Source organism: Peromyscus eremicus, chromosome 3 (assembly GCF_949786415.1).
Source record: "Peromyscus eremicus chromosome 3, PerEre_H2_v1, whole genome shotgun sequence".
Classification (NCBI taxonomy): domain Eukaryota; kingdom Metazoa; phylum Chordata; class Mammalia; order Rodentia; family Cricetidae; genus Peromyscus; species Peromyscus eremicus.
Window position 1 is genome coordinate 6,661,283 of NC_081418.1, and position 144,179 is coordinate 6,805,461.

The 144,179-nt window shown below is 37.7% G+C and overlaps 1 protein-coding gene across 1 annotated transcript; it reads right to left on the reverse strand.

Moving 5' to 3' along the window:
• Positions 1–102,742: 102,742 nt before the first annotated feature.
• LOC131905634 (small ribosomal subunit protein bS21m-like) lies at positions 102,743–103,042 on the reverse strand. The gene has a single exon (XM_059256474.1). It carries the CDS (start codon positions 103,007–103,009, stop codon positions 102,743–102,745), a length of 267 nt encoding a protein of 88 aa, XP_059112457.1. The 5' UTR covers positions 103,010–103,042.
• Between the last annotated feature and the right edge of the window lie 41,137 nt (positions 103,043–144,179).

Below are 144,179 nucleotides of genomic sequence, written 5' to 3' on the forward strand. Positions count from 1 at the left end.
GATATCAGTCCATCTATCTGATCTATTAATAGAGGGAAGCATCTTCTACATCTGTGAAGAAACCATAAAACACTGGTTTATGGATATGCACTTATGAATAGCATTTTAACCTGTCACTGAGGATGCAATATGAATGGTACTGACCAGTTTTAGCTTTTAAAATGATACCGTGAAATAAAATCAATATGATGGCCTTTTCTAATCCAGAGAGAAAAGGAATTTGCTGTGTAATGCTACCTTTCCAAGTATTTGTCCTTCTACCTAAAGACTGTAATTTTAAAAAAAACTTTAAATCATTAACATATGAACTTATGTACTATGAATAAAATTGCTCAGAATCACACAAATTGTTAGAGGTTAATAAACATTGGTGTATATGCTTTTAGTACAGTAAAAACACATAGAAAACCAAGATGTTGGGTCACATTATGATTCTTGATGATATCATGTTATTTCATACAGACAAGAGAAGTATTGTGTCCAGTTAATTTGAATGCCTGGTCTGCATGTGAGGCTCAGTAAGAAAGAACTTGCTTAGCATGTACAAAGCCCTAGATTCAATGCTTAGCAACAACTAAAATTATCTTTCTTCAGTTATTAAAAACTAAAAAGAAAGAAATACACTACATTTTGAATAATGATGGGAATTTCCAACATTCTGATAAATAATATATAGTTAATATTTTTTGAAGGCTTCACCCTAAAAATTGTAACTTCATTGTTCATGTAAAGTCTGATGTCCAACTTAAAACTCAAATTGATCTAGAAACAGTAAAAAGCTTAAAGAATTTTTAATTAAATGCCACAAAAATGACAGCAGAATGAGATAAATTCAAAATAGTGTAGAAAAGATTTGATATATACGTTGGGAACAGTGAAATCAAAGCAAATTGAAATTTGATAGTATCTGATGGTGGATGGATAAAGCCTGGGAACATGTGATAGCATCTCTTGTAGCTCTTCATGTACAATATTGGTTAAGGAACTAATCATTCCTGTGTGCCTTACATATTCTAAAATTTTGTGAATTTAATTAATCTTATTGTATAAGGATTGTTATAATAATATATTAATAATAACCAGGTCAACATTTCAGTACTTAATATGATGAATTGTTAACAAAATGTAATCAATTCCCTTATAACTTCATTTTAGTGACAGTTCAATTGTTTTATAGTGACCACCTCCCTAATGAGGAGTTTAAGGCTAAGAAAAATAATGCAAATTAATCTCATAGCAATTGATTTAAAGAGAAATTTTAGTAAATCCTTTTTGTATACTAGTAATCAAACTCTGGGTCCTAAGTTTTATATGTCTTCTTTATTGATTCATTCTTTTAACATCTCTTACTACATATTATTCCATAGCTTTGCCATTAGGTCGCTGGCCTTCTTAAACTCTAGACATCTTTTTTGTCAGACATACTCTTCTTTAAATAGGAAGTTCAAAATGTACTGCCCTGAAGAACTTTGAAACATTAACTCTTGTAATGTGATGTTTCCAGGGAATGGACAAACAAAATTTTCTAGGAATGCCCTTCACCAAGAAAACAGACCCTGGTGACACCAGGGAAAACCAGAGTCATAAGCCTACCCTGAACTGACTGGGAACAGGTAAGAACCCATCTCCAGACTGGGTAGACCAGGTTTCTAGCTGCTAGGCCCCGAGGGCACATTCCATGCCCTTCCCCAAGCCATTGGAGCTCCAGGGACTGGGCAGCTGCCTCTTCCCCCAAAATCTTGCCAAGAAAACAGGTCCCACTCTGCACCAATTGGGAAAAGCTGTTCCTGAGAGAGACAACTGATGCCCATTGGACTAAGAGCTGCTCCCCGAGATGCAGAGTCCATCAGCACCAATTGGACCAAGAGCCCTAATTAGACAAAGAGCTTTCATTGGACCAAGAGTATCAATCTGACCAAGAGAGGCTCCCTCAGACACAGACATCATTTGCATAGAGTGGAGGAGAGGATGAGTAGACACCAGTATGAAAATACAGTCAACAACATAAAGACCAATATAGCACAATCACAACCTAGTGGTTCTACATCAGCAAGACCTGAACACCCCAAAGCAGAAAAAGCAGAAGAAATCGACCTTTAAAATGACTTTAAGAAGATGATAGAGATCTTTAAAGAGGAAATGAAATATTCCCTTGAAGAAATAGAGGGAAAGACAAACAAAACATTGGAAGAAATCAATAAATCCCTTAAAGAAAGCCAAGAAAAAGCAATTAAACAGGTAAAGGAAACATTCCAAAATTTGAAAACTGAAATAGAGGCAACAAAGAAGACATAAACTGAGGGAATGCTGGAAATGGAAAATCTGAGTAAAGGGACAGGAACTACAGATGCAAGCATAACCAACAGAATGCAAGGAATGGAAGAGAGAATCTCTGGCAAGAAAGATATAATAGAGGAAATAGATTCATCAGTCAAAGAAAACACTAAAGCCAAAAAGTCATAACACAAAACATCCAGGAAATTTGGGACACCATGAAAACACCAAACCTAAGAATAATAGGAATAGAAGAAGGAGAAAAATAACAACTCAAAGGCACAGAAAATATATTTAACAAAATCATAGAAGAAAACGTTCCCAACCTAAAAAAGGAAATGCCTATGAAGGTACAAGAAGCTTACAGAACACCAAATAGACTGGATCCTAAAAAAAAAAGTCCCCTTGCCACATAATAATCAAACCACTAAACATATAGAATAAAGAAAAAATATTGACAGCTGCAAAGGAAAAAGATCAAGTAACATATAAAGGCAGACCCATCAGAATAACACCTGACTTCTCAATGGAGACTCTGAAAGCCAGAAGGTCCTGGACAGACATTATGCAGACACTAAGAGACCATGGATGCCAACCCAAACTGTTATATCCAGCAAAACTCTCAATCACCATAGACAGAGTAAACAAAATATGCCATGATTAAAACAACATCTCTCCACAAATCCAACTATAGAATAGCACTAGAAGAAAGAATCCAACCTGAGGAAGTTAGATATGCCCAGGAAAACAGAAGCAATAGATAATCCTACAACAACAAATACCAAACAAGAGAAACAATTAACACTATCACCAAAAAATAACAGGAATTAACAATAATTGGTCATTAATATCAATGGTCTCAATTCACCTATAAAAAGAGACAGGCTGACAGAGTACTGAATAATGTCCAAATGAATCACCAATGGATCAAGAAAGAAATAAAGAAAGAAATTAAAGATTTCCTAGAATTCAATGAAAATGAAAGTAATACATACCAAACGTATGGGACACTATGAAAGCATTGCTAAGAGAAAAATTCATAGCACTAAATGCCCACATAAAGAAGATGAAGAAATCTCACACTAGCAACTTAACAGCATAACTGAAAACTCTAGAAGAAAAAGAAGCAAACTCACCCAGGAAGAATAGACACCAGGAAATAATCAAATGGATGACTGAAATCAATAAAATAGAAACAAAGAGAACAATACAAAAAAATCAATGTAACAAAGATTTGGTTCTTTCAAAAAATCAACAAGATAGACAAGACTTTATCCAAAATAACCAAAAGGCAGAGAGAGAGAAAGAGAGAGAGAGAGAGAGAGAGAGAGAGAGAGAGAGAGAGAGAGAAAGAGAGAGAGAGAGAGAATCCAAATTAACAAAATTAGAAATAAAAAGGGAGACATAAAAACAGACAATAACGAAATCCAGAGAATCATCAGGTCATACTTTAAAAACCTGTACTCCACAAAACTGGAAAATCTGAAAGAAATGGACAACTTTCTAGGTAGGTGCCACATATCAAAGTTAAGTCAAGACCAGATAAAATATTTAAATAGAACAATAACCCCTAAGGAAATAGAAACAGTCATTAAAAGCCTCCAAACCAAAAAAAGCCCAGGACCAAATGGTTTCAGCATGGAATTCTACCAGATTTTCAAAGAAGAACTAATTCCAATACCTCTCAAATTGTTCCACACAATAGAAACAGAAGGAACAATTTTTATGAGGCTATAATTACCCTGGTACCCAAACCACACAAAGATGCAACCAAGAAAGAGAATTACAGAACAATCTCCCTCATGAACATTGATGCAAAAACACTCAATAAAATATTAGGAAACTGAATCCATGAACACATTAAAAAATTGTCCACATGACCAAGTAGGTTTCATCGCAGGGATGCAAGAATGGATCAACATACAAAAATCTGTCAATGTAATACATCATATAAACAAACTGAAAGAAAAAGCCACAAGATCATCTCATTAGATGCTGAAAAAGCCTTTGACAAAATCCAATACCCCTTCATAATAAAGGTCCTAGAGAGATCAGGAATACAAGGAACATACCTAAACATAATAAAGGTAATTTACAGCAAGCCAACAGCCAATATCAAATTAAATGGAGAAAAACTCAAAGTGATTCCACAAAAATAAGGAACAAGACAAGGCTGTCCACTCTCCCTATATTTATTTAATATAGTACTTGAAGTTCTAGCTAGAGAAAAAAGACAACAAAAGGGTATCAAGGTGATACAAATTGGAAAGGAAGAAGTCATACATACCTAAACATAATAAAGGTAATTTACAGCAAGCCAACAGCCAACATCAAATTAAATGGAGAGAAACTCAAAGTGATTCCACTAAAATCAGGAACGAGGCAAGGCTGTCTGCTCTCCCCATATTTATTCAATATAGTACTTGAAGTTCTAGCTAGAGCAAAAAGACAACAAAAGGGTATCAAGGTGATACAAATTGGAAAGGAAGAAGTCAAAATTTCACTATTTATAGAAGATATAGTAGTATATATAAGTGATCCAAAAAATTCTACCAGGGAACTCCTACAGCTGATAAACTCCTTCAGTAATGTGGTAGGATACAAGATTAACTCAAAAGAAATCAGTAGCCCTCCTTTATGTAAATGATAATTGGGCTGAGAAAGAAATCAGAGAAACATCACCATTTATAATAGCCACAAACAATATAAAATACCTTGGGGTAACTCTAACTAAGCAAGTGAAGGACCCATATGACAAGAACTTTAAGTTTCTGAAGAAAGAAACTGAAGAAGATACCAGAAAATGGAAAAATCTCCCATGTTCATGGATACGTAGGATTAACATAGTAAAATGGTAATCTTACCAAAAGTGATCTACAGATTCAATGCAATCCCCATCAAAATACCAACACAATTCTTCACAGACTTGGAAACAACAATACTTAACTTCATATGAAAAAACAAAATTTCAGGATAGCTAAAAAATCCTGTACAATAAAGTAACCTCTGGAGGCATCACAATCCCTGACTTCAAGCTCTACTATAGAGCTATAGTAATAAAAACAGCTTGGTACTGGCATAAAAACCGACATGTGGACCAATGAAAATCGAATTGAAGACCTTGACATTAATCCGCACACCTATGAACACCTAATTTTTGACAAAGAGGTCAAAACTGTACAATGGGAAAAAGAAAGCATCTTCAACAAATGGTGCTGGCATAACTGAATGTCAACATGTAGAAGAATGCAAATAGATCCATATCTCTCACCATGCACAAAACTCAAGTCCAAGTGGATCATAGACCTCAACATAAATCTAGTTCCACTGAACTTGATAGAAGAGAAAGTAGAAAGTAGTCTTGAACGCATTGGCACAAGAGACTACTTCCTAAATATAACACCAGTAGCACAGACACTGAGAGCAACAATTAATAAATGGGACCTCTTGAAACTGAGAAGCTTTTGTAGGGCAAAAGACACGGTCAACAAGACAAAGTGACAGCCTACAGAATGGGAAAAGATCTTCACTAACCCTACCTCTGACAGGGCTGATCTCCAGAATATATAAAGAACTCAAGAAACTAAACATCAAAATACCAACAATCCAATTTAAAAAATGGGCTACAGAGCTAAACAGAGAATTCTCAATGGAAGAATCACAAATGGCCAAAAGACATTTAAGGAATTGCTCACCATTCTTAGTCATCAGGGAAATGAAAATCAAAATGACTCTGAGATACCATCTTACACCTGTCTCAATGGCTAATATCAAAAGCACTGTAGACAGCTTATGTTGGAGAGGATGTGGAGCAAGGGGAACACTCCTCCACTGTTGGTGGGAATACAAACTTGTACAACCACTGTGGAAATCAATATGGTGCTTTCTTAGAAAATTAGAAATCAGTCTTTCTCAAGACCCAGCTATACCACTCTTGGGCATATACCCAAGGAATGCTCAATCATACCACAAGGACACATGCTATATTCATAGCAGCATTATTCATAATAGCCAGACCCTGGAAACCACCTAGATTCCCTTCAACTGAAGAATGGATTAAGAAAATATAATACATATACACAATGGAGTACTACTCAATGGAGAAAAAAATGACATCATGAAATTTGCAGTCAAATGGATGGAACTAGAAAATATTATCCTGAGTGAGGTAAACCAGACTCAGGAGGACAAATATGGTATGTAACCACTCATAAGTGGATACTAGGTATAAAGCAAAGGATAAACAGACAACAACCCACAAATCTGGAGAAGCTAGCTAATAAGGAATACTCCAAAAGGGACACATGGATCATCCTGGGAAGGAGTTATAGATGAGATCTACATGAGCAAACTCAGGGTGTGTGTGTGTGGGGGGGGTAATGGAGGGCAAGGGATGGGGGAATGAGAACATAGGGGGATGGGAGGTTTGAGCTGGAATAGGGACAGAGTGGGAGAGCAAGGAAAGAGATACCATGATAAATGAAGACATCATGGGAATAAGGAAAAACAGACTACTAGGGAAGTTCCCAGGAATTCACAAGCATGACCCCACCTTAGACTACTGGCAATAGTCTAGAGGGTGTCTGAATTGGTCTACTCCAGTGATCAGAGGGCTGAATACCCTAACTGTCATCATAGAGCCCTCATCCAGTGATTGATGGGAGCAGATGTAGAAATCCAAGTCAGGTGCCAGGCCGAGCTCCAGGAGTCCAGTTGATGAGAGAAAGAAGGAATTCTATGAGCAAGTGACATCGAGATCACAATGGGAAAATGTACAGAGAGGTTGCCAAACAAGTGAAAATGCATGAATTGTGAACCAATACCTGAGGAGCCCCTGTGGTACTGGACTAGGCCCTCTGAGAGAGGAGAGTCAGTTGTTTAGCTTGAACTGTTTAGAGAGCTTATATGCAGCTGAATCAGGACCCCTTATGTATGAGCCAGCTTTTTGGAGTCCAGTGCCTATGGTGGGACACTTTGTGCAGCCTTGTTGCAGGGAAGAGGGGCTTGGACGTGCCTTAACTGAATGTACCAGGCTCTGCTGACTCCCAATGGGAGACCTTGCCTTGGAAGAGGTGGGAATGGTGGGTAGGTTGAGGGGTAATGCTGGGGGGAGGGAGGAGGGGAGAGAGGGAAACCTGTGGTTGCATGTAAAATGAATAGAAAAATCTCTTAATAATAATATAAAAAAGAAGGAAAAAAGCCACACGTACTGAGAGAAAAACTTCGAGGTATAACTAAATACTAAGCTGTGACTTTATTTTGAAGAAATAAGTACACTCAGTCTCTACCTTAAAATGACTTAATTTTCAAGCTCTACCCTAAGATTATAATACATACATACATATATGTGTGTGTGTGTGTGTGTGTGTGTGTGTATTTCCTTAATGCTTTTTACGTTTAGAAATGGAGATAACACCTTAGACTTGGTTTCTGTCTTAGTGAAGCTACTTTTACTATGTTGGTAGCCTGGTTGTGTTCCCTCGAACAGTTTCATGTAGGCAGAATTTTCTGTATCCAGCCAGCAACTCCCAAATTCCTGGCAGCTGCTTCCTAAATAATTGACTTTAGCTTAATATTACTTATAGATGCTCGGCTTATTACTAACTAGCTCTTAAACTTAAATTAATTCATTATTTTTATTTATATTTACCCATGTGTCTTGATACCTTTGTTCAGTGCTACATTCTCATTTTGCTTCCTCTGTGTCTGGCTAGTGACTCCTGACTCCATCATTCCTTTTCCCAGCATTTTTAGATTGGTTGTCCCACCTACACCTCCTGCCTGGCTACTGGCCAATCAGCATTTTATCAAACCAATTTGAGTGACAAATCTTTACAGTGTACAAGATAATTATTCCACAGCAGTCTTATTTAAAGAGAAACTTAAAAATAAAAAACACGGACAACAATATTTTGCTAAATATTGTGAAAGTCCATGAGGTCTCAACCCTAGAAAAAAAACTACCAGCAACTGTGGAATGCTGAGAGCAAGAGAAACACTATTCCCAGGGAAGAGCATACCAATTAGTTATCCAGTATCTATTGGTCAACCCTTAAAACATACATACCAAACAAAATTATGCAGAGTGGGTAGGTTCTTTTTTCCTAAATATACATAACTGAATGTTACAACATCCAATTTGAGAAAAAAAAAGGCCAAGAATTTGAAAGAGAGCAAAAAAGAATGTATGGGAGGACTGGGGGTGAGAAAAAATGAAGGGATAAATGAAGTAATCTTACTATAATCTCAACAAAGGAAAGTCATAAAGAGAAAAAAAAAAGACGACTACAGACTCATAGGTAGTTTCCTTATGCTTTGAGTTACATGGAATTTCTACTAATTCCATGTTGTTTACCTTGTTATAAACTGCCTTAACTTTGACCACTAGAAGCTCTTTCAAATAGTTTGCATGTCCTCTTTTATTAAATAAGTTTAAAACTGAAAAGAAAAACAAATTTTGAAGATAAAGATTAGGGTCAAAGTCCATATGTTAGTAGACTACTTGGGACACTTTTTAACTCAGCATTGAATACTGCTGGATACCTGTGTATCTGGGCAATGTTGTAGTTAACAAGGGCCTAAGCAGACAGTTCAGACCTATGGCTTCAGACATACTCCATTGAAAGCCTTAACCTCTTGTTCCTGTAAACTCAGTGGGAGTTCTTGACTGTATTTGAAAACTCTTCAATGTAAAATCATGATATATATTCTCTTTTAAAATGTGCATTTTGTGACTTGAGAGCCCAGGTGGTTAATTTGTGGCGTGTGTATTAGCTCTTATATCATTTGCATTTCATCCTATGTGTCATCAATCTCAGATTATGACTTTAACAACAAATGTACATAAAAACCAATTTGAGGTTTGTAAACGCCCATCCTGCCCCTGGACTTCCCTTCTGGACAAGAGGTGAGTGTCTGGGTTCAGCCTAGATCCCATCCCTGGGCACCAGCCACTCTGGGGAAGACCTGCCCAACTTGGCCCCAGGTTCTGGCCACCGGGCAGGTTCCCTTCTAGCCCTACCAGGAAGGCTCCCCTTCTCCAAGACCCCTGGCAGACCCTGCAATCTCCACACCCTGCCCCCACGCCCATCTGCCCGAGACCCCAGCCACTTCCTGAGACTTAGAGACCGGCTCCCAGCTCCCATCCTGCCCTGGACTTCCCTTCTGGACAAGAGCTCCCATCCTGCCCTGGACTTCCCATCTGGACAAGAGCTCCCATCCTGCCCTGGAGGTCCCATCTGGACAAGAGAGAGAGAGACTTCCTGAATCTGTCAGCTCTGTCTGGACCAAGTGTGCTGATAAGACCAAGAACGAACCACAAGGAGATGGGCAGACGTCAAGGCAGAAGTACATACAACAAAATGAAGAGCAATACAGCATCACCATAACCTAGCCCTCCTCCAATATCTAGACCTGAACATCAAAAATTGGAAGAAGCAGAAGAAAACAGCCTTATGAATAACATCATTAAGAAGGGAGAGGCATATATAGAGGAAAAGACAAAAAAAAAAAGGAAGAACGCTATAAAAAACTAGAGGAAAGGACAAATAGAGTAGAAGAAAACAATAAAGTCCTGGAAGAAAACAATAAAGCACTGAAAGAAAATCATGAAAAAGCATTGAAACAAATGAAGGAAACAGTCCAAGACCTGAAAAGGGAAATAGAAAAAATGAAGAAGACACAAACAGAGGGAATGCTGGAAATAGAAAAATCTGAGTAAACGATCGGGAACTTCAGAAGCAAGTATAACCAACATAATGCAAGAGATGGAAGAGAGGATCTCTGGTGTTGAGGATACAGTAGAAGAAATAGATTCATCAGTCAAAGAAAACACTAAAGCCAACAAAGTCATGAACCAAAATGTCCAAGAAATTTGGGACACCATGAAAAGACCAAACCTACGAATAATAGGGATAGAAGAAGGAGAAGAATACCAACTCAAAGGCACAGAAAATATATTCAACAAGACCATAGAAGAAAACTTTCCCAACTTAAAGGAGGTTGTATAAACATTTGACAAAAAAAAATAATACCTGGATAAGGAAAAATTACAAGTGTGATTACAGTATTTAAGTATCTGAGACTTCTCATTTAATCTTGCCTTGTCTCAAAGGGTAAGGTGGTTGTGACTAGGAAATGGGAGAATAACGCTAGCCCAGAAACCCAGCCTCCCTGGTTGGCTCCCCACAACATTGCATAGCTCCAGCTGACTCCTCAGAATTGAGGCCACAGACATCTGACACCTTCATTTTGCCCATAGCCTCGATTTGTCTTTTTGGGGTATGGCTCCTGAGATTTCTAGACTGTACATGCCAATGAGTAAACATTATTAGTATGATATACGAAATTTAAGAACAAGTCTTATCATTGCACGATAATAAGGTGCAACATTTCTTCTCTGGTGAGAATTGAATATGATCCACATGGAGATTTCTTCTAAATTTTTTAAAACTATTGTTGGTTTATAACAGGTGATCTTAACAAATAATCCTCTACCTCTCAGGAAATAAATCAAAAGTGTCAAAAACTAAGTGGCTATATCTCACCTTGAGTATGAATAGTAGCACAAGCAATTTTAGGACGTTATACGAGAATCCTGGTGGTGAATAATGTGCAGGCTCTGTATTCTCAGAATTTCAGTGATCCATTAGCTACTAGATTATAAGGGTATGTACACACACAAATATCAATACCTGCCTGACACACACAAATGTCAAAATAATTAGTGTAGAATTCATACCTATTACTAAGCATTACTTTGATGTATAGTTTTCATCAATCAGAATGTACTATTTTCCTTTAAATATTACATTTTATCACTTCATAGCTAAGTATACCTTTTCAAAGAATGTAGGCAAATTATAAAATGGACAATGCCTAAAATGACTAAAAATTGTGTATAAAATAGAAACTTCTCTTAGTATATAAAGTTTTATGTTTTAAGAAAACTACATTTTTAAAATTGTATGTCCATACATTTGTGTATAACATACATTTGTAAATGCCTTAAAATATAAGAAACCCTAACTGAAGAAATTTAGAAAAACACTAAGAAGGAAAAAATCATTTGACTGAATCCCTGGCAAGGAACTTCATCAAAATGGAACTGTATTCTCAACCACAGTGTAGTTCCACATCATGGCTTACATCCACAAGAAAAATAGTCTATTAAAAAATAAATATCCTTCCTGTGGTTAACAGGTTTTTCTGATGAACCAGCCAATTCTGGCTTTGTATAAATATGTAATCTATAAAGTTAGTCAGTTTAAAAGTTTCAAGACGTTTTCTTAACAATATGGAAACCAGTAATCATACTTTACACCTTTCATAAAAATATTATTATATGACTTTATTATATGCTTTTTCCAATGTTGAGTTTTCATAACCTGTGTTCTTTATTTCATTGTTTTTGTGTCAAAACATGTATAATGTGGAAAAGACCCAGAGTGATAAATGATGTTAAATTCAGTGATGACAGATATCACACAAAGATTGGATTCACAGTCCATTTTATTTTTCTTATGCAAGGCCATTCCATAGATACTCATAGTATACAATACTTTGTGATTTAAACAGGCAACATTACTAAAAATATTTTTCACATAATTATGGACATCTATGTAGCCATTGAAATAAAAAAAATTTTAAAATCTAAGATTTTAACTATTTTATACTTTCCTCAGAGCATGTATACCCTTCTGAATAGTTTCACACAAATTACCTACTCACAGTTGAAGAATATTAACTCTCTACAATTCATATTCCAGGCTCATTCCATTTAACGTCTGTTTCTTTTCTGAACCATTTTTATCATTGAAGCTTGCAGTTTTTCATCCTAAGGCCAACAAACTTAGTTTTTTCTGCTCATATTTTCTAATTACAAAAAAAAGCAAAATTAATAAGCATAGGCAATACTCAGAAGCTTACAAACCATTGCACTGCCAAATTATTTTAATGGATGCTTGTGTATGAAGGTGCATGTGTGCATAAGTACACTACACACAAGTATATGTGCATTTGGAGGCTGTAAGACTGCCTCAATATGATGTTCAGGAAGGTTGTTAACTCCTTTGAAACAGGATCTCTCATTTACCAGAAACTCAGAAATTAGGCTAGGCTGACTGGCTAGTGAACCCCAGGGCTTCTGTATCGGCCTTTCCATTGCTAGGATTCCAATCATATGCCATCATATCGAGCATTTTATATGGATTCTGAGGATTCATCTCAACTCCCAGTACTTAGAACACTAATGGTTTACTGACTTAGTCACTTCACACACTGTTACTTATTATTTCATTTAAATAATTCTGAGATTATATAGAAGATATAATTGGCTAGTTCTCAACCTCAGAAGTAAAATAGGATTTTTTCTAAGCACATCAGATTCTATCATCTATCTATCTATCTATCTATCTATCTATCTATCTATCTATCTATCTATCTATCTTATCTATCATCTATCACTTATTTATTGTCAGTTGAGTTTTGTGGGATCCAAAGAAAATAACATCCACAAAAACCTATCAGAAATACATATTAAGTTGGAAAAAGCAACTGTACGCAAATATAATGATCACTCTAAAGTAGTATGTTTGCTCAAGAGCTAATTCAGTATTTGTTCTTATAGTAATAATTATGAGAATTTTTTCCGATTTCCACACATTAAAACATTTCATATTTTGGTTCTTGTAACATATTGTTAAAATACAAAAGAAATTTAATAAAGACTGAGAATATATACACTGAAAAAAGCAATGTATTAACATAGATGTTGATATCACCGATGTAGCCTTAGGGAGGGACACACTGTTATATATGGTGGATGTAAAAATCACATTTCACTCATAGATCTAGACAAATTTACTATAGTGAAGAGACCAAGAACTTACGTGAACATTTTAAAAGATGATAGATATAGTAACAGGCATCCATAAATTTCTAGATGAACCTATATAGGGTAAGGACTATGTCTCTCACAGCTGAGGAGATATCCAAGAGATGCATTAGCTGATTATAGATGAAAGATACATGGCAAGAACAATGGGAGTTTGTTGTCTTCTCAGAAAAAGAAAATGTGCTGGGTAGTTTTGTTTCAATTGGACAGAGTCATTTGGGTAGGAGAACCTCAACTGAGAAAACACTCCAATCAGATTGGTGTATGGACAAGCCTTTTCTTGACTCATGATCAATGCAAAGGGCCCAACTTACTGTGGAAATACATTCTTCCCTCCCATTTGCTTTTGGCCACAGTGTTTTATCACAGCAATAGAAACCCTAAGACAGAAACAGAATACTCTATATCAAATGTGTGCTTTTAGCTCTGACCTCAGCAAAGCCGACTACTTGAAGATAGTGGAAGACTGGTAATTAGTGTAAAGTTGAAGCCATGTCCAATTGCATTTGTCACACCACAGCGGTCCTCACATGATGTGATGTTCATGCTTTAAGTAGCCTTACATTTACATTTAGATTTCAGAAAGATTTCTGTCCTGCTATCCTGATTGATATTTGAAAAGAGGTAAGCACCAAACCTAAGGATGAATCAAGAAATATGGGAAAAGGAGAGATTCAAGAGCTCGTGAGGCTGCCGGGCGGTGGTGGCGCACACCTTTAATCCCAGCACTCGGGAGGCAGAGCCAGGCGGATCTCTGTGAGTTCGAGGCCAGCCTGGACTACCAAGTGAGTTCCAGGAAAGGCACAAAGCTACACAGAGAAACCCTGTCTCGAAAAACCAAAAAAAAAAAAAAAAAAAAAAAAAAGAGCTCGTGAGGCAGCAGAGTAAAGGGAGTTTACTTAGGGCAATTCCCAGAGTGCTGGGGGAAGCAAAGATCTGGCTGTATTTCTCAGATGAGAAATAAGATGGAGAATGAACATTTGAATGCAAATGAAGAATTCACTTTTCAATATACTAAAGTTGAAATTGGAAGACCTAAAATGTTACATGGAGATTTACAAGACAACATAGAAACACAGCTCTTAAACTCTGGGGGAAACTGGGACTAACTGACAATTTAAAACGTTGTTTTTCTGTGGTCACTACTATTTATAAGTGGGGGGAGAGAATGGATATTTTGAGGTGATACAATAGGGGAGTAGAGTTGATTAAAACACATTACATGCCGGGCGGTGGTGGCGCACGCCTTTAATCCCAGCACTCGGGAGGCAGAGCCAGGCGGATCTCTGTGAGTTCAAGGCCAGCCTGGTCTCCAAAGCGAGTTCCAGGAAAGGCGCAAAGCTACACAGAGAAACCCTGTCTCGAAAAACCACAAAAAAAAAAAAAAAAAAAAAAAAAAACACATTACATGATGCACATGGGTGTGTATACACGCATGCATGCCTGGGGGGGGGGGGGGGAGTGAAATCCTCAAACAACAAAAAACTAAAAAAAAAAAAAAAAACCTTTTTCTCAAGAATGCCCTTCCCACATCTTCCTCACATTATTCTTCTCTAGCCAAGACTCTCTTCCATTCTGATAATTTTCTTGGTTAGACATTCTTCTATGTTTTTTGTGCATGATTTTACTTATCTTTATTATTATTTTTTAAATATTTATTTTATTATGTATAGTGTTCTGCCTGCATGAGTCCCTGCAGGCCAGAAGAGGGCACTAGATCTCATTACAGGAGGTTGTGAGCCACCATGTGGTTGCTGAGAATTGAACTCAGGACCTCTGGAAGGTCAGTGCTCTTAACTGCTGAGCCATCTCTCCAGCCCCTCATTTTACTTATCTTTAAGGATTCATATTTATTTGTATTTTATCATACCATGTCTATATTACACTCAGGACAGTTATTATACTATCTCCCCACTCATTAAACCTACTTCTGATGATTTAAATACATTTTGTGTTATCTATTTCAAGACTCTAATTATAATACCTAGTGACAGGCACTAACTCTCCATTCCTGACATGAATTCCTGCCTCAGTAAAGAATGTTTAGCCGGGCGGTGGTGGCGCACGCCTTTAATCCCAGCACTCGGGAGGCAGAGCCAGGCGGATCTCTGTGAGTTCGAGGCCAGCCTGGACTACCAAGTGAGTCCCAGGAAAGGCGCAAAACTACACAGAGAAACCCTGTCTCGAAAAACCAAAAAAAAAAAAAAAAGAATGTTTAAGCAAGAAGTAAAATTGAAATGATATTTTGCTATCAGCATAATTTCCTATTATTAAAAAAAAATAAAATTAGACCAACTCAACAAATATTTTTTGAGTCCTACTATAAACTAGGTGTCAATCTGGACATAAATAATAAAGCATGTGTCTTGGTTAGGGTTTCTATTGCTGTGAAGAGACACCATGAGCATGGCAACTCTTACAAAAGAAAACAATTAACTGAGGTGGAAGCTTAACAGTTCAGAGGTTCAAGTCCATTATCATCATGGTGTGGAGCATGGTGCCATGAAGGCTGACATGGAGCTGGCTATATCTTGTTCAGAAGGCAACAGGAAATGTACTGTGACACTGAACAAAGCGAAAGAGAACTCAAAGCCTGTCCTCAAATCGACACACTTCTTTTAAGAAGGCCACACTTACTTTGACAAGGTCAAACCTCCCAATAGTGACACTCCTTATGAGTTTATGGGGACCAATTACATTCAAACTACCACATTCCACTCTGTCCATAAGCTTGTAACAATATCATAATGCAAAATGCCTTTAGTCCAGCTTCAAAAGTCTCAATAGTCTATCACAGTCTCAACAATGTTAGAAGTTTAAAGTTCAAAGTCTCTTCTGAGATTCACGTAATATCTTAACTATAATCCCCTGTAAAATCAAAATCAAAAAACAGATCACATACTTTCAACATATAATGGCACAGGATATACATTACCATTCCAAAACATAGAGAAAGGAGCATAGTGAGGAAATACTGGACCAAAGCAAGACTGAAAATCAGCTGGGCAAACTCCAAAATCTGTGTCTCCGTGTCTGATGTCAAACACTCTTCAGATCTCCAAGTCCATTCAGCTTCGCTGACAGCAACACACTTCTTTCTCTTGGGCTGGCTCTTCTTCCTGTTAGCAGCTCTCCTCAGCAGGTATTCCGTGACTCTGGAGTCTCTAAGACAATCCAGGCTTCAACTTCACAGCTTCACAATGGCCTCTCTAGGCCTCCATTTGTGGACACCCCTGACACATACCTAACCTCAGTGACTTTCTTTAATCTTGGGGGTAAATTCCATAGCCCATTTCTTCTATCCTTAACTCTGAAGCCAGAACCACATGGCTAAAGCTGCTAAGTTCTGCTGCTTGCTGGGGCTGAAACATGGCCTCCTTGTTTAATTATATCTTCACCAGCTTTCTGATTTAGATTGCTACCTTAGTGCCTAAGCTCAACTGTCCTGCAACTTGCTCTGTAGATGAGGCTAGCTTCAAACCCAGAGATCCACCAGCCTCTGCCTTCTGAGTGCTGGGATTACAACTGGGCACCACTCCACCCGGCTCTAAGCTGTTCTTTAATTCCTTTTCACAAGTTGGAAACTTAGTTGCATGGAATATTGCCCTGAGATCACTACACCCTTCATTCAATTTCTTAATCCATTTATCTCCTTGAACAGAGAATTTAGCTCTATTCCACTTCCTGGTGCCCCTTTTGTGTTTTACATTGTGTATTTACATTTTGTATTTACATTTTGTATTTACATCTTATATTGCATATTTTGTATTTTCACTTGGTCAGCTTGCTCCTTTCCATTTAAATCTTCATCAAAATTAACAATAATAACACAGAACAGAATCTATACTAAGCTGCTTTGAGATTTCCTCTGCCAGTGGAATTAATCCAAAACTCTTCACTTGAGCCTCAAGCATATTTTTCAGACAAGGGCAAAGGCAGCCACTTTCGTCACCAAAACATCACAAGAACAATCTCTAGGCAGCATACTAACATTCTTCTTCTCTGAAACCCTTAGACAGGCCCCCACAGTTGCAATAACTCCTAGCACCACTGTCTTCCGTGCACCTACTAGTCAGGTCCATTAAGCAGAACTTAAAGCATCCCACTGCTTTTCTAACCCAAAGTACCGAAGTCCAGATTCCTCCAAACAAACACACAATCTGGGCTATCACAGTAATGCCCCACTCCAGTACCAACTTCGGTCTTAGGGTTTCCATTACTGTGAAGAGACACCATGACCACGGCAACTCTTTTAAAGGAAAACATTCATTGGCATGGCTTGCTTTCAATTCAGAGGTTCAGTCCATTATCATCATGGTGGAGAGCATGGTGGTGTGCAGACAGACATGGTGCTGATTCTATCTTGATCAGAAAGCAACAAGAAATGGACTGTGACACTGAGTGATGCTTAAGTAAAAGACACCTCAAAACCTGACCCCACCGTGACACATTTCCTTCAAGAAAGCCACACCTACTTCAACAAGGCCATACCTCACAGTAGTGCCACTCCTTATGAGCTTATGCATGCCAAGCCACTCCTTATGAGTTTATGCATGCCAATTACATTCAAACTACCACAGCATGGACTAAATTTCAAGGACTGTGTAGTTTAGTAGAAGGGATTTTCAAATAGACTACTAAATTCATTAATAGAAAAAAAAGAAATAAGAATATTCATGTTTACCATAGTAGAAACTACAGTCAACAATATTCATAGATAGGGCTCAATTTAAAATGGAATTCACTCACTATGCTTCTATTTTTTTCATGCATTTCTAATATTTTCATATATCACCGCCCCCCAAAAAAACTAAAGAAAGACTCCATATTTGAGAATTGACTCTAGATGGTTGTCTTTTTGAGTCACTAGCAAACATCTATGTACAGCAAAATTCAGTGACTAACTTCAGATAATAGTCAGCACTTTCACATAGTTGTGAAAAATACGTTTACTGGGAGATGCTTTTAAGGTTTTTTCAGTGCCAGGTGAAGCTTTGCCAGAATTCCTCTGCAAAGCTGAGGAAACCCTGACAGCACACATTATAACCACATGGCCTGCCTCTCATCTCAAGGAGAATGGTGCACTTGGGATTTCATTATACGAGTTTTCAAAACCTGCTTACAGAGTAAGTGATTGCTTAGAACTACGCCTAACGATGATATAATGCAATCAGATCTAAGGAGAAAGAGCCAAGTGTTTCACAACAGCTAGTTAGAAGAGGGGCAAACGTTTATTCCAAAGAAAGTGCATTTCATTCTCAGCACAAACATGCTCTCCTATTGGAATCTGAGCAACATGGAAGGCAAAATCTATAGCAAATGACAGCTAACTGTAAGATGATTTACATGGAAACAATTACAGTAGTCATAAAACCCAATGAACTAAGTTTTATCTTAATTATTTATCTGGATTTTTAGAAAGTTGTATTTGCTCATGTCATAAAGTAACTCCTTGTAGAGATATAAAGATTACTTTGTAATTGGAGCATCAGAGTGCATACTTATAAATATGAATATGAACATGTAAGATGAGCTGTAAACTCAGCACTGAGATTAGATGGTTACATCTTAACTCTGCTCCTTAGTGTAGAATCTACTTAGACATAAGAAGCAGGGTTTAGTTTGTATATTTGTTGTTCTTTGCTCTCTTTTGTATGTGGGCTATAGATAGATCATGGGAACTTATACATACAAGACTAATAATCTACTAATGAATGACAGCTCCAAGCAAAACACAGATTTTTCTTCATGAATTTTACATGGAGTAAAATCAAACACAGCGTCACTTTTTCAGACATGTTTTAAAAGTATCAATGTTTAATGCAACTCTTATTTTTTTATTTTATGCTTTATAATTACTGTATGTGTGTGTATATGATGGGGGGGACAATGAGTACACCATGGCATGCATATGAAGGTCAGGGAACAACTTTCAGCAATTAGTTCTTTTCTTCCATCAAGTTCCAGGGGATGGAACTTGGGTTCTCGGGTGCTAAGCTGGCACATTTACCCAGAGGCATCAGAGGAATGTTGATGGCTCTAAACGTAATTTTTAATGTAATTTTGGGGGCTAAGGATTTATCACAATTGTCAGACTGATTACCTGGCTGGTATGCAGCCCTGGCCATCTCCAGCACCACATAAAATGGTATAGCTGTGCAGGCTTGTAAACCTAGCATTCAGGAGATGAGAAAGGAGGATCAGGAATTCAGGATCATCCTCAGGCAAATAGCAAGTTTGAGGCCAACCTGGTAAACATGAGACTCCCCCATCTCAAAAACAAAGAAAGAAAGTAAAAAAGACAGAAAGAAAGAAAGAAAGAAAGAAAGAGAGAGAGAGAGAGAGAGAGAGAGAGAGAGAGAGAGAGAGAGAGAGAGAGAGAGAAGGAAGGAAGGAAGGAAGGAAGGAAGGAAGGAAGGAAGGAAGGAAGGAAGGAAGGAAGGAAGGAAATATTCTTTGAAGAAAACAATTAGAAGTATTATTCATTGTTTGTTCAAATATTATTTAAAATATTGATTTTAATTTTTTGCTTAAAATATTTAGTAAAAATAGTTGTGATGTTTCTTATGAAGTCTTTTTATAAGTTCATTTTTTTAAGTCCCCCAAATTTCAAGTATTTTTAATCCCTCATATAATTGCTATTTTAAAAATTCTGGTTTGTATAGACTTTTAAATAGTTTAAGCTTTTATTCTACTTCCAGTTAATTAACATAAATAACAAAATGTAAGTATTATGTTATAGACAGAATAAGTGAGGTGTTTGACTCATCAGAATTTTTAGAAATAAAAACATCTTCTGCCTTCAGATATGATGTGGAATTGTTATAATCTTCATACCAAGAAATCAGCTCTAATTTTTCCCTATAGATTTATAACTAGGGACAAAAGGATTCAGATTTCTTCCAATTGGTTATTTGTACTTATTGTAAATAATGACATCCTCTTGAGGGACATCATAGCAAGTATCTTCCTTTAGCATTTGAGGCTTTCAGACTGTAATCCAGTTTATGTGAACCAGGTCTAATGTGGAAGATCATCTTTAGAAATGTCAAGAACACAGACTACACAGAAGTTCTATTGCCAGAACTTCCCTGTGTGCAGGATCCTGTGTGAACTGAATTATGTCTGTTTTCTCATGTTGAAAAGCCTTGATAACATGAGAATATCACCGGCACCCATTTCATCTAATTGCAATTACAGAAACCTTACCTATGATTGCATTCGCCTCATCTGTACATTCCCGAGTGTTGCAAAGACTTTAAAATCTTCTCATTCTATTATTAAACCACTCAAACTGCCCAGATTCCTACATCTAGTTGTCTATTTCCTGTATGTCTCTATTATTTTCTGTGTGTCATCCTCTATTACACATTGCTAAAATTGTCTTGTTATTTATAAGATCCTTTAAAATGAAGTTTGACTGTCTTGATTATTGTGTTTAAAGAGCCACCACTGATCTACTACTTAGTGTGTAGGGAAGGAAAAAACAGAGACAGACAGGCACCATACTCTAGTTATTTCATTTTTAACTACCACTCCTATTCAGCCACCACTTACTTATGAGTTCTAATAATCCTCTTTGACTACGAATCCAAAGGCCCCTGATCTTCACTTCTAAGGTGAGATATGTCTCAAAACTCAATACATTGTTTTGTGTTGATTTTTGTATTTAAGGATGTAATATGTGATATGTTTTATGTAGAATATCCTGTAGGGATATAAATATTACTTTAATCAAAATTAGAACAGTGAACTACATTCATATTACACTAAATTTTAATGTAAATAATATACTCTCTATTCAAATTAGGTTCAGTCTTTCCTTCCTTCTGTTAGTTTTCTGTTTCTGTAACAAAACTTGAGATGGATCAACTTAAAAGATACACGTGTTTAGCAACATTGCAGTTTGCGGTCATGGACTTCTACGTCTCAACTCCTTCTGTAGATTAGAACCCCATGTGAAGATGTATATCTGACTGTGGAGCTGCCAAAAAAAATTCATCAACAGTAAAGAATTTCTAAATACACAACAACTTAAAATTAAAGCTATATTTGAACTTGTAATGAATATAAGGCACACTGCAGCCTTGGTTCTGAACACAGAAGACATGCTTAGCTTATAGTACACGTACTACAACTCCACACAATACCCACAGACCCTACTCCAAACACCTCCGTTCAAATCCTCAGTTAGTGTATGTTAGGAGTTGCAGAACTTGTGCTGTACACACAAGTTTCTGTTCTTACAGACACACAGTTCATTACAGAAAACAGACTTTTACTATTTTCTAGCCTCAGTATAAATCAAGTAATGCTTTGGATCCTTTGTGTTTGAATGTTTGACCTTTCTTAAGAACTGTTCAAGTTTCTCATTTGAATTTTGTAAAAATTATTCAATAAATTCAACTTAAGATAGAATTGGATATGAAGATAGAATTTTCAAGAATTTCTACACATAGTTCTGCTCTTTTGTGTTACAAACTATGCAAAGCATCATTTTTGGCATTGATTGATTACAAAATCAATATATTGATTGACTCTGATGTTGAAGATGCCTAAGTCTTGTAAAATTAACTATTCCTCCCTTGTACAAATGTATAAATGTACAAATAATAAGAAAATATATCACATTAGTCTACAAATACACGTTTGTTTTTAGGAAATGGATAAATTATATGTATACCAATGAATTATTTTAAATAAGTTGATAAATTCTTTTCAGGACATTTTTTATTTTGTATTTATCTACCTATATATGCAAAGCCACTTCTCTGGTGGAAAGGAAGAAGTTTGCAAATGGAAAGGCCTAAAGATACTCTGCTCTAGGCTTAGCACTTTGAGGGTTGTTGGGAAAACGTCTGCTCATGGCTAAGAACTACAATGAAGCCAAAGGTTCACCCAGGATCAGGGTGTGAATGAGAGAAGGTTCCCAGGGTTCCACAGTCCTTTTCCAGGACATACCTCTGCAGATTTAAAATCTTCAGCTAGATTATATCCACCTCCTAATGCTTCTATGTCTTCCAATAGTTCCAGTAAGGTGATGCCAACTTTAATATATAAACCTTCAGCAGGAGGTGTTCACATGAAACTAGAGAATGTCCCTCTCTCCCTCCCTATATCCTCCCTTCTCTTTCTTACCATCCTCCTCCCTTGTTTCCTCCTTCCTTTTCTGTTCTCTCCTTTTCCTCTTCCTCCTCGTCCTCTTTTTTCTCTTCCTTTTCCCAGCCTTCTCTCTCTTTTTTTTTTCAGAAAAGTAATGTGGGTCATGGCAATTTTTGTTGCTAATGATATACAATAAAAAGAAAGATTTTTTTCAAAAATTATTGGACCTTGCAATTGTAAATGTTTGAACGTATTGATATTAAAGTTTTTAATGATCCATGACCTAAACATTTTACCCAGTTCAGATAACAAATATCAAGACAGGAATTTATTAAAAGAAAGTTTTGACTAGAGACAGAAATATATTTTAATTTTTTCCGTATAAAATGTTTCGTGTTTGACAAATACAGCTACTCAACAGTGTAAACGTAATTTTAAATTATTTTTACAAAATGAGCCAAAGGCTGAATATTTTACTAATCATTAATCAAAAAATAAATATGAAATAAACATCTTTTGCATCTCTCTGGGCTAGAATAAAGATGATGGTCCATTTTCAGTCATGCCAAAGCTTCTCATAAATCTCCTGGCCAGGTCTAATGTTCTCCATGTTCTGAGCATCAGGTCATATCAACGACTGTGGGGGACTGGCTCCCACCTTTTCCCCCAGCAACTCTTGAGGAGTAAGGGATAAGAGATTTAGATAGAAATACAGAGGGGAGAGATGTAGCTAGAGTTTTCCTGCCTAGCCCACAGTCAGGACAAATCTCTCTCACCTGCCAGTCCCACAGCCACTCAGACCCAACCAAGTAAATATAGAGACTTATATTGCTTACAAACTGTATGGCCGTACCAGGCTTCTTGCTAACTGTTCTTATATCTTAAATTAATCCATTTCTATAAATTTGTATCTTGCCATGTGGCTCATGGCTTACCGGCATCTTCACATGCTGCTTTTCCTGGTGGCGGCTGGCAGTGTCTCTGACTCAGCCTTCCACTTCCCAGCTTTATTCTCCTCCTTGTCCCACCTATACTTGCTGCCTGGCCACTGGTCAATCAGTGATTTGTTTATTGACCAATCAGAGCAACATATTTGCCATACAGAACATCCCACAGCAGTTCCTACCTTCTCTTAGCCTGTGCACTCTTTTGCCACCTTTCAACTACTAGAGGACAATGTTCTCCCACATCTTGCATGACTTACTTTTCAAATTTTCAAATAAGTGTTAGTTTCATAAAAAGTTGTTTCTTTACACTCTACTGAAGGCACCTTATTGCTTCCTCCACTGCCTATATTGACAAGGGCGGTAGGGGTTGCAGATACATGGGAAAGAAGCTTATCTCTTTTTATCTGAATAATTTTGAATAACAGATTTATGTTTTGCAAAACAAAGTGGCAAGTAGAAATGCACTCAGACTGTCAAGAAATAAACAAAGAAAGTTATAATAGATTAAACCTCTTTAAACTTTGAATGAGAAATGAGTGGGGGACAGTGGACCAAACCCCTGTTACCCACGTAACAATGTCAAGATACAGAACACCCTAAGGATAGTAGTTTTGCTTGTCAGTTTTATTTAGAAGGCTTCTAAATGTTGTATAAAGTAGAGTGGAAAATTAAATACAAACATTAACTCTTCTTAAATGTATTTCAGAAATATATGCATATATACATACACATATATGTGTAATATATATAGGCTTTATAGAGAGAGAATATGTATGTGAGTACAGGAAGAAAGAGGTATGATAAGTAAGACTCAGGGATATGGAAGGAGTTGAAGAGGAAGAAGTGGAAGGTGGATTTGATCAAACACATTATAATTATGTAAGAAATTTTCAAACAATAAATTTAATTTTGCAATTTAAAATTTTTATTAGTTCTTCAGAGTTTCATAAAATGTATTTTGATCACATTCAAACCCCTTTCCAAACTCTTCCTGATAAGTGTGCCAGGTATGGGTTTCATCTGTGGAGTAGGAAGTTAAACTCAATTAGAAAGTGGTTGTGTCTTGCCATGACATTCATACCACTATTGGACTAGTGAGCACATCTTTCCAAGCAAGTCACTGTGGCTCACAGAGTTCCCTGCTGGGTATGATTTGTTATTGCTTTAGCCTCTGGCCGCATGCTTAGAACTATCAAAGCTGGCTTATGCGGGTAAAACATCTGGGTCAGCCCTTGCTTAATTTCTCCATGCTCTATCACTATGACTTCAGCAATACAGTCTTATTGTCACATTCTGGAGAGGATCCAAGGAAAAATGGCAATACCCTGTAATATTTGGACACCTGTAAAAATTCACTAGCCAATAACTCTTAAGTGCATTGACTCATTTTTGGCCTGGTAATTTTTACCTATGGTGTCTAGTAGGTGTAATATCCACCCATCATGTCTCTACTCTTGTAAAGCAGCATAATCTTGAATATTGATGCCCAGGTTACTTTCTAAAACAATTAATCAGAATTTGTAGTCACTCAAGTTTAGATGAAAATTTCTCTGGTCCTACCTTGCCTAGCAGTCCAAATGAATCTCTCCCACCACAGTCCCACAGTTGCTTATAATCACTCAAAGGCTTAATATTAATTACAAACTGTATGGCCTATGGCTCAAGGTTCTTCCTAGCTAGCTCTTTCATATTAAATTAACCTATTTCTATAAATCTATATGGTGCACATGGCTGTGGCATTATCGGTCTGCTAACATCTTGTTGTGCCTTCAGCAGCGGGCTCCCATCTCTACCCTTCATCTCATCTTCAGTTTGAATGTACTCCCTGACCTTATCCTGCCCTGCCATAGGCCAATGCAGCTTTATTTATTATCCAATGGGAGCCACCCATATTCACAGCATACAGAAAGACATCCTGCAGCACTCAAGGAGTCCAAAACAAGTATAATATACATCTGTCATGCACACCATTTGTTCAGCATTAAAAAGAAATCCTTATCAAAGAAGGTTCAAAGCAAAAATCTGAGGTTCAGTGAATGAATGATCTAGGTCTATAATGGCATTCCTTAGGGTTATTGAAAATGAGATATGCATGAAAAACTTATAGTTGTAAGAAAAATCTTATTAAAAATCAATAAATTGGCTTTGATAACACTGAAGATTTGACTGAGACAAATTTGTGTATGTGTAAAAATAATATACTACCTGATTTTCTAATAGAACAGATTACATTTTTATAGGTTAAAAAGACAAGTCAGATCAAAAATGAGGGATCAAATACTCTTTTATGAACATAAACATGATTGGCTTAAAATTCATTTAAGGATTAAAATTCTGATTTTATATGTACCACATTTGTTTAGAAAGAGAAAATTGACCATGAAACAAATTTTCCTTAAAATAGTGAATAGAGATTTAAAAAAATAGACGTAATTTTTAGACATCAATGATAAAATAGTATCTATTAAAAACAGGCTTGACATTGATATTAAATATTCCAGTTATCTTTTAGTCTTTGTATGTCAAATATAAATAAATGTAGAATTTTATTATGCCCCAGTCCTTAGTTCATGATAATATTTTGTGGGACTTACATAAGAATTCTTTTCAGTCTCTAGCATAGTGTATTTTACACTGTAAGCACCTAATAAATTATTTTTGTAGGCTCATACTTGAATTATCCAGCAAGGGAAAAGATAATCGCTACCAAGTGAGGAAAAGCATATTACTCATCTCTGTAGAATTCCCTTTGCATACACCAAAGGTTGTTTCCACAGTGTGGAGCCATTTGCAGGGTGGAGCTGAATTCCTTGTGTTTTTCAGCATTCCTTCATTGCTTCCCCAGTGTCCCACTTGGATTTTGTAAATGCTAATCTTTCAGTTGTTTTGCTTAGTAAGACTCTTACAATTTACAAGTGAAGGCAAAAAGAGAAAAGTGTTTAAAAATTTCAAATTAAGAGTATTTCTATCTGTGTACTGTCAGTAGAATAAAAAAAGAAACATTAACACACCAGGTTTAAACAATTTCCTTAGTGATTTGTAACTTTTTTATTTAAAAATTTTTTTATTCATTTTACATATCAACCACAGGTCCCCCTCTCATCCCTCTTCACGATCCGTCCACCAGTCTTCTGCCATCCCCCACCCCTCAACCCCTCCTCGGAAAGGGTAAGGCCTGCCATGGGAAGTCAGCAAAGCCTGGTACATTCAGCTGAGGCAGGACCAAGCCCCTCCCCTCTGCATCAAGGCTGACCAAGGTGTCCCACCACCGGTAATGGGCTCCAAAAGCCTGCTCATGCACCAGGAATAGATCCTGATCCCACTGCTAGAGGCCTCCCAAACAGACCAAGGTACACAACTGTCTCCCAATTGCAGAGCATCCACAGCTGTCAGTCTATAGTTCATGAGTTCCCACGAGCTTGGTTCTGTTGTCTCTGCAGATTTCCCCATCATGAATTTGACCTCCTCCTTCATGATGCCATCCCTCCTTCTTCTCCTGGACTGGACTCCTGGAGCAACCCACAGCTCCAGAGAAGCTAGCTAACAAGGAGGATTCTAAGAGGGATGCATGGATCACCCTGGGAAGGGGAAATAGATGAGATCTCCAGAGTAAACTGGGGGATGGGATGGGGAATGAGGGGAGGGGATGGGGAGTGAGAACGTGAGGGAATGGGATGGTCAAGCTGGGGTAGGGACGGAGTGAGAGAGCAGTAAAGGAGATATCTTGTTGGGGGAGACATGGGGTTAGGGAGAAACCTAGTGCTAGGGAAATTCCCAGGAATCTACAAGGGTAACCCCAGCTAAGACTACTTGCAATAGTGGTGAGGGTGCCTGAACTGGCCTACCCTGGTGATCAGATTGGTGACTACCCTAACTGTCATCATAGAGCCTTTATTCAGTAACTGATGGAAGCAGATACAGAGATCCACAGCCAAATGATTTGTAACTTTAAAGGAAGCAATTGAAAGTAATCCCTACTTTGCATGTTTTTCTATAGATTTTGCAAGCATATTCATGCCTTCAGGTAGTGTGTCTGTGCATGTATGTGTGTATGTGTGTGTGTGTGTGTGTGTGTGTGTGTGTGTGTGTGTGTGTGTGTGTATGTGTTACAACGAGACAGAAGTTGTGGACTTTCTCATGAGGAAGGAGCACTTTTCTGGTGAGATGCTCCTATACTAAACCATCTTATGAGTCTGAAGTTGGTTTTGTAGCTAAAGTATTGTTCTGTACTTCATGGGAAAATAATTCTCTTTGTGTGAATAACCTAATTTACTCATAGGTGTGGTGTCTGATAGACGCCTCTGTGATGCTAAGTATAATCAAATGGTTTCATTTGTGTATCTTCTCTAATGGGCTAAGATATGACAGAGTCACTGAAGATCATAGGATAGTCTTCACATTTGTATGTTTCTTGTTATTCTCTGGGTTTGGACAAGCATAGGGGAGAACTGGTGCAGTCCTGGAGAAAAATCCTGGTTGTACTTCCATATGGACACCTTGATAATTTTCTTTTGGGGAGAATTCCTGTGATCTAAAGGTGTTAGACTTGCTCTTTTGGAGTTGTGTAGATTATCAGAAGAACCATGCCCATTTCTGATCTATGACATTTCTCTCTCTGCATAATGACTATGGAAACTACTCCATAATTTGTAATACTGTCATTGAGTAATTTTCTAGGAATGGTGAGAGTCACTTTGCACCTCATCACAAGCTTCCCAGGTAGTCTGGAAGAGTTTCTTCACATTCTGTTCTGTTGGGGATTCTGCTGAGAGTGTCTCTCTTTCTGTTTTTGTTTCATCTTTAGATGAGTAAAGACTTCTTCTGAGGACATATTCTCAGAAACAAGGGCTGCCTGTGCCTGCACACAGATATGGACTGAGACAAGTTCTCCTTGAGACGGTTAATCAGCTCATTCCTTTCCCCAGGTTTCTACCATGTTGTTCCCACTTCTCTTTCAAACTGGACTTGTCCTTGAAGTGCATGTTAAAGACAAAATGTTCCAGGACAATGAGGACATAATTTCATCCTTTTGGCTAACTGTGAGTTACAAATCTGTCTTCCTAGTTCCTGTTTTGCTCGTGTGTAAGTGCTGGTGCTTGAGAATCTGGAGATCTCTTCCTCAATCTGGACAGCTAATCCTGGCATCAGTTTAAGCTCTAGATTTTCAGAATCAGGGTAACATGGAGGATGTTTCATTCTGAAAGGTGTGCCTGTAGTCTAGGCCATTCTTAGCAAGAACTCATAGAAAAATTCAACTTCAGGGATTTGGTCTCTGCTATCTCTGCCTCTGGGGATCTGTTTGAACAACTGGTAGACAATGAAATACTGTAAGCTCTTTCCATGTTAAATTTCTAGGTGGAGGAGGAGAGTGAGAAACCACCAGATTGATGTGTGCCTGGCTTTCTGCTCTGGGTAATTTGCTCAATACTTAAATATTGAAAAGTAAGTCTCTTCAGTTTATAGTGATTTGGGGGTTTATTTTGTTATATCCTAACTCCCCATGGAAAATATTACAATATTCACTTACTGTGAAAGCTGAGAGATAGCTTCTAAACCTGGCTGCTCTTTATGATCAGAATAGCTGACATTGAATAAATGTCACCTGAAAATACTACAGATCCCAATCTTCATCTATCATTATTGCCAAAGTAGCCATATTTTTAAAATAAACTTAAGAGACCATTTGTAATCACATTGCTACAGATTTTCAAGTAGAAACTCTGGCAGAAAACTAGGGAGTACCCAACTTGAGGCTGCAGAAGAGACAGGCATTGTTACATAAAGACTCAAGAAGAGTCATTTGTCCTGCCTGATGGAGGTTCCAGCATCTGGTTTTTGTTATGTTGGGTGCCAAATGGCATGAACCAGTCAGTGTCTTAGGGTTTCTACCAAGAGAGTCTCGTAGTGAACGTTTCCCTTGGCAGCCTCTCATCTAACCACACCACCCACTTTCTAGTCCTCCAAGGATTCTGCACACCACAAAATAACCTCTAGTGAATCTTGTTTTGCTTAAATTGTTAGAGTGAATTTGGTTATCTATATTTAAAAATCCTAACCAAGAAGACCCTAAAGAAATCTGGGTAACCAGTCCTACTTACATGCTTAAGAACTTGGGAAGGCTCCATCTCAATAGATGTTGGTGAAATTGCTTTGAGAAGTATTTTACATAAAATTTCTATGTGACTTCAACATGTCCAGGAAACCTATTATACCTACACTATAGTCTCCCAGGACTGTTGGTTTTCAGCTGACCTTACCCACCAAGAACTGTGTTAACCGTGGCTTCAGCCTTAGTTAAATATGAGTATTGTGTTGGTTACTTTTTTGTTTCTGGGATGAAATATGTAATAGAATCAACCTGGAAGCATTTATTTTTTTAATGAGCTGGAAGAAGGACAGGATATATCATTGTTCATACCAATAATTGTAGTTTCTGTCTACAGTACAGGAAACATGAAGCAGACTACCAATATCTCCAAGGCCCACCAAGAAGCAGAAAAACTCAACTGGAAGCAATGTTATGTTGTAACTCCAAAGCCCAACCTCTAAGATTCTGTGGCCATATATCTTCCAGGTGAGCCCTATGTCCAAAAAGTTCCGCAGAGTCCCAAAGCAGCACTATCAGTTGGGAGAAAAATTCTCAAACACATGAGTCTATAGGTGAAGTTTCACTTGTAAACAAGAAGAGGAATGATTTTTTTTTCATTATGCTTTACATGACAAGATGAAGCATTTGACGCTATCTGCTTTTACGTCTACTCAAATGGTTGTATAACTCAATTACTCATCCATCATACTTAATGTCAGTTACAAACCAAAGAACTGAATCTAATTTTCTTTGCCTCTCTATATAAATATAGACGTGTAAAAATGTTGCTTTAGTTTGAGACTTAATTCCTGAAGCTATTTCTTAATTACAGCAAAACTCATCAGGGTCTCACCCTTGAAGAAGACTGGTGTCTCCTGCTCTTATCAAGAGACAGGGGCCTTGTGTGATTTCTCTATCCACGCTGGCATGTCAACTGGTACTGCCTTTTTGTAAAGATCTTGTTTAAGTGAGCGCACTGTTGATATTTCATGGGTGTAGTAGTATGGGACGCTGGAGTCTTGGATCGGGCAAGATTTATTAAGCAATGAAATCTATAAGGTACACTCACGACACAGAACAGAGCTGCGATGTCGCCACTGATTGAGTCGCGGCCATCTTGCCATTCTGCCCAAGGGTGATGGGACCAAACTGCAAACCGTGATTCTCCGCAGTTCACTCCTGCTCCTACTATCCAAGAGAGCATGCAACCCTTGCTTCACCGTTTTTAAGGGGTCACGTATTTTCAGAGAAAACCATGCCCATAAGGCCAAAACGCTCCATCCAATTAGTCATTGGACAGAAAGGTGGAATTCCCACAGCAGTGTAGCTTCCCCCTTCTGGTCATATACAGAAGTCCTTGCTCCTCTGACTCTTTATAATCTTCACACCTTCTCCTCATGATTTTCTTTGAGCCTTATGTGTACGGGTTGTGTTGTAGATGTACTAAATTGGGTTAGGCACCCAGGGTCTGTTGTTCTCTGCAGTTACAGATTCCTTTAATAGGCTCCGCTGCACAATGAAGTGTATTTGATGAGAGATGAAGCCTCCATGTATCTGTGGGTATAAAGGCAAGCATTTAGAGTTCATCTAGAAATGATACTAGTTTAGAAAAGTGATAGGAGCAGATTCTCCTATCAGGTCTAGGACTTCACCAGACCCAAGAAGATACCAGGTTACAGTAGCCAAGATGAATTCCCTAGTGAGCAGGCCTGAAGTCATATAAGATGGCTTTGGTTGCCCCAAGATATGTTTCAATGTTTCAACCCTGGGAACATATTGCCATGCTGGTTATTGTTATGTGGTTCATAGGCTTTGTAGCTAGGTAAGGCTATTGTTTTTCTCCTTTGACAGCTTGCATAGCTCCCTTGGATCTTATAAAATCTAGCCTTCAGGGAGAAGAGTTCCAGACTGTTTCCAGCTCAGTTTCTTCAAGTCATGTTTCTGAATTGTGTGGTGTCTTCAGTGATTGGGTCTTAACCTCAAGTTCTGGGGGGCAGCCAAGGGCAATGGCAACAGCAATGGACGTGTCTTTAACTCCACAGACCAACAGCGTGAAGGGGGCTGCCTTTGCCTGGCCCTAGGGTCTTTTTAGGTAGTCTATTGCTCCTGGCTGAAGCATTATCACCCAAAGTGGTATAATGTCATTAAATATCAATATCTTATATGTAATTATTTCCATAGTATATGTGTTTTAAGTAAAATAATGTTTTTCTATGACTTTTCCAACATCCTTACTGTCATCTACCCCTCCTCCCTCCCTGCTTCCTAGTTAAATTCCTCCCATTTTTTCTATTTCTTCTTTCCTAGCATCTGAGTCTCACTGTACCCTCTGTAATATTTTTAATTTAGATATAATCATTACTTCATGTTAAGTTATATGATTAACATTTGCTACCAATGTAATCTAAAACATGAGCAATTAATGACAGTCACACTTTGAGAATGCCAGCTACAAGAGGACTAAAGCTACCGTGAAAATACTGTGAGGCATGCATGTTCAGGGAATGTAAAAGACACAAGTTAATGGAACATGTTAGTTTCCCTTTACTATATCTGCCCCACCCACCATTACAGACTGTCCTCAAATTCTTAATAAGTACATATAGTGAAACAGTTACCCTTTTAACACTTTATCATATTTTATCACTAGCCCAAAATTAATTAATTAAAGAGACTAAATTTGTTGATGTTATATGGTGACTCTGATGAATTTTTAGCATGAGCCTTCCTAAGTTCTTGCCCTACAGCCTGGAGGAGGCATATCCGCCAGTGGTATTGGGGTTGACATACCTGGAAAAAAAGGGGTAGATTCAGTTAACAGAATTATACAATTCTAGCCCAGCTTCATTCAGTTCTCTTGGGCATGCATAACACAATCCCAGGTAAATGTGAAGGCACAGATTTGATGAATACATGGTTTACTTCTAAGGTAAAAAATGTGAGCCAGAACAACACCAGTTGCACATTTACATGGAAATTATTAGGGAACTTTAAAATTATGGGATAAAAGGGTAGATTGTTGGGTCTACTTTTGAACAACCACTAGTCTCAAATATTTTACATTGATATGGATTTTTATGTATTAATACAAATTTAAGATTATTTTTGTTATACTCTATATACGTTTCTACTCTTGCATTGTACCTATGCAGCTCATTTAAAAATGTAATGTAAAGTTCTAGTCCTATTGCTATAAACCATTTAGGATAATTAAGAGATGCAGGTTAGTAGTCAGTCATCTATAAAAATCAAACTTATAGTCAAGTTAAGTATGTTCTTAAGATCAAACAGGGATATATTTTAAATAGATGATGTTCAAACACTTCAAAGACTTACAGAATATGGCATTTAAAATGTTTTGATAGCATAAGTCTTTTCATGACACCGAGATACATCTGCTCCCAGTAGAATAGATTTTCTTCAAAAAAGGATGGTGGACATCAAAGAACCTCAATAGAGTTTCCTTTCAATGCAACAAAGCTAGCTATTTGAACAATAAACTGCCCTTGCCTTGACTGCTGACAGTATGCTGTCCAAATTGGACCAGCGGAACACAAAAGAAGGAGACTACTGAACTTTGCCAAGACAAGGTAGTACAGTCCTTCAAAATTCCTGCTTCACAAAAGTCTGTTAGATATTCTAGGCCTGTAGTCCAAAGATGGATGCCCCAATGTTGCAGAGGAACCTTCGGTGACTGTCCCGGCAGCCAGTTGTTTCTCTCACTTCTATAGCTTTGGAAGTTGCTTGCTCTATACTCCTGTTTAATCAGGTAATATTATATTCTTCTTGGGTCTCTGATGGGAATTGAAGACTACATAGTATACAGTTTTACTTGTTACTAAATTCATTTAAAAAAGCTTACAAAAGAGATATAAAGTTTGTAAGGTTGAAAACATAAAAGCTTAAGTTGTTTATCTAAGAAAATGTTTTTAGGTCTAAAAAGATATTTTTATGATGGTAACACAAGTTATGATAGAAAATAGTTTTGATATAACACTTTGGAAACACTAAGATAGGATAGATAATACAGCACTTACTCTGAATTTGCCAAATATATATGTACTAAACATTGTGAATGCAATTCTTTTGATAATTGTTCTTATTGTGTAGAGTTTTACTATGTTAGAGTTAAAATCTTTCATTTTTATTTACACAAAAAGGAGGAAATTCTGTGGGTTATTTCTACACTGTGAATATGTATTTGCTGACTGATTTAATAAAAAACTAAACTTCCTAGGAAAGAAAAAAAGAGGAGTAGGAATTTGGCACATGGGAGATGTCAGGAGACATGGAGAGGAAACAGGAGGTGCAAGATGGAAGAGAAGTAATGCCACATGATAAAATGTAGATAAAAATAAATGGATTAATTTAAGTTACAAGAATTGGTTAGGAACAAGCCTATGCTATAAGATGAGTTTTTATAATTAATAAAAAGTTTCGGCCGGGCGGTGGTGGCGCACGCCTTTAATCCCAGCACTCGGGAGGCAGAGCCAGGCGGATCTCTGTGAGTTCGAGGCCAGCCTGGGCTACCAAGTGAGTTCCAGGAAAGGCGCAAAGCTACGCAGAGAAACCCTGTCTCGAAAAACCAAAAAAAAAAAAAAAAAAAAAAAGTTTCCATGTCATCATTTGGGAGCTGGCTGGTGGACAGAAAAAGACTCATTACAGAACTTTTCTAGATGAAGTAGAAAAATAATACAATTATCCTTGAATAATGAACATTTAATTTAATTGCAAAGCTGCATTGCTATAATCATTGCCAATATAAGGTAATTTCCCCTTACTTCAATGTAATTAAATAACTTCTGAGCAGGATGTATTTAAAAAATATCAGCATAGATTGAATAGAATCAAGGTATATTTAATACATGTATTAAATTGTCAATGAATAAATAAAATATGCATTTATTGAAGAGATATCAACTGACATTTTCACCTCACTCTAAAATATTCTAGCACTAATTTCATTACAACAATGTATTTCTCAAGAATCTGAACTGTGAGAGGTTATGGGAGTTGATTCTCAGAACAACACATTTGGAAGGACTGATCAAATCACCCATTGTTTTCAGCTGAGCAACAGTTGATATGTGTTGACTGAGACTAGCTCCTAAACTAAGATGTGTACTGTTAGATGTCACAGACATTGCAGTCACTAAGGAAGTCTCAAAGTTAAAAAACAATCATTGTTATATTACACAAGTACTCTCCTAGTACAAATTCCACCACAACACCCACTCAGATACCAAAAAAAATGACAGCTCAGACATTCAGTCCTCTCTCTCTCTCTCTCTCTCTCTCTCTCTCTCTCTCTCTCTCTCTCTCTCTCTCTCTCTGTGTGTGTGTGTGTGTGTGTGTGTGTGTGTGTGTGTGTGTATGTGTGTGTGTGTGTGTGTGTTTGTCTGTGTGTCTATGCATATGTGTGTGAAAGAAACTGTGCACGTCCTGAGATACTGTGTTAGAATTAAATTATGCTTGGCAGACAAGGTCAATAGCAATAATGTTAAGGTAGATGTCTGAAACCTAATTTGTAATGTCTGGTTTAATATTTCTTTAGTCTATAAATCTATGGGATATTGGATATAAGAAAGTAAGAGAAGTCTGAGGTCATGCTCTATTGAGCCTTATGAAGTTATGAGCCTTATTGAAGTTATGATTCAAAAGTCTCAATTCAGTATATTAACACAAAAGACTCAGTGTGTTAATTTAGAATGTAAGGAGACTTTAGGCTTTTCAATAGACCCTTAAATGTTTATAATAGTCAAAGAGTCTGTCTATGTGTCTGAGTTAAAGATATGTCTTCATAGTTCACTGGACAAAATTTATACTGACTTACACAGAATTCTTTCATATTTTTAAATAGGAACATATTTACAGAACCCAAATCCTGTTATTTGGCAGTGGTAACCTGGCAAGTCAAAAGCAGACCATCCATAGCTGTGTAGTACCACTTTAAAGTCACTCATAAATGTTTTCTTTATGAAAGTCATCCATCAGCAACTAAAGAACTCTAACAAGCTATCAAAAGGATAGGAGAACACAGTGAGCTATAGTGCCCCCTGGCATGCAGAACAGGCTGTGTGCTATTTCTGAAAACAAAAATTTAAAGTAGATTTTGTTCCACAGAAAATAATTGCCTCAAAAGTGAAATGCATAACAAGAGAATGAATGGGAAAGGTTAACTTACCTATTAGTCAATACATTCATATCTATTAAACAATGTCATACAAATGTACTAAGAGAAAGCCATCTCCAGGCATACGTGCACCTATGTTGACTTCTCAGTATAATGTGAAACGTCAAGAAATACAATGGAAATAAAGGTAGTGCCTGCAAATTCACAAGAAACTAGCAATCTCCTTCTAAAAATACCACCAATTGACTAACTTTTTTTTTTTTTTCTTTTTTGGTTTTGTCGAGACAGGGTTTCTCTGTGTAGCTTTGTGCTTTTCCTGGAACTCACTTGGTAGCCCAGGCTGGCCTCAAACTCACAAAGATCCGCCTGCCTCTGCCTCCCAAGTGCTGGGACTAAAGGCGTGCGCCACCACCGCCCGGCCTAACTTTTAATATTAATATCTTATCACATGCATACATGTTCAGGATATTAAATCATAATCTGTATGCCATTGACCTAATGGTAATTTCATTTTGATATAAACAAATTATCTCAGCATTCTGTTTCAGAAGTGTCAAGCAGAAAATGAAAAGGTATGTGCTTTTTGTTTCTGATTTACTTTCTGAGGTAATGTCTAACAGGAATCACATGCAGTGCAGAAGGCCTGGGAAACGCATGGTGTTATGTATGACAAGGCCAAAGATGAAGCTCTTTTGAAGGCTGAGAAGAGCCCAGGGTAGAGGAAATCCAATGAGTAGAGTATTCTAAAGAAAATGTAAAGAAGACATAATTAGCGATATGAAATATTAAGATACAATTTACCAATGAACATGATTCTGTGCAAATGGGATTTTTATTAGACAGGAAGCTATTAGTAATTCATATAAATAACACTAATGACCTGAGATATAAATATGTGTCCCTGTTGAAATGTTATCATATTCAAGTGATACCAATCCCATCAATTAAAGAACTCCCTGTCTTTAAATAATCAAGAAAGGCAGTGATACCATACGTTCTCAATGGTCTCTATTCACAAGGTAATTGTTTCATCTCAGGTGTAAAAGCATGCATGAAAGTTTAAAAGATGCACTGGCTACCTATTGGTAAATGCTGGAATCTAAATCCACATATCTTTAGCTTAAAAGCAAACCCCATTTACTGGTTCTCAGGAGGCAGAGGCAAGCAGATCAAAACTCCAGGCTAGCCTAGACTTGACAGTGAGATTCTGTCTCAAAATCAAAAATAGAGTAAAACAGAGACGTCCAATTGCTGCTTGTCCGAGCCTGCATCTCTCCCCTGAGATGTAAGAGCTGCTTGCAAAGGGAATGTGCGTTTTGACGATGTGCACAATCCTCTGTCTGGAGAAAACTAGAATATTTATTCTTCTTTGATACTTTGGCATCACTCAGGTTTCCACAGTGGGTTTCTTATTCTACAACAGGATGGTCACTAAACCCAGCCCGCTCATACCTACAGGGAATGGTTGCAAAAGAGCTGCCACTGGAGCAAGAAGATGAGCTGATCTGAGTAAGCAGTCTTTCTTCACCGACCGTCAAACAGAGCTAGAAGACCACTGCCTGTTATTTCATGTCATCTCTGAATGAGAAAACCTTCATGTATTTTCAAAGAATCAAAAATGCCAACAAAGAGAAAGTGATGTTGGTTAAAGTTAAGAGAATCATAGCTTTTTTCTGTCCAGGTCTTCATTTGAAGCAAACAAAAACTAATGCATTTAGATACTCTAAGGATTGTCTACGTTCTTTTCTTTCTGGGTTGTTGTGGTAGTTGTGGTTATTGTTTTTGGTTTGGTTTTTTTGTTTTTTGTTTTGCTTTGTTTTCTGAGACAGGTTCTCACTCTGTGGCTCTGGCTGGCCTGGAACTCAGAATTCATCCTGTAAATCAGGCTGCCCTCAAGTTTACAGAGATCCACCTGCCTCTGCCTCCTAAGTGCTGTGACTAACGGTATGCCCTGCTATTCTCTGCTGTGTTCTTTTCTTTTTTTAGTGAGACGATGATGTCTTTTAGCTTTGAGATTAATATTGTAAGTGTATGAATTCCCCCTCCTCCTTCATCTCTTAAAATCCTTCCTTATAGTCATCCTTTCTCTCTTTCAAAATCATGATCTCTGTTTTTATCAATGGTTGTTACATAAATACAACCTGCTCAGTCTGTATAACATTACATATATATATATAAATTTTTTTTCATGTTTAGCCACTTGGTTTTTAATGACCAATTAGTGTGCTCTCCCCTGAGGAAGACTATTTTTCCCACTCTCAGCATTCCTTAGTTGTCTATAGCTTTTTGTGTAGGGTTGAGGCCTCCTGGTCTTTCCCAGGTCCACATTCCCATGTGTATTAGTGTACCTGTTCAGCTCATGCTTAGGCAATCATATTGGTGAAACTTTATGGGTGTAGTTTTTGACATTACTAGGAGACACAATTTCGCAGCAAACTCTCTGTTCCTCTGGATCTTACACTTTCCATTCCCTCTTCTACAATGTTCCTTGAGCCTTGGGTTCTGTAGTTGTTTTGTAGATCAGCTTGAACTAGGCTGCACAACTCCATATTTTGATTGGTTCTTGTTTTCTGTATTGGTCTCTGCTGTTGCAAAGAAAAGTTTCCTTGTTGGGTAACTGTATCTTATTTGTGGGTATGAGAATAAATATTTAGAATATACTTAGGGATTATGTAAATTAGCAGTTGCAGGTTCTTTGCTAGGAATCCATGATTTCTTTTGCACTGGGTAATTGCCTATGTTTCTAATACCAGGTATTATTTCCCTCTTGTTGAGGGAGTCTTGGGTCTTAAATCCAATTAGATGCTGTTGGTCACTGTCAAGATATGCCACTACTACTGTTGTAATTTAGAAACACTGCACAGCAGCCTTGGCAGATGGAGCCAAGGTGTCCCATGGCAGGTGAGGGAGACACGCCATGCAGACACGGTGGGCAGCAGCCAAGGGGGCACATCAGAAAGTCACTCACACCATGCAGACACAGCACCCATGTGGAAAGTTTTATTGGGGGGAAGAGAAGAAAAGAGAGAGAGGCAGGGAGGAGGTGCATGTCTTCACGGCAAGAGAAAAGAAGGAAGAAGAGAGAGAAAAGAGAGGGGTTTTCTCTTAAAGAGAACTTTACATAAGATGATGTTGTCAGGATGCTGGGTGGGTCCCCAAGGGGCAGGTCTGAATGCTAACAACTACACCCTTAGGGATATTATGCCATGCTAGTCATTGTTGTGGTTTATAGGCATCATACTCAAGTAGGGGTTTTGGTTACCTTCCTCCTTTGGAAACTTCCATATGTGGGAGTCTGTGGGAGACCAGCTCCAACCTTCTCCTACCTTTTGAGGGATTCTTAGGTGGAGGAGAGAGGAATTAAGAAATGATAGATAGAAAGAGAGACCTAGTTGATGAGAAGAAACAGAGGATAGCTTCGGGAGGGCCTGGGTCAGTACCCACCAGCCTCATCCTTTATTCAAAAGGACTTTTTATAATATGCCAAGGGGAGAGGCAAAAGACCTCCCCCTTGCAAGATCAAAGCAATAACATATGGCCAAGTGTAGACCCTTCCAAACACTTGGTAAACATGCCTGTGGCCAAATCATCTCCTTATGCAGCCCTGCTGGGTAAAGCAAGCTCAGATTCTCTGACCCTGAGTAATTTTTCATTAGGAAGCCTCTGTGGGCTCCCACATTCACAGAGCCTCTTGGTATCATAAATCTGGGATTGAGGGATTTAGGTCAGTTCCAGTTCAGGGGACTCTGGGCCCTCTTTTGGATGTGCATGCTGTCATCAGCAATAGGTGCTTACTTTCCACCTCTGGAGGCGAACCAAGGGCAACAGCTATAGACTGCAATGTTTCAGGAGTCTTTCTGACAACACTGACAAACCACTCAAGAACAGGCTTCTCATGCCTGTGTTCTTGAAGGCAGCATTGTCAGCCCAGATGAGTAAATTTCATGTAAACTACATATGAATATTTATTTACAGACTTATGTTTACTATGTATTATTTGTTTTAGGTAAATATTTAATCATATGATTGCTTATGACTTTTTCAGACATCCTTACTGTTATTTTACCTTCCTCTCTCCTTCTATCCTTCTGTCTCTTTATGCCCTCCCTGATTAGATTCTCCCTGTTTTTCCCATCTCCTTGAACAGATCACTGTACTCTGCTGTTGCCATCTCTATTGGTCTTGCTTCTTCCAACAGCAATGTAACACTTACTTTCCTGGTTGCTGTAGCTGTTCAAGAAGATTTACTCACAAGATTTTGTGCTGGGATCCTCAGATGAGAAAGAACATTTAGGATTCGTCTTTCTCAATCTGAGTTATTTCACTCTGAATGATCTTTAGCAATACCATCCATTTACGTGCAAAGTTTGTAACTTCATTTTTCTTTACAGCTGGATAGTATTCTATATTATGTATCACATGTGTTCTTTTCTCAATTGTCTTAGGGTTTCTAATGCTTTCAAGAGACACCATGACCATAGCAACTCTTATAAAAGAAAACATTTAATTGGGGTGGCCTACAGTCTCAGAAGTTTAGTCCGTTACCATCATGATGGGACATGGCAGCATGCACACAGCTGAAGACAGAGCTGAAAGTTCTACATCTTGAGTGGCAGGGAACAGAAGCAAAGACTGCCACATTGGGCATAACTTGAGCATATATGAGTCATCAAAGCCCACCTTCACAGTGACACACTTCCTCCATCATGTCTATACCTCCTAATAGTACCATTCCTATAGGCCAAGTATTCAAACACATGAGACTATGGGGGTCACACCTAGTCAGACTACCACATCAATATAATAAATTTATGGGTAGGCATAAGACTACTATAAATAAAAACATTTAAGTAATATGATTCATCTAATATTAAAGGGTCCTTTATGAACGCAACCACTGTGTTAGAGTAGCCTCATATTTTTCCATATATATGGAGGTGTGGCTTGGGAGCCTTTAGAGACAAGGTCTCACTATGCAGCTATGCCTTACCTAAAATTCACTATATAGACCAAGCTGGCTAAGAACTCACAGAGATCCACCTGTCTCTCCTCCAAAGTGCTAGCATTAAAGGCACATGCTACTACATCTGGCTTTTCGTTTTTTAACAAAGTTTGATTCAGACAAAAATATTAGTAGTTATCTGTTCCTTTATTTTAAAAAGTCAAGTTTAGTCTTCTTTGTTTGCTGTAGAACTGTCTGAAGACCAGAAGTTACATCCCCCTATTTCCAGATCAAGAAAACTCACAAATGTGATATGGGCCACTGATCAAGAGTTTAGAGTAAGTTTTATTCCACTTTACTTAAGAAAGAGACTAAAGAGTTCCAGAATAATATCTGAAGGAAAATAAAGCTGTGTCTTGCTTCCATTTCTCACATACTCTGACACAAATAATTGAAGTGACAGATTATCAATTAACTAACATAAATTTAGCTTGCTATGAATTTTGTCTTTACCTTCTCATTTTTAACTTATTTTAATAACTATTAAATGGAATCAAAATAATCTTCATAAAACATAAAAAGTATAAATAATTATTGCACAGTAAAAAAAAACATGTGCTATTTCTCTATATTATTTCATATAGTTTTTTTGCTTTCACTGTACAAATATTACCTGAAGCTAGTTAAATTTATTAAAGAAATAAGTTCCTTTAGGTCATAGTTTCAGTAATTGAAGGACCTACAACTGATGATAGTTTTTATTTTCTTTTGTTTTGGTTTTCTCTGGTAGTGTTCTATGAAGAAATATAGTATCACATAACGAAAGATAGGATAGTGTGTGTGTGTGTGTGTGTGTGTGTGTGTGTGTGTGTGTGTGTATTTGGACTTTTCCCTCCCCATCATCTCCTAACCAGATTTAATCATGGGAGCTCTATCTTCATAAACTTCCCCAGTCTTAATCCCCTCCTGCTGTGGGATGGTCTGTATATCAAGTGTGTTGCTGATTGGTCAATAAATAAATCACTGATTGGCCAGTGGCCACGCAGGAAGTATAGGCGGGACAAGGAGGAGAATAAAGCTGGGAAGTGGAACGCTGAGTCAGAGAGACACTGCCAGCCGCCACGATGACAAACAGCATGTGAAGATGCTGGTAAGCCACGAGCCATGTGGCAAGGTATAGATTAATGGAAATGGATTCATTTAAGCTGTAAGAACAGTTAGCAAGAAGCCTGCCACGGCCATACAGTTTGTAACCAATATAAGTCTCTGTGTTTATTTGGTCGGGTCTGAGAGGCTGTGGGACTGGCAGGTGAGAGAGATTTGTCCTGACTGTGGGCCAGGCAGGAAAACTCTAGCTACACCCTCCCACATGTTATAGTCAGATTTAATTTCTACCTTGCCAGTATTTCACAACTGGCTCCAATTTTAACACATGAACCCTGATTAACACACTCAAACCATGTCAAAACTATATCACTAGTTCCTTTAAGAAAAGAATCCCCTGATAAAATTACTAGACGGAAAGTTTTCATTTTATATTCTCTAGCTTTTCCTTAATATATCACAAGAAATAAATATCTCCAAAAAAGACCATGTTCATACTGCATAGTTTAGCAATTCATATTCAATATTTTAGATAAATTAATACTAAAGCAAAGTTGTTTCAGAAGCTGAAAAGGTATTATTTTGAAAGTATTTCTATATAAGTAGTTTATAAAATGAAGTTAAATCTACAATAGAAATAAGAGTCTGTAGAACAAAGCAAATGGTTATACAGAATTTTGATCCCAGGTAGCAGGAAGGCATCAGAATCGTCATGCTGCTCCCTTCTCTGTGGACTTATTTTCAGACAGCACAGGAGGAAGCTGGACAGGCAAGTGGTCTCACTTTCAGGTAGACAGGACACTGCAGATACTGGGCTGGCTAAAAGTTGTTCAGCAAGAGAACAGAGAAAGGAGCTGGCTAAGATGATGCCCTGAAACTACGCGGAAAGTCCCTTGAGTATTTAGCGGAATGGTCAATTGTGTATGTGCAGGAAGAGACATCTCGAGATTGAACAAAGAACTACCAGGGGAAAAATTACTTTAAAGTTTGATTTTTCCCCAAAACAAAATGCCTATGTGCAGCTGTAAGTTAGACAACTGCCTGAACTTTCACAAAACCCTGGAGCATTAGGACAGAACTTTCTGAGAACCCAGACTTCACTGAAAATTCAGGGACTGAGGAGTTGTTATATTCTATTTCTCCAAATTAAAATCTTCCCTCCTGGAGGAAGAAGGGACACTTGTAAGGACTTGGGAAGTGAAAAAAAATTTAGAAGACTTAGGAAGTTTCTGAAGCTGAGAATCTTAGCCTTTTGCCAAGGCTAGAAGAACAGTAGTACTGCGAGGGTGACAAGAATCTCCCCAGCTAAAGTTGCATCAAGTTGTGTAGGGATACAAGGAAACAACTTTGGTGAGTAGCTGTTCGTGCCAGAGTGGGCTTTCTGGTGATACAGTCATCTTCGAGTCACACATGTCTCTAAAGAACCCCAGCAAAATCTCTGATTCACTAATCCAGTCTTTCTGGAGTTGTTCCTTTGATCTATTACCCGTGTTATACTTGTAGTGAATAGATGTTTATTCACAATCAGGAAAATCACATAATCTTGGTGATGTCAGAAAGTTCATCATTAAGAGCAGAACCTGGGTGGGGAATTGCAAGTGTGAGGAGCTGTGTCCCTTGCTAGCACGGCGGTAACTAGAGAAGACTAATCTAGGGTTAAACCTACTAAGATTCAGTATAACAGAGCTTAAAACTGAGCTCAAACAGATTAAGCTGATTCACAAATAGATTACCAGCCCTTAACAAAAAGCTCTGCATTATATTAAGGCAATTAACTCAAAGAGTAATTCAGCACAATTAATTATAACAGTAAAGCACATGCAATAAAAATTGGTAGACATATAAAAAAGTAATAAAATAAAATGTAACAGGGAGAAAAGAACAGTAACCTCCCCCCAAAACCTAGAAATAATAAATATATAGAGAACAAGAGAAAATAATTGTAAAGATAAATTAAAAAATGTGTGGAGGTATGATAAGAAATTCAAGTACATCAATAGTTACAATGGCTATAACTGAATTAAGCCCTCCTCTTATACATAAAAATAAATGAGAGTTACATTTTTAATCAATCCATTTAAAACTTTGAAAATAAGTGACAAATAGATGTTAATAATAAAATAACTAAAATTGAAATACACTATATTCTTTCTAATGATAAATGAATAAATTCAGCAATAAAACATAAATGTTCCAAATATGCATTTCCTGCAATCACAGCCTTATGAACATGTTAAGGAAAAACTGAGCAAACTAAAGAGGACAATAGAGAAATAAGAACTTTCACTGACATGTATAGTACCATGATTGCTGTATGAACAGAAGGATACAAGATTAACATAATATTGAAGACCTAAAAAACATTAACAGCTTACCTGATGTATATTATTTATTGATAACTGCTTCCAAGACAGAAAAACATACATTCTTTTAAAGTTTGTATTAAATATTCACTGAAATTATCTATATACCAAATAAAAACAACTGTCAAAAACAAATTAAATTGCCTGAAGCCATCCATTGTACAGTCTATGAATACAATAGAATTAATTCAAGTATCACCAAAAAGTCTGAAGAACCTATAAATATTTATAAGTGATGCTACAGCAGTTAGATGTCATATGGATCAAAGAAAGTACATAAGAAAAAATGTGAAATTCTTTGACCTGAATGAAAATGTAAACACAGCATAGTGAAATATGTAGGATCTTTCTAAGCCTGTGGCCATAATTTAGAAAAAGCAAGTTCCAAATTAAATCAAAGGGACTCTAACAGACAAAATAACACAAGAGCTTAAATCATTAAAATATTATTAGAAAAACAGCAAAAATATAAAATGAGAAGATCAAGTTAACTACTTGTAAATATTAACAAAATTGATAAATATTTATCTTCACTAACGAAAAGCAAAAAAATTAAAATTAAATATGGTAAAAGTTGTATCATCACAGATAATACAGAAATGAAAAGAAAAAATAACAAAATACTAGAGTTCATAGCTACATTGGACAACTTATGCACACCTAATACTTGAAAATAAAACTTAATAAAACTAATACAAGAAGAAAAACATCTGAACTTTGTTATATCTGAGAAAGAAATTGAAATTATAATTAAAAATCATTAAAAACAAAGGCTCACTGGAGTCTGTGAATCAACCAGGGAGAAATATCAAGTTAAGCAAATTGATTTTAAAACTCTGAAAAGGATATGCACATTCCTATCGTGGCTTGGGACAACCCAATTTTATGTTTATTTATTCATTAGTGATTCGCAAGTGAAACACAGTATTTTCGTAGTCTAAAAAAGTAAAATATTTAATCTTTTCAATGATCTTGTTGTGAACCCAAATGAATCCTTCCATTCTGGAAGGGGGCTGGGGTGAGCTATGAGGCTCGGGGAGCAAACAAGTTCTTAATATTGGAGAGCTCAAACTGAGAAGATTCCCAAGCCTGGACCCAAGGCTGTAAAGAAAGTGAGCAATGGCTGTGGAGAAGACAGGCAGGCTGTCTGGAGGAGATTCACTATACGGAGCTGCCTGCCTGTCCTGCAGAGACCCCCCCTCCCAAGGCCACAGTTTCCACGAGTGTTCATCTAGGTTAGGGTAGGCTTTTCAGTGATATGACTGCTTTTAATTGTCCTTGCTTCTGCCAGTGGCCCCTTGTCCCAATATTCTCATTCATTCACCAATCCGGACTTGGTGGAATTGTTGCTCTGCTGTATTGTCGGTCCCCTATTTAGGGTAAATAGACATTTATGTCAGGAATGCCAAGAAGTCTAACATAACAGATCTTCACACTGAAAACAGAACATGAGAAACAAAACTACAAACACACACAGGAGTATAGCCGGAAGCTTTTCTCCTGCCGGCCTGTTCCCAAATAACCAGTCAGAAGCTGACTACTAATTCCAATTATTTGGTCTTTGGCTCAGGCTACTTGCTAGCTAGCTCTTTTGGTTTTTTCGAGACAGGGTTTCTCCATGTAGTTTTGGTTCCTGTCCTGGAGCTCACTCTGTAGACCAGGCTGGCCTCGAACTCACAGAGATCCACCTGGCTCTGCCTCCTGAGTGCTGGGATTAAAGGCGTGCACCACCGCCGCCCAGCTAGCTCTTACATTTTAAATTAACCCATTTCTATTAATCTGTGTACCGCCATGCATCTCCTGGCTTTACCTGTGTTGTATTCCATCTTGCTTCCCCAGGCACTCTCAGCGTCCCCTCTGACTCTGCCTTCTTCTCCTTGTCTCTCTGCTTGGATTCCCCTCCTGGCTTTAGTCTGCCTTGCCATAAGTCACAGCAGCTTCTTTATTAACCAATAGTAGCCACACATACTCACAGCATACAGAAAGACCATCCCACAGCACAGGAGACTTAAGAACAGGGCTACATCTAAGGTTATCTATTATATGAAGTAGAGTTGACACCTGAGGTTATCTACTATATGAAGTAGAGTTGACACCTGAGGTTATCTACTATATGAAGTAGAGTTGACGTCTGAGGTTATCTACTATATGAAGTAGAGTTGACGAGGTACTGGCAGCTAAACGGCTACCAAGAGTGGACGCCTCATAGGGGCTACATGAGAGCTTTTATAGAAAATGATTAAAAAAAAGTCTGTGATGAAAAATGTGTCTCAGTTGTCATCTGCATTTCATTTTAAGCATACTATTGTGTGGTGGTATTGTGTTCCCCAAAATATTGTGTACCCTAATAAACTTATTGACACCATATGCATTTTTTTTAGTTCTGTCAAATTCTACATGAATAAACACCTCTTGCCTCTTGGTTGTGAGTCTGCCCTGAGCTCATTTTCCCTCCCTAGTCATTAGCTCCTTCTTAGATTGTGGTCTAGTTCTCTGATGACAACCTCTGTATACAGCTACGTACTTGGGAGATGTATTTCCATATGTAACGAGAAACTTTGATTCTCTTGGAGGCTTTGGGAATTTGAGCTATGATTTCTAGATTGCAGCAAAAATAACAGGTACCTTACAATCTGGATAATCCAAGGGACCTCTTAATAAAGTGTTCCTGGATTGCAGACCACCCAGAATGAGTACTGTAATGAGGTTTGGCCATGATCAACATGTGGTGTCATGTCCTCAGATGTCGTCTTTTTACACTATGCTAATTTAACTTGGTTTCCTCTCTTCTTCCCATTTCTTACTCATGATTTTTGAGGTTTGGGTTTTTTCATTTTTTGGAACATAGCATAAGTTTTCCAAATCTTCATCCCAGATAACTTGAGACTCTTTTTCTGGTAGATGGTTATACCAAATGCCAAAATATTTATTCTTGTCCTTTCTTAAGGATGTTCCTCTGTGGTGGTCTGTTTTAGATGCTTTCATTTGACTGTCCCAGTGACACATCAGCTCCAAGGCAGCTGTTCTCAAAAAACATAAGAAAGCCATACTGTCTGTTCTCCAAAACGTTAAAACAAACATGTCACCTCCAGAGACAGGACCTTAGTCCTAGAAAACAACAGCAACAACAACAAAACACAAAGAACAACTTGTTCTTTCATTATAGTTTTCTAGTAGAATGTTTTATCTCTTCCAACAGGAATTCCTGAAGTTTGAGTACAGTTGAGTTTAAGTTCTTGCCAAACTCGATGATTGAAATTTTTGACCCCAAAAGAAATTGTCTTAGGTATTTTTCTAGACATTGGAATGTGAAAAGTAAATAGGCAAATGTTGAGTACGTAAGCTTAAATATAAATTATGTTTTTTCTTTGCTGCATCTCAGTTTGTAATATCAAATGAATAAAAACTCAGGGTCTGCCTAATAAGCAGGCAGTTATGATTTTCCTCTATTTCATAGCTAATTTGTTGTAACTGTATTTTATTTGGATTTAAAATGTTATTGAATGTATTATTTTGAAATATGGTACATACTTTGATATTCTGTTACTATTATAGTTATTTATATAAAAATGAACTTAATAAATAATATGAGACCCTTCAAAACTGATACTGACAAATAGGAAAGGGGAATGTGGTTGTTTGAATTAAAAATGACCCCCATAGTCTCATAGGGAATGGCACTACTAGAAGGTGTGTCCTTGTTGGAGGAAGTGTGTCACTAGGGGTGGGCTTTGAGGTCTCAAGTATTTAAGCCAGGTCTGGAATGATATTCACTCCCTGCTGCTTTCTAATGCAGATGTAGAACTCTCAGATCCTTCTCTGGGACCATATCTGCCTTCATGTAACCATGCTTCTACCATGATAATAATGGGCTAATCTCTGAACCTGTAAGCTAGCCACAATTAAATGTTGTCCTTTATAAGAGTTGCTGTGGTCATAGTGTGTCTTCACAGCAGTAAAAACCATAGCTAAAACAGGGAACTTCAATTCTATCATCACTTGCTATGTCTCTCAGCTCTGCTCCTGTCTTTGTGTCTTCTTTTTCATCTAGCAGACACGGACTTCTTCATCACACAATCATACATCAGGCAATGTTACAATGGCAAAATCTAAGGTAAATACTGAGTGAAACAAATATATACCTATATTAGAGCCATATGGGCCATTGCCTAGAGGAAGTAACTGTTTCAGAACATATTGTCTCTCTCAAAATGTCTCATATGACCAAAACAATGGAGGACATCTTAGAGAGATATAAAGGAAGCAACCAGAATATATGAAAGTACCATATGTGACCTAAATAGCATTTAATTAATTGAATTAATTTATTTAATTACTAATAGTTTAATTCATGAAAAATTTTCTTTCCAGAAAGTTCTAAAGTTCTATTATAAGAAATGAAGCAGGCTTTTTAGGTCAAACCTTTATGGAAAGAACTGTGAAATATAAATTTTATGTCTCAAATTAGTGTTAATTCATTATCACATTTTGATGAATTATTTTTATAAGCAAGATAAAATAGCCCAACCACATCCCCTTCCCCCATCTCCATATCCTGGCCCACAACTATGGCAGAAGCTCACTGCTCTACTGGAGGCTGTGCTGATGCCCAGAACCCCAAAAGCCCCCTTCTCTGCCAGAATCTACATCAGTACTTGGAAACGCAGAGGCCGTGCCAGTATCCAAAACCCCAGAGGCCACTCTGGTACCCAGAATCCCAGAACCTGACTTGCAGCACTGACACCCAAAACCACAGAGGTCAAGCAGGATGACAAAATGCCAGTGCAGACACCTTACTGAAGCTGAGGACTCACCTGGCACCAGAGCCACAGGCTACTTAGGTCAAAAGACTAGAAAGAAAACAGAAACAAACAAACAAAAAAACATCCAAGGATAAACTCACAATCAGCACCTAAACCTATAATTACCTCAAACCCAGATGCTGAAATGCCAGCATAAAAAAAAAAAAAAATCAAGAAGAGCCCAGATACCCAACTACAACAAACCCTGGATATTTCAACACAGTTGAAACATGAGAGAATGACCTCAAAACCAGCTTACCAGAGTTGATAGAGGCCATTAAAGAGGAAAGGAATAAATCTCTTAAAGAAATCTAGGAAAACAAAAACAAATATTGGGAAGAAATGAAAAAAAAAATCCTTAAAGAAAGCCAAGAGACCCAGGTGAAAGAAACGAATAAAAACTCATTAAGTCCTGAAAATGGAAATAGAAGCAAGGAAGAAAACATAAATTGAGGGAATAATGGAGATGTAAAAATCTCAGAGAGTGAACAGGAACTTAAGATGAAAGCATCACCAGCAGAGTACAAGAGATGGAATACAGACTCTCTGCATTGAAGACACAATAGAGGAAATAGATTCATTATTCATTCAAATAAAACATCAAATCTAAAAAATCTTAACGCAAAACATCCAGCAAATCTGGGACATTATGAAAAGACCAAACTTAAGAATAATATATATCAGTGGACTCAGTTCCCTAATAAAAAGACATAGGCTAACCAAATATAAATGAAAACAGGATCCATCCTTCTGATGTGTACAAGAAACATACCTTAACAACAAATATAGACATTACCTCAGTGTAGAGGGTTGGAAAAATATTTTCCAAGCAAATGGCCCCCCAAATCAAGCTAGTGTAGCCATTCTAATAGCTAACAAAATAGATTTCTAATCCTCTCCTTGCTATCATATCCCAGCCCACACCTCCAGTGGAAGCCTCCCACTACACCAAAAGCCAGGACAGCATCCTACACCCCAGGTAAGACTGTCCCTCACCCTCCCATGATCTCCCAGTATAACTTCTTCCATCCCATCAGAGGACAGGCTTGCATTCTGAAGCCCAGAGGACCATAGGCCAGACCAGTGGCCATGCACATGGGCAGCCACCTCCTACTGAACCAGAGACCATTCATGCTATCAGAAGCCCAGACCCCAATGCAGGCAAGACCCTCTGCTCAACCACAGGCCATGGCAGCTAGAAGATCAGAGAGGAAACAGAAAGTAAGGAAGAAAACATCCATTCAACAAAGACAAATCCAGAAATTGCCACCCAGACTTACAATTATTTGAAATCTGAATGCCTAAATGTAAATGTAAGAACACAAACAAGAATAGCCCAGGGCAGTATGTCACCCCCAGAGCCCAGCCATCTCACTACAGCAAGCTCCGAATATTTCAAAATAGCTGAAGCACAAGAAAATGACCTAAAACTAACTTGATGATGAGCATAGAGGTCCTTTCAGATGAAATGAATAAATTCCTTAAAGAAATCAAGGAAAAGACAATCAAAAAACTGGATAAAAGCAAAAAACCTTAAAGAATATGAAGAAAACCAAGAAAAAACCAACAGTTACCATAAATGAATGAAATTGTTTAAGACCTGAAAATGGAAATTGAAGCAATAAATAAAACACAAACAGAGGGAATTCTGTAAGTGGAATGCAAAATCCAGGTAAGTGAACAGGAACTACAGATGCAAGCATCACCAATAGAATATAAGAGATGAAAGAGAGAATCTCAGGTGTTGACTGCAAGACAGAAGAAATAGATACATATGTGAAAGAAAATCTTAAACCTAAAAAAAATTCCTGACACAAAACATCAGGAAATATGGGACATTAAGAAAAGACCAAACATAACTATAACAGGAATAGAAGAAGGAGAATATTCCCAGCTCAAAGGCCCAGAAAATAATTTTAACAACATAATTGAAGAAAATTTTGCTAATTTCAAGAAGGGCATGCTTGCTTTGGAATAATCCTTCTGTACACTTTGAACATATATTGCTCTCATTGTTTAATAAAGAACTGACTAACCAATAGTCAGGTAAGTATATGCAGGACAGCCAAACAGAAAATGCTGGGAGGAAGAGGAGCAGATTGAATGGAGTCAGTGGAGTTGCCAGGAAACACAGAGAGAGTAAGACATGCTAGAGGACAGGTAAATCCATGAGCTATGTGGCAATACATAGATTAATAGAAATGGGTTAATTTAAGTTATAAGAGATAGTTAGTAATAAGCCTGAGCTACTGGCTGACCATTTATAATTAATATTAAGCTTCTGTGTCAGTTATTTGGGAACTGGCAGGGACAGAAACTTCCACCTACACATGCCTATAAAGATATAAGAAGCTTACAGAACACCAAATAGATTGTACCAAAAAATAAAGACCCCTCACCACATAATCAAAACACCAAGAACACAGAACAAAACAGGAATATTAAAAGCTGCAAGAGAAAAAGGCCAAATAACATATAAAAGCAGACCTATTAGAATTACAGCCTACTTCTTAATGGAGACTATAAAAGCCAGAAGGGCCTGGACAGATGTGCTGCAGACTCTAAGAGACCACAGAGGTCAACCCAGACTACTACTCCTAGAAAATCTTTCAATCACCATAGATGGAGAAAATAAGACAGTCCATGATAAAATCAAATTTAAACAATTTCTATCTACAAATATACCTCTATAGAAGATACTAGAAGGAAATCTTTAACCCAAAGAGCATAACTATACCATAACTATAAAAACATAGAAAATATATAACCTCACACCAGCAAAACCAAAAGGGACACATACACACATATACACACACAACAACAACAATAACAACAACAATGACACTAACAACAACAAAAAAGCAGGAATCAATAGTCACTGGTCATTTATATCTCTGAATATTAACGGTCTCAATACCCCAATAAAAAGATATAGGCTTACACAATGAATAATAAAATAGGATCCAACCTTCTGCTACATTGAAGAAACACTTCTCAACATTAAGGATAGATATTATCTCAGGATAAAAGGTTGCAAAAAGTTATTTCAAGCAAAGGAATCTAAGAATCAAATTGGTATATCCATTTTAATATCTAACAAAATAGACTTCAAACCAAAACTAATCAAAAGAGATAAAGAAGGACTCTACATACTCATCAAGGAAGAATCTACCAAGATGACATTTCAATTCTGAACAACTATAGCCCAAACACAAGGACAGGCAATTTTGTAAAAGAAACACTGATACAGCTTAAATCACATATTGACCCCACACACTGATAGTGGGAGACTTGAGTACCTCACTCTCACTAATAGACATGTCATCCAGGCAGAAAATAAACATGGGAATAATGCAGCTAACAGCTGTTTTAAAGCACATAGACCTAACAGATATTTATAGAACATTTAATCCAAACGAAAAAGAATATACCTTCTACTATGCACCTCATAGAACTTTCTCCAAAATTGACCACATACTGGGACACAAAGCAAGTCTCAACAGATAACGAATATTGAAGTAAGTCCCTGCATCCTATCAGAGCACCACAGATTAAAGATGGATATCAACAACAACGGAAATAATAGAAAGTTTACAAATACAAGGAAACTGAACAACTCTCTACTGAGTGAAAAATGAGTCAAGACAGAAAATAAAGAAATTAGGACTTTGTAGAGTTCATTGAAAATGAATATAAAACATACCCCAACTTATGGACAAGATGTAAGTGATGGTAAGCAGATTGTTCATAGTATTAAGTGCCTTCATAAAGAATTTAGAGAGGTCTCAGCCGGGCGGTGGTGGCGCACGCCTTTAATCCCAGCACTCGGGAGGCAGAGCCAGGCGGATCTCTGTGAGTTCGAGGCCAGCCTGGGCTACCAAGTGAGTTCCAGGAAAAGGCGCAAAGCTACACAGAGAAACCCTGTCTCGAAAAACCAAAAAAAAAAAAAAAAAAAAAAAAAAAAAAAAAAAAAAGAATTTAGAGAGGTCTCATACTAGCAACTTAGTAACAAACCTGAAAGCTCTAAAACAAAAAAGAAGCAAACACACCCAAGAGGAGTAGAAGGCAGGAAATAATCAAATTGAGGGCTGAAATCAGTAAAGTAGAAACAAAGAGAGCAATTCAAAGAATCAATGAAGCAAAGAGATGGTTCTCTGACAAAATCAACAAGATATAAAAATGTTTATCCAAACTAAATAAAAGGCAGAGAGAGAATATCCAAATTAACAAATCAGAAAGGGAAGGAGGGCATAACAGCAGACACTGAGGAAATCCAGAGAATCATTAGGTCATACTTTAAAAATCTGTACTCGCCGGGCGGTGGTGGCGCACGCCTTTAATCCCAGCACTCGGGAGGCAGAGCCAGGTGGATCTCTGTGAGTTCGAGGCCAGCCTGGGCTACCAAGTGAGTTCCAGGAAAGGCGCAAAGCTACACAGAGAGACCCTGTCTCAAAAAAAAACCAAAAAAAAACAAAAAAAAAAATCTGTACTCCAGAAAATTGGAAAATCTAAAAAAAAAAAAGACATATTTTTGATAGATACCACTTACCAAAGTCAAATCAAGATAAGATAAACAATTTAAATAGATCTATAACCCCTAAGGAAATAGAAACAGTCCTTAAAAATTTTCCACCCCACCTCCCAAAAAAAAGTCCAGGACAAGATGGTTTTAACACAGCATTTTACCAGACTTTCAAAGAAGAGCTAATATGCATATTCCTCAAATTATTACACAAAACAGAAACAAAAGGAACTTTGACAAATTATTTCTATGAGACCACAGTCACCCTGATACCCAAACCACACAAATACTTAACAAAGAGAATTAAAGATCATTTTTCCTCATGAACATTAGTTCAAAAATATGCAATAAAATATCCACAAATAGAATTCAAGAACACATCAAAAAGATCACCTACCATGACCAAGTAGGCTTTACCTCAGAGATGCAAAGATGGTTCAACAAATGAAAATCTGTCAATGTAAACCAACATATAAATGAACTGAAAGAAATAAACCATATGATCATCTCATTAGATGTCAAAATAAGTCATTGGAAAAACCAACACCACCTTCATGATAAAAGTCTTGGAGAAATCAGAGAAAGAAGGGACATACTTGAACATAATAACAGCAATATGTAGCAAGCTGATAGCCAACACTCAAAGCAAGTCCACTAATACCAGAAACAAGACAAGGCTGTGCATTCTCTTCATTTATATTCAAGATAGTACTTGAAAGTTCTAGCTAAAGCAATAAGACAACTAAAGGTGATCAAGAGAATACATATTGGAAAAGCAGAAGACAAAGTATCATTATTCACAGATGATATTATAGTATACATAAACATCCCCAAAATTTCTACCAGGGAACTCCTATAACTTATAAACACCTTCAGCAAAGTAGCTGTATACAAAATCAACTAAAAAAAAATCAGTATCCCTCCTTTATACAAATGATAAATGGGCTGATAAAGAAATCAGGGAAACAACACCCTTCATAATAGCCACAAATAATATAAAGTATCTTTTTGTAACTCTAACCAAGCAAATGAAACACCTATATGACAAGAACTCCAGGTCTTTGAAGAAAGAAATTGAAGAAGATCAAAAGATAGAAAGATCTCCCATGCTCATTGATCATTAGGACTAACATAGTAAAAATAGCCATCATACTGAGCTCAATCTACAGTTTCAAAGTAATCCCCATTAAAATCCCAAAGTAATTCTTTACAGATCTTTAAAGAACAATACTCAGCATCATATAGAAAAACGAAAAATCCAAGATAAGTAAAACCATCCTGTACTTTAAAAAAAAAAAAAAAAAAAAACTTCTGGAGATATGACCATCCCTGCTTTCAAGCATTACTACAGAGCTATAGCAATAAAATCCATGTGGTGCTGGCATAAAAACAGACAGGTTGATCAAGGGAATCAAATCAAACACCCACATGTAAATCCACACACCCATAGACACTTGATTTCAACAAAGAAGCTAAAATTATACAATGGAATGAAGAAAGTGTCTTCAACAAATTATGCTGGTCTAATTGGATGTCTGTAAGTAGAAAAATGCAAATAAATCCATATCTACCACCTACATAAAACCTAAGCCCAACTGGATCAAAGACTTCAACATAAATCCACATACACTGAACCAATAGAAGAGACAGTGGGAAACAGCCTTGAACACATTGGCACAGGAAACAACTTCCTGAATAGAACACAAACATTGCAGACACTAAGATCAACAATTAATCAATGGGGTCTCATGAAACTTAAATAGTACGTAAGGCAAAGGATATGGCTAATAGGACAAAACAGCAGTACACGGAATGGAGAAAGATCTTCACCAACCCCACATCTGACTGAAAGCTGACTTCTAAAACTTATAAAGAATTCATGAAACTAGACATCAAAAAACCAAATAATCCAATTGAAAAATGGGGTACAGATCTGAAAAGAATTATCAACAGAGGAATCTAAAATGAATGAGAAACACTTAAATAAGTGTTCAACATCCTCAGCCATTAAGGAACTTCACATCAAAAATGACTCTGAGATTACACTTTATACCTGTCACAATGGCTAAGATCAAAAACATGAGTGACAGCTCAGGCTGGAGATGATACGAAGCAAGGATAACACTCCTCCATTGCTGGTGGGAATGCAAACTTATACAGCCACTTTGGAAATCAATATGGCTGGTGGTTTTTTAGAAAATTAGGAACCAACGTGTTGTTGTTTGTATTTTATTCTCTGGGGTGGGGGTGGGGGACCTGCCACCTAGTTCCCAAGTAAATCACACATGGAGGCTTACTCTTAATTATAAATATCTGGTCTTAGCTTGGCTTGCTTCTTGCCAGCTTTTCTTAAGTTTAATTATCCTGTCTAGCTTTTGCCTCTGGGCTTTTACTTTTCTCTAGTCCTGTATAACTTCATTATTTCTTACTCTGTGGCTTGCTGGGTAGCTGGATGACTGGCCCCTGATGTCCTCCTCCTTCTCTGGCTACTCTTCCATCCAAGGTTTCTCCTTCTATATCTTCTCTTTGCCTGCCATCCCTGCCTATCCTTTCTCCTGACTTGCTATTTGCCATTCAGTTCTTTATTAGACCATCAGGTGTTTTTGACAGGCAAAGTAACACAGCTTCACAGAGTTAAACAAATGCAACATAAACAAAAGTAACACACCTTGAAATAATATTCCCCACATCAGATTACCTCAAGACACAGCTATTTCACTCTTAGTTATATGCCCAAAACATAATCAATCATACCACAAGGATAATTGTTCAATTATGTTCATAGCAGCTTTGTTATAATAGCCAGAAACTGGAAACAACTATGTCCCTCAACCATAGAACAGATAAAGAAAATCTGATACAGTGCATTCATTTCAAAGAATAATTCAAAATACCACCCTTAGAGAAGAAACAAGATTATTGCTTTTTGTTTGGCTGTTTGCTGTTTATTTGTTCTGTTGTTTTACCAATTGAAGACATCACCCACTTCACTGTCTATTTAAACAACTTTCTCAACTTTGTTACAATGTTTTTATTTGATAAATTTATATTTAATAAACCCATCAAACTAGAGAATCTACCTTAAACCCCCCAGTATTTTCCCCATAGACTTTGACCTTCCTGGTTGTGGCATTTGACCTTTGCACTCTGAGGAACAGTTGGTGGAACAACATGAGCACCAATGTACCTGTTTCAGGAGAGGATCTCTTCACTGTCCATCATTTACTCTATGAACCCACAAAAAATATTTTAGGGGCTCATGCTCTCTTTTTGAAAAAACAATGTTACTATTGTTAAGTTTTCACAATATGTTGTATTGCTTTATAACCATTTAGTGCTGAAAATTTGTAATGTTCTCTTTAATGAATCCTTTTTTGTTTTAAGAATATAGGATACAGTATTTGTACTAGAGATTCAAGACACTGCCGTTCAGTTTTGTTAACCATTGAGCCTTATTTACAAGATGAACTCGATAAAAGAGCTTATATTATTAATGATTAAAGCTTGAATATAACATTTAGGAAACAGCTTTGCCATGGATAATCCAACAGATTCCTTCAGCAAAAACAAACTGATAATTAATATGGTCTTTGGCAAACTATCAAAGCTGTCCATGTTGAGTTCTAGTGAAATGCATCTGGATACAGTTCATGATTCAAAAATCTGCACAATAAAATAAAAGATCTTACAGTGAGTTTGCTGGAGGGGAAGGCAGGAAATCTGGACGTTAAAGGCCATATTGCCCCAAGTCTGATAATACCTGGAAGGATGGCAGGCACACACTGCTCCTACAAAGCAGCCTAGCTCAATCCCAGCACCAACCAGTTGCTTACAAGTGTCTGTATCTCCTGCTCCAGGAGATCCAAAGTCTCTGGCCTCCACACACACACATATACACACACACAACTTTTAAACAAGTTTAAAAACTAAAAATATTTTCAAAACATATGCTTTTATTATTATATTTTTACTTTGCACAATTCTTTCTGCAAAAATACTACAAACAATATACCAGTGTTTTATAAGGAGTCCCTTACATGGCATATTTTATTTTTATCAAAGTGAATTTTATCATTTTATGATTCCTAATGATAATTGAGATTGTCAAGTTGTGGTAAATAAGACAAAAAGTTAGTTTGTGTTAGTGACAGTGCACCATAGCTCTAATTAAATAGACTCATTACATTTTAGGAGGATAACAGAGAGAGCCCACACATGATTCTTAAAATTGTTAATGTGTAAAAATCTACTTATCTATTTTGGATATAATATGAACTTGAAAAGAAACCATAAAGATTATGTATGGGTACATTATCTAGAGTGTGTGGACTCAGTACAAGTTGTAAAGAAAATACAGAGAATATTTATGGTATGTTATTGCAGGTTGTTAACTGAGTGCTTAAAGATGATTAGATATGGTATCATATAAATATGCATATGTATGTATATATAAGCATGATAAGCTACTCTTTTAATGTTTTTGAGAGTTTTATATAGATGGACATAAAACTGAAAGCTAATATAATAAATTTAATCAGAAAAACAGCACTTTTGTATCCTCCTTGATTTGGAAAACAACTTGGTTTGAATAGCGGCTTACTGGATTTTCATCCTTCACCCTTATTTACATGATGGTCTGTGTATGACATCAATACAAAGACAGAAATAGTTCATTGTAGCTGGAGTTTTCCTGCCTGGCCCACAGTCAGGACAAATCTCTGTCACCTGCCAGTCCCATAGCTGCTCAGACCCAACCAAGTAAACACAGAGACTTATATTGGTTACAAACTGTATGGCCGTGGCAGGCTTCTTGCTAACTGTTCTTATAGCTTAAATTAATTAATCCATTTCTATAAATCTATACCTTGCCGCATGGCTCGTGGCTTACCGGCATCTTCACATGCTGTTTCTCATCGTGGCAGCTGGCAGTGTCTCTCTGACTCAGCCTTCCACTTCCCAGAATTCTCTTCTCTGCTTGTCTCGCCTATACTTCCTGCCTGGCTACTGGCCAATCAGTGTTTTATTTACTAACCAATCAGAGCAACATATTTGACATACAAAACATCCCACAGCAGTTCATGATTTGGAAGCTTAGTAGTTTTTAATTATTCTTTCCTAATTTTTGCCAATATTGGGGGCATCATGGACTGGGGTTCAGTCCCAGAACTCTGAAGCTTAGTGCTCTTTTGTTCCCTTCCACATTCTTTTCACTACTCTGTTGGTCAATTCATGTCCATGATCTGTGTGCTTACTGTAAGCAACACTTGTCTGAGAGATGGAATTACATCAGGACCCCACGGTCCTGACTCCCACTTAGTTGCTACAATCTGAGTGTAGAAACAGGAATGGCTGTAAGGTTGGTGAACAGACACAACTTGATGGAAGGTGAAATGCTACTCTGTATGGTTTAAAAGAAGAAACTAGCAATTCCAGTAAAGAACAGGTTGCTGATCCTAGTAGAGAACACAGGTAAATTACCCTGAAGCATAACCAGGTAAGACACGACTCTGCTAACACATTAAAGACAATTACGCTCAACAACTATCAAAAGTATTCAGCAACTTTTCATTTTTCTCTCTACAAGCATTAATGAAAACCAATGGTCAAGTCCATTCTTAACTTCCATTTTCTTGTGTGCTAGGCTGCTGTCCTGCATTAACCCCAGATACTGCTTCATCCCCCAAATCCCAGTCCTTTCTCAGCCCAGTCAGTTCCTCCAGACTGATGGGTTTCTCATTCTACAACCCTTATATCTAATTTTAGAAAACTCAGTTCCTTTGGTTAAGTAACATTAAAAATTGGATTTTATGCTGGGTGGTGGTGGCACATGCCTTTAATCCCAGCACTCAGGAGGCAGAACCAAGCAGATCTCTATAAGTTCAAAGCCAGCCTGGTCTACAGAGTGAGATCCAAGACAAGCACCAAAACAACACGAAGAAACCCTGTCTCAGAAAAAAAAAATGGATTTTATGTACACACCTATTTTTTTTAATGCATTTAAAACACACTGTTTTCCTACACTCCATCTTAGAAGGCTGCCATCTGCTATTCTTTATCCTAGGAGTGCTAACTGCCTTTGTCTATATACCTGCAGCCAAATGCTGAGCATGCTCTGCCAACTCATTCTTGTTCTTGTCTGCTTTATGCTTTGCTGCTATTGCAGAGGACTGTTTTTCACAGCCTTTGGGAATAAAAAATGGTAAATTCCAGATACAGAGCTGAAAACAAACCTCTAAATGCAAGTAAATAGAATATAATTTTACCTATTAAACAGATGCACATTCTGCAGAAGCATCATTCACTCTGACTGTGCAGCCTTCTACACATACTAACAGCAGCCTGACTGAGTCAAAGGTGTGGAAACATGAAACATCACAGTCAGTTGTGGAAGCAAAGGGGACATTTTGGGAATGCTTGGTCATCTAATTAGGGAAGCAGTAGGAGACAGAGCTGATGAGAAAAAAATGTAGATTTGGTCATGATAAATGCTGAAAAATACACTGAACTGCTGTGGGATGGTCTGTATGTCAAATTGCTCTGATTGGTCAATAAATAAAACACTGATTGGCCAGTGGCCAGGCAGGAAGTAGGCGGAACAAAGAGAGAGGAGAATTCTGGGAAGTGGAAGGCTGAGTGAGGGAGTCACTGCCAGCCGCCGCCATGACAAGCAGCATGTGAAGACGACGGTAAGCCATGAGCCATGTGGCAAGGTATAGCTTTATGGAAATGAATTAATTTAAGCTATAAGAACAGTTAGCAAGAAGCCTGCCACGGCCATACAGTTTGTAAGCAATGTAAGTCTCTGTGTTTACTTTGTTGGGTCTGAGCAGCTATGGGACTGGCGGGTGACAGATTTGTCCTGACTGTGGGCAAGGCAGGAAAACTCTAGCTACACTGAATGTTTTTCCACTAGTGTGGATCTACTGAAAGGTTTTCAACAGAAAACAAATATACTTAGACTTTCATTTTAACTGTATCATTCTCATAAGGGATGAAAGGCTTTCCAGAGGTGCAATTTATAGAAGTGAGGATATACTAATCGATACTCTAAGAGTAACTTATTAAATAAGGATGGAGATGAACAAGAGTTACTCTTTTTCTGTGTGTAGTAGGGATATGCACATATGGGAATGAGTGAGTGTATATGCATGTGGGTGCACATGTAACATGGTGTGTGTGTGTGTGTGTGTGTGTGTGTGTGTGTGTGTGTGTGTGTGTAGAGGCCAGAGGATAGTGTAGGACTTTTCTCCATCAGTCATATTAGTCCTAGGTGAAGCCTAAGGCCTCAAGCTTGGAGGCAAGTGCTTTTGCCTACTGGCCCTGGTTGTTCATTCTTGATGAAAAATGCACATGATGATGGTGGTATTTGGAATACGTGCATATCCCCCCTCACATACATATACAGGCATACTCACAAAAGATGTTTTAGTTTTATAGAAATTTTTCAGTTACACAAATATATACAATTATACCTAAGCTGATGGCAGATATATAACAAATAAGTACAAATAGGTAGAAGGAAAGAAAGAAAGAAAGAAAGAAAGAAAGAAAGAAAGAAAGAAAGAAAGAAAGAAAGAAAGAAAGATGATGGGTAGATAGATGTGAATAAAACTTCAGCTCATACCCACTCTCATTTTCTATTTTATCCTATTCATCAGGATTTTTATTTTATAATCACATTTTGTACACATCTGACATCTCAAATTTGTCCTTTATTTAATATTGTTATTTCAATATCATCATAGAACACTCAAATGTACTTTTTACTACCAAATCACATACATGTTTCAGAATGGTATAAAATTTGTCAAATACAAAGTAATAACTAAATGAAGTCTCATATATATATATATATATTAGATGCAGTGCATTTGAAATATCATGTTCTATTTTGTAAACACATATAATTTTACATTTTTTAAAATTTTAACAACATGAATAGTTAACATGAACAATTAAAATCTTTAATCACATATAGCTCATGCAAATGTTAAATTTAGACCACATGCTTGTAACCAAACCTTTTACTTCATCTTACACCTGTTAGGTTATAAAAGAGCATTGATTTAATGAACAAAAATGGAATGAGGTAGAAAAAAAGCATGGGTTATTCAGTCACAGATTAAAAATTGAATTCTTGGTCATAGTATAATAATCCATGCAAATTTAATGACTGGCCCTTTGAGTTTAATCTGAAAGGTACCAAAAGTATAAACCTGAGTAAAATGGAGAAGATATCTTAGATGGTTTCAAATAAATGTATGTTGCATGAATCTTAAATGGTCTTATAATAAAAAATTAAAAAAAACAGAGCCAGATATCTGGGTGAAATCTGAAAGATCAGAGAGACAAAGGAACAAGCCACCAGAGAAACTTGTCACCTCATAAACTCCATGAATCCTCTGACTGAACGCCTCTGAGTCCTCAGCCGAAAAGGCTCTCTAGTTCTGTCTCCTCATGCCTTCTATGCCTTTCTCCACCCAGCTATTTCACTTCCTCTCTCAACCTTCCTATTGCTGAGATTAATGTCGTGTGTGCTTCCAAAATACTGGGTTAAAGGTGTGTGCTACCACTGCCTGGCTCTGTTTCTCTCCTAGACTGGATCAATCTCATGTAGCCCAGTGTGGCCTTAAACTCACAGAGATCCAGATGGATCTCTGCCTCCTGAGTGCTAGGATTAAAGATGTGTGCCACCACCGCCTGACTTCTATGTTTAGCTCTGTGGCTGGCTCTGATCTTCAGGTGAGCTTCATTGGAGTACAACAAAATATCACCACAAGTGTAGGGGGAGGCATCTTAACTTACAGGAGAATGGCTGTTTGAGTTAACCTGGCATGGAAGAGAGCCACAAAGCAGTAAGCAGACACATGGTGGGAAAACGATACTTTAGAGAAAGAATAAGGAAGCCTGAAGTGCAGGTAAAAGCACACCCGCTTTCAGGTAAGCATCCAAAAGGAGACAGCAAAAGAAAAATGAGAAAGACAGACATCCACGGTGGTGCAATAAACTAGTCAGAGGCCAAGTTCTTCTAAGGCATTTTTTATTCCAGCAAAGGAGACCAATAGTAAACATGAAAGCAGATAAAGTCTGGCAAAGGGAAATGAAGTGAAAGCAAGGGGAAGGAAGGACTCACTGTAAAACAATGATGTGGAGCCAAGACTGGAGGAGAGTGAGGAGATGAATGAATGGTATTTCTATTACCTTTGGCCTGATTGTTTTCACATTCTGGGCTTAGGGGCTGGCGCTAATTTGCATGTCTGCCTTCATGTCTCTTCCTTATTATTTTTTCACAACACAACCGGGGAGCTACTTTTCATCACTCACTAAGCCAAGGTTGGAAACCAGTACAGCTGGCAGGAGGTCTTTTGTTTTCTGTTACAGTATCACCAGTAACTTCCTTTTCCAAACTTCTCATGCTGTTCTAGACATACTTCATAGGAATTGGAATCCCTTGGGATGGCTTCTCAGCTCTTTTGTTCCAAGCATGTTGAGTTCCTGAGATCCAGAAATAAGTCTTTTCTTGTCCAAGTACTGTCCTTCAGGTAAAATGCAGCATCAGTCCTACATTATACCTCAGGCACAATGCCAATTTCTCTCTGCAGAATATGTTCAGATTTTCAAAAGTACTTTATCAGTGGTCCAAAGTTGAAAATGGCTGCAGCTATGAATAATTTAAGAACACCTTTAAAAAAAAATTTTTTTTTCTTTGCTATACATTTCAAAGCCAAAGTTGATTGTAGTGCTTATATTGCTGTTGATGGGCCAACGTACACTGCTTTAACTGTTCTGAGAAATATAATCAGATAAAGTAAAAGAGATTGAGATCATTTTATATTCACTGATTATACACGTGACAAGTCCTTTATTTCAACTTTATCAAAATTAATTAGTGGGTTACTTAAAATGTTGAAAATTTTGCATTCTTTAGATGTGAATTTCTCCCCAAGCAAAAGCTCTCCAACTGTGGAAATGGGCACTAATGACAGAAAAGGCAAAATTTCAAAGGGGATTAATGTAGAATTACATTAGCAGTTTTAAAAGAGTTTTGCTCCTCATCCTCTTGCTACTTTACTGAGTTCATAGGGATCAAAGTTAATAATACCTTTAAGACAAATATTTAGCACAACTGGGAGCATTTTCACTCTAAACATGAAAGCCACTTTCTAAATTATGTAATTAATATGATGCTCCATGTGCAGTAGATGAGCCTACTGCTGTCCCCATATAGCTTATTTGTCTTTGTTCTACACATTGTAAGCAATAGATGTTTAATAAACTAAACAACGGATTTCAATTTGCATGAAAAAATACATTTTACCAAAGAAAGTTTTCAATTACCTTTCTCTATTATCCTACCCTATGGGAAATTCTTTTTCTAGAATGACCAAGACTCAGAACTCATTCATATGCACACAACTATCAAACAAACATTCCAGATATTACTTTTTTGTAGATATGGCCAGATACATGCTTAAATGTATACATTAATAAAATAGAAATGGAGTAAAATGTCCTTATTATAATTTGAGTCTAACATTCTCTAATGCTTTCTATTCAGTCTCACTTTTATTTATAGCTTGAAATACTTATGTTCAATGTTTTTCTTTTTCTTTCCCTTTTTTTATGTGTACACATGATTTAAGGTAGGGACAAATACCCTAATGCACATGCGGAGTTCACAGGACAACTTTATGGAGTTTGTTCTGTCTCTTAACCTTCATGAGGGTTCGGGGAACTTTCCAGGCTAACACAACAATTATCTTGACCTGCTGAGCCACCTTTCTGGACTAACACATGTGTTTTTAAGATAGTATTTTAAAGGTGATAATGGTCATTAACTTAATTTCACAAATTGCTAACAGCTTGAAACACACAATTAGTAAAATGCTGGTGCCCTATGATAACATTCCTATGTAACTGAAGAAAATAAATGCTGTGGGAAAGAAGAGGAGCACAAGGAGGAAAAGAATGAGGAACAAGAAAGAGAGGGATCTTTTTTCTGTACAAAGTTATCCTCTGCTAGCTATGACCTTGGAAGGCTTCTGAGATGGAGCAAGTCAGTATTAGCCCTCAGTGTCTTGAGGCTATGATGGGGACTATGAAAGAAGGTTTGATGACATAATAAAATCCCTCCTTTATATAACAGTATTTGTGGTATTGTCATAAGTTTCTCATATTTGAAGTTTGAAAGTCTAACAATGATGTACTTACATGGAGATTCTTCAGATAAAAGACATACTGAAAGAAATTCTCATCATTGAATTTATTATATTGTCATAGAATTTGAGAAAACAAAACATTACAATGAGGTCCTGGTGTATCCTATATTCAATAAACATCATAAAATCACATGGTAAAGACCAAATTACTGACAAAAATTAAGATGGATGATTGGGGATATAGTTCATTTGGTAGATCCCTTGCACAGTATACCCAAAATTCTGGATTTAATCCCCATAAAATCTGTTATTGTAGTCCTTACCTATAATCCTAGAACTAGGGAGGTGGAAGCAAAGGATCTGAAATAATTTCAAGGTTATCTTTGGCTATACAATGAGCTACAATCACATTACTTCTAAGAAAGACATCATGGTGAACTTCCCCAAGATATGAATAAAGAAGACCTTGGAAAAACTTGACCTAACAGAAAGCAGAGGGCAGGCACCTTGTGGACTAGCAGCCTTGTTTGCTCTGATCTGCTCTCTGGCATTGAGTGGTTATGCACCTATTGCACTTTTAAAACTTTGCTTTGGGCCTCTTTCTGCCCAGGGTGATTCTGTCTTAGCAAGTCTGATGGTATCTCTGATTATCTCTTATGGTATAACACAGTATACACAAACTTAATGGCTTAAAAAAAAAAAAGAAGAGTGAATTAAGTGCTAACTGTCAAATCTAGCCCAACATCTTCTTCTGTATGGCTTGTAAATTCAGAGTGAGACTAACAATTTCAGTTAATCAAAGGAAACTGAAAAAGTTATATGTAGAAATATGTAAACTTTATATAAAAAACAACGTTTGGCTCTTTTAAGTTTATTTTCATGCTAAACAGAAGCATAGAGTATTTATGAAAGAGATAGTTCCCGCAGAACCTAAAATATTTAGGCTGCTTACAGAGAAAGATCTGTTGTAGAATATTATTTTAAGATGTGTTATGTTTTTTTATGCTGTGAAACATTGTTTAATAATGCAAAGATGTGTTGTATACTTTTATGTTGCATTTGTTTAACTCTGTGAAGCTGTGTTACTGTGCCTGTCTAAAACACCTGATGATCTAATAAGGAGCTGAATGGTCAATAGTGAGGCAGGACAAAGGATAGACATAGACACGGGCTGGCAGAGAGACAGAATAAATAGGATGAGAAATCTGTTAAGAGGAGATCAAGGAGCAAGAAAGGGTGGAGGAAGGGGCCAGCCACCCATCTACGTAGAAAGCCAAAGAGTAAGAAGTAAAGAGAGGATATACAGAAATAAAGAAAGGTAAAAGCCCAGAGGCATAAGATAGATGGGATAATTAGTTAAGAAAAGCTGGCAAGAAACAAGTCAAGCTAAGGCTGGGAATTTGTAAGAAAGAATAAGACTCAATGTGTATTTATTTGGGAGCTGGATGGTGGGTCACCCTGTAGCACAAATCCTAATTGGTCTTAATAATAAAATCCTGGAACCAGACATTGGGGTAAATGCTGAAAGATCAGTAAATGAGCCAGCCACTAAAGAAACCTCTACCAAATCCTCAGCCTGAAAGATCCTGTCTCCACCCCACCTTACACTTCCTCTCTCTGACCAGCCATATCAATTCCTGTTTCCTTCTCCCAATGCTGGGATTAAAAGTGTGTGCCACTATTGTCTGGCCTCTACTGATTAGCTCCAAACTCTGATCTCCAGGCAAGCTTTACTTGTGAGAGCACAAACAAAATATTGCCATAGCCTCCAAAGGAGCCAAAAAAGTAAAGAGTAAAAAATAGTCAACTACAAAGATCTGCTGGCTCTTATCCTAAAACAAAAATAATTATTACTTTCCATGCATTCTATTAGTAAAGAATTCCAAAGTATCTCAATTGGCTACTTATGCTTTGGACACTTTCAGGGAATTACAGCCAGATGTTGAATGAAAATTAAACTACAGAAAATTGTGAATGAAACCAGACAATAGGACAAGCCAACCTCTGACAATAGGGCAACTGCTAAAAACCATTGTATCATCTCCAGACCTTCATTTTCTTCTCACATTGAAAGTGGACTCACTCCAAATCAAGACCATCAAATTTCCTTCTTATACACCAGTCCAAATTCAAGAATCTTATATTTTATATTAGTGCCATGTATCAATGATGACCCTTGAAATCTGTTCTTCCTAGTCAGGAGACCTGTGAGATGTTGAGACATGTTTATCTGGTCCTTACTCGCTCAACATGAACAGGTGGGACAGATGAAACCAAACTGTATAGTCTCACTCTGATCCGAAAGAGGAGATCTGGAGACACACATGAGCCAGCTGGCCAGTGGCAATTCTGAAAGCAGACATACACAGTTGCTAGGATGCTGCAGCTTTCATCTACACAGATAGGGCCTGAAATGGAAAAGACCATGCCAATCTGTGATGTCCAGGTGCATGGAATGGGCAATTTTTTTGAAAATCCCCAGCAAACTACACTTCCTAATGAGCCAGGAATAAGCTAAGTTGTTTAAGATTTCACAGGTTTGTTTTTTGAATCTTAAATGGTCTTATAATAAAAAACTTGGTACCAGATATTCGGGTGAAAACTGAAAGATCAGAGAAGCAGAACAAGCCACAGCCAACCTCACCTTGCCAACTCCTCAGCCTATACTGTTTACATGAGTCCTCAGAATGAAAGCCTCTGAGTCCTCACCCGAAAGGCCTCAGCCAAAGAGAGCCTTTAGTTCCTGTCTCCTCACGTCTTATAGACCTTTCTCTGCCCTGCCATATTACTTCCTGGGATTAAAGGTGTGTGTGCTTCCCAAGTAAAGGCATGAGATTTCAAGTGCTGGAATTAAAGGTGTACGTCACCACTGCCTGGCTTTGTTTTCTTTCCTAGACTGAGAGAAAACAAAGCCAGGCAGTATTTTCTCATGTAGTCCAGGGTGGCCTTGAACTCACAGAGATCCATATGGATCTCTGCCTTTCGAATGCCAAGATTAAAATTGTGTGCCACCACTGTCTGACCTCTATTTCTAATCTAGTGGCTGGCTCTGTCCTTTACTAGAGTACACAATATATCACCACACAGGTTTGTGAATGGAGATTGACCAATAGGTCATCCTTATGTAAAGTATGCTATCCACCTGATTTCCAATCAGTTATTGCACCATCTAAGTTAATTTAGCCCACAGAATGCAAACTCGGATGTCACAACTAGCACAAATAGCACACTGTCCAGTGAAATGAGCATGCTGGTTTTGCTGTGCTGCATTTGAGTTTTCAAAAGAAAAAGACTAGACATTAATAATTGCTCTAGTTTTCACAATCATTTAGTCTTCCAACACATGTAAACATGGTTGATTTAGGAATGATAAATGTCAAATGATAAGCTTGCTCTGTAAAGTTAAAAGGATTAAGTTGAAGGAAGATGAGAAAGTGCCTAAGCCATTTCTCTCCCTTTCAATAATGTGTTTTAGAGCCAAAGCAACATAAGTCACTATCCTTCCTTTATAAAGTACCCCATATACAAAGGTACAAATAGGCCAATGATTTCAGTCATGTTTAAAATAGCTTTGTGGGCTGGGCGGTGGTGGTGTACACTTTTAATCCGAGCACTCACAAGGCAGAACCAGACGGATCTCTGTGAGTTCGAGGCTAGCCTAGTCTACAGAGTGAGATCCAGGGCAGGCACCAAAACTACACAGAGAAACCCTGTCTTGAAAAAAACCCAAACAAAATAAAAAAAATAGCTTTGTAAATTTAAAGTGATACATATTGGCTTTGAAATCATAACAAAATATAATAATATATGATTTCAAACTATTTGAAATATTCATTATTTTGTAAATGGATAACAAAAGAGCTCATCACGAAAACAAATCTCTGACCTTGTTCATCCCAGTATTGGAATAAGCACCTATCATCGTTTGTGTGATCTAGCCTGGTGTTGTCTTGGCCCCATTAGAATTCACAAAATTATACATTTTTTCAACACATATTTCCCATTATGAAAACATAAATACCTGATCTTTTGTATGTATTCATATTCTGTTATCCATTTCTTTGATAAATTTTACTTACGACAATATCCTTCATACCAAATGATGGAAAGTCTCTTTAGTGTGTGTGTTCTTCTATATTTATGTTCTCATTGTCAGAATATTGTCATATTTTCCCTTTGTAATTTTCTTTATGATATGTCATGACTTAATGGACATGTTACCTAATTCTAATAATTTTATGCTGCACACCACTTAAACTGGAAACAACCTAATGTCCAGTTTTCAGCATGGGCTTTGGTATCAGAAACACTTCACTCATGTTCTGACTGTGCCCTTTGCTAACTGAAGCATTTTGGCAGGGGACTCAACTAGTGGTGCCCCATTTGCTCATTGGCATAAATGATCTTGTTGTGACTGGACCATATTTCTCCTTCTATTACTTTACTTTGTCCCCCATTGTCTGAGTATTCCCTCATCTTTTAATGTTACTGGCTGTCACTTTTTCCCTGGAGGTAACCATGGAAGCTAAAGAACTGGCCCCATCATTTCAATATGTTTGAAATCAGTGTAACCAATATACATATTTATTCAGAGCTCTGAGGGGGTCTGAAGTCCTCTCAGCTCTTTCAGACCAAGGTGGGGAGCTCTTTCGGAAAACACTAACCTTTCCCAGGTATTTGACCAAAGAAGGAAAGGGGAAAAGGAGCCTGCAAATAAATTTCTTTCTCTTCCTTAACTAAGAACTAAAACTGATGTATCATCTGACTCACTTAAGCTGTGGACAGTTCAACAGTAATCAGTAGTCATATTTATGTCCCATTTTCTTTTTGATTTTACATTTGTGCCTCTCAGATTGTACTTTCTGGCAGCATTTTCTTCAAACTAGGTTTTATAAGAAACCCAGGGTAAGACATGTCCAAACAGGGCTAATGTAAGGGTTCATATTTCGAACATTGTCCTTTTTTTTCATATACCCAAGGAATGCTTAATCATACCACAAAGATACATGTTCAACTATGTTCATAGCAGCATTATTCATAATAGCCAGAACCTGAAAACAACTTAGATGCCCGTCAACTGAAGAATGAATAAAGAAAATGTGGTACATATACATAATGGAGTACTACTCAGCAGAGAAAAACAATGACATCATAAGGTTTGCAGGCAAATGGATGGAACTAGAAAGTATCATTCTGAGTGAGGTAACCCAAACTCAGAAGGACAAACATGGTATGTACCCACTCATAAGTGGATACTTGATATAAAACAAAGGACAACCAGACTGCAACCCACAGACCCAGGGAGGCTACCTATCAGGGAGGACCCTAGGATGACTGTGGCTTATAATAAGTTGATTTTGCCCAGTCACTGGGCATGCTTTAGTGAAACATTTCATTATTAGGATAAGAATTTGTATCTTATCAAGCTGATGAAAGGAAATGCTGGCTGTACTTTCAGGAGGGGAGGCTAAAATCTTTTTAGATTATGGATTAGCCTATAGAAAAATGTCTGCCATAAATCAGTGAAGGGGAAGATGAATAGGAATCTCACACAACTTAAGTAAAACATAGCTCTCTGAACAGATGAAGAGAGGTTTCTTCTATATCCCAGAATCTAATCAATATTTATATGTATAATTCAGCTATTATTTGGTTTAAAAGGGCTTATTGGGAAATGTTATCATTTTTACTATTTATGACAGAGAAAATATTTTCCAGTTTCAAATAACCCTGGACTTTTGAATTATAACTTGTTTTTATGTTCAAGCTATCTGTGAATTATTTCCTCTGCAGTTGTACATAAAATGTTTTTACATTTAAAAAAAGAACAAATACTATAGAATTGTAGTAAATGAAATATATAGAATATACAAATTTATAGATACAGAAAGATTAGACGTTATCTCAAGATGGAGAAGAAAGGAATACAGAGCAATGATTTCTTAAGTACAGAATTTCTGTTTGTGTGATGGAAAAGCTCCACAAATGGACAGTAGTATCAGGACATAATATCATGAATGTAATAAATCAATACAATTAATTTAATTAATGAATATCATACATATAGTTATTGAATAAATAAAAAAAGAAAATTGTCTTCAGTATAGCAAAATCTATGCTTATAAAAACCACTAGTGCATTATAAAAATGCAAATTATATCAACTAAAGATAAATGACTTATAAATGTCTAGATAAAAGAAACAAGAGCACTTTATTTGTACAAAACACTGAATTAGAATCATATTTTATAGATTATTAGTGTTGTTACAAAGAGTGAATTTATATTAATCAATGATTTTTAAACCTATAAATCAAACATTTTAGTTGCTGTTATAAGAGTCATTATCTTAATCTTCACTTAAGTATATTTTTCTTCATGATTTTACTATAATACATCCATTAGTAGACGTTTGTTGTTTTTCTTTATTACAATTGCTGCCTTTTAAGCAACTGCTGTCCTAATCAGTGATTGCAACTCCACCATTACCAGCAGAGGTTTGGCCTTAAAGGCTGCAGCCTGAGGGGATTCTGTTCCCTCAGGCACCAACTCTTTCAAGGCTACTAAGGGAAACTTTATCTAGATCTCTATCCCTCTAATGAACTTGTGATTCAAAGGTTGAGGTGGAATTCTTCAAGCTCAGAGAGGTTGAATAGCAAGTAGCTAATCTTCTCCTGCTTTGTCTTTCAAAAAAAAAAGCTGAAGTCCTTCTGCTCAGCCCCCCTTAAGAACCCTTGCTACATGTGGTTCCTCCCTAACACTTCCTGTCAGCTACTTGCTGACACAGCCTCCTTCTCTCAGGTTAATTTTATTTAATCAAGTGAATGTAACACGTCTTTGCATTGTTGACAAAAACATTAGGAAAAAATGCAACACACTTTAAAATAATATTCCACAACAGACATTATACTAAAATACTGAGTTTACATTTTCTAAGATTTTCTATGAATTATCTTACTATCTATCAACTTGAAGTTTGAGCAATTTGAGGTGAGGTGCATTCTTCCCTGGGTGTAAGATCTATGACTTCTGTTAAATATCTTCAAAACATGTATTTTGCACAAATATATTTATAATATGCACCGATTTTCAGAGTGACTTGTGCATCTACACACACCCCTCCATCCAATAACAGGTATATATGTATAACACAACGCCATTTTTCTGCTTCCCGCTTCAGTTCATTCCACTTGATATTTATTCTATCAAAGAGGATTTTTTTGCCCTTCTTTTCAGTATGAAACTTGTTCTCTCTGTTCATCATCAAATATTCATGAAATAATCACCGTGTGCTTTATACTGAAGAAGGATATCACACATTGCGAGCAGCGAATGGCTACTGCTTTCAGGGCATTGCCATCCCATTGTTCCTTGAACCTTAAGCCTTGGGTTGGCAAACAGCTTCTTGCTCACAATTACCAAAAGTGTCCATCAAAAGGAAGTCTAGGGCTGCTGATATCTGAGTGACTGTCGTTGGGTAGAATATACCTACTCTCTACTTGTTAGGATGGTAAACTGGATGCTGAAGCCCTTGGCTGGAATCTAGTTAGGGTTATTTCAATAAACATGGTCTGTAACCACCATGGCTTTTCCCTGCTGACCCATACTTACTACACATCACTTTGAGTTAACTGGTTTTCCAGATTTGAATACTTTTCCACAGTGTGACTGAGACAACTTTCCAAATATAAATTTCATTAAGAGCTATCATACAATAAAAACTCATGTATCCCAAGAGTAGTGAGTGCTAATGATCTAACTTTCAGTGCTCACACAGAACTATTATTGTCCCAAGGCTTGTCATGAATTGAGACAGTGAGATGTGGAGAAGTATTAGCTGATGACTGTCCTGCTAAGTGTGGTCATTTCTGTAGCCATGGAACCTAGAAATCAACTTGTAAATTAGACAGAGGGAAAGACACAACTTATCACTTTAAAATAATTAAAAGTAATTCAGTAAGTCTAAACATCTGGAATCGACTTGAACTGAATTTTATTGTACTAGACTAAAATATTTTAGGGCATTGTTTGGTAAATTCTTAAATGAAAACAAATTGTTAGTTTTTCCCTGGGAGTTGACAGCTTGAAATGTTTCCCTTGCAGCTCATTTACGATACAGAGGCAATAATAATGATCTAGGATCATGGTAGTATAATATTTTATTTTCTAAGCTTCCACATATACTTATGTGTACACTGTGTACACACATTACAATCCTTAATTCTGTCTTGTAAGCCTCTATAATATTCACCAACATACTTTAAAATTGTTAATTCACTTCTCTGAATTCCTAACCCCTGGATTTCAGATTCAAAAAGGATATGTAAGGTGTATGTGTGTGTGTGTGTGTGTGTGTGTGTGTGTGTGTGTGTGTGTGTTATATTTATGTGGTATATGTGTGGTATATATGGTGGGAGTATGTATTGGGTGTGTGTGTATGTGGTGTGTGGTTTGTCTGTGGTGTGTGTGTGTGTGTGTGTGTGTGTGTGTGTGTGTGTGTTATATTTATGTGGTATATGTGTGGTGTATATGGTGGGAGTATGTGTGTGTGTGTGTGTGTGTGTGTGTGTGTGTGTATGTGGTGTGTGGTTTGTCTGTGGGGTGTGTGTGTGTGTGTGTGTTTATGTATGCGCATGATATGTGCGGTGTGTGGATGTGGTGTGTATATGTGGTATGTGGTGTGTGTGTGTGTGTGTGTGGTGTCCATGAGTAGGGCATGTATATGTGTGCGTGATGTGTATGTGGTATGTGTGGTTTATGTGTGTGGTGTGTGTGTGTGTTTGTGGTGGGATGTGTGTTGGGCGTGTATGTGGGGTGTGTGTATGTGGTTATTGTGGTATATGTGTGTATGTGTGTGGTATGGTTGTATGATTGGGGGGTCTGTGTGTGGTTTGTGTGTGTGCATGTGGTATGGTATGTGTGTAATAAACTCATAAAATATTTATTAATGCTGCTCATTTATATTGCTATCTTCATAACATAATTAAGATTTAACTATTGGATTTCTTGGTCACACAGTGGGTTTCAAAGCACGTCCTGTGTAAGGGGAATGTGGAAAAGGACTTGCTATAGTTTAAGTTCAGAATGTTCCACAGAGGCCCAGCTGTACTGGCTTGGTTAATGGTGCTATGGAGGGACAGTGAATTTCCAAGAGGTGGAATCTAGTGGGAAGGTGTTAGGTCACTGGGGACATATTCCGGAAAGGATAGTGGCCCACTTCCCTTATCCTTCTATCTTTTGCTTCCTGGCTATGAGTTGAACAGCATGCTGCTCCACATTCCATTCATGATGTGCTACCTCATCAAAAGCACAGACCAACAGAAGCCAATTGATCCTAGGCTCTGAATCTCTTGGTGAAAACAAGTATTTTTTATAAAATGTTTCATTGCAGGTATTTATTCCAGGAACAGAAAGCTGACTTGTATAGGAATTCAGTTAGAAATTATTTTAAGACAAGATCAAGCTTTGTGAACATAGAGGCCTTAGGAGGGCTCTGGTTTGTGCTATGTATTGAGATTTACAAGTTCATACTTTATAGGTGGTAGAGAAGCCACCTATATGTGTGTATGTGACCTCGATTGAGTGTGAAACAGCAGCATGAGACAGATATTAAAGTAGTTAAATGGGAGGTCATGTCAGACTAGGAGGAGTGCATTACCCAAGTTCCAAATGTAAGCAAAGCAAAACCCAATTTTAGCAAAAGTTTGTCACACAGTAAAAAATCAAATTTATTTAAAATTGCTTAAAAGCAGCCATAAAGACAATGGCTCAACTTTAACCAATAAAATATTCTTTCTCTCACTTTTGTGAATACTTTATCAAAGATATCCCCTCATATGTCTTTCGTGGATCCCAAACAACTTACAGTTTGCCATTGCTGCACAGGGAAATAACTGCTCAAAAAAATTCTTTAACATTTTAACATGATTTACTCCATCTTTTAACATAGCTTAAGGTCAAACTTTCGCTGTAGGTATACCCAAGAGCATAAGGAAAGAAACTGGGAGAAATAAGTCAGTACTCTGAGAAAGAAATGCCCAGAAAGGAGAGTGGAAGGGAACTGCTTATCCCAGATATGAAAATAGTCTAGTTCACTAAATCCTCATTATCTAAACATTGGCTGCTGCTCTAGTTTTGTTTCTGTTCCTGTAAAAAAAATACCATGGCAAAAAGCAACTTGGGGAGGAAAGGGTTTATTTGGCTTACAAGTTATATCCCTAGATCAGGGGACCCCAAGGCAGAACTCAAGGTAGGAAGCTGGAGGCAGCACCTGGAGCAGAAGCCGTGAAAGAAACCTGATTACTGGTTTGCTCCTCATAACTCCCTCAGCCTGACTTCTTATACATCCCAGGACCACCAACCCAGGTAGGGCATGACCACAATGGAAAGGGTCCGCCCACATAAATCATTAATCAAGAAAATGCCCTACAGACTTGCCTACTGAGACCAATGCAATGGAGGTATTTTCTCAAGTGAACTCCCCTTTTCCCAGATGACTTTAGCTTGTGTCAAGTTGACCAAAGACTAAGGAGCACAACTATGAAAGTCTATCCTAAGAGCTCTCCTAAAGAGCAAATGAGCTATTTAGATGTCCATGACCAAACTATGATGCCAAACTAATTCGTTTTAAAGATTTATTTATTGCTATTATCAGAGAGCTGGAAATTCAGTGCTAGGCCTCAGCAGAAGAGTCGTGCATTATATAAAGTAGATAGTCTCACGTGTTCATCGGATAATGCTTACATTTGTTTCATATTCTCTTATTGTTTCACTTAATTTTGGGCAGCTATTTGTTTGTGGCGAGTGTTTGAAACCTGGAACATTTCAAATGGCCTCCAATGTCAAAACATATCCCTACTAATTTGATTTGAGGCAATAACATTTCCAAGCACTGTTGAATGACTGAGATAGTTTGGCTAAAAAGAGCCTGCTGAAATTTAGTGGTTCCTAACCACGTAAAATGGCCTCCTAACACTTGTAAAAAAAAAATTAAAAAAAGGTTGGAGAGGAATGGAAAAGCCAAAGCCAAGAAAGTGAGGACACATAAAAAACATGTTCTATGAATCTTACACAAAGAAAAAGATGAGATTAAAACAAAGCTAGTGGTCTCAGTGTCTCCCAAATGCTGATCTGAGAAAAGGGACTGAGACTCAGAGCTTAAGCCTAGGTAGAGCTTTAAGAAGGTTGTGTGGAGGTGAAGCACACACATATATTATCTTCTCAAACTACCAGGAAGGAAACTTTAAAGGACATAACTTGAGTTATATTTTCTTTTAAAAAAGTTTTATAGATTTATATGTTTGCTATATGTTCATGTGTTGTTTATGTGTGTATGCCTGAGTGTGTGTATGTGCACCATGTACGTGCAATGAGCGTATATAGTGGAAGTGGAATCACAGGCAGCTGTGAGTTGCCAGATGTGGTTGCTAAGAACTGAACCCAGACCTTCTGCAAGAGAAGCAGTTGCTCAACCCTCTCTCAATTACATTTTGTGAGTCAATATTATGAGATGATACATGATTTCAAAAATATTTAATTTACTCTCTTTTACAAGATATTGGAATAAACAATAAAAACATCATATAAAACATTTCATTCACCTTAAATTTAATTATAAAATGTTTTCTTACATATAATTAAGCAACTTTATTTTTGACATTGCTGAATAATATTTTCTAAACTACAAGCTCACTGTATAGCATTGGAGTCTTAATTTCACCTATCATAGTGTTCAACAGACATATTTTGTAATGTATGTCTGGAATGAACCTCCTAACCTTTCCTTTCAAAAACATTTGTTTTGTTTCCAAAAACTCTAATGTCAAAAGTTCTTGCCAAATAAAAGAGGATCATTTTGGTATTCACAAACATAAAAGTCTTATGAAAATAAAACGTTTGACATTTTGAACATAAAATTTTACTCTAAAATGATGTTCGGTTGAGACTAGAATAAACAGTTCTGCATGGTATAGATTGGATTCTTCTAGCCACAAATATGGCTTTAAAAATCAAGATCCAGTTCTTCAGAAAACAATAAAAGGGGAATGCAATGCGAGCTCCTGCCAAGCAGGTTTGCTGTTTTGCATTTCCAGTTCTCAGCGGCTGATGAATACCTGTCTGTGTCTCCAAGTGGAAGCCAGCCAGGAGAGAGGTGAAAGGCTGTTTATGATTGTGCTTCCAATGGTTTCAGGAAACACAAAACACTGGACTGCTGATGTGGGAGTTTCACATTACTCTCAATTATTGTAAAACATTTGTATATGAAAATAACAGTTCAAACTACTGTCCTCAAGAAACTCTCTCTCTCCCTTCCTCTCTCTCTCCCTTCCTCCCTCTCTCCCTCCCTCCTTTTCTTTGAGACTAAGAAAATGTCTTTTGCATAGCCTTAGACATTTGAATAATATATATAATTTTTCTGTGTATGATTCTCTGGGAATATATATTTTACCAGTCTACTCAATGTCAATGGAATAGCCTCAAGCTAAAGCTGCCATTATCTCATCTTTAACATGCACTTATTAAAATAAAAGTAACAAAATGAAAGCTGAACCAGAGCAGATGTGTATCCACCTCTAGGGATTACCAGCACATATGCAATTATTTAAAAATGAACTTTAGAAAGACTTACTTAATTCACTTGATACTTGTTTACAAAATATGTGTAATATACTTAAAGTCTCTGATAAATGCCGTTTGCTGTAGCTGCTCACTGCCTGGTGAGACAAGCTCTTTCCACTATTCTAATGCAGTACTAAGAATGAGATGGTGGTGTGTGGGGAGACACGGCTCACTTTGTATTCCAAACTTACCCAGGTATCATATTACTGCCTCAGCCTCCTCACTGATGGGTTCATAGACATGTGCCACCATCATGCACATACATATATATATATGTAAATAATTAAATATACATGTTTAATTTCTATTATCAGAAACTGTGCCCTAAGGTTAGAAGTATATCTCAGTGGTGAAGCACATGCCTGGTATTTGTGAGGCCATAGGTTCAATTTTCAGCATCCCACCCAACTCCAAATTCCTATAAACTATGTTTTCATGCATGAATTCTAAGTTTCTATTTTCTCTATTTAGTCAAGTTCAACAGTTCACATCTGTTTCCAAACAGGTTTCCAGTTGTTGCTCTCCATACTGTGCCATGAGGATCTCTGTCATTTATGACCAGCTTTCCCAAGAAGACACCCTCTCAGCAAAGAATGGATCTCTTTCACTGAAAATCTGGCAGTTCATAAAGGCCATATCACAAAACATGATGTCAATTTCTTTTTATTCCTATTTTCTTTTGTTTTTTTTTGTTGTTTTTTTTTTTTTATAAACAGAGCTGGTAGGAAAAATATAGTGATTGGTCTATGATAGACACATATCAAATATAATTTTATTAACCTATGGTAGTAAGATCCATAAAGGTTGAAACAAGGAAATTTTGTAGTTATTATTTTATTTAAAAGCACAAAGCTAAAATTCTTACAATATAAAACATATTCATTGTACCTTCAAATCTGAGAAACTAGAACATTATCAGGGGTCAGATACTAAGCTCATTTGTTAAATCACAGGAGAGCTTGAAGCCGAAATATAAAACCTCAATCTCTAAAAATACTCTTTATTTTATACTATGTAATATTTAAATGTAATAACTGTTAATGAGATACAATAGTTGATAACTGACAGGATATGTGGATGTTGAGGGCCCCTCTACAATTCCTAAACTCCAATAACATTGTTGGTTACTCCATGGTGGCCTAAAATAATATTTGCCTACTTTTGTATAATAACTCCTCAGGAGTGGTTTCTAGCATGACATTAACTATGTCTTTTTGTGGTCATGTTTACTCTGTGAGAACTTCGTTAGTTTTAACTACATTTTTCTAGTTTTACAGGTTTATTATCGGTACCTAGATTTAGTCTCAGTATTTCCCAGTAGGTTGGACCTCCGCTGGCTGCTGTAACATTCCCCTCATCTTATGTCTTTGGAAGATAAAGTAGGAGTATCAAGAATTCAATGCCAGATTTGCCTACATAGGGGGATGGAGCTAGCATGGGCCGCTTGAGACCCTAGCTCAAAAATTAAATGAGTAAAAGAACAAAACTTTGGTCAACAAGAGACAGTTTGACAGCAGTGAGGTTAGCTGTTGAGTTACTAATTTGGATTTTTGAAAATCACAAATATTTAATCTTGCATTTTATTCTTCCAAAGTTAAAGTCAAAAAAATTAAAAGAGGAAATTGCCCAGATATACTTTCATATTAACTTTCTTTGCCCATTCAAAATTCTATACTATTCTTATTAACCTTAACTGAATACAGCAGTAAACTGAGCTAGCTATACATCTAAATGACTCTGAGGAGACCAAGATGCCAGTCTAAACAACAAACACATAGCCTGTGCTCAGTTTCCATGTGCTTGTCTGCTTCATGGGAAAATCTTCCACATGAATCCCAGTGACCCCGACAAGCAGGACCAGCAGCCAGCAGCAGGGAGGTTCAGTGAAGGAATGCTAGCCCCTGCTGAGTTATCTGCTTATAACACTCCCAATGAGGCAAGATAGAAAAGCAGACAAAAATCAGGGGACATGAGAAGAAAAAGGAGCCCTTACTTAGGGATCTGGTTGAGACCTCTCCTCAACAGAGGAGCAAGAATTCCAAAGCAATTACCAAATGCTTAAGGCCTTCTCCCTCGCCAACTGAAAACCCGAAATGTTCTAGGAAATCTTGTCAGAAACCCTATTTACAGGAAAGATATATTCTAAATCCCTTGTTCCACCTTATGGCTACATCAGTCATTTGCTCTCCAAAAGAGAGAGGAAGGAGGGGCGCTTAGCAACTTTTAATGATACAATTTGAGTATTTAAAAATAGTACATATGTGGGAACTTATGAACTTTAGACCAACAGCTGTGGAGCCTCCATGGGACTGGATTAGGCCCTCTGCATAAGCGAGACAGTTGTGTAGCTTGATCTGCTTAAGGGGCCCCTGGCAGTGGGAACAGGATCCATCCCTGTTGCATAAGCTGTTTTTGTTTTGTTTTGTTTCATTTTGTTTTTGAGCCCACTATCTATGGGGGGACACCTTGCACAGTCTTGATGCAGGGGGAGGGGCTTGGACCTGCCTCAGCTGAGTGTACCAGGCTCTGCTGACTCCCCATGGGAGGCCTTACCTTGTCTGAGGAGGGAACAGGGGTGGGGCTGGGGGGGATGAGGAGTGAGGGGGCTGGGGGCAGGAGGAGGTAAGAGAGGAGGATCTGTGGTTGGTATGTAAAATGAATAAAAAATTCTTAATAAAAAAAGAAAAATTAATAAAAATAAAATGGTACATATGGCTAATACGAAGCCAGTTAATCTCAACTCTTCCTTGGGGAGACCATGCTCACACATGGGTACATCCTGCTTTCTGCTATTCTCAGAGAAGCCCACACCTGTGGTCTGCTTCATTCTGAGTGTTTCTTTCTCTTCACTTTTAAGGTCAAGTCCCCAACTCTGCTTCATTATACCGGCTCAACATGGAATTCTTTTAAAGGTTAAAGCCATGAATCTCAGCTTGGGCTAAGTCTAAGTCTCGAAAAGATTAGGGGAATTCCTCAGGCTGCTGGAAGGGACAGTAGGGAGCTGTCTGTCCCTGTCACCTCCCACCAACACCAAGATTATGTGATCCAGCTTGTCTCTCTAGTCTATTCATCAATTGAAACTCAAACTGAAGAACAGGTGGAAGAGTTAGAAGAAAAAGCAGATAACAAAATTTAAGGAATAGTATTTGTTTTCTGTTGTTTACATTATCATCTTGAAGGACTATGTTTACTTGGGTTTTGACTTAAAGGGAACACTCGTCAGATTTATATGAAGCAGAACACATACACACAGGATACATACACTAGGCTGCACAGCCTCAGGCCTGAAAGAAGAGCCCAAGTTCATGGAACTTGGCCCTCTGCCAGCCTTGGGACACAGTCCCACATTTAATCTCTTAGACTCCTAAAGGCAGGCTCTGCATTGTTTCTGGAGCTACCCAGTCTGACACCCTCACCCCCAGTCACATGCTAAGAACATTCTCATTTTAGGACAGTTAAAACTCTTTTAATTGTCCTATTGTCTATGAGAAAACTATTTAATAAACATGTTCTCTGACCTAATTTGTGTTCCATGTTTCCCTTTATCCGGACTCTGGTCTTTTATTCTGATAGGCCTGCATTTACTGTAATTGACTTTCTCTACCTGAGTTGCTCAGGAAATAGACTGGATTTGATCTGTGAGTTTCAACATTTGGGAAGAGCATAATAAAGCATATTTTGTGTTGGTGTTATGGCACACACTTTCTTTAATCCAGACCTTGGGAGGCAAAGGCAGGCCACTGTCTATGAGTCCAAAGCTACCCTGGTCTACACAGTGAGTTTCAGGGATTTGTGATGAGACACGTCAAAACACCAAAACAAAACAATACAAAGCCTAATGTCATAGGTCATATTTTGTTGTGTGCAATGTCACTTGGGCCAGTTTGCTTTAGCTCTAATTTCTGTAGCACTGTGGACATGCTACACACATACTAAAACAAACTATAGTCAAACTTATCCCTTATATAAATTCTCTCTTGAGAGAAGCCCTATGGGAAATTAAAGTAACGAGTACAGTTCCAAATCGAACTGTTATTATTCAAAGGGAAACTCAGCAGGTTCGTGGAAAGGCATGGACAGAAGTCATCCTTCAGAAGAGCCTGCTACAAGGGCCTTGAAACAGGACAGGAGACTTTCTTACCCAAAGAGGAGCGTCCTTGGAAGAGATAGCCATCATCGTATATGTAGACGACAGGGCTGCTGCAAGGAGAGGAAAATCTTCAGTTCCAAACACCAGAAAAGATGGAATACCACGGCCTTAGGTAAAGGGAGCCAGAGGGAGAGAAAGCCTTCTCTTCTAACCTAAGGAATGAAGGTGGCTTCTGACTCACAGGTTTGCAGGGGAAAGTTCACAAGTATCACATTATCTAGCTTAGGCCACAACCTTGCCCTGAAGCTGTGAAAGAGGACAGGAACAAGGCCACAGCAGGGCAGGCCATCTTATCAGTTCTCATAGATCCCCTAAGCCTCTCTCCCTCTCCTAGAAACTAGGTGCTCCCCCCCCTCTCTCTCTCTCTCTCTCTCTCTCTCCGTCTCTCCCTCTCTCCCTCTCCCTCTCCCTCCCCCTCTCCCTTCCTCTCTCCCTCTCCCTCTCCCTCTCCCTCTCTCTCTCCCTCTCTCCCTCTCCCTCTTCTTCCCCCTTCCCTTTTCTCTCTCTCTCTCTCTCTCTCTCTCCCTCTCTCTCTCTCTCTCTCTTCCTCCCCCTTCCCTTTTCCCTCTCTCTCTCTCTCTCTCTCCCTCTGCCTCTTCCTCCCCCTTCCCTTCCCCCCCCCTCTCTCTCTCTCTCTCTCACACACACACACACACACACACACACACACACACACACACACACACACACAGCTGATCCTGTATCTCTCCTGGCAATGAGGACTAAAGCGTGGCCTCCACCCTCTGCCCCAGTACCCTTGTCTTGCTGTCTGTGACAGCTCACTCTGCCCAAAGCTTTTTGTGAACCAAAAGTCTGAGGCTTCCCCTTCAAGGCCCATCTCCTAATCACGTTTTTCTGAAGGATAATCTCATATCTTCTCCTTTCCGTAAACCACTGCTTCTTCCTCCTTTTATGCTCTGATACTGATCAATCACATTATCTAAACTTAAGTTTGGATTTGCTTTCATTTACATAATTGCTCACGCTCTCTATGTAGGCTCAGCTCTTTGCTCAAAGTGTTCTCCCTGTTCCTAGGACTCACTTCTCATCTCAAATTCCACAAAGACTTAAGTCTCAGCTTACTCCATATTTCATGCATAATGATTTTCCTATCTCTTCAGTATTTCTTTGTCATATTTTACTCCCAAAGGACAAGCATGCTGCATTTCACGGCTGTTGTTTCCATCTTTTTTGGGTCATAATATTTTAAATGACTTCACATATTCCCCCATTGGTTTTAGAATTTACAAAAGGGCAGTAAATATGTTTTTCTATACTTCCACTGTATCTGGAGATATCGCAAGATGGGTTTTAATAAGCATTTATGGATTGCATGCAGTGATATATGAAAGGCATGACAATGTTTATTTCCCACTTCTATTTCATTAATGAATTTCATATGTGTAACAAATTTTCCATTTTATTTTAGTACATTCCTCCCATCATAGCATGATGCCAACTTGGAACAAAGATTAACTTGTCCTGGTAGCAATGGCAATTAATGAGCAGAATAATACAGTAATAGCTAGTTTAGTAGGTGGAGGAAAGGAAGTTTTAATTAGTCCTGTCTTTGATAACCTATTTGAAGAGAATAGACAGTTGTTTATGTCTCCCAGGATATATTAATGCAACAATTTTATTGTGTACTTTGATCCACAGGACTTTTCACTGTAGTTCTCAGAATTTTCTGGAAATAAAAATGTGCATGAAAACATTTATTCCTGTAAATGTACCAGTATGACACTAAATTATTTTACTGATTATCATGATATAACATTTTTACTCTTAATTTAATTATTTAACAAAGCACTTTTAGTGTTATAAAAATTAACTTTCAGAGCTGGGAAAATAGTGTAGCAGGTAAAGTGCTTGCTACTGAATCATGAAGATCTGAGTTCGTATATCTAGAACCTACATAAAACCAGAAGCTGTAGAGTGTGTCTGTGAGCCCAGGAATCAGATAGTAAGTTGGAAAATGGAGGTAGGAGACACCTCGGAAGCCTGTAGGTAAGTTATCTTGGCATATTCTGTGGCAAGCAGTGAGAGATCAGATCTCCAACAAAGAGGAGGCTGAAGACTGTCACCCAGAGTTGTCCTCTGTCATGTACAGGTATATTGTGGTACATGTATGCTAGCACTAACATATATATCCACACACAAATTTAAAAAACAATAACTTTTCTGAAAGAGAATCCATTGACATAAACTAAGAAAATACATTCTAACAGGATTTAAAAACTGGTTTTCTAAGTTTAATTTTAGAATATACAATAAACATTGTGCTCCTGGCAGATATTTAGTTATTTTCAGGTTTGTATTTAATATGGTATAAATATTACTGTAAAAACCATGTATATACTATCAGTAAAACTTTCCTTTAGGGAAAGTAAACTTTAAGTGTTATTAAGACATTTGGAAATGTATGTTGCAGAACATAATGGGACTATTAGCTTACAGAAGTCACAAAGGATTTATATATTTACTTTGCTCACTTTATCATTAAGGGATAAAGAATAGTGAAATTCTTATAAAAAAGATGATGAGAAAGATGAATATTAGTATTCAGCTCATTTTCTACTTTTTATTCAGTCTTTGGACCTCAGGTCATGGAATAATACCACCTTCACTTAAGATGTATCTTTCCAATTCAGTTAACTGAGCCCAAATATTCCTTCACAGTTATCACAGACGTTTGTTGTCTAGGTGGTTCTAGGTCCTTTCAAGCTGACAATTAATATTAACTATCACATCACACCTTATCAATGTGACTCCTGAACATATAACTTTGAAATCGTAATCTTTTTCCCCATGTGACCATAGGCTTATGGCAATTTCATAATGAAAACTGCATTTAGTTAAACATCAAAATATTCCACAGTATTTGATAATTTTACCACCATTTTAAAGTGTAAGTGCCGAGTCGATCTTGAGACTCAGTCAATCTCTTAACTGTGAGCGTCCATAAAACAAAAGACAGGTTACATACTTCCGATAACAATGACACAGAATAAACATTCCCATTCCACAGGGAAGTGTGAGAAAATAACAGAATGACTGACCTGATGCAAGACCTGAAGTCAGCATGACAAACACCAACTCCAGAAGCTCCATGGAGGATGAGATACGATTCCCTGGGTTCTCACGGGCTTGAGGAGCCCCACCCTTTTAGCTTTGCCATGCGAAACTGTAGACAATATTTCCCTTGTGCTGAATCCATTCTGAGTCTGCAGCTTTCCTCAGCACTTGTCCTTTGGTCCACAGATTTCCAAAATTCTTCAACATCACACCTTCATGAAGTGACCTCTCAGGAGATCTTTGCAAGGACTCTTGACTGTACCACTAATTGCCCGGCCTTGGTAATTTTCTGGAATTATGGCTTAAGATTCCATCATCCCCTCAAACTTGCACCCTCATGCCTGTACACCAGTACCATGTAGATGATACTACCCAGTTCTGTTGCCTGATTAGGATGAACAGAGAGCAGAGTTGTAGCAGCCTCTGTGTGCTGACCATAGGAAAACCCTGGAAACAGTGGCTTTTCCAGGAGCAAGGAGCTGCCTCAGTGGTGTTCTCAGATTAGGCTCTAACCTTCTAAATTTATTTATATTTCACAAATAGCAGTTTTTTTATGAATGTGTTCTTGTCCTCAGGTCACCTTTCCTATTCTCTTAGTGCACAGCAAGGAGTTTCTTCACAATAATTGCAACCTCTTTTAACACAGGTCTTGGTCTTAATGTTAAATATACTAAAGACCTTATCCTCAAAAAGCTGGAGGTTTTTAAAATATCTTTCTGCTCAATTTGTTCCTCTTTTTCACTATAAGGCTAGGAAAGTGTGGTGAGCTATAAGCATGACACAGCATGAATTCTATCCTTGCAGTGAAATTTCCACCACCAAATGTATTACCCCATTATTTTTAAGATCAGCCTCATTCAAGTTCTCAGGACATGGGAAGAATACAGTGAGATTTGTTACTAGAATAATACACAAACTTCCTCTGGCCTAGCTCTCAATACAGTCTTTGTTCTCAGATTTTTCATGACAGCCATTGTTTGCACTGTTCTCAGTTTTCTTACCTTCTAAGGTCTTAACAGAAAGGTTCATTGAGCACTGATTATAAACATTCAAGAGCTTCTCTAGTCCAAATTTTCAAACATTTCTATATTCTACCAGAAAACTAGTTCTAAAACCTTAAGAATCACATAAGTTTATCAAAACAGCAACCCTACTTCTTGTACAATTTTTATTGTGTTTTTTTGCTTTATTTTTATAAATCTGTTTCAGTATATACTACATTTATTTATTTTTATTAAGAAATTTTTTTATTCATTCATTTTACATATATGGGTGCACTTCTGTTTGGGGTATAAATGTTCAGAATTGAAACTTCATCTTGGTGGATCTTTCCTGTGATGAGTATGTAATGTCCTTCTTGATCTCTTTGGATTGATTTTAGTTTGAAGTCTATTTTGTTAGATATTGGGAAAACTACCCCAGCTTGCTTCTAAAGTCAATTTGATTGGAAAGTCTTTTCCCAGCCTTTTATTCTGAGGTAGTATCTGTCTTTGAAGTTAAGGTGTGTTTCTTGAATGCCCCAGAAGGATGGGTCCTGATTTTGTATTTATTCTGTTAGCCTGTGTCTTTTTATAGGTGAATTAAGTCCATTGATATTAAGGGATATTAATGACCAGTGATTGTTAATTCCCATTATCTTTTGGTGGTAGTGTGTGTGTATTTCCTTTCTTTGTGGTTTACTGCTGTGGGGTTATCTATTGCTTGTGTTTTTGTGGGTGTATCTGACTTCTTTAGGTTGGAATTTTTCTTCTAGTGCTTTCTGTAGGGCTGGATTTGTGGATAAGTATTGTTTAAATCTGGTTTTGTCTTGGAATATTTTGTTCACTCAGCCTATGGTGATTGAAAATTTTGCTGGGTATATTAGTCTAGGTTGGCATCCATGGTCTCTTAGTGTCTGCATTATATCTGTCCAGGACCTTCTGGCTTTCCAAGTCTCCACTGAGAAATCGGGTGTTATTCTGATGGATCTGCCTTTATAAGTCATTTGGCCTTTTTCCTTTGCTGCTCTTAATATTCTTTCTTTATTCTTTATGTTTAATGGTTTAATTATTATGTAGTGAGGGAGCTTTTGGCGGGGAGGCTCTAGTCTATTTGGTGTTTCTATAAGCTTCTTTTATCTTCATAGGTATTTCCTTCTTTAAATTGGGAAAGTTTTCTTCCATGATTTTGCTGAATATATTTTCTGTGCCTTTGAGTTGGTATTCTTCTTCTTCTATCCCTATTACTCTTAGGTTTGGCCTTTTCATGGTGTCCCAGATTTCCTGGACATTTTGTGTTATGACCTTTTTGGTTTTGGTGTTTTCTTTGTTTGATGAATCCATTTCCTCTATTGTATCCTCTACACCAGAGATCCTCTCTTCCCTCTCTTTTATTCTGTTGGTTATGCTTGCATCTGTGTTTCCTGTTCGTTTATTCAGATTTTCTATTTCCAGCATTCCCTCTGTTTGTGTCTTCTTCATTGTTTCTATTTCAATTTTTAGGTCTTGAACTGTTTGCTTCACATGTTTAATTGCTTTTTCGTGGTTTCCTTGTCTTTCTTTAAGGGATTTATTGATTTCTTCCCATTTTTTGTTTGTCTTTTCCTCAATTTCTTTAAGGGATTTTTTTTGTTTCCTCTTTAAAGACCTTTATCATCTTCATAAAGTTCTTTGTAAGTTCACTTTCTTCTGCTTCTTCTATGTTGTGATGTTCAGGTATTTCTCTTGTAGAACCACTAGGTTCTGGTGATGTCACATTGCTCTTTATGTTGTTGTATGTATTTTTGCACTGGTATCTTCCTATCTCTTCCTCTAATAGGTGCAAGAGGTGCCTGTGTCTGAGTGAGCTGCTCTTGGTCCAATCTGTGCTTGCTGTGTCTGTGTCTCAGGGGGTCACCCTGAATCCAATCTTAGCTCTTTGTCTAATTGGAGCTGACAGAGTCTCTCTCTCAGGGAGCTGCTCTTGGTCCAATCTAAGCTGACTGATTCTGTGTCTCAGGGAGCCACTCTTGGTCTTATTAGGGCTCTTTGTCCAATGAGAGCTGGTGGATTCTGTGTCTCAGGAAGCCACTAGGGTCATAGGGGAATGGGTAGGTTTGGGCTTGGGCTTGGGTCTTGTAGATTGCAAGGTCTGATGGGGGGTTTTGGTGGGCAAGCCTGATGCAGGAGTCTTCCCTGCTGGTCAGAAACTAGGACAGAGATGGGTAGGGGTTCCTGGGGACTGGCTGTGTCCCAGGGCCTAGGTCCTAGAGCTTCTTGTACCATTTTAATCAGTTACTTCTGAAATATTAATTTTAAATGTGTTACATTTGTTTATGCTGTGGAACATTTGTTTAATGATGCAAAGATGTGTTGCATTCTTTTGTGTTGCATTTGTTTAACTACATGAAGCTGTGCTACTTTATCTGTTTAAACCACCTGATTGGTCTAATAAAGAGCTGAATGGCCAATAGCAAGGCAGAAGAAAGGATAGGCAGGAAAGGCACACAGAGAGAATAAATAAGAGGAGAAATCTGGTAAGAAAAGATCAAGAAGCTAGAAAAGAAGGGGCCAGCCACACAGCTACACAGCCAAACACAGAATAAGAAGTAAAGAAAAGATATACAGAAATAAAGACAAAAACCCAGATGCAAAAGATAGACAGGATAATTTAAGTTAAGAAAAGCTACCTAGAAACAAACAAAGCTAGGCCAGGCATTCATAAGTAATAATAAGCCTCCGTGTATTTATTTGGAAGCTGGGTGTCAGGTCCCCAAAAGAGTAAAAAAACAAAGAAACAACTACAGTTTCTTACTTCATTGTTGTAATAAAATGTCCATGAAAAGGTGATTAGAGAAGAAAGGGTTTAATTTTGCCCACAGTTTGAGAGTATATTCCATTGTGCTGCAAGAGCCATAGCAACATGAGTTTAAAGCAGCCTGTCACATTTCATCCATAATGAAAAACAAAGAGTGACAGTTGTGAGTTTTCAGTTTACTTTCTCCTTATGTCATTCCACTGTACCAGGTCATAGAATAATGCTACTCACAGTTAAGATGGGTCTTATCTGCTCAATTTTCCTGTTCTAACCATGCTCAGAGGCTAGCTTAATCCATACGATCCCTCTCAAGCATAACCAGATTCTGTTTGCTGAGTGATTCTAGTTTCAATCCTACTCACACTCAATATTAACCATCACAACTGAAATACTTCAGAAGATTCTGAAAAATAAGTTAATATGAGTAAATCCCTCAATACAATGCCTAGAATATGGCAAGTGATTGAAGTTTTTCAGAATTATAAGTTATTTCAGTATATGCTGAAAGTTTATTTTATGTATCAAAAGTTAGCTAACTGTCATCAAAATGAAATAATATAGATGGTTTTAGGAAAATGTTCTGATTTAGAACATACACTGAATATTTATTGTATTATTTTATAAAAATAGAAATATTAAAGTAGACTCACATTCATTTCACATGAGACTTATTAAAATAGTCAAATTCAGAGATTTATAACCCGGTAGACTATAGAAAGACTGTGCTGGAATAGTTGACATCAATGTTTGACTCATTAGTTTAGTGATTCAAAAATATTAAGCTCAAGTTGATTAACCTAAAGTATCTAATTCTAAAGCAAAAAACTTCAATCCATAATTCTCAATGGTTTATGAATATTTTCCAATATTAATTAAACTGTAAAGATACAGAAGCATAGATTGGTTCATTGTCACATTATGTCTTAATATTTTTAGTGTATTTATGATCTATTAAATGGATAACTTTTGATGTGATATAAGTACTTAACTACTAATATTTGTAGTTTTTATTGTTAGGAAGATATATTATATTATTTTAAAAAATGAAGGTTACCATTCACTATTTTCTTTTCTATTGAAATTGATTTGATTTTTTTATAATTAAAATAATGCAAAATTTTATGCATTAGGCATTTAAAAAAACTATTAAATCTATATGAAAATGTGACTTTAGCATGATGATAGTATTAGAAGCAGCTATTCTGTGCAATGACAATTTGTTGGATATCCAGCATTACATTTTATGAAAATACTTATCTACTCTTTATGTTAAAAATAACTTTTGCATAAAAATAATTTAAAGTATTATTGTAAAATCAGAAAAAGGTGAAGGTTTTTCCATGACAGACCACTATTACAGCTCTCAAAGATTTGCTTCTGTGCAAATCTTTGTTATTTCTGGGTTGCTGCTTTATTTTTTAAGTTCAATTTAATTTTGCTACTGACAAGTAAATTGTTATTTTTATCAGTTACATACAAAAGAAGCTAACTTTAACAGAAGTTCAATAGTATAATAATAATCACTATAAATATTTTATTACTCTTTCTTTTTCTCAGAATAATTTATTCAAGGTTCAGTGGACTGTTCTTTTTATTTCAATACTAATAGCTAAAGGATTACTTCCCTCAGTAAAGCAATAGCAACTGTGAAATATTATCCTGTAATGTATTCTGACTGCAAACATAATATCACCTGTAATATCAGTACAAACAATTATGTTTTTTATTTAAACAATAAAAATGCTTCAAATTTTTCATGAGATCCTCTTCCCTTTAAGGTTATGACCAGCATGTATAGTATTTTACAAACTAAAATATAATCAAGTTATAAGTGCCCTGTTTTTACACTGTAAGAAATAAATTATATTCCATAGTATATACTATATTCATATTAGAATATATCTATTAACATTAATTTTATATGATTTTAAAGCTTTTGTATGGTTTGTGTCTGTGTACTTATGTGTCTATGTGTAAAATATTTTAAAATTTTCTACAGATAATAAGAATATCAAACATACAGCCTCAATTTCAAACATGACAGATAGGAATTGAACATTTCAAAATATAATTTTTCTATTATGCAGGTAAACAATATTTACTTTCAGATACATAACTTCCTGAATACAGTTATAAAAAGATCTCTGTTATGAATGATTGGTTATTCATATTTATTTTATATTATTTATGAGATAATAATATAATGTTTTATTTTATTATCTCATAAATAATATAAAAATAAATCATTCTACTTTTTTAATGTTAACATTGAAAAATAAATCCCTAGTGACTCCTACTTACCAATCTCAGATAGGCACTGAACATGTCCAACAATTCCACAATGTATTTTATCAGATCTCTCTCTCATTCTCTTGGTTTAAGCAGTTGGGGTACTTGAACACATTACTAGAGACAGCGTGGCTTAAGTCCTTACCTCTCAGAGTTCTAGAGGCTGGGAAGAGTAAAAGTAAGATGTGTAGGCACCTTTGAGTTCTTGGGAGGATCTGTTCCCAGCACAATCTCTTCCTGATGTGTTTGCAAATGGGAGCAAGGCAAAGAGAGGGAGGGAGGGAAGGTGGAGGGAGTCAGGGACAAAGAGAGAGAAAGACAGAAAGGCAGACACAGAGATTAAGAACAGAATCTCGTCAGAAAATCAAATTCTGATGATTTCACTTGTGTCACACAAGTGTGTTCTTCAGCACAGGAGTTGGAATTTCTCCATTTCCTTTCTTCTTTGAATCCTTCTACTATCAAATGTGATCTTTCTTTCTTTTTTCTTCACATTTCTTTTTTGTTTCTTTTCATTAGAATCTATTGGCACTACACACATGAAGTCTCACCAATATGAATGCCTAATCATAACCTGAACAAGGATTGTACCAATACACATGCTAACATGGAAAGAGGGATGCTCAGAAGGTCTCAGCCCTACACAAAGAACTATAGGCTACCAATGTATGCTGAGGGTGTGAGAAATAGTCTTCCTCGGGGAAGAGCACAGCAATTGGTAATCCAATACCAAGTGGTCAGCCCTAAAAACAAGTATCATTATATAGACTGAGAAGGCTGCATTTACATATTTAAGCATATAGATAGATATAGATATAGTTATGTGTGTGTGTATATTTTTGTGTAAGGAAGCAATACATAACAACAATTAAAGAAAGAGAAGCCATATATTTGAAAAATAGGAAGGGGAGTATACAGAGGGGAAATGATGCAATTGTATTATAATTTCAGCAACTATAAAATTATTTTTAAAAAGAAATGAATTGTGAACTGTTCCTACAAAATAGCTATACATGCATTCATTCATTCATACATACATACATATATACATACATACATATGCAACCTTTTCCTCTTATATGTTTTAACTAATGCCAACATCTTGGCAAATGTAACTGTGCTCATTTTCCTTTGATCTCCACCTATGTAGTAATTGGCATGCCCATGCCCCATGAGAAAGCTGTTTAACAAACTGAACCACTGCCTCCCTGCACCATGGTTTCCAAGGGCATCTTCTTGTGAGTGGTGTGCGGCTTGTGCATTTGGACATCTGCCCTATGTTGCCTAGCACTGCTCTCTCCAGACGCTCTGCAAGCATCGTCCCTTGCCTTGCCTTGCCACCTCTGTCTCCTTTGCATAGGCTGCTTCCTCTGAACACTGTTTAACATCAGATTTCTACTGGCTTCTAGTTTAAAACTCCCACTCTTTGCACTTTAAAATTTCCATTGTTCTTTTAAATATCTTTTACAGACTTAAGTGTCCATAAAATTTCCCTAAACAACTCTCTAATTTCCTAGAAGTGGCACATCAGCACTGTATGATATTCTTAAAAGACATCCTGTCTAATAGTGACCTCATCTTCGAACCAACAAAAGTATGTGCCAGATGGATAAACACAATAATCCAGCAACTAGCTGTCCTGGTTGAATGTTTTGGCACCTATTTTCATTCTTCCTTATTCTTCACCATCAAATGGGTTCAAATATCTACTATTTTTACAGCTTAGAAGCTCTATAAATTCCTTAATGCCCATCAATTTATTTTCAATATTGACCTCAAGTTTCTAACCATTAAATTCTCTTAGAATTCTATTTGAGCCACTCGGTTATCCATTTTGTTTCTAGAATTATTTTGTACAGTTCTTTTTTAAAAAATAAAGTGTTATATAAATCTTTGAGGATTCTTAATACATTTTCTAGGTTGTATTATAACTCTATACACTACATTCCTGATTCTCCAGCCACACTATATCCCTATCTGTGTAGTTTAGGTTGATCTAGAACTCACAATCCCCCTGTATACTGAAATTAGAACCAAGCCTCACAATGGTCACACTAATCTTATTTGTTGCAATTCATAATGTTAGGTTATCACACATTCTGCTGCTTAAAAATGCCCTTAAACAAGGCAATATAGAGCAAGATGAGAGCCAATAGCAAATTAAATGGAGAGAAACTCAAAGCAACTTCACTAAAATCAAGAAAAAGACAAGGTACTCTCCCCATATTTGTTCAACATAGTACTTGAAGTTTTAGCTAGAGCAATAAGACAACTAAAGGAGATCAAGTGGATACAAATTGGAAAGGAAGAAGTCAAAGTATGACGATTTGCAGGTGATATAATATTATACATCAACAGCTCCAAAATTCTCCCAGGAAACTACTGCAGCTGATGAATACCTTCAGCAAAGTGCTGGATACAAAATTAACTCAGGAGAATCAGTAACCCTCATATATAAAAGTGACAAACAGGCTCAGAAAGAAATCAGTGAAACAATACCCTTCACAGTAGCCACAAATAATACAAAATATCCTGTGGCAACTCTAACCAAGAAAGTGAAAGACCTGTATGACAAGAACTTCAAGTCTTTGAAGACAGAAATTGAAGAAGATATTGGAAAGTGGAACTGTCTTCCACGCTCATGAATCAGTAGAATTAACATAGTAAAAATGGCCATCTACCAAAAACAATCTACAGATCAATATAATCCCCATTGAAATCCTAACACAATTCTTTACAGACCTTGAAAAAACAATACTCAACTTCATATGGGAAAACAAAAAAACAAAGACAGCTAAAACAATCCTGTACAATAAAAGAACTTCTAGAGGTATCACTATCCCTGTTTCCAAGTTGTACTACAGAGAAATAGTAATAAAAGCCTCATGGTATTGGCATAAAATCAGACAGGTGAATCAATAGAATCAACACACCTATGGACTCTTGATTTTTGACAAGAAACCTCAATTATACAATGGGAAAAAAGAAAGCATCTGTAATGAATGATACTGGTCTAACTGAATGTCAACATGTAGAAGAATGCAAATAGATTCATCTCTATCACCCTGCACAAAACTCAAGTGCAAGTGGATCAAAGACCTCAACATAAAACCAGATGCATTGATCCCGATAGAAGAGAAAGTGGGGAATAGCCTTGAATGCATTGGCACAGAAGACAACTTCCTGAACAGAACACCAGTTGTGGTGGTCCTAAGATGGATAACTAACAAATGGGACTTCATGAAACTCAAAAGGTTCTGTATGGCAAAGGGCATTGTCAAAGGGACAAAACATTAGCCCTTGGAGTAGGGAAAGATCTTTTCCAAATCCACATCTGACAGAGGGCTAATATTCAGAATATATAAAGAACTCAAGAAACTAGACATCAAAAAAAATAATCTAATTTTAAAAATGGAGTATAGATCTAAATAGAGAGTTCTCAAAAGAGTTATCTCAAATGAATGAGAATTACTTAAAGACATGTTCAATCCTTAGCTGTCAGGGAAATGCAATTCAGAACAACACTGAGATCCCATTATATACCCGTCAGAATAGCTAAGATCAAAAACACAAGTAACAGCTCATGCTGGCAAGGTTGTAGAACAAAGAAAACACCATTCCACACCCACTTTGGAAATCAATATGGCAGTTTCCCAGAAAATTAGAATTGATCTACCTTAAGACCCAGCTACACCACTCCTGAGTATATAATCAAAGAATGCTCCATTATACTACAACAACACTTCCTCAACTATGTTCAAAGCAACTTTATTCATAATAGCCAGAAATTGAAAACAACCTAGATGTCCTTCAACTGAAGAATGGACAAAGAAAATGTGATCCATTTACACAATGGAGTATTACTCAGCTGTTAAAAACAATGACATCATGAAATGTGCTGGCAAATGAATAGAACTAGAAAAGATTATCCTTAGGTAGGTAGCCTGGACCCAGAAAGACATAGTATATACTCACTTGTAAATGGATATTGGCTATAAAGTAAAGGAGAACCATGTTACAATCCACAGACCTAGAGAAGCAAGTAATAGGGAGGGCTCAAGGGCAAGATGCATGTATCCCACTGTGCAAGGGAAAAGAATAGACATTGTCAGTAGATGGGGGAGGGGTGGAAGCAAAATGTGGTTGGGAACAGAAGGTATCAGGTAGGAAGGAGAATGAAGGGAGAGAACACAGGGAGACACAACTGGAATTGGGGGGCATCTCTGGGATGAGCTAGAAAAATAGAGCAATGGAAACTTCCCAGAATCTATAACAGTGACCCTAGCTAAGACTCCTAGCAATAGGGGAATATGGAGCCTGAACTGGCCATCTCCTATAACCAGGCAAAACTTCCAGTGGGGAGACTGGGACCCCAATCCAGCTGCAAACCCTGTGACCTACAATTTGTCCTGCCTATAAGATGTACTGGGGTAAAGATGGCACAGAAATTGCAGGAGTTACTGTCATAGATGGAAACCCATACCCTGAGAGGGACTCATTGTAGAGGGCCAAGACCCAGAATTGGGACACCCCAAAAGATCTAGGCTAGAACTAAACATGACTGGCAAAAAGAAAAAAAAGTCAATGAAATGATTCTAATGATATTCTACTCTACTCATAGGTCATTGCCTAATCCAACTGTCATCAGAGTGGCTTTACCTAGCAACTGATATAAACAGATGCAGAGACCCACAACCAAACATAAGGCAGAGCTTGGGGAATCCTGCAGAAGATGGTGGAAAAGGATTGTAGGAGTCAGAGGGGTCAAGAACATCAAAAGAAAACCCACAGAACTAAGTAACCTGGGCTCATAAGTGTAGGTGGGACTTTTGTGTCCCATAAGCTCCCAAATAACTGACACGGAGGTTTAATATTAATTATAAATGCTCAGCCAATAGCTAAGGCTTGTTACTAGCTAACTCTTGCATTTAAATTAGCCCATATTTCTTTTATACCCTCTCCCACATGGCTTGGTACCTTTTCTCAGTTAGTCATGCCCATCTTGTTTCTCCGTGCATCTCCTGGTGACTCCAGACTCTGCACTTCCTCTTCCCAGCATTCTCTCTTTGTCAGGCTGTCTCACCCAATTTCTTCCTGCCCAGCCATCAACCAATCAGCTTTTTAATTAACAATAAGAGCATTACATATTAACAGTGTACGAAGATTGTTCCACAGTACATAGAGGCTCACAGAGACTGAAAGGACAACTAGGTACCCTACATGGGACAGACATAAGCCTTCTGCATATGTGTTACAATTGTGTAACTTGGTCTTCTGTTGCTAGAGTTTTTCTGGTCTTGCCTGGCCCACAGCCAGGACAAATCTCTTTCACCCGCCAGTCCCACAGCCACTCAGACCCAACTGAGTAAACACACAGAGACTTTTATTGCTTATAAAGTGTATGGCCGCAGTAGGCTTCTTGTTATCTAGTTCTTATATTTTAAATTAACCCATTTCTATTAATCTATAAGTTGCCACATGGCTCGTGGCTTACCGGTATCCTTTACATGTTGCTTGTCATAGTGGCGGCTGGCAGCGTCTCCCTGACTCAGCCTTCCACTTCCCAGAATTCTCCCCCTCCTTGTCCCGCCTATACTTCCTGCCTGGCTACTGGCCAATCAGTGATTTATTTATTAACCAAGCAGAGCAACACATTTAACATACAGAACATCCCACAGCAGTCTTCTTGTGAGACTCCTAGTAGTGGAAGCAGGGGCTATCTCTGAATCTCATGCCTTATTTTGGGGCCTGTTCCTTCTACCAGGTTGCTTCATCCAACCTTAATAGGAGAGGAGTGACTAGTCTCACTAAAACTTAATACAGCATGGCTGGCTAACATCCATGGAAGGCATACCTCATCTGAAAGAAAAACAGAGAAGCAGGAGCAGATGGGGGGAAGTGGTAGAGAGGAGGAATTGGGAGGAGAGGATGTAGAGTAAACTTTGGTTGGGATTTAAGAACAAACAAACAAACAAATAAAAGTAAGCAGGTCTATGATTCTGGAATGTGTTTCTGAATAGTTGTGCTGACTTTCTCATTTGCCAAATTCAAATTTCCCCTTATAGTACTACCTTCAGTTGTAGCTGTTCAAAGCCACACTGATTCACTTCTGGACTGCAGCGCACCTTTCCACTTTGCTATTTTCTTGCTTAGCTCTCTTCATTTCACAGCCTGTATATCTGCTCATATCTCTGTTTCTCACCTCCTACTAGAATGTGTGCCTAGAGAGAGTGGGGTTTTATATCTGTTTGGACTGCTCTACGTTCTATAAACAGTGCTTGAAAATCAATAGATATTAAGTAAATTACTGATTTAGAAATGCAATTTATATTTTTGGTTGTGAGTCTAGCCTTTAATGGCTGAACCATAAAGAATAAATTAAGAAAAGATAAAAAGAAAGTGCAATTTATTGTATGGAAATTATGTACTCATTTTTATAATGCATGTAACAAAAGCAATTAGACAGGAAAATCCTAAATTGTTGGCAGCTAAGGGATTCATGTAGAACAAAAGGAGATGAATTTTAAGATTGTTGTAAAGAAAACTCAAAATATGCATGCCTCCATAATTTGAGAGTTTTAAATATTGGCCAAAACACTCCAGACCTTCCTCTTTAATAGGAATAACAATAAACAGGAGGTTAAGGTCTAGGTGAATTGTCATTTGGAACCAAGATTCTCTGTGTTCATTCCAGTTTCTCTGTAAGTAAGAACAGGGTCTAGGTGATCGTTTAGTGCAAGCTTTAGAGAGTACCAGCAATAGTTACAATAATAAGTGGGAGGGGAAAAATGTGATCAAAATATATTGTAGGAAAACGTATTTAAATAAAAAGGGAACCATGCTCACAGTGAGAAGGTTAGAATAGAGTAGGAACCCATAAGGGAGGAAGAGTACTGAAAATGCTAATCAAAGGTTCTAGCTGGATAGATAAATAGAGAAACTAATAAAGTCACATGTGAAATAAAGAGGATCAGTATTGGTATTAATAGGGACTCTAAGAAATCACACAACTGGCATTTAGAATTGTATGGTTGAATTACAGATAATAGGTAAAATCAAAGATGTGCTTGACATTTTAATTTCACAGGTGGAGCAATTTTGTTCCTGGTCAGTGGACAGGAATATCACAGAAAATGAATTTTTCAGATACAAACAGTACTTCAGTAAGTGGTTGTTCCATAACATTTATTTAATGCATATCATGCTAGGAACCATTTCAAATATATGATATTTCCAATGAAACAATTTTCTAGATTTATTTTACTTTATATATATGAATGTTTTGTCCAATTATGAGACCTCACATACACCATTTTTTTAAAATTCTTCACAAAAATTCAAACAGTGTTGTGCTTGTGTAAAAACAGATACATGAATCTATGGAACAGACAGCGAAACCAGATAAATACATGGAATCACATGCCGCTTCTACCAATCTTTGACCAAGGTCTCAAGAACACAGGGTGAGGAAAAGTGGTTCTCATCAGTAAATGTCTCTGGGCAGATGAGATTTGATCTTATTCTCATTCACAGACAAAACCCAGCTCCACTCACTGTAGTTCGGAGCAACACACTGTGCGTTTGAAAACTGGTAGGGTTAGAGGTTAACTTTTTTTCTTTAAAAATGGAAAAGTATATGAGATGAGGGTCATATTGATTCATTCCACATAGCTACTTCACCATTCACAAGCATAGCCAAATACCATATAGTACACCATGAATATAAACAATCTGAATATGCTCATTAATAAGCAGTAAATAAAGTTCAAATACACATGAATTTTTAAAGGCTTCACATTATACGTAAAAATATAAGCATCTATAATATGCTATAGGTTAATCAATGTACTATAGGTTACTGCTAATAAGACAGCTCTGCTAAAACTTTCATGCAAGATAAGAAAGCCCACAGTGGCACCTAGAAATGTCTCGTGTTATTGTCGTTCTCAATACACTCTGCCAGCTTTCTTCTTGTACCAACTGCTATGCAACATTGTCAAACACATGCTCTTGGAATGGCAATATGTCTTTAGGCCAAAGAGTAATAGAGCTGATATTATGTCTTAACACTTGAATTTAATAGTAATATCTGATTGCTGAGTCTGAGAAAGACTAATGCTTTATTATATTATGAGTTTTATATCACTGCAATTTTACTGGGTTAACAAGTTGTGGTAAAGACATTAAAAGGTGGCATGAGTTGTTTCTCTTTCATTTCATTTATCATGAGTCCCAAAGTCATTATCCGTGCAGAGAGAATGGGCAGTCAGTCCCCACCTGTACATGGGAGTGAGGAGAGAATGGGCAGTCAGTCCCCACCTGTACATGGGAGTGAGGAGAGAATGGGCAGTCAGTCCCCACCTGTACATGGGAGTGAGGAGAGAATGGGCAGTCAGTCCCCACCTGTACATGGCAGTGAGGAGAGAATGGGCAGTCAGTCCCCACCTGTACATGGGAGTGAGGAGAGAATGGGCAGTCAGTCCCCACCTGTACATGGCAGTGAGAAAGGCATAAGAGATGTGCATAGATAATTCAACTGGCTCATTCTTGTATTTTTATTATTAAGCCAGAACTATTAAAAAGAAGCAAAGCTAAAGTCATTAGCTTTGGATCATTACCTTTCACTAACTAATACAGGTCTACATAAAAATATTTTGTTGATATTTTTAAATTCTCAACAAAGCATTGGTCAAACAGCAGTGAAAATGTCCCAGTTGCTGAAGAGATCATTTTAAAAAGTTTCAGAAATGTATGGGAAAAAATATTATATTCAAGTTGAATCATCATTAGAATAAAGTCAGTATCTGTAACAAAATGCCTTAGTTACAGTTTGCGAGGAAGAAACATGTATGTTGAATCACAGTTTGTGAGGTTGTAGGCAAAGACCACTTTACCCCAGGGTTTTTGGTCCTGTGGTGAGAGAGAATGGAATGGCGGAGAACTGTTGGTGAAGCAAAGCCACTTACCATGTGTTAGCTGGGAAGTGACCGGAGTGAGAGAAGGAAACAAGAACCCTTCAAGAGCACACCTCCAGAGACTTCTAACTAGACTATCTTTCTAAGGTTCCTGTCATCTACTAAGCCCACTGAATCATGGAATCCAAATGGATTAGCCTATGGGTGGGCTCAAAGCCCTCATAATTCAAAGCTCTTCCTAAAAGCCCCACTCTTGAACACTGCTTTATCGAGGACCAATATGCCTTCAGCGTTTGTTTTGGGGAGAGATATTTAAATCCAAACCATAACAGTTGGTGTCAACTGCAACTTCAATGCAGAAATCTAATAAGAATCTAAATGAGCTTTCTGAACCCCAAAACTAAGAATATACCATAACAGGGAGCTCAGATGACATTTATGTATGTATTTGCCATGTAAATAATGACAACCTTGGACTAAATTCCAACCTCAGAAAAAAGGTGTTCATTTTCACAATAATATATATCATGGAAGTAAAGGAAAGAAGCAAAAACAGCAGCCAACCTATTTCTCCAAGTAAAGATTGGTTTTCATCTGGTTTGCTACACAAGGGAACAAGATTTTGTTTATGTGCCACATCAACAGAAGTCAAACCAACCGAGTAAGACAACAAAGTAAGCTCATTCAAATCCAACCCAGTAAAAATAAAACAGAGTGAAGTATTTCATGTAGAGCTTGAAAAAGATTACCACAAAATTGGATCGTTTCCTGAAACCCAGGGCCATTTTGCCATCTGGCACTGTGTTCAGAGTACCTTTCCAAGCACAGCACTCCACACCACCCACCTACCGCGCGAGCATAAACCCACACTTTCTAAACAGGTTCTCATGGAAGGGAAGGACCAGATACCTTTTGTCCTTGCTGTTCCTGCACTGTGCTACACCTTCTTTTCTCTCCCTGTCTGCTTTTCTTCATGTGTATACCAACCCCTCCAAAAAATGCTTTAAAGAATTCATCAGTGAAGGCTTTCCACACTGCCTTTAAGAAAATGTGGTCTTTTTTTTTAGAATACCAAAATAAGTCTGAAGTCAAAAAGAAAAAAGAAAAGAAATACAAAACAATGGTTAATTTTAATAAATAATATATGTACCTTAAAATAAATAAATTCCAACAGAAGAAATATATGTGTAAAGCTCTATAAATAAAATGTTTAATATTTATTGAGGATTTACTAATTATATACATATACATAAATAAATATATATATATGTATTTATACACATATAAAAAGTTTCTGGCTTAAAATTGGTACCTTATCTAAATATATCAGTTAATAAATAATAGAATACTGGCCATTTAGTGATACTTATATGAAAATTGTTGTGAAATCCTCAAAGAAATCTAGGAAGTGACATTTTACAAATGTATTTTAAGGCTGAAATATTAAAAAGTAATACACTGCTGACACCAGCAAAAAAAAGAAAGAAAGAAAGAAGAAAATGTGGCCATAGAATCTAGTTTCACTACTTAACTCAAACACTTTGCAAATCTTTGGTTTTGAAATTAGCATTTATTTGTAAATATGGTGCTGCTACACATCCAGATATCCTTTTAATTGGCATTTCATCACGTTAATAAAAGGACATCTGATGTATGTTCACTGGAAATAAGTTAAGAACAAGAAAAAGATCAATTTTCTTCAATAAGATATGAACCTATGTGTGTCGCTGACCACTTTCCTGTGAAAAGTTAGGGTTAAGCAGCTTCCCAAATCAAAAGTGAAGGATGTGAGACTCTGTTTTCCTTTGCTCTAAACAGGAAAACATCCCACAGTTTGGGAAAGAGGCAACAGGGAAGGCTGGAAACCTTTTCTCACTGGCAGTTGTCTCTCATATAAAGGGACTCTAGCAAACGGGGCTTTCTTTCCATTCTGAGTTAGTTGCAATATTCTCTGTGTGCACACACATTTGAATGACCATTTAAATATTAGCCTTTGAGTTCTGAGGAACAAAGCCACTAAATTAGAATATATGTGCTTCTTTTTCATCCAGCCTCCCACCAAAACTACTCTGTCTACTCTATTTCCTTCTTTGTTGAAACCTTCCTAGTAGTCGAAGATAAACTTCCAAAAATCCAAATATTGTTTCAACTTTCTTCTACTCCCAGCAATCAGTAGTTCTTTATTTTATTTACATTCTTTTCTCTGAGCACATCCTTTCTACTGCTTTGTTCATAAACATTACTCTCTCGCTGCTCTGGCAGGGGAGCCAGTTTAGGCTTCCAGCACCCGCTTGGCAGCTCACACCACTCGGCAACTCCAGTGGGGTGGCACCAGTCATCTTTGGAATCCACAAAAACACTGCCCTCGAGGTTTTGTCCAACCCGAGTGAGCACACAAAAGAACCATACTAACAACAGCAATCTGTCTTCTTTAATTCTTCATGCAGTGCTCTGATTTTGTTTTATTACATGGACTCATTCAGTTGCTGAGACTGCCCTTGAACTGGTACACAATCCAGTCAGGCTTCAGGCTGAGTTCTTTGTCTCAAGTTGCCTCCTTGGAATGAGAATACAGGTCTGTGTGGCTACAATGAGCTTAGCTTTGTGGGTTTTTAAAAATAATTAATTTTACTTTTGATATGTTTATATGCTTGAGTGTAAGTGTGAGCACCATGTACATAGAGGTGCCCTCAGAAGTCATGAGAGTCATCTGATCATCTGAAGCTGGAGTTATAGAGTCTTGTGGGTGCTGGGGACTGAAACAAGCTCCTCTGGAAGAGCAGTAAATGCTCTTTACCACTGAGCTGTCTATCAAGTCCTTTAGTTTAAAGCAAAAGAGTTGGATGTAGAATTCCTCTAATCTAAAGCTGTCAATGCGTGCTTAGAGAAGACAATTCCTAGCGCCGCCTGTTGACTGTCCACTTCCATGCCTTGAAGACACGTTAAGCCCTAGCACCCATATATTTATACCGTCCTCTAAACAAGTTAAAAGACTTGGCTTCTGTTGCATGTCAGTGCACTAATGGTACTTTCACTGCTGTCAGCCCCTCAAATACTTACTTTATTTCGTGTGTTTTGAGACCAAACTAAAATTGCCTTAGTTTGCTATGGTTTTCAGAATAAAGTACTTCAACTGGATATTTTTACACCATGTAATTATTGTTTTACAGTTCTGGAGGCCGATGTTCAAGATCAAGATTTTGTTGAGGAACTGTGAGGCAGAAGTTGTCCCATGCCTCCCCTAACATCTATTGGCTTACTGGACATCTGTGGTGTGTCTTGGCTTAATCAGGCATCATCCCAATCTCTGACTTCATCTTCTCTTGATGCTCCCTGTTTATCTGCCTTTGCGTTTAGAAATACAGCTGCTATACTGTTTTAGAACCCACTCAAACTCTTCACTTTAATTGGGTTGCTTCTGAGGTGATCTTATCTCCAAACAAGGTCATATGCTAGAGAACATCAACACATGAGTTTTTTTGCTTGGTTTTTGTTTTTGTTTTGTTTTTCACACGTGATTGAGTTTATTGTACAGAAAGGTAACAGAAAAGAGTTAGACATAGAATTAACGTGGGTCTTCTATCCACAGGCCTTAGCAGCCCTGCCATGGATCTGCCCGCTTCTTTCGCATCAAGAAGTTAATCTTTCGAGCCATTTCCATGTTGTAGATCCTCCGGCACGCTTCATGGCTCTCCCACTGGCGGTGGCGGCGGCGGCAGGGCTTCTCATAGTAGCGCCGTCGCTTTATGACTTCGGTAAGCCCATTGGCAGTGAGGATTCTGTTCAGGGTTCTGTATGCACCTTCCACGTTCCCCTCCTGAACCATCACAGTCCTGGCAATGAACAGGTGTTTAGCCATGGCCTTGCTTTCAAATCTTCATTCTTCAGGACCTACAGAGAGCCGCCTCAGCTCTCCCAACACATGAGTTTTAAGAGTACATTCAACCCACAATGATCTAGAAAGACGTATTTCAACACATAAATCTCCATGCAGTGAAGTAAAAATTGGTGGGATAGACTAACTCAACATACTATGTATGAGTGAGTATGTTGTTCAGCTTTCTGCTAAGGTTATCAAATATCTGAGACAGGCCACTTTTTTGAGGAGGAAAACTTGTTTTGGCTTATAGTTACGGAGACAAAAGGCTCAAAGTATAGCATAGACTCTTGCAATGCCTTTTCACTGCATCATATGATGGCAGAAATGTATCTATATCTGCTCACATTCTCTTCCCCCTTTTCCTTACAAAGACAGTAGAATATGTCCTACATTCCAATGATCTGATAAAATCTGGTCTATAATATCCCAGAAGCAAAACTTGTAAGTACTACACTTAGCCCATGCTTCCATCTTATCACATTCCTATTGTCTTAGTGTTTCCATTGCTGTGATGAAATACCGTGACCAAAATCAGCATGGAGAGGAAAGGGTTACTTCATTTACAATTCCATATTCTAATCCATCACTGTAAAAATTCAGGGCAAGAAGACAAGAGAGGAACTTGGAGGCAGAAATTGATGCAGAGAGCACAGAGGAACACTGCTTTCAGGCTTTCTCAGCCTGCTTTTTGATAACATGCTTGACACCTGCCCGGGAATTCCAACACCCCCAATCAGCATGTTCCTCCTATATCAATTCTTAGTCAAGAAAAGATCCCACAAGCCAATCTGGTAGGGATATTTTTTCCAATTGAGGTCCCTCTTCTCAAATAACGCTAGCTTGTGCCAAATTGATAAAAATCCATATATGATAGATGCATACATACATACACACACATACATACATACATACACACATACATATATACATACATGCATACATACATAGAATAACCAGGATAATAATCTTCAAATCAATAGTAATTTGAAGATTCAGTTACATGAGTTTGGGGGACAAACCATCTTCAAACAATACCAGTGAATTTAAAATTATAATATATTGCTAATGCTTTCTCGGCTAAGAGTAGGACTTCATGTCTTCTTCTGCTCTCCATGTTGGAATTACATCTGGCTTGAATTTGCACGGGTCTTGTGCATGTTGTCAGAACTACTGGGAGTTTATTTGCTCAGCTGGCCTGTTGTTTCCAGAGGACACTGTTTTCCTGCATTCATTCAGCTGCTGGGGGAGTGTGAGTCAGTTTCTTTTAAGCATGCTGACACTAGTGGGCTGACCACAATGCAGTGGAAGGACGTAGATCAATGACTATATGAGGAGCACAGATTGGACTTGGTGGGTGAAAATAAAAGAAATGAAAAGAATGGACACAATGTTAGGTGAGTAGGGAAGAGGGGCAGATCCGGAAAGAGTGGGGGAGGAGATGTATGTGCTGAGAACTCATTGTTTGAGACTCTCAAAGAACTAACAAAAGGATAACACAATTTATGATTACAGGAAAATGATAACAAAGGAAAAGTGTGTAAGACACAAGTATGTGTCCAATAGTACAAAATAGACAGCACTAATCTCTTCCCATATGAAAAAACATCAGAAATGTTGCAACTGTTTAAAAATCTTCAAAACTATTGAAAATCTTCCCCACTCAGTAGTATTTATAGCTATGTATAAGTTAAACATGAGAAACAGCAAGAACAAAAGAAAAGGAAATGAGGTAGACAAGAGACATGAAAGACAAACTAACATGGTCCATATCTATGAGTTTTAGATCATAATTAATCATATTCTTCTCACATTAATTTGCATTTGATAAAAGTAATCAATATATTTATTCATATGCACATGATAGTCATATTTCTCTTTTCTATTAATTAAAAATTACAACTTAAAATATTTGGTCGAATGAAATACCCCATCATTTTATTTTCCTCTTTTCTCTCTATTCCTTTTCTGCCATATTTCAAAGCACACTATTTGTTTGTAGTGTATATATTATGTATATTAGCATGATTACATATACATGTTTACATATGTATATAATAGCATGGTTACATGATGAATGAGAAGGATAAATCATTTTCTTATTTCTGAGGAAGTACTACACATAACTTAACAACCACCCCAAGTGGTTCAGTAAAAGAATATTTAAAAGCCTTAATTTTAATATATTCAAAGACTATATCAAATGAATTCCTGGAATAGAGAGAAGTCTCAGTGGTTAGAATCTCTAGCTGCTTTTCTTCAGGACTAGTTTAGTTTCCCACACTCATGCCCACAACCAACTGCCCAATTTCAGAGGAACTGACAATCTCTTATGAGGAATTGATAAATGCCCTCTGTTGCGTACCCTCACATACACACACAATGAGATACACACAAGCACACACAAAAAGTTACACACGCAATCACACACAAAATCACACACACATACACACACATAGACACTACATATACTCATATAGATGTGTACCCATATTTAAATAAAAATAGAAAACTCACTCTTTAATTATTTCCTATCTCTTAATGTATGTCTCATTGTTGTAGCATGATTACAAAAAAAAAAAAAAAAGTTTTAAGAATTTGTAAGGATCATCCTTGTGGATTCCTGGGAACTTTCTCAGCACCCAGTTTCTCTCTATTCCCATGATGTCTCCCTCTATCATGGTATCTCTTTCATTGCTCTCCCACTCCATTCCTGTTCCATCTCAACCATCCCATTCCCTTATGGACTAGGCCCTCTACATATGCAAGACAGTTGTATTGCTTAATCTGCTTAAGGGATCCCCTGGCAGTAGGATCAGGATCTATCCCTGGTGTTTTAGCTGGCTTTTTGGAGCCCACTACCTATGGTGGGACACTACCTACAGCCTTGATGCAGTGGGGAGGGGCTTGGACCTGCCTCAACTGAATGTACCAGGCTCTACTGACTACCCATAGCAGGCCTTACCTTGTCAGAGGAGGGGATGGGGGATGGGTTGGGGGAGGAAGGCTGGGGGACAGAAGGAGGAAAGAGAGGGGGATCTGCGGTTGGCATGTAAAATGAATAACAACTTTCTTAATTAAAAAAAAAAAGAATTTGTAGGGAGACTGTATATTGCCATCCTGCACTTCATTAATAAGTAGGGTCAAGCAATCATAATGTGTAACCCTGTGAGGCAATATGAGATATTTCCCTTCTGTTTAGTGTCTTAGCATGTTTTAAAAGATACAATTAATTGGTTTAGAATATAAATTCTGAGAATTGTTGCCTATACCAACAATATTCAATTCCTGACAAAATCCAATAGAATTAAAATACTAAATTGAAATTAGGCTCTTGCATTGTAAATTCTACTATTAAGTGTGGTGAGATTTAAAAATCTACAACATACTTATTATGACAAGTCAAGCAGACTGGAGCCTGAGGCTAAGGGAAAAATCAAGACTCTTGATCTATTCTTCATTTAATTTGCACAGATTTTTATCATGCCAATAATTTTGATTTTTTTGGTATAATCTAGGGATTTATTTCTACCCTCCGCAAATTATGCATCCAAATTGAGTAACTACTTCCTCAGTCCCAAACCTAGGTATTAGGTCTAGGTAATATATTAAATACCCTTTTTTTCTGTATGCTTTATAATGTATCATTAAGGAGTTGCTAATTAAATAGCTAAAAATCTGTTTGTATTTCCATTTTGAATATGGAGCCAAGAAGTTTAATTATTTTTCTTTTGTTTAATGAAGCACAATATCGTACCAAGCTATAACAGATATTTATTGACATATATTTTTGGGGTTTAGATTAATGCTAACATTTATGGTGTCATCTGATGTTTATGTACCTCACTGAGTCATATGAAAGCCTTTAACAGAGCCACCAAGACATCTTAATATCTTCATCAGTCTTTATTTGAAATGTTTATATATAGTGTGCTTTCAAAAGCATGACAGACATATCTTAATGAGGGAAGGTACAGCACGCAAGCAGAAGGTGTATGGCTTTGTTTGCTGCTAAGTTTATAGGTTCTATGCGGTTCTCTCCCAGTCAGAAGTACGTTCGTCATTTTGATGCACCGCTTCGTTCGGTGCAGGTACAATAGAGTAGATTGGATCCACTTGCTTTTCCTGTGTGTGTGAATCACTCGCTTGCCAGGTTGCAGTAATATTTAGTGGGTTTTCATGCTTTGGCTGGGAGTCATTTGTGGAAAGGAGAAGCTCAAATGATCATATGTCCCTGTCTGAGAGGATATTTATCCTCATCCAATTGCTTTGTGCTATTTCCTCCACTTGACGTTCCTGCCAAAGACTGCATTGGCATTAAAAGGCAATTATTCCTCAGTGTTAGAATCCTATAAGATTTTTGAGCCGCATCACAAAGAGGCACAAGCCCCCTACTGGAGCTGTGCTGACTAGGGGTGTTCTCAGCACAGACCAGCTAATGGAGCAGCCTGCAGGAGACCTGGCTCTTTAGCAAGAGGAAATTTCCAATATTTTTCAGAGCAGTGAGTAGAAATGGGAAACCTTCATCACACATCTACATTTTATGCAATTTCCCCTAAAATTTCCACAAAAATACTGTCTTAAAACAGTGCTGCTTTTAAAACACTTACTGAAACCCTATTCTGCAGCTCTTTCATATGAAGCGGTTTCACAGACAATTTGGCCAGCCATTTGGAATTACACCCTACATCTTTTATTTATATAATCAAAGCTTTAAACATGCAGTGTTTCTTAGGAATCCTCCATTTAGCAGTCTGCAGTTTGTAAAGGAAAAGTGTAAGGCATCAAGACTAGAAAGGACTTGCTCGGTGGCTGACTACTTGGTGACAGAACCTGCATTGGTTCATCTAAGGATTCCCTTTCTGTCACTGGAAAGTGCATTGATTTAATTCCAAACCAACGCAGAGGGAATTTGTGCACAGGGTTCCATACAATGAGGCACCTACAGGGAGGCATTCTAATGAAGAAGGGCTTCTTTAAATGTTAGATGCTGAAGATTGTGTACCCTGCTTTCTTTCAAATCTATGTACTAAAACGTTAACCCCCAGAGTGATGATAATTTAGAGAGATGATACTTTGACACGTGATGAAGATAAATTAGGCTAGAAGAGTGAGCTCTGTGGTGGGATTAGGACATTAGGGGAAATTGAATATTTGACTGTTTCCTTTGCTGTACAGAAGCTTTTCAATTTTATGAGGCCTGATTGTCAACTGTGGGTCTTTATTCCTGAGCAAATGGAGTCCTTTACTGCACCTATAACCTGAAGGGCACTGCCTTTCTTTTTTTATAGCAGTTTCAGTGTTTCAGGATTTACATTTTGGTCTTCAATCCACTTGGAGTTATTTGTGTAGGGTGGTAGATACAGGACTAATTCCATTCTTCTATATTTGAAAAAAAATACAGAAATATTTCATGTTTACTTAAAATACGTGTAAACTATATATGTGTATGTGTAGACTATAAATACATGAATAATTATTCCTCTCTCAACAGGCACTATAATTCTTCACTAGAGGTGGGGTGCTGTGCTGTTTCCCCCACTGCACTTGACAAGTCCAGTGAGGTCATTATGCAGACCATGTTTACCTTATTATAATTTTTAGATTACATGAGTTCAGCTTTCCTGTTCTGTCTGGAAGATACTACCTCATGGAAGATGCTCTGGTCCTCTAGCTCTTATGTCTTCTGGCCTCTTCTTCTGTGGTGTTCCCTAAGCCTTAGGTTTGGAGGTAGCACTGCAGATGTATCACTTGAGGTTAGGCAGCCCATATCTGTTGTTCTCTGCACTGTTGAACAGTTGTGGATTTCTGTAATAGTCTCTATCCACTGCAAAAGTAGAGATGAGTGGGGAGAGCTCCACTTAGCTGTGGGTATAAGAATAAATATTTAGAATATACATAGAAATCATAACTAGTTTAGAAAAGCGACAGTAGTGTGTTCTCCTCTAGGTTCCATGAACTCACCAGCCACTTGAAGATGGCTAGGTTTACAGTAACCAGTGGGAAAACCTTCCTATTCAGCAGGCCTTGAGTCCAATAATACAGCTGCTGGTTGCCCCCAAGAGTGATTACAGAATCAGCTTTTTCAGAACTCAAAGCAGTTGCCCATTGAAATCCTGAATAAGTATCGATAGTGTGGTGTACATATTTCAATTTTCCAAATTTTGCAAAGTGAAACACGTCCATCTGCCAGATTTCATTCCTCTGAGTACCCTTTGGGTTACTTCCTGCTGGTAATGGCGTTTGATTGTAGAAGGAACAAGTAAGATATTTCTTTACTATTTCTTTGGCTTGTTGCCAGGTTATGGAAAAATCCTTTTTTAAGCCTTTACTATTTACATGATGTTTTTTATGAAACTCTGAGGCCTCCAGCATATTTCCTATCAATAATTTATCAATCTAATCATTGCCTTGTGCTAGAGGGCCTGGCAGACCAGTATGGGATCGGATGTGAGTTATATATAAAGGATGACTCCTTTTTCTGATTGTATCTTGTAATTGAATAAATAGTGAAGTTAATTCTGAAGCATCGTGGATAAATTCTGCAGTCTCAATATGTAATACTACTCTTTCAGCATACTGAGAGTCAGTTACTACATTGAGAGGTTCTGAAAAATCCATTAATACCAACAGAATAGCATACAATTCTGATTTTTGAACTGAATTATAAGGACTTTGAACCACTTTACTTAAATTTTCTGATTTGTAACCTGCCTTTCCTTGTTTGTTGGCATCTGTATAAAATGTACAAACTCCAGATATGGGTTTTTTCCTCACAATTCGAGGCAAGATCCAATCAGCTCTCTTTATAAGATCAATTCTATTGCTTTTGGGTTATTTGCTGTTAATTTCTCCCAAAAAATTACTACAAGCTTTTTGACAAGCTTCATTTTCTATCCATAATTTTTCAATGTCCTCCTTAGTTAAAGGTACAACAATTTCTGCTGGGTCTATTCCTGCTAATTGACGAAGTCTCAATTTTCCTTTCCAAATCAAGTCAGAGATTTTTTCCACATAAGTTTTTAATTTTTTATTTGGTTTATTTGGTAAAAATATCCATTCCAATATAATATCTTCCCTTTGCATTAATATTTCTGTTGGAGAATGCCTAGAAGGTAAAATAACCAAAATGCAATCCAGCTTTGGATCAATACGATCTACGTGCCCTTCATGTACTTTCTTTTCTACCAAGGCCAATTCTTTCTCAGCTTCAGGTGATAATTCTCTTGGACTATTCAAGTCCTTGTCACCTTCTAAGGTTTTAAACAAATTATTCAGTTCATCATTTTTTACCCCAACAATAGTTCTTAGATGAGAAATGTCTCCAAATAATCTTTGAAAGTCATTAAGAGTCTGTAGTCGATCTCTCCTAATTTGCACCTTTTGAGGTCTAATTTTTTGAAGTTCTATTTTATATCCTAAATAATTAATAGAATCTCCTCTTTGTATCTTTTCAGGAGCAATTTGTAATCCCCAGCAAGGCAAAATTTTCTTTACTTCTTCAAACATTCTTTGTAAAGTATCTGCATTTGAGTCAGCTAATAAAATATCATCCATATAATGATAAATTATAGATTTAGGAAATTTTTTACGTACCACTTCTAATGGTTGTTGTACAAAATATTGGCACAAAGTTGGGCTATTCAACATTCCCTGTGGGAGAACCCTCCATTGAAATTTTTTAACCGGTTGAGAATTATTATAAGTAGGCACTGTGAAAGTAAATCTTTCTCTGTCTTTTACTTATAAGGATATTGAAAAGAAACAGTCTTTTAAATCAATAACTATGAGAGGCCATCCTTTCGGTAACAAAGTAGGCAAAGAAATTCCAGATTGTAAAGTGCCCATTGGCTGAATTACTTTGTTAATTGCTCTAAGGTCTGTTACCATTCTCCATTTACCAGATTTCTTTTTAATAACAAATACAGGAGAATTCCAAGGGCTGGTTGATTCTTCAATATGATGAGCATTTAACTGTTCTTCTACCAGCTCTTCTAAAGCCTGGAGTTCCTCTGTTGTTAAAGGCCATTGCTGAACCCATACAGGCTTGTCTGCTGACCATTTTAAAGGTAGAGCTGTTGGTGTCTTTGGAAGATTATCAGTTGCTGTGCCCTGTTCTTGTATGACATGGATGGCTGGTGAGCACTCATTAGAATAATATCTTTTAATATTTCTCTCAGAAACATGTACTAATTTATGATTTGTTTCTGAGATTGGAGGGATATTAATCTGAGTATTCCATTGTTGTAACAAGTCTCGACCCCACAGGTTCATAGCTATGTTAGCCATATATGGTTTTAATTTTCCTTTCTGTCCTTCTGGACCTATACATTCAAGCCATCTTGCACTTTGTTTCACTCAAGATAATGTCCCAATTCCTAACAGTTGTACCTTTACCTCTTGAAGAGGCCAAGTTGGATGCCAAAATTGTGGTGCAATTATGGTTATGTCCGCACCTGTGTCTACCAGACCAGACAACAAAACACCATTTATTTTTATTGTTAGTTTTGGTCTTCATTCATTAATAGAAGTTTGCCAAAAAATTTTCTTTATGTTTTTTCCTGAATTTCTTATTTTCTCTGTTTCATCATCTCGACCAACATGATTTATTCCAATAGACATTTGGTTATTTAGTTGCTTTGAGTAGAAGTTTCCTCTACAACTGCAGGAAAGGTCTGAACTGGATTTACTGTGGGGGCCTGCCTGAGGCCCCTCTGGGAGTTTCCCGAAGTTCAAGGCAGAGGATTACCCTGTCTGTCCCTTGTTGATCTACATTCGTTGGTCCAGTGTTTTCCCTTACCACACCTTCTGCATACTCCAGAAGGAAGGGGCATTCTGTTGCCAGTGTTCCTTGAAGAAACATTATTTCTAGGAATGGCCTGTTTATAATCCCTTTTCAAATGTCCTTGCTTTCCACATCTAAAACATCTAACATTTCTCAAACCTTTTGAAATTGCTTTTCCTACCCACATATCATCATAAGCCTCAACATTAACTGTATCTCTAATCCAATCTTCCAAAGGTGCAGATCTTGCCTTTAATGGCCTGATTATTCTTTTGCATGCTGCATTTGCATTCTCAAAGGCCAAAGATTCAATTATTATCTGACTAGCCTCTGAATTCGGGACCATTTTCTGTACTGCTGAAGTCAATCTTTGTAAGAAATCTGTGAAAGATTCTTTTGGGCCCTGTATAACCTTTGTAAATGACTCAGTTTTTTTTCCTGGTTCTTCAACTCTGTCCCATGCATTCAAGGCAGCCGTTCGACATAGAACTAGGGTTTGGACATCATATGAACATTGTGTTCGTACTGAAGCATATTGGCCTTCTCCTATAAGCTGATCCTGGCAGACTTGTATTCCGTTATCACTCCATTGTTTTTCTATATTTTTAGCCTCATTATTGAACCACATTTTCCACTGGAGATTTTGTCTGGGTTCAAGAACAGCCTGTGCCAAATCCCACCAGTCCTTTGGTAGAATCCTATTACAAGTTGACCAGGTGTTTAACATTTGCTTTACATATGGGAAGTGCATGCCATAAGATGCTATTGCCTCCTTAAATCTTCGTAAGTCTAACATTTTAACTGGAACCCAAGTATTTTGTTCATTCTCTTCATCAGGTAGCTGCTGTATGGCTACTGGATAAATTAAGGGTGACTGTGTGAAAACTGGCTTTCTTTCTGTAACCTTATGATCCAATTTTGAAACAAATTCACTGTTTATTTCTTCTGTCTGAATTTGAATTTCTCTATAATTCATTTTTACCGGTTTAACAAGTTTTTCTAAGACTGTTATCCTGGCACTTAAATTGACTATCTTTTTAAATAGTAAAATGAGGATAAGAAAAGTAATAAACTGAATAATTTGATCAATATTAATCTTTTCATATAGTTGTTCCATTGTCAGAGTGCCTGAAATTTCAAACAAAGCCCAATTTTCTTCCAATGTACACATAAAGCCCATTTTTTTTAATGTAGAAAAAAATTCTCTTTTAAATAGATATGTTAATTGACTTACCAAGTCTGGGTAGAACAGTAGAATCACAGGGAATTGCAAAACAGCCACCTGGTGTTCAAGGTATGAATCCAGAGAGAGAGAGAGAGAAAGCGTAGCCGCTTGAGCCGAGGCAAGCCTTGGCTTTACAGGCAGGGGCCCTGTTCGGCAGGTCAGTCCTGAGTTGTTTGTAGCAGTTGCAAGTAGCTCTAGCTGCTGGTCAGTCAGGCCTGGGCCCAAGCTAGGGACCCGGGCCGCCCAGGCCAGAAGCCGGACTTGCCGCCAAGCCAAACCAAGTGGTTTTTAATGGATTCTTGTCAAGTTGGGTGCCAAATGTAGATGTAACCAACCTTCTTATTAAATAAGAAACACAGAACCAATGCAAAGAAGAAAGCCAAGAGGTCAGAGCTAAGAACTAAAACCTTACCCTTCCTCCTGCAGTGGTCCTACCTCTCCAAACCAGAGCTACCCCTGTGTTAAAGTCTTTATATAGAGTTCCTGTTCTGCCTTCTCATTGGTTGTAAACCCAACCACATGACTGCCTCGTCACGGCCTGTCTGTATAGGCCTCCAGGTTTTCCATGCTTGGTATTGAGATTAAAGGCATGTGTATCCAATAATGGCTGTATCCCTGAACACACAGAGACTTACCCAGATCTGCCTACCAAGTGCTGGGATTACAAGCGTATGCCACCACTGCCCTGCTTTCCTATGGCTTGCTAATAGCTCTGACCCCCAGGCAACTTTATTTATTAACATACAAATAACATTTTAATACAAATAAAATACCACCATAGTGAGTTTCGTTATTGTGCTCTCACGCAGAATGATCTTCCCTACCATGACCTTAACTGTGCTGGTACCTGACTTTTAATGCCAAGCCTCAAGAAACGGAAGAAAATAACGTCTATCATTTAAGCCACTTGGTCTATTGTATTTTGTTTAAGCAGATCAAACTTGCTAAGACAATAAAAGTGACATTTGTTGGTAAAATCAAAAGTATGAGGTCCCTCTAACAGGGCTTAATCTCAACTCCTTGTGAAATGAGGAGACCTGAGGAGTTTCCATGTAGGAAAGGACACGTCTCAAAAACAAGTGTATACCTTCAAGGTGTGGGAAAGCTCTTTCTTCACCTGATGCCATTACAACTCTGTTTACCATCACCTCTAGGTGACCCTTAGATGTAATACATGTGCCCACATGTACTCACATGTACATGATCTAGCACTCAGGCATGCATGGGAGTGTACTCATGTACACAAATACACATAACACAACATTCTTTTCACATCTTTTATAAATAATACTTTTCAGAGATGAAATCATCAAAATAAATACTTTAAATTAGGAATTAGAAAAAAATCATTTTAAAGTAATAATTTTTTCTAAAGCAAGGAATTAATTCTGCTAAGTAAGCAACAAATGTTAGTAATTAACTACTGATTCAATGAGTCTTAAGTCTTAGTCACTAATTTAATTGGAGATTTCATAGTTTTCTCATTGACTGAAAAATGAGAAATTGTTTTACATTCATGTAGTATAAAGTTGGTCTAGGATTTTCCCCAGACAAATTCCCAAACTTTACTTGTTATATCCATTTCCAGACCCCATAAAAATTTCAAGGAAGTTTTAAATTGCAAGTAGGAAGTTAAAAATATTCAGTCACATTCCAAATTACATGGGAATGCAAATATATGGGGACCTGCCCCACCGGGAACTTAGGTCACCTGTGAAGAGGTGGCCTGGAACCAAGGAAAGGCAAGTGCGTGCTGCTCGCCCATTCCCCAGCCTCCCTTTTACCCAGAGACAATCAGACGCAGTGGGGAGTCAAATCAAGCAAGAACTCATTTATTGATAGGCAGTAAGCCTCTTTTATACCAGAAAACCTCAGAACCCTAGGAGGGGGTGAAGGAACCAACCAATCATTTTAAAGGTCACCTTATTTACAAGTTGTTTATGCCCTGACGTCATCTAAATAACTTGAGCTAACTTCCTTCCTCACCATTTGTCTCTAATCTTCATACAAACAACCCAAGCTAACTTCCTCTTAGCCGTCCTTTGTATCTATTCTCTGTACAAACAGCTGAAACTAACTTCCTCTCCACATAGTCCTTTGTATCTACTCTGTTTGTAAACAGCTTAAAGCTTAAGCTCCATTTGTCCAAATTTCTCCTAACACCCTCCTTGTAGCCCATGTATGCCCCACAAAAATAAAAAACTTATTTTTATAAGTTTTATGAGATAATTAATTTTTTTTAATTCACTGAAAGTATCATACATGTATTTAATGTATCTTGGTTATATGCATACTCCATGCTTGCTATTCAAGTCCCTCTGGAAACTCCAAAGGATTTCCCTCCAAACTTTTTGTCCCATTATTTTGTACAATCCACTGAGTCTAGTTAGTGCTGCTTATACACATGTGGTTGTTTGGCCATCTACTGGAACAAGGACTTTCTACATTCCCCAAGAGAGTGATTCCCTTCCCTCAGCAACTGTTACCTGTCAACAGCTACTCAACTGGAGAACTCCTTCCACATCTATGCTGGAACGCTTTACTTTCTTGATTTTGTATAGGTCTTGTGCAGGTAACCACAGATGACTGTAAATTCACGTATGCAACAGCCTGCCGTGACCTTAAGACCAAATTTCACATTACTATTCCTTATCCTCCAGCTCTTAATTGTTTTTTCCCACCTTTATTCTGTGATGTTCCTTGGCCACTGGCTGGGAGAGGATTGACATATATTCTATCAGTGGATGAGCACTCAAAGTCATTTCTCAGTACTTTGATAAATTATAAGCTTCTTCACTAACTGCTGACCATCCCCAGAAAAAGTTTCTCTGACCAAGGCTGAGGAATGTAAGTCTATGTGTAAAAGTATAACAGTTGAGAATGGAGTTGGAAGAATGAACAAATAAAATAATAAAATAGCTTCTCCCCTAGCCTCTATGACCCCTTGGACGTGAATATTTGACAAGGTTTATAATACCAGACATGAATTTTCTCCCCTGGAGCGGGCCTCAAATCCTATCAGAAGGGTTAATCAAAATGAAGTGTGTATGAAACACTGCATGGAAACTTATGATCATGTAATTCAAGTAAAATTTTTAATGAGTGGGGATAAAAGAACACATGTGACATGAAAGAACATGGGAGAATTTTAGGCTCTAAAAGTTGATGTGGGGATGGGACAAATGAAAAGACGTCTTATGGGTGAGTTAACCAAAACCAAAAACAATATAAAGAAGTCTTATGAGAACCCACTAGCTTGTAAGATAATTAAAAACATAATTTTTAAATAAAAAGTTTCAACAGATATATCTTGAGTGATTGAAAAATGTTGCTTCTAAAAGACATAGTTTAATAAATGAAAACCTTGGTGCCCAGAATAAGTTATTGATCAGGGAGGTCCCATAGGTACCTAAAGCAGCAGTCTGCTGCCACTGCTCTTAGTTGCCCCCTGTAAGGTCCATTTCTGAAGACATCACACACTTTGGTGGCAGGACATATGCCCAGAAGACAGAATTTCACACTCATTATCCAACCAGGAAATTTTCTTTGCTTGCTAGCTTTCAAAAACTTAAAGATTCTATACTGACTCCTGGGGGAAGAAAAGACATCACCTGATAGTCTTTCCCAAGGACCCTATATGCTACTGACTTGCCTGGCAAGATGAGCCCACTGATGCAATGGTAGCCCACTGCTTTCTGATTGGATATTTTAAAGCAACAGTGTATGCTATGTGGTGTGTAATAGGGGGTATTGACTTAGCCAAATTGATGCAGTATGGTACCTTCAAGTAAATTAGGACATATATCCATGAAATCATTGAATGTAAATCATTTGGAAAATTAGAAATAGATATGAGGGAGAGCAAAGAATGCTGAATTTGTCAATGTAGAGGTGGTAACCAAAACTAAAGGAGTGGATAATGGGCAAATGATGGAAGTACAGTACAGAGGATGTGGACAGAGCAAGGTGAAGAGTCTGTACAATGTAGAGAAGAGAAGACAGGAGCAGCAAACAGAATGAGATACCAGGAGGAAAGCGTGGTTTCAGAGATTTAAAGGAAAGTCATTCGGGAGGAGGAGTGGGTGCACAGTGTCAAATGAGATGTGAACTGAGTCTTTCATAAAATTGAAAGCAAGACAATCCTGTGTGTGTAAAAGTTGTGTGTTGCAGTCATCATTTTTACTATTCTGTTGTTTAACATTTTACTTCATAAATGAAACCTAATAATTTGTTATAGACTCACAGAGGTCAACATTAGAAAAACTAGACAGGGATGGCAGTCTCTTCTAGCTGCATGGGTAGCATGGATTCACCTTAACACTCATGTTCTAGCCTTGGTCACAAGTGTCCACTTCTCCCAGCCCTGTTCTTAGAGTTAATAGGCACCACCTGCGACCAGAGGACTGACAATGGCCACAGTGGTGGAGAATGAGCAGCTTCATTGGGGAGATGCAGAAACAATGCCGATAGCATGAGCTGAGGTGGAGTTGGGTGTGTTCACACTGGACAAGAGGGGCTTCCACTTTGATTATTTAATTATTTGTTTTCTATTTTTATTTTACATGAATTGGTGTTTTGCCTCCATGTATGTCTGTGTGAGGGTCTCGGGTCCCCTGGAACTGGAGTTACAGACAATTGTGAGCCACCTTGTGGGTGCTGAGAAGTAAATCCGAGCCCTCTGGAAGAACAGTCAGTACTCTTAACTGCTGAGCCATCTCTCCAGCCCCTTGATTATTTAATTTTTAAAAGGTCAGTGGCTAGAAGTGTTGTGGAATATTACTTTAACTAGGCAAAGATGTGTTACATTTTTTTATGCTGCATTTGTTTAATGATGTAAAGATGTGTTGCATTTGTTTCACTTTGCCTGCCTCAGGCACTCAGTTGATCTAATAAAGAGCTGAATGGCCAATGGCTAGGCAGAAGAGGGATAGGCGGGACTGGCTGGCAGAGAATAAGTAGGAGGAAGAATCTCAGCTCAAGAAGAGAAGAAGAGAATGAGCGAGAAAGAGAGGGACATGCCCAGGGCCAGAAAACAGGCAGCTGCCAGCCAGCCATACACAAGAAGCAGTGAAAGTAAGAAACACAGAAGGAAAAAAAGGTAAAAAGTCCCAAGGCAAAATGTGGATGAAGAGGAACAGGTTAAGTTACAAGAGCTAGCAAGAAATGAACCTAAGCTAAAGCCGAGCATTCATGACTAATATTAAGTCTCCATGTCATGATTTGGGAACTGAATGGTGGCCCAAAAGGAAAAGCCTAGTATGAGGGAGTAAAAGGGACTCTCAAATGACCTATCTTTTTTTTTTTTTTTTTTTTTTTTTTTGTGTGTGTGTGTGTGTTGTTATTGTTTTCCTTTTTCTCTTTTCAAGACAAGGTTTCCCTGGATGTCCTGGAACTCACTCTCTAGACCAGACTGGCCCTGAACTCACAGAGATCTGCCTGCCTCTTCCTCCCAAATGCTGGAATTAAAGGTATGTGCCACCCTGCCCAAATTCAAGTGACTTTGCATCATCTATAGTTTATTTTTTTATCAAAATTCATATTTTCCTACAAGCAGTCCCGCTTCACTTCCCCCTGCCTTTTTGTTAATAGTATTTTTTTTTTTTAGAATTTTCAGCTATTTTCCCCACTTTCTCATGTTGAGTCTACTTACCTCACATGCCGCCTCCATCCAAGAAGCTGCCGGTCTCACTGATCATTCATACGTATTGTTCCTCTCCCTTGTGCTTACTGGCATTATGTCTGTAACAAATAAAATCCAGTTCAGTTAGAAAACCTTTCCACTTGGTCATAGCAAACCTCCATCTTTTCCCATCATGCCTTTCATTGTTGGCAGCTTTCCCAACAGTGCATCAACTTGTCATACCACTGCCTCAACCTTTCATCGTTCCCAACGTGCTGACAGGATAAATCCTGTCTCTTATGTGAAATACAAAGTATTTTATTATTGGCCTCAAGCTACTTGTAACAATTTATGTCCAGCTAATGCCAACCAGATTGGCGGTGTCAACAACAACAAAAAATTCCATCCATTCTTTCTGAGTCACTTGTGCATTTGTCTTTTGTTATTTTGTTAGATTTTTCTTTGTCATGAAATCTCGCCTCAGGACTGGTAAATTACATGAAAAGATAACCCTTAAGTAACATAATCTGAGTCTACCTAGGTTGTGTTTTATCTGTCTCCTTCCACTAACTTAATTATTGTTTGTGCTATTTGACATGGACTTGCAATATTACAATTCCTTTTTATTGTATATTTTTCTGTGTTGTATGCTTTAGTTTATGGGAGACCCTTAATCCATTTTTTTCTAGTATAAAACTCCATTTACTCATGTTTCACATTGGTAAGTTTGGTAAATTCTAACCCCATCATGTCTGATTGTCCCATCTATAAAGTGATTGTAGAAAGGAATGTGGAGCATTATAACAGATCATCACCAAATGCTTTCAAGGATGTGTACCTACAATGTGTTAGAAGCACTTGCTACTGTCACCATTAATGTCAATTATTTAACTTTTAAACTTCATTCTTAAATGAAGTTTGGTAATTTTCTGTAGATTCACAGAGCTTAAAATTTAGGTTAAAGCCAGAATCAGTGATTTAAGTAGTATACAGGGCTTATGGGTATCATGAAGCCTCCTGCACACAGCTACTTCAAACCAACCCCATTAAAGCTCTTAGCTTTCTACAAATTTGTCTCTTATAGATACTTGTTACCTGCATAGCTGCCCACTGACCATTTGTACCAGTAGACTCTAGTTTCTGTACTTGGACTGCCCTCTACTCAAAAGTTAGCACATAATACAGAACAATGAACATCCGTGAGAGATATTATAACTCCACTCAGAGCAACCACAATAGCAGCAACAACTTAAACCTAGCAAGGATAGCTGATTCCTTTCTAGCCCTAGGTCATACACCAGCACCAGGTGACACAGCTTACAGAGGAGCAGGGTGCTACTATCCAATAGCAACAATTTAGATGCCACTGAGCCACAAGGAAGTGGTTTGCTGTGGATGTGGCCACAGCCTTTCCTCTTCATTCCCAATCCCTGTCTTGGGTTGGCTATGGCTAATGATTTGGGGCTTTGGGCTTTCCTTTAGGCTCCGTTTTCAATGAGATTTTAGAATTTCTGTTAATGTGAAATGTTGAGTGTTTTTGTACATTGTTTTTATAACAACTCAGAACTATTGCACTTAATATATAGAACCTCTTTTCAAAAAGTGAGGACAAAAAACCAACAAAAATTGCAAACAGCTGTTTAGGAAATGCTCATAACATCATATATTATGAAAATCATGATATTTAATAAATTCAGGAGTGTTTATTGGATAATTATAGAAGGAGAATATTTAAGACTGAAAACAAGTTCCTTCTTCACACATCTAATAAGATATGCATAATACATAGAGTCTCACAAAATATTTCTAAAAGTAAAATTGCATCTTTATTCATGAACCAACTTTTCCATTATTTTGCCATCTTGCTTCCAAATTATGTAAACGGGAAACCAGAATGTTGGAAATCTTTAGCACCTTTCCTTCAACCCTTGGTTTCCTTTAACCTGTACCAACCACACATTCATTCAAACAATTGGCAAGTTCAATTTGCTAATGTAGCTCTAGAACATCACAGACTCTTGTCCTCTTTTTCTTCCCAATTGTTGCTCCCTTTTACTGCCTTTACATTCTAACACCAGCTATTTATTTCCTATGTTCCATGTGCTCTGGCTTTCACACAACTTACTAATTTATTTTCAGACTCATAGAAGATACTCAGTGTATTATTGTAGAAGGAAGTATGAGCATGACTAATGAATTATGTTATCAAAGACACTCCTAGTTCATACAGTGACTGTGAAACTTAGTTAAAACTCTATTCTTCAAATATAAACATTTATTCATTATATTTTCAAAAATACAATGAATAAAATGTTAATATTATTGCCTAACATAATAGTTTGCTGCTGGAAATATTTCCAGAAGCCTAAGATGCATACCTGTCCCCGCTAGTCTCCTCACAATGCATTGCACTGTTTATATGGGAGTAAAAGCAATGTTGGTAGCTATCACACTTTGCATCTGCTCCCATCTCTGGGACATTATCATGTTCTAACAAGAATGAGCAGGCATGGGAATGCTTGGATAATGATGGGGAAGGAAGGAGATGTGTTCTTGTGATTATAACAACAAGTCTGTGGATACTTTTCTTCTGAAACTATCATGCATAGAGTAGGAAGTTATACTGAGCATGGTTCATCTCCAGTGACTCACTTCAGAGGCTGGAGCTAATTGTTACGCTCTTACACAGGTAGCACATGTCTAGGGTATGGATCCTCTCCCTAGTCAGGAGACATCAGCAGACCTGTGAATTTTGCATGACATACTTTGAATATATACAGACAAGGGTTTTATCATGATTTTTAAATTTAGCATACAAAGTAATAAGTTTCATTATGGCACCTTTATGTATTTTTGGCTTTCTATCCTGTTCTCCTTTCCTCCTTTGCTACACAGATAAAGTCTTAAATTAGCTTTCCATTTATTCCTATCTAACATCAGCATAGTAAGTAAACAACTTATCATTTCATGGTAAATTAACTGAAAATGGATAGTACAATATAAAAAATAATAAAGAACTGTGAGACAGTTTCACCTAAATCAAATGGCTTTTTAAAGACCTAAGGGTGGTCAGAGATGCTCCAGAAGAGGGTTGCTAATTAGGCTGGGCCACAAAGAGAGGTAAACAGTGAGGGTGATCACAACAGTTCAAACAAACAACTTTCCAGGTGGAGGAAACGCAGTGAGATGGGGAGTCAGTTTCACGGAATGCAAGAGTTTTTTCCTGAATCAGAAGCTGTAAGGGGCAACGATTGTTGGAGGAGATCTGTTCGTGTTGATTGCTCTGGAGATCAGAGTCCTCATTCACTTGGCTGGGACAGACTAAAGAGTTTCCTAGGGGACTCAGAGGGAGAGAGAAGGACACACTGGGGAGGAAGAGGAGGAGCCATGACATTGCCTAGTCCTTCCTATCTGGAAAAAGGAGAGGAGCAGGATCCTGTTTCCGTCGCTCTGTGGATCTCTCAGGCTTTTTTCCTATATTTATCCCTGAGTTTTATTTTTTAATAAATTATAAAAGGAATCTCAATAAAAAGTAGAGAATGGAGAAAGATTGTTTAAATCTGAAGCTGGAAGTTGTCTTTTAACAAGGCTAATCATCCCACAGGTGATAATGATTCTTAATGTTTCTTGCACAGGAAAATGGGACAGAGCTGTACTGTATGAATATGTATCTGGTAGTGATAAGTAAGATGAGTGGATTGCTCAGAAAATGGGAGAGATCTTTTATTGCATAACAAAAATTTTTCATGAGAATCTGTTTATCACGCCACCACTGCCAACATCCTCACAAAGAGCTTTTTTTTTCTTATCAACAAACTGCCTAAAGCAATTCCTCATTTAAATTAATTACAGTATTAAATAAATATATGATTATTCTGACAAGTTTTGTTCCATTGCAATTGCATGTAATGTTTTCTGTTACTGTGTCCATTTCTCAGGGCTTCCTTTATTGTTCTGTACCCAGAATAAAACTGAGATCAGACCTGTTCTGTTTCTGCTATGACCTCAGTCCTAGTTCCTCTTCCTCTGCACAGGGACAGGTGCTCCAGCCACCCTACACTTCCAGCTAGCCTGACTTTGACAGCCCTGTTCATAGGCCACACCAAAATCCAAAGCCAACACATATTGGGAATTAAACTATCTCTCAACAACTGAGCCATAAGCACCATGACCTCAGCCGTAGTCCTTGCTGTCTAAGATTGCTAGGATATACTCCTATTACATTTCTCTACTTTAACTCTGGCTTTGCAGAGACCCCCAAAGAGTCCTTAAATGTTATATACAATTAGACCCTTACTTATCATAGTGCAGAAGCTCTCCTTTCCATTCACTGGAAAAATCTAGGTGCTTGCATTGGCCGACACCGTGTTTAAAAGCCTGTTCTCGTACTTTACTAACACTGTCCTCTGAGTATAATAGCCATCATGTTCATCAGAGCAGCTGTGACTATACACAAAAGAACCCTGAGATTGGGTCTGTTGGCTAGTGACTGTCTCTTATAGCCTGAGAAGGTGGGAAGAGTCATTGGACCCTCACTTGAGAGTCTAGCCAGTCTTTACTACACCCCTCAGCCAGTATACGTGATTCTGTTCTAATTATATGTAGCCCTGTGGTCCCAGGAGACGCTATAATATACAGAGGGGTGAATGTTAGTGGAAAGGACAGCTCATTCAGTACAGCTATATGGGAATCATCATCCATGCTAGGATGATAGTGTTTTGTTGGGTTGCTGCTTAGGGGTCACCTACAGTACTATTTTCTTATTTTCCATACATAAGCCCAATAAATTCATTGGTTCTCCAGACTGAACTTTGGATGCAATCCAATTTTTATTTGTTGTTTGTACCATCTAGGCATTGTGTAGATGTTTGTGTCCCCGTAGGGATGCACGCACTTGTGCACATGAGCACACACACACACACACACACACACACACACACACACATGCACACACATCTCTTTCTTCCCACTTTTCTCCCAAATCTTCAATACTCTGTATATTTGATAACTGAGCCATTTATGCTGAGAGTTCTCCCTGCCTGGATGACGTCATATTTATCCCACCTACTTTGTTCATCCTTATGAAGTAAGTTTGCTCTGAGCACTTTCTTGTTCTCCATATCACATTCTAATGCCCTGTGCTTATTACCAACTTAGTGTGTTTGTTTCTGTATTCCCTCCAAAATGTCAGGTCCATGACGATAAGGTTTCTGTGCTGTCCCTGTTCTGTTCTTTAATATGCCCCAATGAGCATTCTCAGGTAAGAAGTCTGAGATTAATAAGCATTTCTTGAATTAATAAAGTAATTTACATTTACTCTGTGAATAACTTTGCAATAATATTAAAAGGTGCTTCTCTGGGCAATATTATATTTCCCACATAGAAGATTCTGCTATACAGCTTGTTTAAGTTGGACACAAAGTTTTGGTAAGACTAACATTAAACGTTTAATTGGACTCCAGTGCTCTAAAATCTTCCCATTTGAAAACTGTTGTGATCCTGGTGCTGTAGCTATAGCACAGTTCTACATAGAGTAGCTATAGCCAGTCCTCAGGGAGGCAGGGGGAAGGGCAGGAACACAGAGGACCCAAGGGCAGCTTGGCCTCTTTGAGGTACAGGCAGAGACCCCTATGGTTGGAAAGAGGAATGTGGAGGGCAGTCAATGGGTCTCTGAATCTTCTTTCTTTTAGATGCTGTTTGTTTATGGGGTTTCCTTTTGTTTGAAGGAGAGTAAAACAATGCAAAATACTTTCTTTGGATGACTGTGTCTTTTAATAGTACACTTGTAGTCACTATGAAGCCAAGACATAATTAACGGTTTCTAGTGAAGATTTTTATTCTCGACATATGTTTTTATTCATTTCTGAAATAAAATGAACTCTTTCAACTTTTTTTTCCTAAGCTAGATTTACTTTCCTGGGGCTAAAATGTTCTCTCTTATTTGATATATTTTAGTCAAATGTGTGAAAGCCAATCCTCTACTGTATGTACCTATTTTTTTCTGAGCTTTTCAAGGAAGACATTATTCTCATATACCCTGAATATTTATTTGTAAAAGTTCTACAAGGAAGGAAGGAAAACCACAGAACATTTTGAAGCCAGAGATGAAAGGTAAACACAGTAGCTTGTTGAAACATAGTTAACAAGTGATGAGGCCAACTGCAGAAAAAGTACTGAGAATTCTCTTTGGCCGTGGAAAGTTGTTGAAGTTGAGACCCACAAATTGATAAATCAGGGAGGGAATGTTTAAGTTAAAGTAAAATAAATAGGTTTCAAGTGAAAAGAGAAATTGTGAATCTATTTCATCTTGGACTATCAGAACCAGACAGAACTCTTTGTTCCTTTAAACTAAAACTCTAAATAACATTTAGAAATAAGTTTACAAATGCCCTTTAGCCTTCAATATTACTAAACTATACAAGATAATAAAATGTTTAAAATATTTTCTTGATGTTCATTTATTTTCTAGAAATGGTATCCTGGGTTATAAAACAGTTATTTCAAAAGAATAAAAGGATTGGGCCTTGTGGTAGTTTGAACGTAATTGGCCCCCATAATCTTATTGGGAGTGTGGTGGCTTTGTTGAAGTGGTTATGGCCTTGTTGAAGGAAGTGTGTCACTATAGGGGTGGGCTTTGGGATTTCCTATGCTCAGGATACCATCCAGTGTCTCAGTTGACATTCCCTCCAAGATGTAGGACTCTTAGCTACCTCTCCAGTACATATCTGCCTGCATGCCACCATGCTCCCTGCCATGATAATGGACTGAAACTCTGAAACTGTAAGCCAGTCCCAATTAACTGTTTTCCTTGTAAGAGTTGTCATGGTCATGGTGTCTTTACAGCAATAGAACCCTAGCTAAGACAGGGCTTTTAAAAAGGACAATAATCTTGTGTGAGTGTTTCTAATCAGGGATTTTAATTAAAAAATGAAGACAGAACAGTTAAAATTTTGCTACATATAAAAGCTTCTACATTTTATCTACATATAAAAGCTTCTGGTCTTAAAATTCACATATGCTTAGTACTTTTCTAAGATATAACTTTAAAATTTAGAATAAAAAGTCTACTTATACCTAGACAATAGATCTTAACAATCCACATATTTGTTTAAATATATATCTATACTAATTAGAACATAGTATTTTCAGTATTGTTAACTAATTGTTAACTTAGATATTGAATATCTAAGTTTCCTTCCTGACCCTTCCTTTCCTCAGTTTTGGTTAAGTAGTGAGATGTTTAGCATCCATGAGCTTGTATACTTTCTGCTATTTCTCTTGTTGTTAATGTCCAGATTAAATCCATTGTGGTTAGATAGAATTCAGGATGTGATTTCAATTTCCCTGTTCGTTAAAACTTGGGTTTTTTCCTAATATGTGGTCTGTTTTAGATAAAAGCCCATGTGTTGCTGAGAAGGATGTGTATTCTTAAGTGTTTGGGTGGAATTTTCTGTAGAAGCCTTTTAGGTCCCTTAGATTTATGACATCATTTAATTCCAGAGTTTCCTAGTTAGCTTCTTGTTTCCCAGATGACCTGTCTCTTGGTGAGAGCAGAGTACTGAAGTCACCCACTCCAACTGTCTTGGAGCTGATCTGTGGCTTTAAGTCAGTGCTTTTTCTGTTTGCTTTGTTCTTTTCATCAGATGACCCTGTGTTCAGTGCACATATGTCTAGTATTGTTATACTCTGTTTTGGAATCTTCTTTTCTTTAGTGATTATAAGGTGTTTCTCCTTAGCTCTTCGGAACACGCTAACTAAATATGAATTAATTTGTTACCTTTTAAGAAATATAAAAATTTTATAAATAAACAATGAAAATGCCAAAGAACAGAATCTTACCATGGATGTTTGTCATACTTTTATATTCATCCCCAAACTTGAAAGTAACCAAGATATTCTTCAGAAAGTGAATGTCTAAATAAACTATAATAGATCTAGACAACAAAATGTCATTTGATCTAAAAGATTATAAACAACTAAACCATGGAAGGCTTTGGAGAGCTTTAAATACATTTTGCTAAATGTATTTATCTTTAAATGTTAAACCCATAAAATGTCTAAGCGTGAAGGATTACTACAGACTTTGTATGAAAACGAATTGTCAAAGCAGCTTCCTCAGTTGTAACAAACATGCCATTTGGGTGAGAATGGTGACACTGGGGAAGGCCAGGCATGTGTCCCCTCAAGTTTGTTAGGAAAACATAGAGACAATAAAATGCTTATTCTTCTACCTACATATAATTGTTTCTCTCATCCCTCATGAAGGACGCTTTTTTTTTTCAATAAATGGAGACGATTTCAAAGATCCACAACTAGTCTAAATGCAGGAATTGACTATGGGTTGCCTGACCAAACTGTTACAACTGCCATGCAATCCCTATATACAAGACTTAGGGATAACTACAGAAGAGGAAGCAGGAAGAAGAGAAAAGTTACAGTATCATTCCCACTACTGCTAGGTAATATCCTCTAGACATGACTGGAAAGTTGCATCCATAAAATTTAGCAACATGGTTGCCTGAACAACACCTACATAATGACATTAGTTGAAATGCCAGTGTAGACAGAAAAAATCCATGAGATCCCACCCCTAGATGAAGAGCTACAGTTGACAAATGTCTACTGAGGAGAATCAATTTTCTCTAGGGTTATTAAATTAGTCTTGTACATGTGCACATATGAGAAATGCCCAGGAGTATCAATAGGTTGTACACCCCCTCACACACACACACAACAATGATAATTAAAGAAGAGATCATAAATTTGGGAGGAGTCAGAGTTGGAAAGGGAAGGCCAGGATTGATGTGTATAACATCTGAAGTTGTCAAAGAATAAATTTTTAAAACTGCTGTTAAGGTGATGTGGTGATATTTTATTTGTGCTAAAATGTGATATTTTATTTGTATGTTAATAAATAAAGTTTGCCTGGAGATCAGAGGTCTTGGTCAACCATAAACAGAAGTCAGGCACATGCCCTTAATCCAATCACATGACAGGCAGTCTCTGTGTGTTCAAGGACACAGCCAAGCGTGGTGACACATGCCTTTAATCCCAGTATCAACCACAGAGACTTGGAGGTCTGTATAGTGATGAGGAAGTGATGTGGCTGGGCTTAGAGCCAATGAGAAGGCAAAATAGGAAGGCAATAATAGTGCAGGTTAGACAGGAAGAAGTTCTCTTGGGAAGCTATGGCGAGGTGGTGAGCTAAGGTTAGTTGGTGGCTATTGCATTGATCTCTATGGCTTGCACCTCTGTATTTGGCTCTGTGTTTCTTATTTAATAAGACTGTTTAGAAATTCATCTACAAGGTGATGTAAAATCACCTTTAATCTTTTACTGTTAATTTAATGATATTTTAAAAAGCAATCTAACTTTAGGGGAAACTCAGAATGTAGAGTTTAATAAACCCTCTCAACCCACTCAATTAATAAATCCCCAAAGAACAAAATCCTCCTTACCAAGATTAATTCTTTCAAGAATTTGTAGAGGTGCATTATGAGGACTTCATGGAGATTTTGTGACATTAATGATGGGATAATCAAACAAAACTCTAGTATGTTCTGAGAAAAAACACAGTTGTTCTGGCTTCTGTACAAAAATAAGTGCCTCAGCCATTTACAACCCCAAAGGCTTATTTTCTTAGGACATAGAATTAGACCTTGACATACAACCATGACTGATAAGATAAACTGTAAATACAATCTGTTTTATAGTCATTGAAAATACTTGTGAAATCCTGAAATTCATAATTGATTTAGAACGCTTCTTATATATTGCTATAGTGAATTTAAAATTGCTTATTATTGTTCTATATTTAAAGGCTCTTAAACTTTCAATTTAGAGTAATCATTCTTAAGAGGCAGGCATTATGAGTCAGCTTTCTAACTTAGTTTTACAAACTGTGAGGGAAGACTAAAAATTCTTTACTGGTATTATCACCTATTTTGCCTTCTTTAAGTACATGTGGGTTACAACAGTAAGTATTGTCCAGTGCCATCCCTATGAGTATCAATCAGCCTTCATTCTATACAAGTCTCACCATCTTGTCTTTATGGGAAGACAGATAGAATGAGAAAACCACACAGCATACAGGAAAGTTATGAAAACTTTCCAGTGAGCCAACATGAGACCACTTTATCTCATCAGATGCTTCCTGGATCTCTTGGGGAATTGTAGGAAATCTGAATCTAGTTGAATCAATCCTAGCTGATTAGAAAGTCATGGATTCATTTGTATGCTATGCTAGTGTTCTAACCTCTGGGGATGAACGAAATATTTAAAATACTCTTCTAAAGAAGAGAAAAGCAACCTGATTTTTTAAATTATGTTGAAAATTGGCATTGCTTGTGAATGCTACCTAAAATGCTGAAAGACTGAAATTTTACAAACATTATTTCAGAACTCAGCAAGGAAGGGAAAATTAGCTTGGTTGCTCTGCAGTTATGAAGATATGAGACTGTAGCAGCAGGCAACCTTGACTAGAATCATTGAATGAAGCCCTGTGGTCACCAGCAGACAAGAAATTAGAATTTGGAGACAAAGTTACTCAATGTAGGCATGGTCTAGTCTGTTCATATTTGTAAATATCCATTCCATTGACAAATATCTATTGAGTAGGCAGAACACTGAGAATACAATAATGGGGCAGCTGTGGCACATGCAGACAAAGTTTGGACTATAAGACTACAGGACTAGGTTAATAACATCATCTTGAGAAAATGATTGCTCACATTTTAAAATATTCATTTCCAAGATTCTGGATTAAGTTCTGCTCATTAGTTAAGGGACACCTTGTTAGAAGGTAACATGCAAAATAGAAGATATGAGGGAAATGTAAATAGAAGTTTCTTTCATCTACACGTGTGTTCATCTCCCAGAAGTTGTCCTGAGTTCATGTAGTGTCTGGCCATGCTATCACATAGGAAACTGCCCTGGTTATCAATGGAAGAAGACAATGGTAATTAAAATATAGGCTGATCTCTTACTCTAGATTTTCCTAGCAATATGATAGTCCATTTTATTTAAATTAAGTTTGTCCAGGAAATAAGCTGTCATGAAAAGCAATTTTCAATTCTTTAAAGTCCAAATTTTGTCAAATTTCTATGCCAAAATTTACTGCTGAGCCTCTACATGGGAGTCAGAGTATTCAAAAGGATGGGAGGCAGAAGTCCAAAAGGATGAGCAGCCTGGTGATTTTGTGGAAATGACTGTGGTCCTATTATTTCATTACTCTGTCTAACATTGATGGAAAACGGGAGCTTAGGGCATGTTTGTTTTCTGAGTCTAGCATCTGAAAGCATGCTTGGCTTTCCACATGTGACCCTGAAGGTACTGACACCTTCAGTAAATGAGATTAGAAACCAGTTATGAATTTTAGCATGAACTGCAAATGGAATGGATAAGGGTCTACTTTCTCATATCAAAGACATGAAGGCCTCACTCAAAGTCAGAACCGGTAAGAACAGTGTGAGTGTCCTGTAATTTACTTAATTCTTCATATTTCTGACTTTCAACTTGATCCTTTCACAAGCAGCTGAGATTCTTATCTAAAATCCAGAAAGCTCCTGGGAGAGTGAAGGTTAAAGAAGATGTCTGTAAGAAGAGTCACACCTTCCTCTTACAAGGATTTGACCTCTTCTGGGTTTCAAGTAAATAAGCCAAAGCAAGCCTCTTAACAAGTCTTTTGTTCTCAATACACAAGCAAAAGATTAGCTAATTTTGTGCCACCACTTCCTCCTACTGGGTTACCTCTTCCAGTCTTGATATGATGGTTCGCGTCCAGTCTTAGAGTAACTTGTTATGCCTTGTCCTGTTGGTATACTTGGGAGGCTTGCTCTTTCCTGAAGGAAAACAGAGGTGGAGTGGATTGGGAGAGGCAGGGGAGACTAGGAAGAGAGGTAGGAGAGAAGGCTGTGGTCAGAATGTAATGAGAAAAGATAAATAAATAATAAAAAGACTAGTTAAATTTTGATTACTTATTTTTGTGTTTTTATTTACATTTTAATATCTAAATATTCAAAATAGAGTGATCATCCAAGGCGTTCCTATTTTTAGGATTTTTGTTATATTGAAAAGTAAAAAGAAAAAATAATAACTATATAGAATTAGTGTTTAGTTATCTCTTTGCAAAAAGACCTTTAAAAAGGGGGCAATGAATGCATTTAATTTTCCTAGGTATTTAGTGTATCTTGTAATAGAATTAGTCAGGATATTAGAAACATCTTCAACAAGAATAAATAAAACATTTTAGTTGATGAACTGAATATCTGTAGACTAATATGAAGTAACTGGAAGTGATTTTAATGCCTAAAATTAATTTTATATGAAGTAGACCTCAAAATAGTAATATAGCTTCATGTAACATCCCTCTTAGGGGCTTTAAACCTTTCAGTTTTTAGACTTGATTAGGGATCAGGCCTTTAATCCCAGCATTCAGGAGTCAGAGGCAGGCAGATCTCTGTGCATTAGAGGCCAGCCTGGTCTACAGTAAATTCCAGACCAGCAAGGGCTACATAGTAGGTCCTGTCTAATAAAATAATAACAATAAAATTAGTAATAATAATAATAATAATAATAATAATGTTATGGAAAATATCAGCCAAAATACATTGGATGCAAACACATGTGTTTACTCTGTCTAAACACACCTTGGCTCATAACACAGAAATATTTGCAATTCTTTTTTTTCCACAGAGCATTTTTATTAATTCTCTGGGAGTTTCACATCATGCACCCCATCACAATCCTTCCCCAGTCATTCCATGTCTGACTCCCTTGTGGCTTCCATTTCCCCCCAGAGAAAGAAGTGAAAAATAAAAATAAGAAGAAAAATATCCTTTTTGTGTTATCTATCTACTCACGGGGACATGGTCAAATTCTTAGTGTCCTGCACCTTAAATAGAACTTGCCCTCCTACACACACCCCCAGAAGCCATCAACTGTGGAGAGCTACACTTCAGCAGCTCTGTCACAAGTTTTAAGAGTTCTCTTCAGTGGCTTCCTGTCTAGGCTGTTACTTTGGCACTTGGAGGAGGGGGGTGTTGAGGGGGAAGGGTTGTCACAGAAACCTGTGTCTGTGGTCTGTTCTGTTGGCAGAAACCTCATGGAGGCCCAATGATATATGCTCCTGCTGACTGGGAAGAGCAAGGAGGTTCTTTTGCTGTGATATCAATGACAGCAGACATACATATTTGCAGTTCTTTAAGCCCAGTTAGAGGTCTTGACTTTTAGGAAGCCTGAATTTATGCTTGGAGCTCTTTGCTTTCCTTGAGACATGAGTTTTCTGAACTTTCCAGAGAGCTTTCCCTGTTCAAGAACATGAGGATATATTTAAGCAGACGTAAAGCTCAAATTATCTGGTTAGAAAAACAGAGGCAATGTGAATCAGATTCCCTAATGCTAGGTGATACACATCGAACCACAACATGACATGCAATAGTTCTCCACATGCTAGAGTATCGTCTGTTCCCATCTCAATGAAGAAACATAACATTTTAAAAACACTTTCAAGTTTCCAAATTGGATCAACTACTGTGGAAAACAGCTTGGAAGTGAGGGAAATAACCGTTGAATGAACAAAGCAGCCTCAGAAATGTACTTTACAGAAGTGACTTGAAATGCAGGTTCACACAGAAGTTCTCGGGTGCCATACAGCAGGAACCTTGCAATTAAACTGCGTTGTCCTCTACTGCTCTGTTTTAGCTTTCTTAGTCTCCAGATGGCCTGGCCACTCTACCTTCTTTTATCTGTCAAAAGGTCCAGTGAGGGAGCAGAAGCAATCAGAGTCTCTCAGAAGAAGGCTGATCCGGAGGCTAACAGGAAACTGATGGCAAAGATCCAGGACATAAGACAGCCACTTGGTGATTATATGTCAGTGAGGTAGGACTTGGTGAAAGTGTGTATCCTTGGACCATTATATGTCAGTGAGGTAGGACTTGGTGAAAGTGTGTATCCTTGGACCATCATATGTCAGTGAGGTAGGACCTGTATATAAAATGTGAGACTGCTAGTGTAGTTATAATTTCTACTGAGAGAATAGTTAAGGAGATTCCTCCTCGCCTTTTAACAAAGGCTGCTTAAAATAAGAGCAAAAGGAGGTACTAATGAGAAAGCTGAGTGTGCCCCCTAGTGGCCGTTACACATTTAGAGTCCCGATGATGGCATCTTTTCACCTGACCTTTAGAGGTGGCAGGGAGAGGAGGCTGGCATCAGAATACTGTGATCAACTGGCCCTACTTAGAATTTCAGCTTAGGAGAACACATTACTTGTGCTTTTCTTGGGTGGGATTTTAACTCATGTCAAATATCTGTTTTTATATGGATACTCGGCAACCTTTAAACATTGTCTTATTTTCTGCTTGTTTGCCTGCTTGGGGCATTAAAAGTTATTAATTAGAAATTAAAGCAAGTTCTTAGCCTGACTTAGTGACACTTTGCTGCAGTCCCAACTGCTTGTTAAGCTGAAGGAAAGGGTTTACTTGAGTCCAAGAATTCCGGACCAAGCTGGGTAACTTAATGAGCCACTGCCTCAAGGACAACAAAATACGTTCACTGTGATTATGTCTTTTGGGGTGCTATAAATGAGAATGTCTTTGGATGCTCAAGGAGCATATGTACATGTTGTAATTAAGCAGTATATTTAGTAAGTAAATGAGATATAGAAAGGAACTAACAAAGTAAAACTTTAAGTGTGGTTTTAAAATGTATGGTTTAAAACAAAGTAGGAGGTAGGTGAAAGGTGAAATGAGAAGACAGTAAAAACAGTCAAATGACTATATTCAAATATCATGTAACTGAAGCTATGATAAATGTAAATCTTAGTTCGTGTATGTGGATGAACACGAGCTACTGATTCCTAACCAACCCTTCCCAGTTGTTCTGGGAATGGCTGCAGCCTCTCCATTATAGCTGTAATTGCTCTGTTGAGTCAAGGAGAAGCAAGCTGGTTGTCTTTAGGGTGCTTCTCAAGCACACACATAATTTGTTTAAACTATAAATAGTGTTTCGTGTTTGAAATTAATAACCAACTCATCATAGCATGATTTATTGTTTTGGCTTCCCTTGCAGAATTAAGGGCTTTAGAATATGGAACCCACATTTCTGCTTGGGAATTGACTCTAGGAAATGCATTTGGCATTTCCTCTACCCTGGCCATGATCTTAGTGTGGTATACACCTTCGGCACTGCTTTACACATTTAAATTGATGGTCTGACTATTGAAACTGAATGCTGTAGTGGGTAGCCATTCCAGCCTTGATCTGGAAGTTCCACCCCCCCCCCATTGAGGCTTTGGTAACTGTCACACCTATAAGGCGGGGCCAAGAGAGGACCCTGAAGACCCAAGATCCGGATGCATGGGCTCTCTTGGTTCCTGGACCCTGGACGCTGGAGATAGACTGAGCAGAGTTCTTCAGAGAACACCTTGTCCAGACCCTGTAACCTATCCCTTCACTTGTAAGTCACCCCACAAAATAAACCTCCCCTTTAACTACATGGAGTGGCCTTAATAATTTCACCAATAGAATGCAATGCTTTAAACCAATGGTTCTCAACCTGTGGGTCATTACCCCCTTGGCAAATCTCTATCTCCAAAACTATTTACTTTACAATTCATCACAGTAGCAAAATTACAGTTATGAAGTAGGGATGAAAACAGTTTTATGGTTGGGCGTCACACATGAGGAACTGTATTAAAAGTTTGCAGCATTAGAAAGGTTGAGAACCACTACTTTAAACTATTATAGTAACCTCTAAAATGGTCTGGAGTCACTCTAGTCTGTCAGTCCTATGAACCAAGTGTGGTCATGTTACTCTGGGCATCAGTGCTGCCGGCATCCCTGTCTCTGTTCCTTTCTCATCAGTTTTCTCTTGGACAGTCTGCACTTTACCTAATGTTCTTCTTTCTTCCATTGCTCTTTTACAGACCCAAATGCATATCTCCCCTCACATAGACCTATGCCAGCATGTGTACCAGTGTCTGTGGATCACTGCTTACAGGGCAACAGAGAGAAAACTCAGTTACTAACTACAACTCAACTAGTGTTACTGTTGGGAATACGACACTTAGGAAATCCAAATAACTTTGCTTGATGAGAATAAGTCCAATGGGAGGATATAAAATAATTTAAGAAAGAGTTGTTGACAATAAACTAGAATATGAGTTTGCTGCTCATATTCATAATCTATGTATTGGCCTTTTTGAGTGATAAATAATCAAATAAATATTAAATGTAGCTGACAAAGGAAACTGTAAAAGGGAAGCCATAATTGGATATATTTTCAATGTGTTTCATTACAGATATATACAATGCAACATACTGACATTAATATCCTTTTTACGAACAGCCAGGCACCTGAGACTTCAGTCCATCTGTCTGTGTGCTTTCGCCTACATTAGCTTTGCGAGGATCCTCTTTCTTTGATATCCAGTTGTCCTCTCTGTCTTGTCAAATCCTTCATCATTCAGGCAATAACTAAACACTTTAGCCTGAGTGCATCAAGAATCCTGTGTGGTTTGTTTAATGAAATTGTCCTTTCTCTTGATGTCTTCTTGTAGCAATTTCCATCCACTCAGCATCCCTCCCCTTGGCTATGAATTCCCACTGCCCATGCTATATTTGTACTTTTTCCCAATCTCTCTCTCCCACCACAAACCTCATTGCTGTAGTCTTCATATCTATTAGAATAGTCCTGAATAAAATTGTATTTTCTCTCTTTTGGTAATTTTTATTTAATATGTAACTACAAACAATCTGCATCACTATACATAGTATTAGAAATATTAGAAAAGTATCTAATCACAGTAAGTTATTAAGACAGTTATAAAATAGAGGACTGCATGGGCATTATCTCTGGAATCCAGTCCGTCACTTCAGACATACCAATGGCATGGACTGGAGAAGAATGGGTGGTAATACGTTCTGCAGCGCCACCTGCTGCTCCATTGTATTGTTGCATACTGCTTTTAGTAAATACTGAATTTAATAAAATGTTTATATTTCAAAACTTAAATTTGCTAAACACTTCATGCTAAGTTTAATAGAGCTACAGTTAAATTAACACTGTCCAAAGAATATAAATATTCTCTTTGCTTGCAAAAGCCCTTTTCAATCTCAAGCAATGTCGTCATTCTCCACTTAACAGCTCAAAGAAAAAAAATTCTAGTACTTAACTTTCAATATTCCTTTTGATAACAAATTTATCCAAGGCAAAAATTAGGTGAAATACCATTAAGTCAAAACTGGTTAAGCAGATTCTAGAAGATTACCCCAGCAAGAGGCTTATAGCATCTAAGCAAGTGTGTGTCCCAACAAGAGAGAAACATGAGAGACCACATATATCCGGGTATCTCGAGTTTCTTTGTCTTCAACTGGGGCATGTATATGCTGCACTATTGAAAGTGGGGTCTCTGAGATCTCCATGAGTGAACTGGGGGTGAGGGCTGGGCAATGGAGGGTAGGGGATGGGGGATAAGAACATAAGGGAATGGGATGGTCGAGCTGGAAGAGGGATGGAGTGGGAGAGACATGAAAGAGATACCATGATAGAGGGAGACGTCATGGGGATAGAGAGAAACCTGGTGCTAGGGAAGTTGCCAGGAATCCCCAAGGATGACCCCAGCTTAGACTACTAGAAATAGTGGAGAGGGTGCCTGAACTGAACTGTCTTGCCCCAGTGATCAGATTAGTGAATACCCTAACTGTCATCACAGAGCTTTTCTCCAGTGACTGATGGAAGCAGATGCAGAGATCCACAGCCAATCACCAGGCAGAGCTCCAGGAGTCCAGTCAAAGAGAGAGAAGAGGGATTCTATGAGCAAGTGCATCAGGATCATGATGGGGAAACCTGCAGAGACGACCAAACCAAACTAGTGGGAACTCATGAAAGTTGGATCAATGGCTGTGGAGCCTGCAGGGGACTGGACTAGGCCCTCTGCGTGGCGAGACAGTTGTGTAGCTTGATCTGCTTGGGGGGCCCCCTGGCAGTAGAATCAGAATCCATCCCTGGTGCATGAGGGGACTTTTTGAAGCCTACTACCTATGATGCCATAACTCGTGCAGCCTTGAGGCAGGGGGAAAGGCTTGGACTTGCCTCTGCTGGATGTGCTGCCTCATGGGAGGCCTTGCCTTCTTGTGGGGAGGAGTGGGGGTGGGTTGGGGACAAACCTGGGGGGTGGGAGGAGGGAAGAGGGGGATCTTTGATTAGTGTGTAAAATGAATGAAAAATTTTCTTAATTAAAAAAAAAGAAAGTGGGGTCTCTAGAAAGAGTATACCCAGTTTCGTGGGCTATTAATGGGATGAAAAATGAATTTTAAGATCTGACTGAGTGCATCTGACAATGGTCCAAAAGGGGAAAAAAGTGCAAGATGCTGTAAATTTAAGGATTGTTCCCGCATTTGGGATGTTTCCTGTGACATTTGCCAAAATCACTTCACTTTCCCAAGCAGTTCCTCACCTGTTCCTCCTTCTCCCCACTACAGACTTCACTTTCCAATGTGGTTTTTGTGGTGAGTGTGGCAGTGTGTGCGAGGCACTGTGCGTGTGAATGTGGCTCCTCCTGCCTTCGTGGTATCTTAGCTGAAGTGTGAGGCTTACCAGGAATGAGCAGACCTGAATTTCAGTCCTAGCTGAACACACAGGGTCTGGGATTTCCTCGTGCACAGAAGAGTTGTCATCCTCCCTCCGTACATGTCTGTCCCCTGACCCAAAGCCTCTGATCCGATTGTCACCAAATGCTCCTGGTCCCCACCTTCGCCATGTTTTGTAACTAGTCTGTGCTCTGCATTCTGCATGGAAATTTCACTCTGAATCCCACCGCTTATCCTATGACAATCCTTTCTTTGTGCACATACATTTTACTCTTACTTACATTCATGAATTTATGGTTAGAATGATGTTTCGTTGTCTTATAATAGGTACAAATGTCATTTAAAATTCAAACTCTTTACCATGAAAAGCTTTCATAATGCACAAATTTCACAGTGAGCCTTCCTGTTACTCATTTTCCTTTTTTCTCTTTCTTATTTTTTCCTTCCTTCCTTTTTTTTTTTTTGTTGTTGTTGATACTGGATACTGAACTCAGAGCCTCTTGCATGAGACTAAGACCTCTCCATAGTCCTTGTGTTTTCAAGTTTCATTTCTAAATATGGTCTCTCTAAGTTGTCTAGGCTGTCTTGACTTAATGATTCTTTTGCTTCAACCACTAAAGGAGTTGGGATCACAGGCTTCTCCCCACAGGCCCAGAGAACTCTCTGTGGTTTTTAGATCCTTCTCAAAATAGCCACACATGTAGTCCCTCCTGCCTGCTTCATTTCTAACAACAAGTGAACCATTTTACTTTAAATCTGGTCACTAGCTGCAGCCTTCCCTCCCACTCTCTAGCCATCCTTGAAAAGCAGCAGACTCCTCTGGAATTCTGCTTCTGTTTACAAGTGTTACAGTTACTTCTTCGGCATGGGCCAATGGGTTGGGTGTTCTAATAAGCAAGAAGCCTTTCCATCTTTGACTTTCAAAATCTCCTAGCTTCTGTCTCTTCTCCTATGATGTATGTGATGTAGCTGGTCTTTCACATTCCTGTTTCTTATCCTATACTGCAAGTTTGAGAGATAAATTAAAATAATCATAATTGAATGTTTTACAAATTTTAGATATAAGAAATGCACAAATATTTTGACTGTTAAGCCTTTATTTTATGACTAGTTGTATTTTATTTTTCTTTTTTAATTTTATTTTATGACTAGTTTTAAAATTAATTGAATGAATTATTTTCTAGTAATTACCACGTTTGAAGAATTTTTAAACTCAAGAAATTTCCGAAAGAAACAAGTGTGGCTAAGATTCTTATTTTTAAAGTGATCTTACACACTTGAAGAGATCTGCTTGGCTTCTGTATGAACCCTTTCTGCTGTACACACCTAGCTAAGTACAGAACGCTGTTCAGATTTAAGCATGCCTTGCTGACACAGCATACCTACAACTGGCCATTAAGTGCTGTAATGCCCTTCTTCTTTCTCTCCCGACTGGTCAGAGCCATGTGTCTAACCTCCCAGGAAAGATAGTTTCTTCCTTTGGTGGCTGCCATTGCACTAGACAACAGTGTTCAATCCTCAGGACAAATTAATAAATAAATAAAAATTCAGAAGCTAAAGGCAGGCCAATTTGCATACTATAGTGTTTTTTCTTCTTTTTTCTTTTTCTTTTTCTTTTTTGTTTTTTTCGAGACAGGGTTTCTCTGTGTAGTTTTGGTTCCTGTCCTGGATCTTGCTCTGTAGACCAGGCTGGCCTCGAACTCACAGAGATACTCCTGGCTCTGCCTCCTGAGTGCTGGGATTAAAGGCATGTGCCACTGCTGCCCAGCATATATGGTGTTTTTTTATAGCAAAGGATTTTAGTTTTATGTGGTATGTGTTGTTGTACCAAGCATAGGAAGCGAATTAATTTAACTACTTAATTAAAAGTATCTGTCATTTACTAATACATTATCACATTTTAATAAAATACACAATAATTTAACATTCTTCTAAAGGCCTCCAAAACCAACCATGGGATGTTTTGCTTCATTCTTGCAGAAGGCAGCTCACTCTGCTTTTGCCCACTTCACCCATCTCTGCTTCTCTGGACTGTGTGAAATCTAACCCATTTTGACTCTCACAGACTTCAGCCCTGCCCCACTTCTGGCTAAGATGTCTCACCAGATGATATGGATTCCACCCCTCTGCAGTGTAGCCCAGAGCACCAGACACTGACAATGGCAATCAAAGGACTGAACAGCTGCCTCCATTTTTCAGGCATCACAATCTGTGCTGCTTGTGAACCAAAGTGTCAGGCAGTAATTGTATCATATTTGATCTCGTTGTTTTAGTTTAATTTTAGTTTAATTTAAGACAGCTATAAAAAACAGTAGTCCTTACTACTCTTTTATGGACAGAAGTGAGTTGAGAATTAATTTCCCTATTGTTCAAAGTACGTAAGTCACTACTAATTTTTTGAGAAATAACTTCACAATAGTTTGCATCTATGGAGGTACTAAAGTGAGCATATACATCTTTCAGCTTTGGAAATACTCAGGGGTTATGTAATAGCAGATTGCAAATAGGGGTAAGAAAAGAATGAAGTACATAAAATAAGATGCCAGATCCCAAACCAGACATATTCATCACACATATAAGTATTAAATGACTAAAACTGTGAGTCAAAGACTGAGTTTGGTGGTACATGTCCGTCATCCCATCAGTAGTGAGATTAAGAGATCAATGCCAGCCTAAGCTGCACATGACGAACTGACTCAAGAATAATTAATTAAGTGGAAGAACATAATAATAATTTGCTAGATTAGAAATTATGTTTTCATACAGTTGAAGGAAATTATTCAGGGTCTTGGAATGCTTCTGAAGCATGTCCTTAATTCAAGGAGTCAAGGGTCTCAAGAATAGGCCCTCTAGCCAGGCAGTGGTGGCTCATACCTTTAATCCCAGCACTTGGGAGGCAGAGCCAGGCAGATGTCTGTGATTTTGAGGCCAGCCTGGGCTACAGAGCAAGATCCAGGACAGGCACCGAAACTACACAGAGAAATCCTGTCTCAAAAAACCAAAAAAAAAAAAAAAAAAAAAAGAATGGGCCCTATGAATCATTCAATGCCTGCCACCTGAGGTCACCGACTAGGAACAGCCCATTGGGAACTGTGGCCTAGGCATGTGGACACTCTGCAGCAGACTTCAGAGTGCAGAGGCTGAGCCTTGGGTTCCTATGCTCAGTACAATGGAGATCTGTGAGCTGGTCCTCAAGGTTACAATGAAGAAGAATTTATTTAGAGATTGGGATAAAAGTGAAAGCAAAACTAGAAAAGCAGGCTTCTGGTTGAATCCAGTGGACTTCCGAAGCACCAACCATGTCAGGACTGCTCTTGCTCATGTCAGGAGGAGATGCTGCTCTTGCTCTGGAAGCCTGGCTGTGATTTGTCATTCCCAAAATGAGCTTCACATTGATTCAAGGCCTGTACTATTTGTGTTCTATGCAAACCGACTTCTTTCTGTTTTCTCCCCAAATGTTTATTTCAGAAAAATAACCAGTGTAGACAGGCATGTAGATTTACAGAACAGCAGGTTTTGATATTTAATTTTTAAGAGAAAATGATAATATTTAAATATTTTCAGATTTGTGCAATTTGACATTTCTTTATTATTCTCTAGTATTATATGGGAAAAAACAATTGGGAAATAAAAATCACTTTAATCTTTATCTATTTTGTGCACAATAAAACTATACCATAAAAATCCCTAGGAAATACATATATCATTCTTTTTCAAAACAGCAAAATATATTACCACAGGTAATTGAGCAGTCAACTGCCATTTTTTCTGTAAAAAAAAAAAAATGTGAGTTTTGTTCCAAATAACATTTATAAAAAAATTAATTCTGTTACAGTGAGTCTCCTAAACGATTACAGACTGGGCCACAGACATAGGCTATATCCTGGGTGTAACATGTACTATAATTCACAACTGTTTATATGGCCAGCACTCAAGCAAAAGTAAAAGGGTAAAACCCCATCAAAACCTAAGAGAAGGGGCAAAGTCAGAGACACCTTCCACATATCACTGCAATATTAGGTCGCGTCAAACACGAATGCAGCCCACACCAAAAATGGCATGCAGCCCAGCTCCTACCTCTAGGTTATCCGCATCTTCCTGGAAGCCCTAGGGTGTTCTTAACCAGGAAACGTCACTTCAGAGTTAGAGCAGTGTGTCCTTGTTAAATCTGTATTAGGATGTCATTAGTGACAGAGGCCCTGACTTTTGTAGCCCTGATCTTAGTAAACTCAGCATGTAGAGTTGTCCTCCCCAAGTCAATGATCCTCACCTTTTCAATTAGCAGAAACATTTTGTCATTTTCGGGTTGCCAGAAGCAACACTTTTATGCCTCCCCATTAGGCACAGTACAATTTTCTTAAACAAAAGCACTATGATATCGTGACAGACCATTGCTGATAATGGAGAAATTGTAACTTACAGGCAGGGAGCATAAACTACAGGACCATGTTTGATGGAGAGATAGTTCCCATCAGGAACAAGACTACTGATCTCACCAGAATACTCGGAATAGTGCATGATTTGACTTATAGATTATTCCTAGAATACTATCCACCTACTGAGCTACTGGTCACACAGTTAAAACTGCAGAAAGTAAAGCCATGGATAAGAGGGAAAAGGGTACTATATGTTTAGAGATTCTTAACTTCATTAGTGACAAAGTAAACAAAACTAAAATAGTGAGAATCAATTTAAAACTCATAATATAAAAAAGAATAGTACATTAGACAGGAAAGATTTTATAAAAATACGATTTGGAGCTATAAAGTATGGAAGTCTCTCTAGAGTATCATACTGAATGACTAAGTTAGTTCTATACTCCTTCCTACTGTAACACACTTCTAAGAAATGCATTCCCTAAAGAACTTGGTAGATATGTACTAAAGGAGATGTATAAAGATATTTGCTGCTGTGATATATATGTAAACTATGGACAAGATAGCTGACTGCTCCCATAGGAATGCATGTGAAAGAATATCAAATAGCCATAATACCAGAAGTATTGATATGGATATGTGTAAAAATATGGTTCTTTTGAGAATACCTTAGCAACAGAGCAAGATTCATGGTATAATTTAATTTGTGGCAGTTAAAATATACATATAAAACATCACAGTATATTTTTCTTCTTGTTTGTTTCTTTTTAGCTTTTTATTGATTCTTTGTGGGTTTCACATCCTAATCCCATCCATCGCCCCATCCCTTCACATCTGCACTCTGCTCCTGCAACCTCCTCCCCCAAAATAAAACAAAACAAAATAAAATTTAAAAGAAAGAAAAAAGTACCATTGGGGAAGTCACAGTGTGACACAGTGAATTACACAGTATACCCTTTAGTCCATATATCTTCACTTGCAAATGTTCACTACAATGAGTCATTAGTCTGGTTCAATGCCTCTGGGTTTCTGCTATACTATTGATACTGGGTCCTCATTGGGACTCCTCTTGGATATCCTGTTTTTACACTGTGTCATGGAAATCCTGCAGCTTTGGATCTGCAGGACTGGCCCCTTTACATGATTAGATCATAGATAGGGTAAATGTTGGGCCAACCCATAGCCCTGGTTCTAAACCTGAGTGGTAGCTATGTTGGTCACCCCACCAGCTTTCCCTCATCTTTACCACAGGGTAAGCTCTCCAGCACTGCCCAACTAGCTCATCCTATGTAGCAAGCAGCAAGGACTGGGTCAGTTCTACTGTTCTCATACCCTTGGGCTGAGTCACCCACACCTACACCACCAGGACCAGCTCTACTATGTTGCCCAGACAAGGTGCAGGAGCCATTTTGTCAAGTGCTACAGCTGGTGAGGGGCAGAGCCAGCTCTCCACCTACCTCAGGTGGCAAGGGGCAAAGGAGGGGAGGACATCTTTCCCTCTTCAATGCCAACTCCTAGGAGATGAAGAGGGGTGGGTTCAGCTTTTCCACTCTCATGCCCTCAGGGCCAGCTTACCCTCACTCCCAACAGTAGGTCAGTTCTACTGTGCTTCCCAGGCAGGCCCTGGGCAGTGAGAGGCAGGGCCAGTTCTCCCGCTCTCATGGCTTCAGGGCCAGCTCTCCTGCCTGCCACAAGTGGCAAGGGGTGAGAAGAAAATGGGGAGCATCTCTTCCTTGACCATGTCACCATATGGCAGATGAGGGGTAGAGCCAGGTCTCCCCCCTCATGTCCTTGGGCCAACTTTCCCGGGCCTCCATCAACTGGGTCAGCTCTACTGTGCTGCCCTGTCGAGATGGGGACAGCTCTCCCACTTGCTGTAGGTGGTGAGGGCCTGTTGTTTTTATCTAAATCTTAATTGTTTGATTTTACAAATAAAGACTTGGGAACCAGATGCTGGGGTGAAAACCTGCTATCTCAGTGAGGCAGATGATGTCCCAGAGATTATCTCTTACACAGTCTCAAACAATATTCAAATGGAATGCCCCTCCCTTCTACTTCCTGTGAGACTCTCTATCCATCCTCCTGACTCTCTCTTAATTGTTATTTTTTTCCTGCCAACTGGTTGCTTGCTCTGCCTCTTAACCTATGGTTGACTTTATTTAATCCTGTTTACAATTTTTAAGCAGAAAGCTCTTAGATTAAAGGTGTGTGCTTTGGCTGAGACACATCACAACCAGAAACAGGTTGTTCCAGTAAATAATGCAATCTCAAGGTTCATAGTGTGGTTAAATATCCTGCAACAAGGGGAAAGGGGTCATTATATACTTTTCAATATAAAAAGCTATAACACACGCATTACAGTAGGTCCCCATTGCAGAGAAAAGCATCATAGAAGGACATAGAAATGAGAAGAGGGCATCATATTATAAAACGAGAAAGTGGTCTAGTACAGAAGAATAATTATTGGCTTTTACATACTAAAGAGTGAGCTTAACTTGCAACTGTCCTCTTAGTTGAGAGACATCAAAAGTTTCAATCCCTCTAAATTTCAAATAATTG

What these genes read in the sequence shown, in the direction of transcription:
- LOC131905634 (XM_059256474.1), bottom strand. Translation starts at nt 103,009, where the DNA reads ATGGCTAAACACCTGTTCATTGCCAGGACTGTGATGGTTCAGGAGGGG.